This window comes from Xyrauchen texanus, chromosome 35 (genome assembly GCF_025860055.1).
Source record: "Xyrauchen texanus isolate HMW12.3.18 chromosome 35, RBS_HiC_50CHRs, whole genome shotgun sequence".
NCBI classification, from domain to species: domain Eukaryota; kingdom Metazoa; phylum Chordata; class Actinopteri; order Cypriniformes; family Catostomidae; genus Xyrauchen; species Xyrauchen texanus.
This window is the reverse complement of record NC_068310.1, coordinates 33,812,982-33,934,877: the sequence shown is the minus strand read 5'-3', so window position 1 is coordinate 33,934,877 and position 121,896 is coordinate 33,812,982. Positions and strand designations below refer to the sequence as shown.

The window sequence follows — 121,896 nt, the reverse complement described above, 5'->3', positions numbered from 1 at the left end:
TCTATGATACTGTATTCTGGTCCATAGATATGGCTTGGGTCCCACCATCAATGCAATATTTGACATTTTTTTGCCTGTTTTATCACCCGCTGGGTGACAGTCGTAAGTGCAACTTCTCAGAAACGTAAAAGAATACTTTTCCTCAACATACTGCATTATTTTAGGTATAATTTATGTCTGTACCACTAACAGTGTAAGAAGAATTACATGCTTAAGTTTAATACTTAGTGTTAGGAGTTTGTTCAAATGCCTAACCTTAAGTATAAGCAATACTGATAGTGACACTTGTAATAGCAACACTCCAGCATCTCTGCATTGTGTTTTGCAATGTATTCTACACATTCTTTATGCATCTCTTTATTACCATTGTAACAGAGGTGTGGTTATGATCACAATTACAAGAGAAACCCTTAAGTCTATCTTTGTCCACAGAGGTAATGCCTTAATAACCAAATGAAAACATTCCAGCTGGTTGTGAGTATATAAATAGCTCTCTGCAGGGGTGTGAGACCAGAAAAATTGCTTTCTTAGTGATTTATCATCGTAATCCCCTGTTAAGTGGAATACAACAGGCAAGTCTGAATCTGTGTGTTATGGTCTGATGGTTGTACGTTACATAAAGTATGTTGAAACAGCTAATGTGAAAAACTGTTCTCACACTGTCAACCCTTCAGCAACATCATTTAACGTTTTAGTTTTACATACTTACAGTAACCCCCAAAAGTATTTGGCTACAAGCCACACGTACATCTGTTGGAATGTTATTGCAATAACAAAACATCAAATCAAGTGGCATTATTCTAAAGAAGAATAGCACAAGCTTACTTAATACCTTTATACTTTTTACCAACTATATGTAGAATGTAGAAAGAGGGCATATAGAAATCACTTTTTATTGCCAGCAATCACTACTGTATGCTTAATGTTAAGAAAAAAAAGTGGCAAATGTGAGAAATGAATTTACTGCATGAAATAAACTCATAATTGCAAGCGATAAATTTGCGATTGCGAGAAAAAGTTACAACTGTAAACTCGCAATTATGGAATATAAATGTGCAATTGCCAGATATAAACTCAAAATTATTAAAAGTAAATTTAAAACGGAGAAATAGACGGAATTGCAAAATAAAGTCAAAATTACACCGTATCCTTGAGTAATCATGCTAAATTGATCATTTGGTACTAGAAAATAACTTGTCATTAAATCAAACACAGATGAAAGCTATTTGGTTTGTTAAATGAAGCTTAACGTTGGCTTTGTGTTTGTTTTTGAGTTGCCACAGTATGCAATAGTGTGCAATCTTTGAAGATTGTAGTGTACAACTTTATATGAAATCTTCAGTTTTGTCTTTAGGTCAATATTAGGTAAAAAATGGCAAAAAAGAAACAGGTTTCTCTAGAAACTCATCAGTCAATCATTGTTTTGAGGAATGAAGGCTATACAATGCTTAAAATTGCCGAAAAACTGAAGATTTCATACAAAGTTGTACACTACAATCTTCAAAGACAAAGGACAACTGTCTCTAACAAGGACAGAAAGAGATGTGGAAGACCAGATGTACAACTAAACAAGAGGATAAGTACATCAGAGTCTGTAGTTTGAGAAATAGACGCCTCACATGTCCTCCGCTGACAGCTTCATTGAATTCTACCCGCTCAACACCAGTTTCATGTACAACAGTAAAGAGAAGACTCAGGGGTGCAGGTCTTATGGGAAGAATTGCAAAGAAAAATACACTTTTGAACCATAAAAACAAAAAGAAAAGGCTAGAGTGGGCAAATAAACACAGCTATTGGACAACAGATAATCGGAAAAGACTGTTATGGATCTTAACCCTCAGGGGGTCGCTGGCATGTCCTGCTGGATCATAACAGCGGAAACAACTTAAAATACTCCGTCATTTTTGTCAAAACAGACAAGTGTAAGACATCATTAGAGACTATAAAGGGTCTACTTTTATTTGTGTACACTCACAATAACTACAAAACCTTGTGATTTTGTAAAATAAAGAAAATAAAAAGGGTGAGCTTTCAGCCGTCTCTGTCTCCGCGGGTGTCATTCTGAAACACATCACAAAAATTAACTGAAACTCCGCGAACAATTATCACACAAACATGAAACATACTGTATGTCTAAAGAAAGCTTAAAATGTCTACTTTTAAATAAAACAAGTCAAATTTAAAATACATTTTCTAATGCAATGTAATCTGTATTAAACAAAGCGATGTACAGTTTCTACTGGGTCAGCTAATTAACCCTAATGTGATCACACCCACGTGCAGAGGGCGCTATTCATATGGTAATGTGCTGAGGCGATCAATGCAAATGCAAATGCCCCCAAGGCAAGTTATATATATATATATATATATATATATATATATATATATATATATATATATATATATATATATACTGTATATTTAAAAAAAATCTATTTATTCCTGTGATGTAAAGCTGAATTTCAGCATCATTACTCCAGTCTTCAGTGTCACATGATCCTTCAGAAATCGTTCTAATATGCTGATTTGATGCTCAAGAAACATTTATTATTATTATTATCAATGTTGAAAACAGTTTTGTAATTTTTTTTCAGGATTCTTTGATGAATAGAAAGATCAAAATAACAGCATTTATCTGAAATAGAAAGCTTTTGTAAAATTATACACTACCGTTACAAAAGCTTTCTATTTCAGATAAATACTGTCAGTTTGAACTTTCTATTCATCAAAGAATGCTGAAATGAGTTTTTTATTGTGAATATGCTATATATTTTATTCTGTTCCCAGGGGAGGGGTCTTTGTCTCCTCAGGTGTGAATCACATCAATATTCATGATAGTTCACACCTCCTCGCATATGACCTATGAACAAAAGTTAAAGTTTTATATTGTTTTGTATGAATGAGTGATCAGGATGGTTTTCACATCATTTTGTAGTAAAACCTATAGGCTACAAGATCCAGTTCTTATGAACAAATGTTTAGTATGTGTTGTATATGGCCTTATTTCAATGACTTAAAATTATATTTTTTTTCAAAAACCATGCAAAAACGTTATTCAAAATTTTTGTTATATCAAAAATACAAACATGTACACACACATGTTGCTCACATATTATTGTAGCCCAGTTTGTGCTGAATACAGTGTTATCAGACTTTAGCCATTAATATGTTTTTAAGCAACTGAAAAAAAGCACAAATGTCAAAGCATGTCAAAATTCTCCAGGGTCCAAAACACCCTCAGACCCCAGAGAGTTAACCCTATTGAGCTTTTGTGGGATCAGCTAGACTGTAAGGTGTGTGAGAAGTGCCTGACAAGACAGCCACATCTATGGCAAGTGCTACAGGAAGTGTGGGGTGAAATTTAATCTGAGTATCTGGACAAACTGACAGCTAGAATGCCAAAGATCTGCAAAACTGTCATTGCTGCACATGAAGGAACTGTTTGAAGCAGTTTAAGAACTTTTTTCAAATTTTAATAGTAATTATTCACATTATTAATGTCCTGATATTGTGATCAGCCGAATGCCACTGTTGAAAAAAAAGTGCTAATTTCTCTCCATAAGAGCAAAATCTGTACATTATTCCAAACTTTTGTCCGCCAGTGTACTTGCAACTATGAGAGTCACCATGTGTAATTATACGAGTTTTAAATAGTTAATTTCATCAGAAAAACATTATGGGTGTATAAAGCGATTAAGGAATTAAAGGAAATAAATATTAGATCAGATGTGGGGCAGTAACTTAATTCAGAGTAATCTGCATGTTTCTGTGATATAGTAAGTGATGTTCATTCTCAGACAGTTACAGATTTTATGGATCAGATTAAGATTAAAATTTGTGTCAAAGGTACAAAAAAAAAGAGGATGTTATATTTATATATACATTACATTTATGCATTTGGCAGACGCTTTTATCCAAAGCGACTTACAGAGCCCTTATTACAGGGACAATCCCCCCAGAGCAACCTGGAGTTAAGTGCCTTGCTCAAGGACACAATGGTGGTGACTGTGGGGATCAAACCAGCAACCTTCTGATTACCAGTTTAGTGCTTTAGCCCACTACACCACCACCACTCCTAAGTGAGTCTATAAGTGAGTCTTCATTTCTTTTGAAAAAGGAGAGAGGATGGTGGACTGATTTTATTGTGGGCACATGGAACTTTTAACCACATGTATGAAATTGATAGAGATCACCTTCATAAACGTGTTTTGCACATTTACCCAGCCTCATGTTGTTCAATACCAGTGACTTTCTTTCTTCTGCGGAACACAATATTGTCAGAATTTGCATTTAAACCTTAAATTATCAGTCAAAAAGTGTATAATTTTATGAAAAGCGGAGAATTCCTTATGATTTATGTAATCTTTAAATTTGATGCATTTTGCAGAATACTCTTATAAACATATCCAAAGTGTACATACATTTTTGAGACTTCCCCTAATGGTAAAACATGGTGATATGCATTGTACTATTTAGTGTATAAATTATGCACAGTATGTGAATTTTCTGAACGTATATAAAATCTGACTGAATTACAACATTCTCTATATGTGCAGCATAAAATGCGCTTGATTTCACCTGGAATTTCCAGTGTGACAAATGAACCAAAAGTGAATAACTCATTTTTGGATTTCACTGCAAAAGTTACATGTAACTAAAAATTAGATTAGAATAAAAATGCAAAATGTTTTAAAATAATCATTTTATTTCCTAAATGATCAATGGATGCCACTCAATATAATATATTTAGCAAGTGGCATCCAGTTATTTAGGACATAAAATGGTTATCAATTAGTTTTCCTTATTATATTGTATTATTATAGTTGAGAACTGTTATATTTAAAAAACAAGCAGGAAATTGTTTAACAAAAGAAAATCTTTATTTTAACACCTCTTATCCTGAGACACACTTGTCCCTTTTTTTGTTCTGCAATTTAGAGTGCAAATCCCAACACAAATAGGGAGAAAAATAATAAATAAAAGCAATTTTTTATATTTACAACTGAGTAGGTTACAATACATTACCAATTGATAAGTAGTCATTTAAATGGCGTTTTACATAACCATAAAAAATTCAAACATAAAGCAGTCTGGTGAAATTCATGGCATTCAGTCTACGTCTAGGTCCACATCACAATTTGTACAAATTCTGTTCCATGCAGGAAATGCTGAAAATGACAATATCCAAAATAAATGTTAATTCAACAAATTAAGTTGTTTGAAAGTCAAAAATATGGCACAGTTAGCTAATAAACATACTAAAAACACACAGACACAAACATTCTGATTAATGTTAAGTGCACATCATATTTTGAATCATTTATAAACACACATGTTGTTGTGTTAAAGAGTTCTGGTCAATGTTTGGGTGAACTATCCCTGTAAGAACACCACAAGAAAATGAAAACTGATGCATCGCAAGATTTGGTCCTTTAACCCATGATTAAGAGTTCTCTTTAAATACATGAGGATACTGTATGTGTGGTTTTGTAATTGAGCATAGGATTAAATGTCAGAACCCTAGTCTATTGGGGAGGTAGGGGTACAAAGTGACCATTTCTACATCAGAGGTCACCATAAGAGTGGAAAAACATTACTATACTGACAGACAGAGTAACGTTCAAATAAAAGTATTTTATGGCACTGTATCATCCATGCTTTTAGACACTATCTACTGCTATTTAAATACATTGAAGCCTACTTACTAGTTGCACATGCACATCAAGTGCCAAAATCACACACTCAAACAAACACAAGTGTGATCTGAATACCCTTTTGAATGATCAAACTAGAATAATAGTGTTTTTGGGGGTGTTCAACAGATCCTTTTCTCTGGTTTTTTTTTTTCGATCATGTAATTTCAAGTCCCTTAAATCATCATATTCAGTAGTACAACGTTTTCTAAAAGAAATAAAAAGGTACCAAAACACCATAAAACAACTTATTTAATTCCAGATTTCCCTTTCCACTTAATTGTGCAAAATTCACCTTATAATTACAAAACAAATACATTTTCTAAACTTTAAATGCATAACAACAAAATATTATTGTCAAGGAAAAACTTCTCAGATGAGCCTCCTTCGATATCCCTTTGTCTCCTGGATGAATCCCAAAGTTAACCAAGTATGTTTAGTCTTCTTCAGTGAGAGTGAATCACTAAAGCTTAAAACAGCAGAGAAATAAGATGATTCATTTCGAATGACTCTCTGGAGTCTGGTATTTAACACTGGGAGAAAGCATTGCAAATAGAATCAAAGACATTCTGGAGGTAAATCAAAAATGGCTATTTTAAAAACATAATAGAAGTTCCCGCCGGAACACATGGAGAATAAACATTCTGGGTAAGCCTACAAATTCACGGCAAGCCTGAATAGCTTTATTGACTCTTCAACCAAAGAATCAGAGTCCAGGATGTTCTTACCAAACTTAATAGTTACGCCTGTATTTTGCGTTATTGGAGTGCTCAGGTTAAAAGAACTGTACCAAACCAGGAGTTCTAGCAGTTTTAGTCATGTGTCAACTTTGTTAGAGGTGGAAGAGCTAGCTGGTCTGAGGCTAGGTTTTTTTTTTTGTTGGCAGCAGGGAACTTTAAGTGGTCAGTTTGGAGTAGCTCGGTGGGGAGAACCGTCGACGCAGGTATTTGAGGATGTAGAGTGGCAAGCAGCTGACCAAAGTGATGGTGGTCACCTTCCACACGAAAGATAGGGTAGCGATAAAATACACATCTGTGAGGAAAAGGAATGATAATATTGTTAATATGCATTGCATGTGAAGCAATTGTCAAGAACATGCTAGTTTAGCTGCATGCTAACATAAGGATAGACTGTTCTCTACCCTTTTGTAAGGGTAGAGAGAGTAGCCTTAAGTCTCGATTGTTCTTAACCCTTGTAAAAGTGTACAGAAAAGAGCCTTAAGGCTTGACTGTTATAACCCTAGTAAAAGGATACAGAAAATAGCCTTAGGGCTTGACTGTTCTTAACCCTTGTAAAAGGGTACAGAAAAGAGCTTTAATGCTTGACTGTTCTTAACCATTGTAAAAGGGTACAGAAAAGAGCCTTAAAGCTTGACTGTTATAACCCTTGTAAAAGGGTACAGAAAAGAGCCTTAATGCTTGACTGTTCTTAACCCTTGTAAAAGGGTACCGAAAAGACCCTTAATGCTTGACTGTTCTTAACCCTTGTAAAAGGGTACCGAAAAAGGCCTTAATGCTTGACTGTTCTTAACCCTTGTAAAAGGGTACCGAAAAGACCCTTAATGCTTGACTGTTCTTAACCCTTGTAAAAGGGTACAGAAAAGAGCCTTAATGCTTGACTGTTCTTAACTCTTGTAAAAGGGTACCGAAAAGACCCTTAATGCTTGACTGTTCTTAACCCTTGTAAAAGGGTACCGAAAAGACCCTTAATGCTTGACTGTTCTTAACCCTTGTAAAAGGGTACAGAAAAGAGCCTTAATGCTTGACTGTTCTTAACTCTTGTAAAAGGGTACAGGAAAAAGCCATATGGATAAACTGTTCTTTACCCTTTCGAAAGGGTACAGAAGAGCACCTTAAAAAAATCAATTAACATGACAGTTTTATGAAGAATAGGGTCAGACAAAATTTAACACAATCACTACCACCCACCCACTTTTCAGTCATCTTTCATTTTGCCCATAGGGATTTCACAAAATCCTTCAGAAAAGAGTTCTAAGCCATTAACCAAACTAACAAGCTCCGATGTGAATCACACCATTACGAAATTTGATTTGAAGAAAATATGTATTTGAAAATCTGACAAAAAGACAAATGGTACTTTGTAGTGTGTACTTACCATCTTTCATGAGGGAAAGAACAACAATCCAATAAAGCTTTGCGAAGGACGTAATTGAATTAAAAATTATGGAAAAATATAAAACTGTTTATTATAACCATATTTAAAAAAAAACATTTTTATTGCAAAATATTCAGTAAACTAACCAAAGTTTACTAAGTGTTCCTGTCAAAGCTTTTTTTATTTTTGTGTGTACCACTTAATTCCTGCTGAATAAGGCTTTGGTTCTCTTTTTAAACATGTATTCCCAGAAATGCAGGGAACAAAACCAAAACAGCTTGAGAAACAAACTCTCAGACCAAAGTCAAGTCAATACATGAGACTTGCATAAAAAAATGAAATGCAAGTGTTTTCATTAGATTCAAAGGAACCGAGTCAAGAGTCATTTGTTCTGGAATCGGACTACACTGGTCAAGCTGTATATTTTGCACGGTAGATTCATAGGAACCGGCTCAAGAGTTATTTGTTTGGGAATCAAGCTTTAATGGTCATGCTGCCCTGTTTGTTTTGTGCTGTAGATTCAAAAAGAACTTGCTCATAAGAGTTATATATTTGGGAAAAAGTCTACACTGGTCACACTGAAATTTCTCAAATTCTCACAGTTGATTCAACAGCGATGTAGCACTGCTTCTGAATGGAAGTATGAGTATTTTAGCACTGTGCCGTTTGGAAGAATGCAGCACATTAGAAAAAGGTTAACGCTAAAAAATACAACCGGTTTCCAGCCCTAACTTTCAGTTGGTTACTCTCCAACACGTGGAGTGGTGGTGGTGTAGTGGTCTAAGCACATAACTGGTAATCAGAAGGATGCTGGTTTGAGCCCCACAGCCACCACCATTGTGTCCTTGAGCAAGGCATTTAACTCCAGGTTGCTTATTACAGGGGGATTGTCCCTGTAATAAGGGCACTGTAAGTCGCTTTGGATAAAAGCGTCTGCCAAATGCATACATGTAAAATGTAACACTAGTGGGAACCCTGCACTTAGTCATGTAAAGTTTGAAAATATGTGCATTTTTATTTCATAAATATGTGAATTCTCACTTGATTTTCTTTTTAAGAAAGCAGAGACTGTCAAAATTGAGAACTGCTCTGATAAACACAAAGACCTTGGCAAGGGTAGCATCAACCCAGCAGGAAATGAGAGCAGGCTTGTGGTATTTCCCTTCGCAGTACGATCTGTAGCTCTGCGTGCTGCTCTCTGGCAGCCTGGTGTGGTACACTGTTTTGGCTTTTTCACATACATAGGAGGAGAGGGCACTGCGGCCCTGGAATGCTTACTCAGGGAGATCAATTTAATCTGTTCAAATTTCGCTCTCTCTCTCTCTCTCTCTCTCTCTCCGGAAAACATTTTGTGGAATGTGGCCACATTCTTCACCTGGACATATTCAAAATTCTGATGTCAAAATAGTTCAGTAACAATAGGATGTAATGACGATAATAGGATATAAAGGAGTGGCAAAACCTTGACAAGAAACCTTTAGATATAAAACATATAAAACCACTAGTGAAGAAAACAACGACAGCTGTTCTTACAAAAATAAACACATGAGGGCCTGTATACATATGTGCTACAGTTTACTTTCCAAATACTTTTTGTTGCTACTGTATTAGAGCCAGCCGCAGGCCGTGCATTTTAAGTCTAGGCCTTCAATGTGATTTATGCCATTAAGAGAACACTCATATATTATGTGGCAGTCAACTAATATTTGCGATTTAAATGGTGCTTGCAATAAATTTCGTTTCGTCAGGGTACACGGTTATGCTGCGTTCCATTCAAGTTGGATGTGGGATATTTCCTACTTGATATTTCCAACCATAAATGCGTTCCATTCCCAAATATTCGGAACTGCAACACTCCCGTTAGCTTAGCAGGGGATTGATTCTCATTAGAGATGTCTCCTAGCAACCTAACTGATAAACAATGCTGCTGCGCTATGTCTCCTAGTAACCCAACTAATAAACAATGCTGCTGCGCTATGTCTCCTAGCAACCCAACTGATAAACAATGCTGCTGCGCTATGTCTCCTAGCAACCCAACTGATAAACAATGCTGCTGCGCTAGCATTTGTGCTTCAGGTGTGCGATTATCAAAAGAGATTATAATGTTTTATACACCTGTTTCTGCAGGCGTTTGTTAAACAAGCTTTAATATCATGTAATGTGGAAACAAACTCATTTATTACTTAATAAAGTGAATGTTCATCATTGTTCATTCATTACTTTGTATATCTCCCTGAGTGTCCATATGTTTGTGTGACATCATGCCCCTGCATCTCGTGTTGACAGTTGAGAATTTCTGCACGAGACTATAAGTTGTAATTCTGACTTCAAGATGCATTGCGTTGCACTTTTCCTAGTAGGAAGTTGTAAAATCCGACTTTCCGTGTTGAATGGATGCGGCACTACTTTTCAAAACTTGATCCGACACTGAATTCTCCCGCAGATAATTAGGTAAAAATACATAGGTAAAAAGGTGATTTAGAATGAAAGGTTGCAAAATATTTATTTATTTGGCATGTTAGTCCAGCAGAGAAGGCTTTGCTGGCCCTGAGAATTCACCACTGATTAGTGCGCACCAAATTACTCACCAATGAACTCATGCAAGAAGACGAGAGACGCGATGTAGCAGGCCAGACTGAGGAGCTCGGCTACGATCATTAACCAGTGCCACGTCTGCACGGTCAACGCCACCATCAGTAGCTCAGTCAGGATCAGAGAGGTGAATGAGATTGCCACGATGTGAACAAACTCTGACTCGAACAGCAGCAGAGCTCCATACATGATGATGCTGCCTGTAGAGTCACAGTACAGATATATTACAACCAGCAATAAGAACTACAGTACGGTCATGCTATAGGACCTATATCATAATAATGAGCAACTAAGCAATATGTCATATTTGCATGTGATACACCTTCTTGCTTTACTTTATTAGCCCTGAAGACAAGATACATTATATATCTTTACATTTTAAATAATTATTTTAATAGAAAATGTAATTATCTTTCTTTTTTCTTTTCTTTATTTCACCACTTTCTCCCCAATTTGGCATGCCAAATTCCCAGTGTGCTCTAAGTCCTCATGGTGGCATAGTGAATCACTTCAATCCAGGTGGCAGAGGACAAATCTCAGTTGCCTCCATGTCTGAGACCGTCAATCAGTGCATCTTATCACGTGGCTTGTTGAGCGTGTTGCCGTGGAGACCTAGTGCGTGTGGAGGCTTCACACTATTCTCCACGGCATCCATGCACAAGTCAAATCCACGCATCACGTGTCCCTCAGAGAGCAAACCACATTATAGTGACCACAAGGAGGTTACCCAATGTGATTCTACCCTCCCTAGCAACCGGGCCAATTTGGTTGCTTAGGAGACCTGGCTGGACTCACTCAGCACACCCTGGATTCGAACTCACGACTTCAGGTTTGGCAGTCAGCGTCTTTAATTGCTGAGCTATCCAGGCCCCCAAATATATATATATATATATATATATATTTAACATTATTCTTTCAACTCAAATAATGGTAACATTTTAATTACATTAATGTTAAATATGTAAAATAAATTAAGTAATTATCCATTTTAAAATTTTACTTAAATATAAAATATATTAATTTTATTATTATTTTATTGTTAATTATTGTTATTAATATAATTATTTATATAGAAAACATAAATGTTAATAGACTTTAAAATAATTATCTTTAAAGAACCTTTAACAATTATATAATTCTTAACAGATCAATGGTTGATGTACATTGAAATATCAGTATATCTGAAAGCATCACAAATTTCATAACATTTCTAACTTTTTGCTTAAAAGCTATTCACAAAACTGCTAAGAGCCAATATTACTAAGAAAGTCATAAAATTTAAGAGTAAGGCGGAGTTGACCTCATTGCTATGGATGACGTCACATTTTTTCAGTTGGTGAATATTTGTTCATCCTGCGTTGGGACAATGAAACAAGCACACGTCCCATCTACTATTTCAGCTACACCGGTGAGCCCCACGACGCCCATTAATACCGCCTTTTTTATCTGACGTGAGCGCGCATCCACAAGAAAACATATCAATTGTCGGACGATGTGTGGTCGGAAGCGGGCATATAGTTTGTTTGATAGATAATGTTGCATATGGATGACAGAAATTCCCAATTCATCCTCAATACACGGTTTAATTTGGTCTATGGCCAGAGAGATGCAAAGTTGTCAATTTCTCTCCAGTGTAATTGGGTTATTTCAGTTTGTTGGAGAGTTAACTGCATCTCTTATTAACTTTGCAATAATGAAAACACAGCTTTTAGACGATACCTTTTTTTAAAGGTTTATGTCATAACAATATTCTTAAACATTTTTTTTTATGTAAATGGCATGCTTTGGATCATTTGTGATGGACCTACTTTATTACGCGACCGATCAGAATCTGCCATTGCTGGTTAAAACCAAATGATGCGTCCAAGCCTCTCAAAAACATCACTTCAGAACTACTAGTATCACTGTTTCAAACAAGTCATTGGATAAACAAGGATGGATGTGTGTGTGTGAGAGAGAGAGAGAGAGAGAGAGAGAGAGAGAGAGAGAGAGATGGAGCGTGTGCGATCACCTGATGCCACTCCCAAGCAGAGATGATGTCAGCTTTCTGAAGATCAAATTTCTCAGTGGAAAAATAGCGTCCAAACAGGGGTAAATCTACCTATTTCGTGGTAGCCGGTGCACAAGAGTTGATCACTATAGAAACCGCAATACCCTCTGCCATTTTAAACAGCACCCATTGTGTAATTAATCAGTCTGTTCTGTCTCTCAGCTGTGATGAGCCGTAATGCTGAAGTTGTTCGTTTAAAGCTATTTCCTAGCTTTATTAGTGTAGTGTAGTAAGTGTAAGTGAGCTACTTTTAGTGTTAAAATGCTTCAAGAATTACTCTTGGATTAAAATGTTATGAGTCCTAAAATTAGAGTGACACGCCCCTAATTTTTAAGTTTCAGCATTAGTTAAATGTCAGTGTTGGGAGCTACTTTTAGCCTTAAGATTTGTTTGTGAATACAGGCCCTGATCGGTTAAGGATTATATAATGCAAAGACTTTTAATGTTATTAATAAAATGTTATCCTCAGGAATTGAAAGAGCACTTCATCGGATTTAGCTTTTTTTGTAACAGAACTTCCTGTCCTGAAATTTTATTTTGACCTTTGCCCTCAAACACAAACTACTCCAATTAAAAAAACTATTTGATAAATAAATGAAATATTGAAATGACTACATAGAACGCAACCATATAACCATGCTACAGTTTGAAGAAATAAAAACCAAACCAATATAAGGGAAAAAAGAAGACCAGAAAAACCTGCATTTGGGTGAAAACAACTCATTGACAGAGATAAATAATATGGAATATATATACACGATGTCTCTTTTCAAAACAAGCTATAAAAGAAGGCAGGGAATACACAATGAAGTCTAAAACAAACAGAATCTCCCTACAAACAAATGAAATGCCCACACACAAAAAGACTGGGGTGGAGCGCCCAAAGCTTCTAGTTTCGTCACAAAAAGCAATCCAGGAAAAGCACACTGGCTTACTCGGCTTTTGTAGCCAGAGACACAAATAAACAATTCAGTCCGGGCGTGCGAAAACATGTGCATGGATTTTGTTAGGAAGGAACAACATTCACAACAAGTGTCGGTGGTGTGAAATAGTCTCTTGATTTGGAGATATCCTGTTTTCTTAACAAGCCTCGGAACTGACTTTGCAAACAAAGTAACGCTTCAGTCAGAACTAGACATAAATGGTCTACTCAATTTAAAACACAATTACTTGTTGAGTGAAGGTTGCTTGTCAATTCGTGCATTACACCATATGGTAAAATACCAGATTTTGTACTTACCTTGGTAGATACTGATCAACACCCATAGTAAGAAGGTTTTGAACGAGAGAGGCCGTCCCTGAAAATAATGTATAATAGTAAAGTACTATTGTTTACAAAAAAGTAACTAACTACACAGTTTCAGGTTCATTTGCTGATGTTCAGCTCTTAGCTACCTTAAGAAGATCCTTATAAAGTTCTGGATATAGCATGGCCACCTCTGACTTGACATCTTTATCCAAAACAAGGGAGAACACAGGGAACATGGTGTAGATAGTAGAGTACCTTTGGAGCAAATGGACATTTAAAAATATTAGTATAATAAAGCTTTTAAGGTCAACAAATCATGAAAAACTGTCAGCAGCCACGCTTTTGGTGATCACTGACAATTTAACCACTAAACTGTAACTTTTTTTGAACAAAATAGCAGAAATAGATTTGACCAATGAATTCCATTACCTAGTCGATCATGATTAAGAGGCAAGCAAACAAAATTTATAAATACTAAAAAAATATTTATACAGCATACATATATATATATATATATATATACACACACACACACACACACACAGATCAGCCACAACATTAAAACCACCTGCCTAATATTGTATATGTCCCCCTAATGCCACCAAAAGCGCCAAATGACATCTCTCATCAACAAAGCATTTCCATCCACAGAACTGCCGCTCACTGGATGTTTTTTGTTTTTGGCAGCATTCTGAGTTCTAGAGAGATCAGCAGTTACAGAAATACTCAAACAAGCCCGCCTGGCACCAACAATCATGCCACAGTCGAAATCACGTTTATTAGGCAAGTGGTTTTAATGTTGTGGCTAATCGTTATATATTATATTTAACTAATTTCAAATGCTCTCTAGAATGACAATGTTCCTCCCCCTTATACCAGCTGCAATTGACTAGCAATACCAAGTAGTAAATCACGGTTCACTGATGTCAACTAAAAGCTATTTGTTTTGTATGAGCGATATATCCTCCCCCAATTTCCTGTTTCAATCCGAAATATGTCAACATAGGAAAGAAAACTGCGTTTGTCAAGACAATTCACTGGGACTTAAATTAGCAATATGTAACATTGACATCAAGCATTTAAAATGTGCACTGTAGTCCAAATTCAAAATACTGGAGAAAGTTGTCTCCCCCGCACCCTCCACCCCAGACTCGAAGCTCACGTAGGTTGCCAGGTTGAGGACACGCAACAGGAACGAGCAAACTGACAATGGAAAGTGACAAGCCTTACACTGTAATTTGATCAGCTAATGTATCCGTTTGCAATGCTTTTATTGTTTGCAAATTATAAACCAGCACATGTGGATTTTTTATAACTCTGTCAATGTTAGCTAGATGTATTGCTGGCTTCCATGGCTGCAGTACACAGTTTTTGCCCACTAACTTGTTTAAAATCTTGAAACTCGGAATACTACTTTTCTCTAACTGTCTTGAACGCTTGCCGATAAGTTTCATCATTAATGCAGAATTGATTGAGACTCAAGCGTGTCCACTTTTAACCCTTGCTCGTTTCAATCATGACAAAGAATCTTTTGATGTGTTGGCTTTGGCATTCTTATTCTTGCTCAGTGGCCATGTCTCTTGGATTGAAAAGACCCTCAAATGTCAGAGCTGTCTGAAACACATGTTTGAAATGCCAGTGAGATTTCACTGAGAGTAAATGAGTCATCCCTCACACTCACCCGATAATGAGAAAGCCTTGATACAGCGGAACAGATGCAAAGTAGAAGACAGAGGAGAACACGGCCTGTGTGGAGACATGAGACATGAACATCAGGACTGGGGAGAGAAGGCAGCAGGCAGCTGGAGGCATGTCATTCTATTAGATCCTATAGCTTCTATTATGAAAAGTATTGTGATGGTACCATGGACATGGTGCAGTGATGGTATCAGATGATAATACCATGGTAATTTGATATATACCATGGTACTGAATGATTACATTATTCACGTGCCATGGTATTTACATTGCAATCCAGGGTACTTCAAAGAATTCTGTTGTATCATGTCCAAAATCAAGGTATTATCATGTTTTTAATTACCATGGTATATAAAAATATTATTATATATATATATATATATATATATATATATATATATATACACATATATATGTAAAACCATGGTATGTGTCCAATAAATCAAAGTAACACCATGGTACAATCCAAAAAGCATGGTTATAGTATTTTTTAGGGCTGGGATAAACGATTATTTTTTAAACTATTAATCTAGCGATTATTTTTTCGATGCATCGATTAATCTAACGATTCATTTTTCCAGTCCGATTCGATTTCAATTCGATTAATCGACTTGTGACAACACCGGTAATACCGGTTTCATCGGGTGTGGGGTGTATAAAATGTAAAAAAAAAAACATTTGCCGGGAGTTTGATTGACTGGCGATCTGATCAATCAATCATGATACGCCATTTTTGTCCGACAAAGTAGTCAGGAGAGAGAAGATTAACGTCGGTGGATTTGAATTTGAATAATGGATTGTAGGCTACTGTACTGACGTCTTTCCGCGGTTAAAACAACAGTCCTTCTGATGTAGGCTACATTCATGTTTAGCCTATTTGATGCTATAAATTAACCAAGGAAAAGATGATCGGTTCACGAGCAGCTTTAACTGAGGCAATCTGTCACGACACATTAAAGAGCCACAAAATAGTAGGCCTATTTATGGTTTAATTTTCTTTGAATGACCAAATTTGAAAGTTGAGACTTTATTAAATGTTACCTGCTTGGTCCGGTCTGTCAGCGTGTTGTCAGTGTCCTCTATGTATTTTTCACGACATTCATAGCTATAAGCGCATTATTAATAGCTATAAGCGAAAACTTTAGGTGTCGACAACGTATTAGCCTACTCCAACATCGAGTGCAAAGTGGGGAGTTGAAAAAAAACTTACGGTGCTCTGTCATCTGCAGCTGCAACCGGGTGGCGCCTCTTCAGATGCTGGTGCATTGCCGTGGTGCTAGAATGGAAGGCCATCTCCATTTTGCAAAGACGACATATCACGGAATTGTTTCCTTTTAAATTAAAGAATTCCCATACTTTAGAGGAACGAGTGCATGCCGCCTTGCACTTCTGATAGTCTGAGGAGCCACTCGTGTTGCTACTAGTCGCCGGCGCCACCATCTTTGTTTTGGGTCCGACGAATCGACGCGCATATTTTGCGCCGACGTATTTTTTGCGTCGACGTCATCCGTTGTCCCAGCCCTAGTATTTTTGTAACATGGTATATGGACATAATACCAATAACGTCATCTTGTTTTTGTACCATGGTATATGTAATAAAACACAGTATTACCAACATAGTACATATCCAAAAACATGGTAATACAAGGGAGCTCAAAACTGTTCACAATAAATTACATTATTCCAAAACACCTTAATGAACATACAATAAAGTTTATTACTAAAGACAGCATTATAGATATTGCAATGGCTGTTATACTAATGTAATGTGGTGCAGCTTTGCCCAGCATAAGTCATTACACTGTGTGCTACTGGACATGATTCATGTGCTACTGGTGGATAATTATTCAAGCAGACTCACACAGACACACACACACACACACTACCTGCATGGTACTGATGCAGAGACTTCGGTGAATAACAAACTGACTGAGTGCGGCAGAGCGTTTGTAGCTGTTTCTGCCGTGTACCATCAGCAGTCTGCCCAAGTATTTAAACTGAGTGATGGAGAAATCGGCCGCCAGAGACGCCTGCTTTCCTTCCTGCCAGCACAGACAAATAAACAAATAGGTCATACCGCTTACCAACACGTTTCAGACCATGAGAGAGGTTTCTTTCGAAATTAAACCGTGCTATATTAAGCATCTTAGGGCCATTGAATTGGGTTTGTGTTTAGGACTGACCGACTGCACACAGAAAAGTCCCACATAACCACGGCAACTCAATCAAGGTTTAAGCAGCATAAGTCATAAATGACTCAATATCAATTAGCCATCCCATAATGTCTCATTTTAATGACCTGGAAAGCTTGCTTGGCCCACCACAACTTGGTCAACCTTGCCTTTGAGGCATTTAAAGTAGGTTTGGACTCAATATCATAAAACTGTTTAGAGTCTGACAGCTAAAGTGTGTTTCTAACTGTATACTGGGTGCTTTATGGGTGAGATTTCTGAATGCAGTCCGTCCTGAACTTAACTGCTACGTCACTGATGGCTCTCCATTATTTTGAAATCTTTGGTGGTCTAGGACTAAGGCAACATTAAAATCAACATGAAACGGCATTCAAAAACCATTTTACTTCCACAATGTGACATATTTAAAGTGAAACAGGATATTCAATTAGAAGAAAATGTAGACCGGAACTTGATTTTATCAATCAGTTATAAATTAGTTAAAAAAATTGGCTGTTTCACCCATTAATCGTGCACAAGATGACTTTAATTTGGCTGTAAATCAGTTATAGTGTGGTATAGTATTTTACTAAAATGTTTCCCTGAGCTTGCATTGTCAGTGATGTAAGTAATGTGATAATATCAAGAGTGGATGTAAACAAGCCTCTGTATAGTGTGAGATTGACACAGTCAGGGTAGATGGAGGAAATATTCCCGGAAGCAGGGGACAGGGTTTGTGACAGTGTATGTGACAGGGCTGTTGCTCTGGTAAGATGAAGCACTTACTTTGCCCTCCACTCCCACGCCACAGTCTGCTTCCTGGATCATGCTGACATCATTTCCTCCATCCCCTGAGAGATAGAGAACAGTGAGTTATGATCCTGTGAGAGTTGGTGCCGTGACCCTGATTGACATCTCATGACAGGGCCAATAAAACAGATGATAAATCGCTTTGAAAACTTCTATTAAACAACGTATACGGGATATAAGGGATGCACAATATATTGTCCAATTCAAATAGTTTATTCTTTTTTTCTCCGGTATGGTATTTTCTCAAAGGGATAATTCACCCAAAATGAAAATTCTCACATCATTTACTCACTTTCATGCCATCCCAGAAGTGTGTGACTGCTGAACACAAACAAAGATTTTTAGAAGAATATTTCAGCTCTGTAGGTCCATACAATGCAAGTGAATGGTGACAAGAACTTTGAAGCTCTAAAAAGCACATAAAGGCATCATAAAAGTAATCCATATGACTTCTGTGGTTCAATTCATGTCTTCAGATGGGATACGATAGGTGTGGGTGGGAAACAGATCAATATTTCAGGCCCTTTTTTCCTTTACTTTCTACTTTAAAACAGCCCTCCAATGCAAGTTCACAAGAGCTCTTCTTTTTGTTTTTGCAGATTTGCATTCTTCATGCATATCACCATCTACTGGGAAGTTGTGCGAATAGGATTTTTCACTTTACTTTGCTTTATCCCTCCCTTTTTCCTCCCTGCCCAGTAGGTGGTGATACACACAAAGAATGGAAATCACTAAAAAAACTGAAGGAGAACTCAGTGAACGTGCACAGGAGGGCTGGTGAAATAGTAGTAAAAAAAGGACTTAAATATTGACTGTTTATCACCTACACCAATCATATCGCTTCTGAAGATATAGATTTAACCACTGGAGTCTTTTGAATTACTTTTATGCTGTTTTCATGTGCTTTGTTGAAGCTTTAAAGTTCTGGTCACCATTCACTTGCATTGAATTGACCAACAGAGCTGAGGTATTCTTCTAAAAATCTTTGTTTGTGTTCTGCTGAAGAAAGAAAGTCATACACATCTGGGATGGCATGAGGGTGAGTAAATGATGAGAGAATTTTCATTTTTGGGTGAACTGTTCCTTTAATAATGATAAATAGGGCTTCATTCATATAACATCAATGTGTTTCTTCAAAATTATAATCTAAAAAAGCAGTAGACAAAGTAGGATAGATCTATAATATCAGCTGTTCTATTGGTAATCAGCGCTAAAATAATAAATCAAGAGCAGAAACTGCCACAATTCCTGTATCTGTGCATCTCTTTTACATGGCATAATAAAGATAAATTACACTAAATTGTAATAAATGTAACATGTAATAAATAACAAATAAATCAGTTTTTTTTCTAAACCATAAATAAAAGGACCATATGTGATATGAAAAAAAAAAAACATGTAAACAACCCAAATCCCACACAATGTGATGAGATTATTCACCCACCCACAGCACAGGTGAGTTTGCCAGTGCGTTCCTGCAGCAGACGAACAATCTGAGCTTTCTGTGTGGGAGCGCAACGGCAGCACACGACAGCCGGACACTGACACGCCAGATCCATAAACTCATACTCGTAATACTTCAGACAGACCTGTCAAACAAAAACAGCATTTAAATAAAGACATCGAATAGGACAAATCAATACATTGTTCATACTGCTCTCTAAAATAACAAAAATGCCTGCATGTTTGGGACAAATAAAAACAACCTAACTGTTAATCTAACCAGTCTAAAATAAAATACTTTTTTTTTTTTGACATATACCATGTCAATACTATGTTTTTACATATGACATGGTACAAAACATCATTAGCATGTTTTGTTAGACATGAATCATACTATAGATCTGTGAACTTTTGTCAGTTTATTAAAACCAGAGGACAAAAATACACTTGGAAGGAGATTTTTCCAAATAAACCATTTATAAACTGTGTTATTGCCAAGCAGATTAAATCAATCAAATAATTATTCCAATTACATAATCTTATATTTATTAATCTGACTCTGATTTTCTTAAGAAAATGTGAGTGGTGCTGGCCAGTGCAAAACTCACTGTCATGAGACTAGGGTGTTGTTATACGGTTGCTAAGGTGGTTTATAGTGCAATTTCTATGTGACTGCTATCCCACCCCCAAGTCTCTGTGATATTCCGGTCACTATCTATTTTTTGGGTTCCTCCTCTAATGTTAAGACAATGCAGCTTTTGGCAATTTAATTAAAGGAATAGTTCACCCAAAAATAAAAATTCTCTCATCATTTACTCACCCTCATGCCATCCCAGATGTGCATGACTTTCTTTCTTCTGCTGAACTCAAATTAAGGATTTCTCAGATGTTTTGGTCCATACAATGCAAGTGAATGGGTGCCAACATTTGAAGCTCCACATAAGTCAGCATAAAATTAATCCATAAAAGCTTAAGAGTGTCCAGTGAATAAATCCATGTCTTCAGAAGTTATATGATAGGTGTAGATGAGAAACAGATCAATATTCCAAAAAGTCCTTTTTTACTATAATGCTCCTACCTGCCCAGACAATCTCCACTTTAACTTTCACTTTCACATTCTTCTTCTTCTTCTTCTGTTTTTGGTGCAGGACTCGACATTAACACATGTCCGCTTGTCCGGGACAAGTGGATTTTTGAAGGGGCAATTGAAAGAGAATTTTACTTGCCCGCTCGGACAAGCAGACTAATTAAAATGTCAATAAAGGAAAAATAACCTGCTATATTTGCTATAGATAGCTTAGGCCTGTCTCACTTAGAAAGTTCATATTCTTATTCTGCCGTTTTTGAAAGTAATCAAGAGCACGTAATTTTATAATTCGCAAGCGATCTAGTAACAGCTGCACCCGGTTTGATTGACAGGTGGTGTATGTGTGTGTGTGTGTGTGCTGAACATGCGCGTGTGTTCCGAAAATGCTCGTGCTGATGCAGAAGCCTATCACTTGCCTACAGTCCACAGCAATCCATTTTGCAATTGAATCATGCTCGAAAGCAAGCCTGAGTGCAGTTTGTTCTCTGTACAGCTGGAGATTCGCTTACTGCCCTCTGCTGAAAACAGGTGGTACTTCAAGCTTGAATTGCTCTGAAGGTAGGAATATTCCTTATTATGGCCCAATGTAATTAATTGCACTGAATCAACGTGTTAAATCGACAGCCCTAATTTTCATATTTGGTGATTTGTGAAGATGTTCTGCTTGGCCGTGTATACTAAGGTCCACCAGTGTTGTACGTGTCTACATGTGTGCATGCTCACGTTACCTCCAAAGAATCTCCTGATATCACCAGTGCACAGTCATGTTTCCTCCTGAAGGCGTTGAGCTCAAGGTGAGCTTCACTTCGAGTGGTTACCTGTAACCCAACAGAGAGCTCAGTGTCAGGAGTGTTTTTCTCACACAAACACACAAGCAGCCCCTCAGATAATGATCTCACAGATAGCAAAGGTGAACCACAGCAAGAACACAAGACTGTCATATTAACTTCAACTGTCAGTTGCGTGGTAGACCGTGCTAGGCTGAGCAAGGTATCTGCTCAACCGTCACCACTGTGAGGTTTTTACTTCATCTGCTGCGTCCAGGTCGGTGAGTTTCACACAGGAAATTCACCAGTAGTAGCTGTCGTTGTTGTTTTTTAACAGGCTGTTTAGATGGTTTTGGGGAGATATTGTTTTGTCGAGGTTGTTAGATTTAAGATACCAAAGATTCAAGAAACAGTTACCCTAAAATGACAATTCAGTAATCATTTACTTGACCTCCAAATCTTTCTTCTATGGAATGCATACAGAGTAATAAAAGGAATATTCTGGGTTCAATATAAGTTACATTTACATTTATGCATTTGGCAGACGCTTTTATCCAAAGCGACTTACAGAGCCCTTATTACAGGGACAATCCCCCCGGATTAACCTGGATTTAAGTGTCTTGCTCAAGGACACAATGATGGTGGCTGTGGGGATCGAACCAGCGACCTTCTGATGACCAATTATGTGCTTTAGCCCACTACACCACCACTCCTGTTAAGTTAAAATCATAATTCTTTACAGTAATTTTTGGGGCTTTAGGATTATGGCGTTTCAGGGATGAGTCAAAATGTATCTTTGTCGTAATCAACATTTTGCCACAAGTGCTATTGATTGAGCTTAGCTGGTATTGAACCCGGAATATTCCTTTAACAAAATATACATGGTTCTTTTCCATACAATGAACATTAATGGGGGAAAATGCTGTTGAGGGTCAAAACAATTTAACAAAGAATGACTATAAAAGTGGTCCATATTCCAAGTCCTCTGAAGCCACACATTAGCCTTGTATGAGGGACTGACCAAAATGTAAGTTGTTATTCACTTAAAATCTTGCGCTCCATTAAAGTTTTCAGATCTCGTTTTCGCGTCCATTCATGTATCTTCACATTTGTGTGGGATGAGCGAGAACCAATGCTGTTGTCAATATTTGCATGTATGTGAATGCAAATGACATTTGGAAACAACAAAAGAAGGTATGATGTTTTGTGAATAACCACTTAAATTTCTGTCTTTTCTTCACCTAAAGCTATCATATGGCTTCAGAAGACTTGGAATATACAGTGGATGAGTCTTATGGACAACTCATATGCTTCTGCGTCCTTTTTGAAGCTTGAAAGCTCATAAACATTCTGCAAATCTTCTCCTTTTCATGGAAGAACAAAACGTCATACGGGTTTGGCGCAACATGAAGATGAATAAATGATCACAGAATTGTCATTTGTGGGCATACTATTCTTTAAAAAATATCTCAAAAATATTCAACAAGACGTTATACATAGAACTCTATCGAATGCCCCTTGTCAATCGTGCTTGAGCAATTCATCTGCCAATTTCAATACACAACAGACCTCAATCTGAATGCCATTTGTGCACAGGAGGAAGTCAGTCCAGATGCTGTTTTAACTGACCACCGGCCCCAAAAGGAGAGTGAGGTGACTGTTTTCATGTTGTGCCAGCCATTGTCCTGCATTTCCAGAAACTGCTGCTGCTGGAGGATTCAACCTTCCTCTGAGCGTCCTATATTTTTGTGACAGCACGACACAGGGGAACTCCACAAAAGCCCAAAGAAATCTGTTGTTTGGTTCACTGAAGGGTATAACTAAACTCAAAAATCTCTGAAACTCTGTTCGTGTTGAAAGCATGCATGCAGGATTAGATTTGCTGATCTTACATACACTATGCACAAATGTATATACACTGTATATACAGTACTGTGCAAAAGTCTTAGGCACATAAGATGTTTAACAAAAGCATTTGTCTTAAGATGGGTATTATATCTTCAGCTTTAGTGTGTCAATAGGAACAATACATTTTATACTCCCAAACATTCCTTTTGCAAATAGAATAGAAGAACAGGGGGAGCTGTGCAAGAGATGGCATTGCCCACACAGAGCTCCCCACTGAAGTCAGTCTGGGATTACATGAAGAGACAGAAGCAATTGAGACAGCCTAAATAGACAGAAGAACTGTGGTGAATTCTATAAGAAGCTTGTAACATCTTATCTGCCAACATCCAAGAAAAACTGTGTCCAGGTGTACCTAGGCGAATTGGTGCTATTTTGAATGCAAAGTTGGTCACACCAAATATTGATTTAGCTTTTTTTATGTTTACTGGACTTTGCATGATGTTAATTGATAAATGAAAACTAATTATGACATTATTTTTAAAGACATCCTCAATATGCAAAATCTTTCACCAGTGCCTAAAACCATTGCACAGTACTGTACTGCAGATGTAACGGGACCCCTATCTTCCCAACAGTCCCACTTTCGACTCATTAGTCCACAGAACATTCTCCCAAAATGTTTGAGGATCATCAAGGTGCGTTATTTAAAAATTCAGACGAGCCTTAATGTTCTTCTGGGTTAGCAGTGGCTTTCGCCTCGCCACTCTTCCATGAATGGCATTTTAGGTCAGTGTCTTTCTGATAGTGGAGTCATGAACAGTGACCTTTATTGATGCAAGAGAGGTCTGCAGTTCCTTGGATGTTGTCCTTGGCTTTTTTGTGACTTCCTGGATGAGTCGTCACTGTGCTCTTGAGAGGAATTTTGGAAGGTCGGCCACTTCTGGGAAGGTTCACTACTGTGCCAAGATTTCTCCATTTGCAGATAATGGCTCTCACTGGGGTTCTTTAGAGTTCAGATCCTTTGAAATGGCTTTGTTACCCTTCCCAGACATATGGATTTAAATCACCTTTTTCCTCATCATTTCTGGAATTTCTTTTGACCTTGGCATAGTTTGCTACTGGGTGAGAACTTTTAGCCAAGTTCATGCTGCTGAAAAACTTCTATTTAGGTGTTTATTTGATTGAACAGGTCTGACAGTAATCAGGTCCTGTATGTCTAGTCCAGCTGAACCCCACTATAAAAGCAGTTTCGTAGATTTGGGGTTTTAGTAACTAAGGGGCAAATACTTTTTTCAAACGTGCCCAGTTGGTATTGGATAAGTTTTTTGTTTCAATAAATAATATTATCATTTAAAAACCATGTTTTGTGTTTACTCAGATTGCTTCATGTTAGATTTGGTTTGAATTTTTGAAACAATTTAGTATGCGATATACACGAAAACAGAAGAAATCAGGATGGGGGCAAATACTTTTTCACAGCACTGTATACGATGTTACTAATAAGAAAAAGTGATCATAAGTGACACTTTTTTTTTATTTCAGTGTCGTTTGTGTCACCTTAAGTGGACCCCGAGTCCTTGTTCAATTCTGACCCTAGTACAGACCAAACGCATTCTTACGCTCAAAAAAGCAAGATGCAGCGCAATTAATAAGGCAGAGAGCACAGGTGTCTCGAGACACGTTTTTAACAGTTGAAGTTCTTTAACGGCATCTAAAAACGCAGCAAAATGTGTCAAAAAGACATTAATTTAGTGCATGTTTATATGAAAAATTATTAAAATGAGGATGGAGGAAGCTTAATGAGGAGCCTTGAGTGAAGATGCACAGGTGGATTCTATGTGGAAATCTTTTGTGTCAAATCACCTGATGCATGCACAAATTCTCCTCCCCCTTCACATCTGACAAAATAGCTCGAATTCATGTTTCATCCTTCAGAGAAACATGCCGCGTCTGTCAAACACAGAGGCGGTGGTGTGCACACGCGTCCACCTATGCTTGTGCTGCTCTTATCATGGACGCGATCGGCCGAATAAGATGTTTCTTTACCAAAATCTATGGATGTATATAAAATAACACATTGATGTATAGGCTACTTCAACCCCATAACTGATCTGCACGTATTACGTTGGAGTGGTGGTGGCGTAGTGGGCTAAGCGCATAACTTGTAATCAGAAGGTCGCTGGTTCGATCCCCACAGCCACCACCATTGTGTCCTTGAGCAAGACACTTAACTCCAGGTTGCTCCGGGGGGGATTGTCCCTGTAATAAGGGCTCTGTAAGTCGCTTTGTATAAAAGCGTCTGCCAAATGCATAAATGTAAATGTACTTAACACGTAAATGACCTATTTTGGATTCAAAACTGCGAATTTCACCCATAAGCAACTAGTTCACACCTAACGCGATCTTGCGTCCATCCACACTGTTTTTCATTTGTTTTCCTCTTATCACTAGACAAAAGACAGCAAAGACAGCAGTCTATGCGCTAGACTGCTGTCTTTGAAGGTTGTGCCACGTCTCATGCTTTTTAGATGCCACATTAAGTTAAAAAGATTTTTATTAAACTGTTAAAATGGTTGTGATTTCAAGAATATCGAAATATACATTTTTATTTTATATTGTTCCCCCCAAGCCTGCACCCATGTTCCAACAAGTGGAAGACTGTTAGTGAAGACCAACTTGTAATTAATGGTAGTGGTTTTGCAACATAATTAGGTAGTCTGGAGACTTACGGGCCTGAACGCATGGATGTCCTGATTGCGGGTCACTAGGTGGGCGTTCTTGGCTGTGCAGGTTGCAGTCTCTAATTTGTCCCCAGTCAGCATCCAAACCTGGAAAAGAAACAAGTTCACTGGTTGAAAACCTGGCTCCATATAGCTGAATTATAAACGCCAAAAATGTTCTGATTGGCTGTGATTTTGCCCATCATTTCACTTTTAGTGAAGAAAACAATTCCATGACATGTCATGCCTTGTTAGGTGAGGTAAACCTATAAGCAGTTTTTATTTTATTTCAGTTTTCATTTTGAGTGTATCTGTCTGTTAGTGAGAGTAGACTGACTTTAATGCCAGCGTTGCGCAGTATCTCCAGCGTGGGTCGGACATCTGCTTGTAGCTGGTCCTCCACTCCCGTCAGACACAACAGCTCCATCTCCATCTCCAGACTCTCTATCACTGTGGCAACCTTCAGCGAACGATCGTGCACACTCAACTTGGCTTGGACATAGCGAGCCTGTACCATGTAAACACAATAATTAATTAATGTCTAAATTGAATGCCGAGACGTCAACCCGCACATCTTATCAAGTGGCTGGTTGAGCGCGTTGCCACGGAGACATAGCTTGTGTGTAAATTCACGCTCAACTCACCACGTGCCCCACCGAAAACGAACAACATTATAGCGATCACAAGGAGGTTACCTCATGTGTCTCCACCCTCCCTAGCAACTGGGTCAATTTGGTTGCTTAGGAGACCCGGCTGGAGTCACTCAGCATGCCCTGGGATTCACACTAGTGAACTCCAGGGGTGGTAGCCAGCGTCTTTACCACTGAGGTACCCAGTCCCAGCCAATAGTTTTTTAAATTGGTATAAATCAAATTCAGAGCTTGTGAATCTGAATCAAACTGGGAAATCTGTATCAACATCTGAAAATATATTAAAAATAAGTGGAATTGAATCAAAAACTGAAACAAATCGAGTTAAGAGGTTGTAAATCAGAATCTAATCCAATTAAATCGAAATCAGAAATAAATCTAATTGAGAGCTTGTGAATCTGAATCTAATCAAAATCAGAAAGAGTAGAATTGAGGGCTAGTGAATCTGAATCAAATCGAATTTGGAAACAAATCGAATTGAAATCGAAAATTTTAAATATACCCAATAAATCAAGAGGTTGTCTGAATCAAAACAAAATCTGAAACAAATTGTACTGAGAGCTTGTGAATCAGAATCTATCAGGAAATCTGTATTAATATGTGAAAATATACCCATAGTAAATGGAATCAAATTAAGATTGTGTGAATGGGAATCAAAATGGGAAATCTGTTTTTGGAATTGGGGGCTTGAGAATTGGACTGGAATCAAATCGAATCTGTATCGATACCCACATGTCTGCATCACATCCCACAAAAGGTTGCATTAACACTGTCAGACAATTCATGCTGACATACGGTAAGCGGTAAGAGTTAGGGGTTAAGGTTATGGTAAGTAAATAGGCAGAACAAAAAAATCTGATGAGTGTCAAAATGCTAAATTGGAGCATTTAGCTTTGCAGTGTGCTATTAAAGCCAATACTATTCTAAATACTAATCATCAAGCATGACCCGACAGATGCCAACAAATTGCTGCATTATATTTGTTCATGTTTTCCTCCAATTTATCTTGATTATAGATAAAACGCATCTAACCCTGACCTCTTCAAGACCTGAATGTTCTTATCCTGCAATAGAAGTATACAGTGTTTCTCAGAGACGTTGGCACAACAAACACACCAAATGAGAAAGTTCAGACTTCAAATTCTCCATGCCAGAGGCTTTAACACCGAAATAATCAGTGTGCATTGTCAAAAACTGGCGTAGTACTGCTACATAAATCACACACCCTTGCACGTGTCTAAAACAAAGTGCCACGCAGTTGAAGGAATCCAGAGTGCAGTTATGAGGGCACAACCCACAGTCACAGTGAGATAAAGACCAAAAATGTGTGCACAAATCACACAGGAAAACACTCTCACTCGGTGACTCACATACTCTGAGTCACCGCTGCCCACTCACTCGCACACATAAGCACAATTACACACTTCAACTCTAAGAGTGAGAAAGTGGGACTGCTAGAAGAATCAGTACTTTATATTTGTGTGTTTGTGTGTGTGTGTGGGGGGTGTAACCGATACACCCATTCATTTTGGGGGTGCTCCCGGTGGAAAACATGTTACATTTCTTTTTTCATTTAGTGTTGATGATGGATTGTTGCTAGGCAACCACTTAATCCAGACTAAATATAGAACAGCACCTGGATTTTGTAGCTATAAACAGCCAAAGGCCAGTCTATGCACACTTAACAAAAATAGAAAGCCGTTTTTGTAAACGTGATTTCATGGGCGTGGCAGCCATTATTACCTTGTTTAAATACATTTATAAAAGCCCTGTAGAAATGTCAGTTTCCCCTCAAACTATGGTGAAAATTATATTTTAAGAATCTCATTTTGCTTTGCCGTGTAAAATGGCAGCTGTAAATAAGTCTATTAATGTAATGAATATTCATGAGCAAAGCTGAAAATAACTTATTGAGATTCTCAGATTGTTCCTATGTACAACATGTCTCAAACTATGATTTCATACTGTAACAGGGTGTCTGGTATTGAGTTTAGTTTTTAAATTGAGTTTCTATATTTATTTATGTTAAAATACCTTTTCACATCCCGGCTTAACGCTACACTATGTAACTTTTGGCCCTCTAGTGGTTAAAAAATAAAACTGCATGCGTCTCGCGGAAGAACACTGTTTTGGTTGTGCTTCGGCTGAATGTGGTTCGAGGCACATGAATACAGGACACCTTATCAGAGCGAATGGACAAACAAATTACGAAATTACAAAAGAAAGGAAAAGACGGATAACTGAAAACATGTCATCTGTGCAGGTAAGTGCCATATCTTATGCTGTTGTTTTGACTTATTGGAAACATTGATGTTTTGAAAACAAAAGTTAGGCTGAATTCGTTGACATTAGATATGATGATTGCTAGTCTGATAAGGTCAAATGCTGTAAAGTGTTTATAACTCTAGGATATTCTGACCAGTCTGGTCATTGCTGCCAACCAGTGGTCAACATAAAGATTCCCTGGAGGTTTGCAGCTTTGAATGATCCATGGTCAATTTTTCTCGTACGTTGAAAACACGTGCTACAGTAGCCGGATCTTATTTTCTCAGCTTTAAAATATAAATCATTATTATAAATGATTATAATAAAAAGACATGGTTTGGAAGATTCATTTTTGTTGCACTCTCTCATTAATAACATTTTTCAAGTTACATATTGTAGCTTTAATTTTCAATTAAAAGCCAGTTTATCGCTTTTGCCAATGGCTGCTTTCGAAACTATTGTTTTTTTTTTTTTTTTTTTTAAATCAACGGTGATAGGAAAGACTAGGAAATGTTTTTTACACATTCAAAATATTGATTTTAAAAACCTAAATTAATTGATATTCAGCTTCTTTCCAACACCTTATTTATCGGAATTGGCAAAATCCAATATCAGTATACTTCTAGAGACAACTATAAGTAAACCATTGTAGATTGACATCCCTAAAAAAAGTGACACTTTCAAAAACGAAACCAATGAAATGACTTTTGGGCGGGACTATCTGTTTGACCAATCAATTGCAGATGGCGGTGGGTTGTTTGGAAAACCTGCTTGATTTCGTTTGGTATGAAGATACCAATAACTGTCTTTCCAAAAGCAACATCAGATGTCACAAAGTCATAACAACATTTGAGGTAAACAAATTAAAAATGAATCACACCTACTGTATATCTCATCCCATTAAGGACTACCGTATGACTAAGTGTTGGGAACTCACCTCAAAATCTTGGTATTGTTCTTCCGTTAGGGATTTTTTGGCCACCACTAACACCCTCAAGCCTTCCCTGGCCATATTCCCGCACTGATAAAGAGAGAACACACATTCTCATCATATGGGTAATGTAGCTTCTTGGCACAAGCATTTCGAAAATTCAATTAGATTTTGTATTTGTTTATATGATGGAGAAAATGTGAAATGACCTCCTCTTCGAGCCAATCGTTGTATTGAACGATGCCGGCCATCACCACATCGGCTCCCTTCATGTAAAACATGATCTCTCCTGTGGATTCATCCTAATGAAAAGCAGAACGTAGGTTTCGGAGATTAATTATTATGCATTCATCACATTCTCAGTTAACCAAAATATATATTTTCAGAGACGAAGGTTTTCAATGATAAAATGAATGTTTGTTTGAGCATCCAAAGCAGCCGGACCTGGCAACACTGGCTTAACCAATGGTGCGACTTTGGGGCGAGACTACCTTTCTGTGTGACCAATGGAAGACCAATGGACTAAAAATGGACTGGAAGCCACAAAACTTCAGTTATCAATATCACTGATACTCTTTGTTACTTGATTTGGATTAAAAACTAAATCAAACAGGAAAACTTCACATTTAAGCAGCATGTGCTGTGTTTTTCTGAGCATTTTGGGAGAATAATGTTGGGCTTCCTCGATCGTCCTTGAAGGCGTTTTTAAGGATTCTGCAGAGGAAAGCAGGTTAATTAACTGGTTTCCTGACACAGAGATACAGGCTTCGGTTCAGTCCAAGACATAAACAATAGCTCACAGCTCGTACAAGGAAAGAGTTAGTCATCATGACCAGGGCAGGGTCACAACTTTCTCAGATATCAGTGTGACTCATCATAATCTTTGGGTTGAACTTCAAGATCCCTAAAAATATTATTATATCTCCTCTCCTCAACAAGCCACATGATTTGAGGTATCAATAATGTCCGTAGCACAAACCGTGCCGGACGAGTTAATACATAGGGATGTGTTCAAATGAGCAATGGCTATAGTGACGCTTGCCTTCTGCCTAAAGGTTTTGGGTTAAAATGCATATACAGGTCCAAAAGTGAAATTCTTCTATTTTGCATATTTCTATTTTAATATATATTTATTCATCACAAAATATATTATCAGCATAACATTTTCAGTGAAATGTCGAAATGAAAAATTGGCATGGATGCCATAAGTTATTGCAAAACCTTATGATTCATGTCTTCCGGCATAACTCGAGAATGGTTCATCTTGTGTGCTTTAATGGAAGCAAGAAAATCTACCCTTTTATACAAAAGGTGTTTATTTGTTCACTTGATTTGCAACCTAGAAATATAGCATAATCTCAAAAGTTTATTCTTTCAAACATTGCATTTTGTCATAATGCAGTTGTTCAAAATCCTAAAACTTTGTATATTTCCAGGTTCAAATGAAAAAAATATTTTCAATATAGTGTCAGACTTTTGGACACAGTTTTACACACTTCTAAGTGAAAAAGCATATCAAAATGATTCAAAACTGATCCTCACCCGCACTATAATGCCCATGCGTTTGCTCTCGTAGGTGAATGGAAAAATCTGAAGGATTGTGAAGTTCAGAATTTGTCCACTAGGTGTCCTCAGCTGCATGGAGGACTGATCTCTACCAACCAGTGTCAGACCCACACTCTCTGTCCACTGAACAAGAGACACCTAGTACAAGGAAGACAGAGAGACAAATAGAAAGAAAGAAAGAACAATATATTAAATGTGAAGTGTGTGTTTTTTCATGTTAAAATACTGTCTCCTATCCCCTTATTGCACCCAAAAATGAAAAATCAATCTTGTTGTTTTAAACTCTACTGTAAAAAAACCTCAGTCACCATGACATCTTTTTTCCATATTTGGACAGTAAATGAAGAATGTTGCTATTATGCCAAACATAATTTTTTGCGTTACATGGAGAAAGGAAGGTTCGGAACAACATGAGGGTGAGTTAATGATTATAAAAAATGTCATTTTGGGGTGAACTATAAATGTAATATGCAAAGACACCTATAAGTAAATAAATATCTAATATATATATATATATATATATATATATATATATATATATATATATATATATATAAATAAAACATTTTAATGGAAAACAAAGACATAAATATGGATTAAGAATATACACACACACACACACACACACACACACACACACACACACACACACACACACACACACACACACACACACACACACACATACATACATACATATATATATATATATATATATATATATATATATATATTAATCCATATTTCTGTCTTGTTTTCCATTAAAATATATAATTCAAGAGAACTAAGCACATAACGCTCACACATAATTATTGTTTTCAATAATATTAAATTCTAATGTACTGTTAGTAACTGAACTTCTATATTCAGTTTGAATGGACTTGAAGTTGATTGAACAACGACATTAAGAACATTCATGAAGTTACAGTGCTGTGAAAAAGTATTTGCCCCTATCCTGATTTCTTCTGTCTTTGTGCATATCGCACTCTCAATTGTTTAAAAAATTCTAAATAAATCTAACAAAGGCAATCTGAGTAAACACAAAATACAGTTTTAAAATGATATTTTAATTTAATAAAAGTTATCAATACCAACTGAGCATGTGTGGAAAAAGTATTTGCCCCCTTAGTTAATAAATCCCCAAATCTACGAAACTGCATTCATAGTGGGGTTCAGCTGGACTGGACACGCCCATGCCTGATTACTGCCAGCCCTGTTCAATCAAATTAACATCTAAATAGAACTTTTTCAGCAGCATGAACTTGGCTAAAAGTTCTCACCCAGTAGCAAACTATGCCAAGGTCAAAAGAAATTCCAGAATTGATGAGGAAAAAGGTGATTTAAATGCATAAGTCTGGGAAGAGTAACAAAGCCATTTCAAAGGCTCTTGGACTCCAAAGAACCACAGTGAGAGCCATTATCTGCAAATGGAGAAATCTTGGCACAGTAGTGAACCTTCCCAGAAGTGGCCGACCTTCCAAAATCCCACCAAGAGCACAGTGACGACTCATCCAGGAAGTCACAAAAAAAAGTCAAGGACAACATCCAAGGAACTGCAGGCCTCTCTTGCATCAATAAAGGTCACTGTTCATGACTCCACTATCAGAAAGACACTGACCCAAAATGCCATTCATGGAAGAGTGGCGAAGCGAAAACCACTGCTAACCCAGAAGAACATTAAGGCCCGTCTGAATTTTGCCAATACACACCTTGATGATCCTCAAACCTTTTGGGAGAATGTTCTGTGGACTAATGAGTCGAAAGTGGAACTGTTAGGAAGACAGGGGTCCCGTTACATCTGACTTAAATCAAACACAGAATTCCACAAAATGAACATCGTACCTACGATCAAGAATGGTGGTGGTAGTGTGATGGTGTGGGGATGCTTTGCTGCTTCAGGGCGACTTGCAAAATCCTAAAGGCGAATGTTCGGTCATTCGTCCGTGAGTTGAAGCTCAAGAGCAACTGGATTATGCAGCAAGACAATGATCCAATGTATAGAGGTAAATCCACCTCTAAATGGCTCAAAAGAAGCAAAATGTATGTTTTTGAGTGGCCTAGTCAAAGTCCTGACTTGAACCCGATTGTGATGCTGTGGCAGGACCTTAAACGGGCAGTTCATGCTTGAAAATCCTCCAATGTTGCTGAACTAAAGCAGTTCTGCAAAGAAGAGTGGGTCAAAAGCATTGTGAAAGACTGATCTCCAGATATCAGAAGCATTTTTAGCAGAAGTTGCTGCTAAATGTGGCACAACCAGCTATCAAGTTTAATATTAAGCAGTTCGTTTTTCACATGGTTGATTTCGGTCTAGGATAATGTTTTTGCTTCAATAAAAAAAAAGTATATAATTGAAAACTGTATTTTGTTATGTTATATCACGTTTGAAGATTAATATTTTATGAAAAATATAAGAAATCAATGAGGGGCAAATACTTTTTCACAGCACTGTACATTGAAAACTTAGTGCTGCATTTAAACAACTTTCCACAACTTAATATTTTAAGGCAGCTCAAACACTTTGAGCATCCAGATCAGCTTGGCAAACAACATGCTCAACCAGTAGTGTGAGTTCAGGGGCGGGACTATCCGTTTGTCCAACCACTGATCATTATTTGTGCAGTTCCATTTGGCGACGCTACTGCCACATAAATTATAGACTTGACCCTTCAATTTTTATGCAATCGTATATACCAGAGTTTCATAAACAAATGTTTTCTACTAACAGGATGTAAAAACAACAGGAAGCAATTTGCTTGGTTTTCCATCAATCTCATATATAAACACTATAAGCAAATGACTTCAACAAAAAAGCTAAACATACTTCAAATCGAATGCAGAACCATTTTATTTTCATTATTTCTCATTACCAGACAAGGCAAGACCAACTACTTGGGATGCGTGTCACAGAAAATGCTAGTATGGACTATGGAATGAAGGACCGATTGTGAGTGTGTTCTCGTTTGGGAACATGAGAAGATAAAGGCAAACCAGATGCCATCCATTAGTGTGATGCTGAAGGGGGGTATTTCTGGAAGGCTCAAGTTATTGCCCAATAACTTCCAGACCAAGGGTTAGAGAGAGATCAAAAAGCCGATTTCTTAACATACATATAACATATCTCACAGTATCCAGATGGGCGGATGGCTTCCAAAACAAACAGCCCTCGCTGTAAGAAACCAACAAATGAGGCTTATCCACACTGCAAATAGAAAAGCTGATGCCACTTTGAAACATTTTGATAAGAAGTTTTATTAGAACTCTGAGGGGCTGTTCACAGAGAATGCGTTTGTGTGTCCGTCTACGCTAGTATTTCAACTGTTGTTCAACGAAAACGTTTGTGAGACTCACCGCTTGCAATGATAATCAATTAAATTCCAGATTTAAATCCAAATTGGGTAAATGGTTTAGGAATAACAGCATGTTTTATCCACATACCCCTATTTGCAGGGGCTCAAACGTACCTGGACAAACTAACATAATCATAAATAAAATGATAATCTTAATACTTGGTTGAAAATTCTTTACAGTGAATAACTGTCTGAAGTCTGAATCCCATCAATGACATCAACAAAATACGTTTGTTCCCTCCCCAGTGAAGCTCTGCCAGGCCATTTCTGCAGCTGTCTTGAGTTGCTGCTTGTTTATGGGTCTTTCTGTTTTCAGTTGACTTCAGCAAGTGAAATGCATGTTCAATTGGGTTGAGGTCAGGTTACGAATTCAGACATTGAAGAATATTCCAATTCTTTGCCTTGAAAAAGTCTTAGGTTGCTTTAAGAGTATGTTTTTATCACTGCACATCAGTACTGTGAAGCAGCATCCTCTCAGTTTTGCAGCATTTGGCTGAATCTGAGCAGAAAGTATAGCCCTAAACACATCAGAATTCTTCCTGCTGCTTCTGTCAGCAGTCATATCATCAAGAAACTGGCAGCTTTACAAGCCCATGCCATAACACTGCTTCCATCATGTTCACAGGTGATGCGGTATGCTTCAGTCATTCTCCATGCTCTTGTCTTCCCATGATTCTGGTACAGGTTCATCTTAGTTTCATCTGTCCACAGAAAAGAGTTCCAGAATTTGGCAGGCAGTTTTATATGCTTTCCGTCAGTCTACTGTGGAATTCCTATTCTTGAGACTTCCGGATCCACTGTATTTACTTTCAGGAAGTCTTCACTTGGTTACAGATTTTGACAATGATACGCCTACCTCCTGGAGAGGCTTGAAGTTGTGAAGGGGTTTTTCTTCACCAAGGAAAGGATTTTGTGATCCTCCACCGCAGTTGTCTTCTGTGGTTCTCCAGGCCTTTAGGTGGTACTGAGCTCACCAGTGTGTTCCTTCTTTTTAATGAAGTGTCAAACAGTTGATCTGGCCACTCCTAAGGTTTCTGCAATCTCTTTGATGGATTTGTTTAGTTTTTTCAGCCTAATGAATGATGGTCAGCTTTACTTGCATTGATAGCCCTTTTGAACCTCATAATGAGAGTTTACAGCAACAGCTTCCAAATGCAAATTCCACATTTGGAATCAGCTCCAGGGGCCAGATCCACAAAAACTTTCTTCATTTTCATCTTAATTTCTAACTTAAGAAATAAGTTAATAATCATAACATTAGAAAGCTGGGACTTTCATTTTCACCCCCATCCACATCCCTATTGGAGTTGGGCTCAGCAGAGACAGCCTCCACCACCCTTTGCCATTAACCCGCCTCTTTCCCACGTGATATAATTATCAAGCTTCCCAAGGAGAACTATTCCTTGCAGTTATTTCCTAAACAAGAGCATCTTGTCTACTAAAGTTTTATTGTCCATGTCAAATTAAAAGTTATCAAATGGTTAGCAGCAAGTAGATGCTGCTATGAAAGTTAATGTCATTAAACTAACACATATCACGCACTTTAGGTGGCACATAAAAAAATAAATACAATTTTTAAAAAAAACACAAGGCGCTTGCCATTTAAAAAAATCTATGCTAAAAGATACATTTATTATTACAATTTGCCAGTGTTGAAGTACTGACAAGGCAACACCATTAGCAGTCTTTTCATTATTAAGAATAAAATTAAGATGCTCTTAAGAAAGAAAATATTTGAGAACCTCTTAAGAATTTTATAGAAGTGCAATTCTATAAAATAGCCATCCTAGGTGTATATGAGTTTCTTCTTTCAGCCAAACACAATCGGAGTTATAGTAAAAAAATATCCTGGCTCTTCCAAGCTTTATAATGGGAGTGAATGGTACCTTACATTTTGAAGCCCAAAAAAGTGCATCCATCCAACAAAAAAGCAATCCATATGGCTCCATGTTGTCATCGCCTTCTGAAGCGATGCGTTTTTGAAAGAAAAATATCCATATATATAACTTTATAATAAACTATAATCACTGACTTCCGGTAACGGCCATTCGCACCTTCACAAGAGAGTCGAGTTCTGACGTATGATGTAGGAGTAGCGTAAGCTCCGGTGAGAAGTGATGAATACGGAAGCGCGCGTTGTTTACAGCAAAGGAAAACAGCGAAAATTAGTGAGTTGTTTCAGCTATACTGTAGATTTGTATTAGTCTTAAAATGATGCGTTCGTGCATCTATCCAGTCATTCCAATCGTCCATTCATGGCAGCAAACACTCTCAGCCTCTGTTGGCATTACCTCGCATTTCCTGCATGAGCACCACCATGTCTCCCGTACTCTCCATCAACTCTCCGTCAACCAGATTCTTTTGTATGTGCGCTGCTGCAGCCTCCTCCATCTCCCGGAGTTCCTGGTTGGTGTACTCCGGGTCAAACAAATAGAGCTGGGCAAAAAAACTCAACCTCCTCTTTGCACATATAGAAACATTTTTCTTTAAAAATCCTCGTTGTTGTCTTCTAATTCGTGACCCACGTTTTTGTTTTGCTCTATCCTCTGCGCTTTCGCGCTCATCATTTCTCACCGGTGCTTACGCTACGCCTACGTCACACGCCGGAACTCGACTCTCTTGTGAACATTTGACATTTGAGCCAATGAAAAGAGGGGTTTATGTATAAAAAATGCTATAATTCCGCACTTTAATCACAAATTGACGGCTTCATTTCAAAATACATTGTGGTGCCGTACAGAAACAAAATTATGAAAAGTTTCTCTCTGTCAAAATACTTATGGAGGGAACAATTCTATTCACAGTTCTATTTTTTTTTAAATGCTAAAAAAATTTATATTTGGTCAAATATATTAAATTGTTTCACAATATAAGACATATAGTTAAATTTTTACAACACTTATGCCTAGAGGCACAACATGTGTCTTTTTTAAAACAATACCAAATTAGTGTGTCATGTTCTTCCCACAATGCTTTGGGGTTCTGGTGGGCTACAGAAATTATGTTTAGTCACCGTCTCCCTGAAAATATCTACTCAGTCTGCTGGCATGCACCGGTTCAAACCAAACCAATAATAATGCGAGTGACTGTGCCTTTGTAACCACAGCGTGGGCAGACTGATCACCGCATGTGTCACAATCAAACTGTTCAGTCCAGGCACATCTGATTTTGTGTTCAGTGCCCAGAAATTAGTCAGCCCATCGGTAGAAGAGATTGGCTATTATCTGGCCTCCCGTGAACCGAAATCTGCGAATATGCCAAAAGTTCAGCGCATCCGCAAAACAACGTCAATGACAAATCTAACATCTGCATAGGGGGTGATGATGCACATGTTATTCACACATTATTAGAGAGAGAGTGTGTGTGTGTGTGTGTGTGTGTGTGTGTGTGTGTGTGTGTGTGTGTGTGTGTGTGTAATGAAATGAGGGGGAACTTGAGGATATAATGTAGCCTTTAGTCAGAATAGACAATATGTTTAATTTGATGCAAGCAAAAACAAGACAGTATGGAAGTACAGCCCATTCAAAGGTCTTATTTATAAAACAACTTCTGTGGAAATTATTCATAAAGCCTGTCTTATAATAACTGTTGCATTTAATTAAATCTGATAATTCATTCATTAACTTATTTCTGTGTAAAATAATAATTTGCATGTAAATTGTCACTATCAATCCAATTTGACAATTTACTCTAGAATGATTTAACTTCAATTCAATGTGATAATTTTGATAAATGGTTCTCTGAACTTCTGTCTAAATTCAAATAAAATATTCTTATGCAAGTCTTCACTTAATTCAATGTGACAATTTATAAAAGTATGCTTTTACGAATATCCGTGTAAATAAAAAAAACATTATCATGCAAATGATCTCATTCAATTTGACGATTTACACAAGAATGTTTTCACGAATGTGTAAATTTAAAAATTCTTACGAAAATTGTCCTATTCAATTCGATGAGACATATCAGGCAAGAATTTAACAAATTTCTGTCTAAATTAAAAAATAATATTCTTGCATAAATTGTCTCGTTCAATTCAATGCGACGGTATTTGCAGGAGTGGTTTCACACATTTTTGCATTTATATTAAAATAAACATTCTTTAGCATGAGCCTCCACACGCACTAGGTCTCCGCGTTAACACGCTCAACAAGCCACGTAATGTGCGGATTGACGTTTCAGAGGCGAAGGCAACTGAGATTCGTCTTCCTCCACCCGGATTGAGGCGAGTCACTACACCACCACGAGGACTTAGAGCGCATTGGGAATTGGGCATTCCAAGTTGGGGAGGAAAAAAAAAAATAAACAAAAAAGTTATAAAAAACATTAATGTAAAAGCCTCATTCAATTCAAGGCAACGATAAAAACAACAACATTTGTTTTACGAATGTGTGTAAATTTAAACAATTCTTACAAAAATTGCCCAATTCAATTCGAAGGCACGTTTTAGGAAATGAAAAAAATATATTCTTGCGGCAATTTCAAAAAAAAATTCAGAATTTCCGTGCAAATAAACCAAAAATATTCTTACATATATGGTCTCATTCATCCATCCATCCATCCATCTTCAACCGCTTATCCAAAGTCGGGTCGCGGGGGCAGCTGCTCCAGCAGGGGGCCCCGAACTTCCCTATCCCGAGCCACGTTAACCAGATCTGACCGGGGGACCCCGAGGCGTTCCCAGGCCAGTGTGGAGATGTAATCTCTCCACCTAATCCTGGGTCTTCCACGAGGCCTCCTCCAAGCTGGACGTGCCTGAAACACCTCCCTAGGGAGGCGGCCAGGTGGCATCCTTACCAGATGCCCAAACCACCTCAACTGACTGCTTTCAACGCAAAGGAGCAGCGGCTCTACTCTGAGCTCCTCACGGATGACTGAGCTCCTCACCCTATCTCTAAGGGAGAAGCCCGCCACCCTTCTGAGGAAGCCCATTTCGGCCGCTTGTACTCGCAACCTAGTTCTTTCGGTCATGACCCAGCCTTCATGACCATAGGAGAGGGTAGTAACAAAAATTGACCGTAGAATCGAGAGCTTTGCCTTCCGGCTCAGCTCTCTTTTCGTGACAAAGGTGCGATAGAGCGAGTGCAACACAGCCCCCGCTGCCCCGATTCTCCGGCCAACCTCCCGCTCCATTGTCCCCGAGGTACTTCAACTCCTTCACTTGGGGCAATACCTCCTTCCCTTTCAATTCAATTCAATTAATTAATTAATTAATTAATTATATATATATATATATATATATATATATATATATATATATATATATATATATATATAATTCAATGAAAACCATTCTTCCAAAAAATACATAACATTGTTGCGTTCAATTCAACGCAACAATTTTTGTAAGACTAGCTTTATGAATTCAAGTCCGACATTTGAAAAAGGATATTCTCATGTTAATAATTGCATTAAAGTAACCATTCATAAAAAATGGTTTTACAAACGATCCAGACAGAAATTTGTTTTGTTCAGGTTTCATGAAACACTGAATAGGCACCTTTCTGCAAATTTAGTAAAAAAATACACATTTTCAGTGTTGAATGGCCTGTTTTTCCATCATTACACTGTTTGTTTACATTCGCTTCAAATTAAATGTGGTGTTTACTCTGACTAAGGTCTGTTGGTGAACGTCATACTTCACTAAACATCAATAAATATTTATACTATGATTTCTGTAAAAACCCTTAAAAATGTCAAATATAAATACATACGTACGTATGTGCTTACAACATGAACTATGACTTCCTAAGCAACACTATGGCAAGAGTTGCTCAGTGCTTAATGGTGACCAATCAGGTTTTCATATTGTAAATAATTTCCAAATTTCAGTCAGAACAGCAAGCTTCATTGTGAAGTAGACTGTGATACCTCATCAGGACTGGAGGCCTGGTAAACTCTGCAGGTGTCTTCATAGTGCTGTTCAGCCTCCGCTTGGTCTGTGACACCGTTAGACTCATACACCGGCGTCACGTTGTGCACCAGAGCGATGGCCTTCACTGCCTCATGCACTCGACTGCTGATAGTCTTCCTCACTTTGGTGGCTCCCGGAGCACGAGAGGCCTGGTCTTGAGGGGGCTGTTTAGATCAAATTGAACATAATGGTATACATCATTTAAGCTACAATGACAATACAGGGATGATCGTGACTGATTCAACTCACAGCTGATTGCAATAGCCTATAGCCGTTATAATATGTACATAGCACACACATATATTGAGTAGTTTAATTATATGAAAATAAAATATAATCGGTCAATTAATTTATTTACCCTAAAATACTCAAATTAGTGCATGTGACTAATGTGTCATATTCCAAGTCTTTTGAAGACATACAATAGGTGTTAATGAAAAACAACCCAAAATGTAAGCCTTTTTTCAGTCAAACCTGACAGCTGTTGTGTGTTCATGAGTGCTATGAGAAAAGCTTGTTCACAGTGGTATGTGTGTTGTTTTTAGCGCTAAACAAAACAAGTCCTTGCGTAAACACTTGCGTAAGTCACTTTGAACAGGCTTCCCTAATGCACTCATGAACGCACGGCAAATGTCAAGATTTACACCGAAAATGATTCAATTTGGGGTCGTTTCTAGCCAAAACGGTATTGCATGCCTTCAGAAGACGAAGTATGACGCACAGGTTTCATGGACTCCTTTTATGCAATTTTGGGTGCTTTTGCAAGCTTTAAAGTGAGGCAGTATCAACTGCCATTGTTCTGAAAGGACAGGCTGTGATTTTAAATATGATCTCGTGTTCTGCATAAGAAATAAAGTCATAAGGGTTTAGAATGGCATGAAGGTTCTTCATCTTCATTTATTTAAACACATAGGGTAACAATTTACAATGAGGTTCCATTTGTTAACATGAACAATACTAATACAGCATTAATTAGTCTTGGTTAATGTTTATTTAAACATATAATAATAAATTTTTTAAATCAAAAGTAGCATTTGTTAGCATAATGGAATAAATGCTGTAAAAAATATATTGTTAATAGTTTGTTAATGATAGATAATGCATTAACTAATGTAACGAATGGAACCTTATTGTAAAGTGTCACCACATTTAAAATCAGAATAAATACATGCATTGTGAACTTTTAAAGGGCTATTCTCATTATTCTGACCCGCTAGGACCAAATTGAAACCTAAAATGTACACTTTGGTTTGACAAAATGATCAAAATGTTCACTTCTCAAACTGTCATCAAACTGACCATCCCAGTATCCTGAAAAATGACTCATAAACTCTCCCAGATGTGTTATATGTATGAACAATTACCTTTAGCATTTAGCAACTATTTCTAGAGCGCACATTTCCGAGGGTTAATGACGGAGTTCATAAGTTTGTATATAAGCTATTGAGAGGCCGGAGTCCTCGTAACCCCTGTTTCCTGCACATGTGACCTTGGGTGTCAAACGGACAAAACATATCTGTTAGAGGTGAAAGGGACTAGCTTTATAAGGAGTGATCCATTTTCTGGAAAAACGAAAAATGTTTGGTTTGTCATGGCTTTTTACTCAAAAGGCTATTTATACAGAGATAGGCTGCATCCCAATCCGTATTTTAGGAGTGCAATCTATGTGCCTCTAAGGGTGTGTTCACACTTGTAGTCCGGTTCTCTTGGTCTGGACCAAAAAAGAAAACGATACATTTAATCCTGGTTCGCTTAGCGTTCACGCTGGCATTTTTAACACCGAACCTAAAGCTTAAAAACAAAAGGCATCAGGTAAAATTCACAACCTGGTTGGACAACTTTTATGACGTATATGTTGCGACAGAACTTGCCAAACATCCAAAACAATGCTGGCTGCTGGCGAAATGCGCTCGTTAGGTTTATATATGTATATATGTTGGTATTTTTACGGGCTGAGAACAAACGAAGAGCTAATAAAATGTGTAAAGGAGTCAAAACAGCACCAGGAATTCTGACGGCGGTTCTGACGCCTGTACCGAGCTGTAATGGGCAACATAGCTCCTATGATGAGAAGAACCAGGTATGCTTGAGGTCAGTATGAAAGGCAATTAACTTCCTTTTTTTGGTCCGTTTAGACATCTTTGGTCCATGCTGCGTTCATATACCAATCGCACCAGAGTTAGTTTGGAAGCGGTCTTGGTCCGCTTGTTTGGTGTGCACCAAGGTTCGGATGGCAGCGTTCACACATGTTCAAATGAACCGCACTAACATGCCAAGTGTGAACACACCCTAACACAACCAAACCATATTGCAAAAATAAGGACCAGTTCAAACTTATTACACACTAAAAATAGAGTGCATAGAACGATTATGCAAATTAGGATGCAGCCATGTTTACTTTGCCATGGAAGGATTTCGGGGGTTTAAGTACCTGAGTGTAAGCACTGAACACATGACTCTGCACTTCGTCCATTGAGTCCATCCCATATGCCACGGTTCCAAGATGTAATCGCCTGAAAACCATCTCGTTCTGAGTGAGAGTGCCTGCAAAAACCATAAACATTAGCAACAGAGCAACCCATCCTGCCAAAATAAACAAAGCTGCTAACTGGAAGTAAGCAGTCATTTGAACAAACAACGATTTGATGTTTATTAAAAGGTGTTTGCTAAGGTAAGTATCACTATTATTACTGCACATAATTAAGGATTACAATACAGAAATGAATGAAACCATAAATCGTGTGGCTTGAGGAGAGGTATGAATCTGCTTTTCTTAGTGATGAAACTTTTTGTTTTTAAATCCCATTGACTCAAATAGAAGCTAAGCCATGTCTTGGGCCAAGAATATTGTATCAATTTGGGGTGGTCTCTTCTGACTAGACTTTTAACAGTAAGCATCCACCTAGAACACCCTAACAAACACCTAGCAACACCCTAGCAACTACCCAAAAACCAATCATGTTCCTATTAGTGGTGTGCAGCAAAGCCATTGTCTGTATTTGTATCTGTATCTGTTCATAAGCAAAAATTATCTGCAGAAACGGGTGTGGGCGGGGCTTAAAACAGAAGTGCGTCAAAAGTAAATTAAATGTCCAATTTTACATGTTACTCTTACATATATAGTAAAATATGCCTTGTATATGCCTTTTCATAACAATAGCCTAATCATAATAATTTTAAAATTAATATATTGAACAATGTTAAAATGTTGTTTTCTTAGCATTTTCTTATTGTGATGGGCACAGACACAGGCAACAAGAAACCAAATTTCCAATAATAATCAGGGGGAAAATAATTCAGATTTGATACATAACCCAGGACTTATAACTATAAACCATCTGAAAATACACTGGGAACTCTTATTGTGAAGTGTCTACTCGCAGTTGCTCACACTAACAGATAAGGGAAATATGTACTCTTACAATCATCTACAGCTTATTACTATATACACACTGTAAAATAAAAATAGTCATGAAATAAGCAGTAATAATTGATTTTGAACTGCTCTTAAACCTGATGGGAACACTGTATCATGAGCTCCCTGCGTGCTTGGAGAATGCGCAACAGTGTTCACTTTAAAGCATGCAGCACATACAGACTATAGATTAATTTAATTAACCGAATTTAAGACATTTCAAGTCTTTTTAAGGTCCCGCTTCCCGCGTTTCCCACCTGTAGCTATGAAATTAGCCTTTGCAAGACAAAGGAGTCGGCCATTTTATCTCCAAAACTTTACAAATTTCATTTCCACCACAGGATTCTATTAAACATAATGCAGAATTTCAAGCCATGTTCACACTAATACGTTTGTGTGAAAACAGGTTAGTTTCACCACATTTACATCTCTCCTAAATGTCTTGTGATGAATGTACATGCTGCAAGACATTGTTAGTATACAAATAATATATATATATATATATATAAATAAATAACATTATATATAATACACAGTATACACAATATGCAGTATGGTAGTAAATAACCAATAAATAAATAAAAAAAGAACAATCTGCCAAAGGAAGCTGAACATCAACCCGTAACAAAATTGCCTAACAGACATGCACTTCCTGTAGTCAAAAACAAGCTAAACAATATGAACACTTGTTAATGACAAAGAGCCTCAGGTTCGTTTCCTGACACCTCATGTGCCGGACGCTCTTACACAGATCCTCGTGGTAGTATTTCAGTCTGGCGTCAGTGCTCTACCCAGTACATTACGATGACCTCTGATCCCCTTTATTCACTGGCTCAGTCAAGCAACATCAGGGGCCGTATGGAAACGGGGCCATAATTTAACACACGGTCAAATGCTTAAATTTCAGGGCTAGAGCGTCAGTCTTTTTAACTGACTCTGTGTGGTAAATGGAGATGTGTGTGACAGGATGGGAAACCTTAAGTCATGTCTGATTTAAGGCTGTAATAAGTGGCATGTCTGTGCTCATAGCACATTGCTTTAAGCACCATAGTAAGGGCCTCAATACCTGTGAGCTACTTAACTTCAACACTATCAACTATTCAATATATCAGCACATCAGGGTCATTCCTGTCCTAGCTCATTCAGAAAGGCTTTTTGCATTATGGGATGCACATTTAAAGGGATAGTTCAGATATTGAATGTTATTACAATTTATAAACGGGTTCAATAAGTTTTAGGTCACTGCAATAGCTTCGTCCATGGAGAAATAAGAAAAACAGTTATCATACCAGTTTTATCTGTGAGGAGATAAGAGATTCGACCCAGTTGTTCTGGTATGGTGCTGGCTCGGACCACCGTTCCCGGGATCTTGGAGTCCTTCTTGATCATCCAACTGAACACCATTTTTCCCATGTCCAAATTCACACGCAAACTGGAAATAAAGCATAATGAGTACGAGACTTTAGCATTCGAATGACAGTGGAGAGGGGACAGGTAATGATGAGGGAAGAGGAACAGGAATAGTTGCAATACAAATCGCTAAAAGGCAGATAAAGACAGATATCAAGTACAGGATGTCCTACATAATGCTACTTTACAATTAAACCTCTATACCAGCCAAGCAAGCACTGTTATTGGCTAATACCGATAATCTAAATATTCTAAATATAGGGAAGGCTCATTAGGCCAGGGAAAAAAATATATTTATTTTCCAATTATTCGCGATCTTCATTTGAACGATCCTGATTTCGATGATTTGTGAAATCCCAAAATCAATGTTTTACTCTATGACACTCAACGATGTGAGTAAACTGCTCGGATACGCAACCAAATATGTCTGATCGCTGAACAGCCGCTATTCTTAAAGAGACACTACCCTTTTAACATTTGTTCACAAATCAGTGTAAATATTAGTAAAAAGTATAAATTATGCATGTAAGCAATAAACAATATACAGTATATACAGTTTTGTACCAGCTACTTAAAAATATAGCTAGCTATATAGCTAGCACTGGAGTCATACGGATTACTTTTAAGTTTCCTTTATGTGATTATTGGAGCTACAAATGTCTGATCACCATTCACTAGCATTGTATGGACCAACAGAGCTGAGATATTCTTCTAAAAATCTTGGTTTGTGTTCTGCAGTAGCTTTTGTCAATGCTACGCCTCTACCTATTTGAAAATATAGCTTCACTACTGAAAGGCTACTTGATTTAAAAACGAGTGAAGCTACCACCTCGCTACTCAGAAATGTAGTTAAGCTAATAGCTTCGCTATTTGTAGTGACACAAATAAGCAAAATGGACAATAAAACTGAAATATATTCAAATGGATCGAAATCAAAACTGAGAACTTGTGAATCGGAATCGAATCAGATATCATATTGAAATCGGAGTAAATGCATTCTTGGGGGCCATTCTCACTGAATGCGTTTTTGTGTTCTTCAGTGCTGTTTTTCCAAATGTTTTTCTATGTACGAATGTCTTTGACAGTTGCACACCTGTGCCACGTCTCGCTGTTTCATCATCTTCTCGTACAAGAGTGCCACGTATTTATGACGCTGTGTTAACTTAAGCAAAATTCTACTTTTAAAAACAGATCTTGAGACACCTGTGTTCTGTTCTATTAGTTGCATCTACCTCTTTTAAATGCAAGACTGTGTTCAGTCTGAATGCCCCCTTACAATCAGCTAAAAAAACTTTCAAAGTGAAATGCTAGAAAAGGCTGCAATTTGTTTAAAGTTTAGCATTTTCCTTATTTATTTTAGTAAAATGATCACTCCCTGCAGTGTTAAAAGCTACATCGTGGGTTACAAATCCAAGCCTTAAAGGAACAGTTCATCCAAAAATTGAAATTCTCATTATTTACTCACCCTCATGCCATCCCAGACGTCTATGACTTTCTTTCTTCTGCAGAACACAAATTAAGATTTTTAGAAGAATATCTCAGCTCTGTAGGTCCTTACAATACAAGTGAATAGTGATCAGACAATTGTAGCTCCAAAAATCACATAAAGGGAACATTGAAGTCATCCATAAATCCACCTCTTCAGAAGTGATATAATAGGTGTGGGTGAGAAACAGACTACATTTTAATCAAGTCTTTTACTCTAAACATCCCCTTTCACTTTTACATCTAAAAATCACATGTACATTTTTTCGTTTCACTTTTTCATCTGAAAGTGAAAGTTAAAGTGGAGATTTAGAGTAAAAAATGAAAGATATGGATTTAACCACTGGAGTTGGATAGATTACTTTTAAGTTTCCTTTATGTGATTTTTGGAGCTACAAGAGTTCTGGTCAACATTCACTTGCATTGTATGGACCTACAGAGCTGAAATATTCTTCTAAAAATCTTGATTTGTGTTCTGCAGAAGAAAGAAAGTCATACACATTTGGGATAGCATGAGGGTGAGTAAATGACGACAGCATTTTCATTTTTGGGTGAACTATCCCTTTAAACCACTACAACAAACTGATGATTTGAGTTCACAGATGAAGAGAACAAATCCTTACCTGATAGGGATGATGTTGGAGAAGAGCAGGAGAAAACGGAAGATTTGGAGATACCAGCGACCAGCGAAGTGCTGAAGAGCCACCATGACCAACGACACCACGACCAGAGCACCAAACAAGATCTTAGTCAGACAGTTCACCTCCAGGTCAAACAGACCGATCTGCAACAGCGAAACCACATACAACAGTTTTAATGGTTTAAACAGTGTGTGCAAGAGAGTATATCTGCATTGTTGAGCAGGAAAAAGATCCTTTTTCTTGTGTAATTGTCTAAATTGTCTAGAATTATATCAATAAGTCTAAAATGTTGCTGGTTTTACCTTATGTCTTGGGTTCGAGGTATTCATTACACTCCGTAGTTCTTTACCAGTGTAAATCACCACCCCAACAACTGTGCCTTTGATCAGAGAACAAACGTTTCAGATGGATAGGTAACAAGTTTAAAAACTCTGAAATTCCTTTCCTTAAAAGGAGTTAGGGTGTGCTTTTAGACATCAGGTAGAAATGTTCTTATATCATGTATAGATATGATATTTTCAGGTTACCAGAGGCAATGACAGTGCTCGCCCAAAGAGTGTTTTCAATACTTAAACTCTCATTGACAGGAGGGTCACCATCTTCCTGTCAGGGGTGAAACAATTTGAAAATCATCTTTTTAGCATTTTGGCAATAGTGTTATGTTTCCCATGGAGTGCAACCTGACTGACACGCAATGAATGTGTACTCACTCTGGTGAAGGTACCGATGAAGTTGTGGATGTCAATGTTTGGTTCTTCAGCGTAAACATATGATCTGATCTGCAGTAGATCCTGAGGGAAAATTTCACACTGTAGTTTAAGGAAATGGATTTAGACTTGATAAAAACATAAATGGCATTTAACTTCTGTCATGTGACTTATTTCTGAGTGAAACAGAATATTTAATGGGAAATAATGGAGGGCGGGACATGATTTCATCAATCAGGATTTGATTGCACAGTGAATGTTATGATATTATTGGTTAATATTAATTTTCCCTTGATTACAACAACAGAAAAGTAGATTTTTGTCAGAAACTTGAATCATGCACAAGAAGACTTAATAAGTTTAAAAATAAATTAAACAGCTGCATCAACTCACAAAAAAAATTAAAAATAAAAAGAAATTAAAAAGGGGCACAAACTCACAAACAAAAATTAAAGGTGCATAAATTCACAATAAAATAAAAATATTGTTTTTCAGAACTATGACATAAAAGAATAAAACAGGTGCCTAAACTCACAAAAATATTTATAAAAAATGTAATATTGTTTTACAGAACTATGAAATAAAAAAATTAAGCAGGTGCATAAACTCACAAAAAAATTTATTAATTCAAATCAAATATTTTTTTCAGAACTTTGAATAAAAAATAAAATAAAAATAAAAAAATATATATATATATTTATATTTATTTATTTTTTCAGAACAACAACAAACACCTGCTTATACATAAGGTGCATAAACTCACAATAAAATTTAATAAAAAATATTGTTTTTCAGAACAACAAAATAAAACAAATTAAACAGGTGCATAAACTCACAAAAATAAAATGAAATCAAATCAAATATGTTTAATTATATTTATAATTGTAATTATCAAATATGTTTTTCAGAACTTTCAGAAATATGTTTTTTTTCAGAACAACAACAAACACCTGCTTATATATAAGCAGGTGCATAAACTCACAATAAAATTAAATAATGTTTTTCAGAACTATGAAATAAAATAAACTCACAGCAGCAGTAGGGAGTCTCTGAGTACAGGTCACCGGGAGGCGTAGTTTCCAATCCGTCTCTCCATCCAACTGATCCGTCCTTAGAAAGCAGGAGCCTTATGACAAAACCCAGGGCAAAAACTCTAAATATACTTTTAAAGCTGTTACGACAGATCAAAAGTAATATTTTTTTTGGATATTTCTCGACATTTTTGCTGGAAACATTTTCAAACTGCATTTTACGCTACTTTAACTCCAGAGGGCACTATGATGTAACACTTTCTATCTTCGTCTTCCTATCATGGCATGTTTCGTTTGCTGCTTTCTAATTCAGTAACTCATTTAATGTAGTATGCATTTTCAGTGTCTAAATTGCTTATACACCTTGAAATCGGTCCAAACCCAAACAATTCACCAAAACTGCTAGTCATGAAAACACAACTCGGCCCAACAGCAGCTGCACTGCTATTAGAACATGTCACCCGCCCTGCCCCCCACCCCTTTAAATATATGTCGCTCTGTCTCTGCCATTCAACCCTGGACTCTTAATAATTGTCTAATTGGGTCTATCTGCAGGGATAACAATGCTTCCCCTAAAGCACATCAGCTTCCCACATCAGCTACTACTAGCCAATTCCACTCCACACCATACTTACATTCACTATAATTCACATTATAGTGCATGTAAACTCTTTTCAATTAGTAGCTACTAAATTTCCCAAAACCTAGAAACCAGTATATAGAGACACTTGTCTTGGGTCAGTAAGCAATCATCTAGCAACCACTCAAAATACCCTAGCAACCACTAGCAACCATTTCTTCAGGAAATTTTAAAATCTTGTGTATAAACGAGTTATTCTTACGAAACATGTCAAGAAAAAGTCCTGGTCATATTAAAAGAAATAGCTCACCCCAAAAGTAAAAATGTTTTCATAATTTACTCACCCTTACACCATCTCATAGGTGTGTGACTTTCTTTCATCTGCTGAATGCAATCCAAGATGTTTAGAAGTACTTCTCAGCTCTTTGGGTCCATACAATGTAAGTGAATGGGTGCCACATTTTTCAAGCTCCAAAATCCACATTAGGGCAAAATAAAATACTCCAGACGACTTGTGGTTAAATCCATATATTCTGAAGCGATTTGATAGGTGTGGGTGAGCAACAGATCAATATTTAAGTCCTTTTTAACAATAAATGATCCTCCCTGCTCAGTCAATCTCCACTTTACTTTCACTTTTACATTCTCCTTCTGTATTTGGTCATTCACATCCTTTATGCACATCGCCCCCTAATGGGCAGGGAAGAGAATTTATGAAAACAAATGACTTAAAAGGTGCTATATGTCAAATCTCTACTGTACTAAATCATAAAATTACCATAATATGTCATTAGAGAATTAGGAAACATGCTGTTATACTGGCATCTCCGATAACAATGCTACAGCCAGTATATTCTACTTTGAAGTTTCCATTCCGGGTTGGAATTTCTGTTTATGTTTTGGCCTGTGTGATCCCACCCACTGCCCAAACAGATTTAAACAAGTTTGCAGGCAATCAACACTGCGTGCTGCAGCCATGGAAGCCAGCAAATGAACTGGATCAGAGATAACAGATTGCACCTGAACTAAAAAGCCTTGCCATCCCCCATCCATCTAAAAACCACCATGACCAGAGGAGTAGTAAAACAAGGATAAATATTGGAGATGCCTTTGGAAGATGGAGACAGCTTAAAGCCAGAAATCCTTTAAAACGGATGCAGAGTTGGCTAATTTGTGTGTCAACATTCTGGCAACCAGCAAGAGCTTCGAGTCTGGGGTGGGGCAGAAAACTCTGCAATATTTTGAATTTGGACTGCAGTACCCATTTCAAACACTTGTTTTCAATCTTATATATATAGCACCTTTAAATATAGATTTATTTCTCACCGACACTTATTCACATCTTTTATGCTCCATTTATGTGGATTTTGAAGTTTCAAAATTTTGGCACCCATTCACTTGCATAGTATAGACCTACAGAGCTGAAATATTCTTCTAAATATCTTAACTTGTGTTCTGCAGAAGAAAAGAAAGTCATGCACATCTGGGATGGCAGGAGTGTGAGTAAATCGTGAGAGAATTCAAATTTTTGGGTGAACCATCCCTTTAATTCCACTCCTGTCCAGTAGGTGGCGATATGCACAATTCATTTGAATCACCAAAAACAAAAGAAGAATAACTCTTAGAAGAGAAGAGTGCTTAGGAGGACTGGTGAAAGTAGACATTTATAGTAATAAAGGACTTAAATATTGATCTGTTACATAGATGTAACTGCTGTAGTCATATGGATTACTTTATGCTGCCTTTATATGCTTTCTGGTCACCATTCACTTGCATTGAATGGACACAAAGAGCAGAGATGTTGTAAAAAAAAAATCTTAATTTGTGTTTAGCAGAAGAAAGAAAGTCATACACACCTGGGATGCCATGAGGGTGAGTAAATGATGAGAGTTATTCCAGAACATTTTCTAGACAGGTTTCGTAAGAATCATATGAATATTTGGTTAAAAGATCTGTTGCAGCGTGGACAGCACACAACTACTGTACATCCTAATAGTTACTTCATTTGCTTATTCAGATGAAGCATTGTCTCTCTACTCCAGACAGTCTATTTAATTTGTATGCCATGCCAATTCTTTCGATTTTCCAAGACACTTTGCATAGCTTGAGTTTCCTTTTGGCTACCTTGAGATTTGAAAGCCACAATGACATTCAAGATAAGATTGGTTCATTCCCAAACACAGGATCAAAGAACTGTAAAAAACCATGAGCCATGCCATCTTTCTGGGTAATTACAAAACCAAGTATAGCTCATTAAATGCCCAAAGTTTAGACTAATCCATCAATCGACATTAGAAGTTGCCCTCACGGCCGTATCATTTCCCCTGTGCTTTTGTTTGGGAAATTTGGATGAATGACCGACAGATGTTTACCATTTCTTTCAGAGGTTCTTAGGAAGATCATGTCGGCAGGAACACGTTGGTTCTATGAAGAGAGATAGGGATTGAGAGGGGGTGAGACAGAAGAAAAACAAGTAAGAGATAAAACGTAAAGACACAAACTGAAGTATGCCATCACTAGCAATTGCTTCTGTTTAGTTGTACAAGTTCTGCATGGCTTTAATCTACGCAATTACCAGTATTGGGCCCGTTTAAAGACCACAGCCTGCAGCAAATCACTGGGTGGTGCCCCTGTGGCAGCTTTGACCACGATTTCCACTCGACCTGACCCCCGCTTCACTCCCAGCTCTGTTTGTAGTTATTAGAAGATGAATTTGCCACGCTATTGAGCTCGGCAGATGTTTCAAAACATCGGAACTGACTTCGGTCTCTCAAACATGGGCTACGCTTTTAATCAGTTTTTACTATATGTAACCCATAACACACATGTAACCTCGAAATATTGAAGCCAATTGAATTTTCACAGATTAAGGTCAGAAGATCAAATGTATTGCACAGGAGTGCTGCTGTAGTATGCTTGCCGAAATCCGTTTAGTTGAGATTTACGGTTGCTAACATAATTAAATGAATGATTTGAGAATTAGGGTGAATTTCATAAAATAACATTCAACCCCAAAAATCGAAGAAATAATTATAAAATCATATTATATTGTATTAACCCTTGTGTATCCTCAAATTTGACCCCAAACAATAACTGTGCAATTTTGTACAGTAATCTGGAAATGTTTGTAAACAAATGTAGTAACACTTTTTGTTTCCTTATTTACCTCTAAATTACTAAACTACACCGCTAATTTTCTTTTAAATAAGAACATTATATGTTACATTCACTTTAGTGAAAATCTCCATTTCTCAATTTAATTCAGGAAGTAAAAAAAAAAAAAGTTATAATGCATTAGGGGCAGATTGCCCCCAAATAAAAACTTTTATATTAAAATGAACTAAATGATACAATAATAACCAGTAGCTTTCTGCAAAAGTCCACTCATTGGCAAACTGATTTTTTTTAGATCTTAATCACAAGTTCTGCATTTGAATATATATTTAGACATGATCAAAGACATTAAAAAATAACTATGTTTGTCAAAGTTGAGCTTTTTTTGGTTTGAGGTGTATTGAAGTGTCAGTTTTTGCAATGATGCCACATTATGATTACAATCCATGGTGTTACAGAAGAGAAGCCTTAAAGAGTAACATTTTTGTTACCGATCATTTATTTCAAACATCCCAATTCAATAAATCAACAGAATAACTTAATAAAAAATTTCAATAAAATCAACAGAAATGAGCAGGAATGAACAGCGATAATTTATGTTGTATAGACACATAAGACTGCCTAAACAGTACGGGAATAAAATCAAATGTCTAAATCTTAGCCGTTGATCTGTGTGTGTGTGTGTGTGTGTGTGTGTGTGTGTGTGTGTGTGTGTGTTCTGCATTGTGGCTGATTTATTGATTTTATTTGACAAATAATAATAAGAAAATGCTTGTTGCCCATTCATTTTCTTATGTGGGGTCAAACTTGACCCCGAACATCACGGTGCGAGTTGTTCTGTCACACCCCCACACAACCTCAATCAAGCCCAATTTTTTTGGTGTGTGTATAGATAGGGTTGCTGCAGAGTTAAAATCTAATTTAAGACTGAACAAATAAAATGAACATATACCCATACCAAAACAATCCCAAACAATCTCAAAATAAATAATGTATCACAGACTCTTACTTAAACAGGCAGTGGCACACATTGAACATGACCTTAATATTGCTTATCAGGAAAACAGGGTAGGCTATATGCAAGTTTTAAAATATTCACGTATATGTTTTCCACATAAACATCCCATTAAAATTGTCTTATGTACCATTATATAAATAGATACAACTTAGCGGTTGATCGATATTGGATCGTGCTGATTCGATAATGTGTTGAAAGAAAGCCAGTTAATCAGCCAATAGTTTTTATTTCATTAGTAGCCTATATTAAATGTTCTTAGTCTTTCTTTCCAGTGATGGGGAGGGCCAGACAGAGGCTACAAGAGTCCAAATTAATTAAATTCCAGATGCACTTTGTTTCATAGCTTTAAAGGCACTTTAACTTTGAAATACACTGGAGACTCTTATTTTGAAATGCTTGTGCTTCACTGTTTCCAGCTGCTCATTCAAACAAATAAGGGCTATAAAACGTGCACTCCAACAATAATCTACGACATATTACAATATAAACAATTAAAAGTAAACGTTGTCACATTTCATCAACAATATATCTTCGTCATCAACAGTTGATGTTTAATGATCGCTTGTCATAAATTTCCGAAATGGTTTAATGATTGTGAACGGCTCTGCAACAGCTGAAAACACTCACAAGCCCCATGTGCTTGGAGAAAATAAAACAGTGCCATGTTTTCACTTTGCAGGAGGCATTGCACGCATTTATTTATTAAATCGTATTCTTTTGAAGTTTGATAAACACATTAGGTCATATCACGATTCCTGTCTTTCCACCCCCAAATTGAAGACCTCTTTAAATAAAAATTACGACTTTTGTTGTATCATTTAAGATATTTAAGGGTTAAAAAAAAAATAACAGAAACCCTATTTTTTGGTTATTTTCTGCCCCAAATCTCATTAACATAACACAAAAAATGATACATTCATAAAAACATATTAACTGTATTAATATTAATTTATAAAAATATATCAAATTAATGTATTGAATATATACCTGATTTATTAATAAAATCATAAATTATTTAAATTGTAAAAATATGTATACGGCATGTCATGATGGTGCTTGTGAAAAGCCTTTAATTTATGCTGGTATAAAAAAAACTGCATTAGTTTTTTTTATTGCAATACAGTAAAAAAAGTATTTCAGTAACTTCATATGAATCACCATAAAATAATTGGTATTACAAAAAACAAAAGTATTACGTACAGCCGCTATATGGGAATTTTGGTGGACATTTTTATGAAAATTATATCAAAATGCATAACATAAATCTTAATTGTAATAAAAATAGGTTTGATTTTCTTTAAGAAAAATGTTATAATTATTATTATTATTTTTTTTATATATATATAAAGTGTCCTGGATATATTTTCGTGAGATTCACACATTAGGATCAAGATGTTTGGATATACATATATGATGCTTTTATATATACATACATAGTTTTACTGTGCTTTTATTATTTATGAATTGTTTTACAAATCCAGGTTGAGCCCAACAAGTTGTCTTTCTGTGTAAAAGGGACATATTTAAGAAAATTGGCCTGGTGGGAAATTGGAGACTGCAGACACGTCTCAAATTTCATTTTCTCAGACTTTGTAGGGGTGCAGTTCCATTAAAACAGGCTTCAGTTTGCATGGCAAAAGGTGAATGTGGAACAAAAGGAAACACTAAATAACACACTGAAATTAGTAAGGATTACTAATAACCAACCACTGGCCTGGTCGCATGCTTCAGACATTCAAAGTGATTGACAGCAGTATTTAGCTTTAAATAGTCATAAATCTTTAGATGTACTAGTTTTATATTTAAACTTAAATGCATGTATAATAAAAATGTTATATATTCAAATATTTTACTTACACATTCATATATTTACTGATATATGCAAATGTGTGTATTTTAATATACATAATAATACTACATATATTAATAATATATAATAAAATTGTTATAATAACAGTATTATTAAATAATAATAATACTATGATAATAATATCATTTATTAACTATAATATATGAATATAATTTTTTTTTTAATGACATAAATATTTATTACATTCAATATATTTTCCTTTATATAATATACAAATCTATGTTTGATTTCTAGATCAATAACAAAACAGATAATTGATTTATGTTATGGGCCAAAAAGGGTGGCACTAAACGTTTCTTTTAAACATGAACATTCCACTATTTTAATTATACATATAAAGCTTGTTGTGTCTCGCTGCCCTGCTCAGGGGTCAAATTGCCTTAATCTCAAGGGAAGGTAAACAGCTAAAGCATTGAGAAGTATGAGATGCCATTTGTCAAAAGATTTCAATTCCTCACAATGACCGAGCTGATTAGCAAACCAACCTTTTCGACAATGATAAGATCTCCAACCTGGATGCCACTGCTTTTCACCTTCACAGTTCCTGGAGAGACAGATAAAGAGTCAATTAGGCTCACGCAATAAAATTTTTTTTTTTTTTAAAGAGTGAAATTTGTGCTTGTTTCATACAATGGTGATTCCAAACATTTTAAAATGACTCCAAACCATTCATTTTTAAATATAAAGCAATCTGTCTGAAAAGAAATAAGCCCTTAAACTGTTAAAGGCTCTCTATTTTGAAATGATTTAGGATACATAAACTTTTTGAAAAGAATCCCACTGACTTTTCCTGTTCTTTTAAACATATATATTACATTCATAACTTTACAATTCCTTATTATTTCCAGGTTTTGTTATTTGGTTCCAATAATTTGTGATTACCAGTCATTTATGCATTTTTATTAAAAAATATATATATTTTTTCAAACAAAAACATTATTTATGCATTTTTATCTGTCGGAACACTGTCGATTGCTCACATATTTTGCATAAGAAAAGTTTTAAAATCCCCCCCAAAATGTGCAACACACCTACAATGCAAAAGAAACATTTAGCTCAACTATTGTTCTGACCAATTGTCTTTTCTGCATATTTCAAGGCAAACCTCCACTAAAGATTCAAATATTTAAGCCTTTTTTTAAGTCCCCATTCAGATTTTGCAAAAGCATTGAGTGCATATGAGATTTCCATTTGTTTTTAGACAATACCCTCCTATGCGGCTTTACAAGAGCACTGGGAGAATGATCTCTCATTCTATTGAGAATACACAGCTAAAACTGTTTGGAAAAAGTCAGGGACCTTTAACCCCTGCAGAGACCTTTACCAATGCATATGTAAGACATTAGCACATATGTATATGTGGATTCTTCCTGGTATAAAAGGACACTTCTATCACACGTGTACAAAACTTCATAATGCAGATCACAAAATAATCATTAAAAGTCACTTTTGTTGGTTTTGATTAACAATTTGATTAAATATTATTTTTCATGCAATGAAAGTGAAAGATGACCAAGTCTAATGTTCTGCCTAACATCTGCTTTTGTGTTCCATGGAGAAAAGAAAGTCATACTTCTTAATAGTTAATTTTGGAGTGAACTATCCCTTTAACAAATTAAGCCTGCCCCTAATTAATAATAATGCTTTGTCGGATGCAAAGGTTATTCATTTGGGATCGCCCCCTTATATAATAAACTTGTAGAAACCAGGAAATACTAGTGTTCCACTCCGGAAGGTGTGACCTGCAACCATAAATCCCATGCCCACCTTTAATTGTCTACGTGTATAAAATGAGGAGTTGAGGTGCAGTTTAAATATGATGAACTTTGAAGTTTTTCATCCCTGTTGGTCTAGGCAGGGCAATCAGCAGCCCTCCCAGGTAGCCAACAAATGCCACAGCTCCAATACATGAGCCTTATATGGAGGCTGTTACAGCAGAGCGCACATACGCTGAGTTTACGAGAGAAGAGAGCCTGCTAGATCAAAGGAAGGCATGTGATGGAAACAACAGGAGGTTCTCTTCGTATTTAATTATCAGATGCTTTTCATCCCTTTGTATATGATACAATTAACATCCCTACTTCAAATTAAACCCAAACAGCAGCTTCTTTTATGGAAGATGTAGCTGCATGCGTTAGCATCCCCCATCTAAATAGTAGTTTCTATTTTTTGGGAACTTTTAATGACGTAGCAATTAAAAGTTTGCACACATTTTCTTCAAATGCACATACTTGCACGTATTAAGTGTATCTTTGCATAACAACAAACTAAAAAAGAATATTCATGCAGAACGAACAATTTTACGACAAACTACAGTCGAATAAAATAAACTGTATGTTTAATACATACGATAAAAAAATATCTTGTTCATTTATAACACACTTACATCTAACATGATCCATAATAAACAAACAACTTCACGACAAACTATAATCACTTAAAAAAAAAAAAATCAAATGTGAAAAATATATGAAATTACATATATGAAAAACAATTCCCTATCGTAAATTGACTAACTGCAAGACATTTACAACACATAAGCTACGTACATCTTACATGATCCATCCTAAACGAACGTTTCGACAAATTACAGCGAAACAAGAACGTCAATAAAGTAAAAAAAAAACTGCCATTTCTCTATTGTGAATTGATTTCTCAAACAATAATAATTGCTAAACAAACAACATTAAGACAAACTACAACAAGAGTCTAATGTTACAAATGTGTGAAAAATCAACAATTTCCTATCGTTAATTGATTGTTCATTGCGAGACATTTACAACACAAATGCTACTCGCACCCAACATGATCCATCCTAAACGAACGTTTTGACAAAACAAAGCGAAACAAGAATGTCAATAAAGTAAAAAACCTGCAAATTTTCCATTTTGAATTGTTTTCTCACTGCAAGACAAACAATCCTATCAAAAATCGATAGTAAATATGATAAACAGCGATTCCCTATCTTTACTTGATTGCTCACTACAAAATGTACAACAGCCACTTACAAATAACATTATCCATGCAAATCAAACATTACGACAAACAACAACAAAAATGCGAATGTAAATTTTTTTTTTATAAATCTACGGGAATAAAAACAGCAAATCCCCAACATTAATAGCTTATAAAATTCATAAATTCATGTGCAAGTTAATACGTTAAAAATAAATAATTAATTTGATCCACAACAAACTACAACAATGATCTAATGTTAAAAAAAAAAATGCTTTGTCAGGGTAAAAACAATAGCTTACCTCTGGTGGAGAGTTTGCTGTAGATCTGTGAATTGACCTCTTTGTCTCGGAGATAACATCGCATTTCTTCGACAGCTTCCCTCGCGATCGTAATAATTAACACAAACCCCTTGCGATAAAATAAATCCAAAAAATAAATCAGAATTTGACTCTAAACATTACAATTCTGTGTAGACCTATATATTATAACAAAGATGTGTTCTAACTTACCAGAGGAACCCAGTATGTGTACAAAGCCCCTAACCGAAGTTCATTCACAAACTGAGAGCAGGCCAACAGCAGAAAATACAGGTTGAAGAAGTATTTGAACTGGTTAAACAACACCTACAAACAAACACATTATGGTGAGTTAAGTAAAGTATTTGTGAGCTCCCCTTCAAAAAACAACAATGCACAATGGTACAGTGATGATGGTATCAGAGGGTGACATCATGGTACTTTGATATCTACCATGGTACTCACATAGTACTCCAAGCTACTTGGCATTTGGTATATTTCTGAAGAACCGTGGTACCATTTCAACAAAAAGATGGCAATAGTAGTTCACCATGGGATTTTTTTTGTTAGTAGAAAAAAGGTCTTTTGCAAATATAATGTTGTGTCAGAGAAGGTCCTCTAAGTACTTCATAGAATACCCTGAAATTACCATAGTACATGTCCAATAACAACATGCCATTACTATGGTGCCTTGTTAAATAAAACATGGTAATACTTGACTTGGTATTTTTTGTTAGTGGATGAAAGGTTTCTATTTTCATATATAACATTGTCAAAAATGGTACTCCAGAGTACTTCAAAGAATATCAGAAATACCATGGTAGCATACTAAAAAACATGCTAAAACTATGGTAAGTATTGTTAGTCTTAAAGCATTAAAATGACTGAAAATATCTTTATCTTATATTTTGTCTTGATATTCAAGAGACTGTCAGTGTTCTGTAAGTTACTCAAAAAAAGTAATTCAATACAAATGACTAATTATCACTACTCTAAAACTGTAATTAGATAACTGACATTACTGATTATTTCATTGAAAAAGTAATTACATTACTAATTACATTTAAGTTACTTTCTAAAACACTTTCACAGAGAAAAATTTTGTTTTTATGCTTGACAAATTAAAAGAATGTCTATATTTTCTTCTTGTAGTGGGGCGTACACTCTTCTTCAGCTGTGACAAAATGCCAACAGCTCTACATATTAAAGGGGTCATGACATGCCTTTATTTTATCATTTTAATATGATCTTGTAGTGCTGTCAATTGTGCAGAGAAACTACATTTCAATATTTTCTAAATTCTAAATAAACTTGAATTTTAAAGTCAGCTGATTTTTAAATTGACATTGTCAATTAGTCCACAAGAGGGCACATTGAATACAAAAAAACATACTGCACTGTGTTACATTATTGCAAAGAACATTCCATTTCCAACTAATGTGCATAAAATAAATAAATAAAACGTTTCAGTCTGTCCATATTCTAAAATGTTAAGTCAAACGTAAAACGAGGGGGGAAACTGTTTCAATACAGTTCACATGGTGTTGTAGTATACACAGTATACTACAGGCCTGTAGTTACATGCGCAGCAACTGTCGTTATGCACTCATAGCAAAACCTGTGAGCACAGTAAAGTTAGTTTGACGTTCGACATTCGGTTTTACATACAGTAATAATATCACCTGTAGTATGTCTGTCTGTCCTCTGGGAAGATATAAGAACATTCTGAATGTGAACATTTATTTTACAGGGTTTTTTTTTCATATATAACTTGCACGTGAATTGAATGAATGAGTGGACATCTCCTATGTTTTATCGTAGTGAGTGGAGTTTTCAGACGGTCCCTTACATCTGTGAAACCGAATGTCGAACGTCAAACTTTACCGCGCTAAATCAGTGAGGCCAACGACATCCAGCTGGATAGTGAGTATTGGGTGACAAGAGCAGAAGAGAAAGCAGGCAGCAGCGTCATTGTCGCAGAATATTGAAAAAAGACCGCCAAACAGGGTACGGTTGTTATACTTGTAAGCAATTTGACAACATTGTAGTAAATATTTTCAGTGCATCAAAAAGCGTGCTCGTTAAGATACCAGCAGACAAGCTAATCCAGCACAAATTATTTGAACCTCATAATTAAATACAAAATTATGGGAAAAACTGCAAAAAGGTCCACATTTGGCAAAAAGAACCCCGCCTTCCACTAGGCTGGCTACGGGCCTGTGCTACATTCTTTTTTTATTCATTACAGTTGCACGAAGAGTAGCAATATTCCCAGATAGCAGTGGTATTCGGCTGAACTCGGTGGTGAAGTGGATGGCTGTTCACAGATGGAACACAACATATTTCCAAATTGAAATCCTTTCCTGACAAAGTGTTTAAAAAACTCATTGCTTAATCTGAGAATCACAGATAAGAGCACAAGATGCAATGGCCAAGACCTCCTCCTATTGTAAGGGGCTGTTCAAAACGAATGCTATTGCAATCACCCATTTGTTTTTCTATGTAAACACTCGTAGAGGAGTGCTGTCTAGTTAAAAAAAACTTTAAAAAGGGTCTTGAGACACCTGCTTTCTCTTAAACTGTATTTGTTGTGCTGTGTCTAGCCTTTTTTAGCAAAAGAATGCGATTGATCATCATCGTCAAGTCATCGTCAGTGTTAGCATTCGAATATGCCTTTTTTCTTAAATTCAATGAATATTCAAATTTTAATATGACAGCACTAGTTCCTTGAGGTTCACTTCTGATATTAGTAAATTATTTGCACCAAAAAAAATTTAATAAATGTAATTTACTGTAAAACATGTATGCGCACGGCAACCTCCAATCGGGCTAATCAACCAAGGAGAGGGATATGGCCGAGCCAGCCTGAGGCAAAGGAGGGAGGACTGTGACGAGGAGGAGGGCGTGGCCGGCCCGTGAGTAGCACGGCCGACCCCTAATCGGGCTAATCAACCAAGGAGAGGGATAAGGCTGAGCCAGCCTGAGGCAAAGGAGGGAGGCGTGTGACGAGGAGGAGCGTGGCCGGGCCGTGAGTCGCACGGCCGACCCCTAGTCGGCCTAATCGACCGAGGAGAGGGATAAGGCCGAGCCGGCCTGAGGCAAAGGAGGGAAGAGTGTGACGAGTAGGAGGGCGTGTCCGGGCCATGAGTAGCACGGCCGACCCCTAATCGGGCTAATCAACCAAGGAGAGGGATATGGCCGAGCCGGCCTGAGGCAATGGAGGGAAGAGTGTTGAGTAGGAGGGCGTGGCCGGGCCATGAGTAGCACGGCCGACCCCTAATCGGGCTAATCAACCGAGGAGAGGGATCAGGCCGAGCCAGCCTGAGGCAAAGGAGGGAGGAGTGTGACGAGGAGGAGGGCGTGGCCGGGCCATGAGTCGCACGGCCGAACCCTAATCGGGCTAATCAACCGAGGAGAGGGATAAGGCCGAGCTGGATGTGGCAGTTCGGGAGAGAGAAAGCCACACGCAGCTGCCGTGTGCATGTTTGTGTTTTGTGTCTTTTTGTTTACGTTTTCATAAAAATATTACTTTGATGCTTCAGCCGGTTCACGCCTCCTACTTGCTCACATAACCCTGTTACACCCAAGTAATTGACTTAATTGAAAGTAATGCACTACACTACTTTTTGTATTAAAAATATTTTATTTACAATAATTATTTTCTTTGTAATTAGATTACACCCAACACTATATACTGTACATTTACAGTTTACTATTTCAACTTAGCGAGAATTACATTCGCTGCACCAGGGATGTGCAAAACGGTCGAACCGAGGCCAGTTTTTTCATAAGTATACAGTATGTCCTGTACATCGATCTGAGTTCTGGGGACTCAATTACAAAAGATTCAGAACTGAACTCTTTTGAACTGATCATTTGTCCTTTAAATCATTCAAAATAACCAGAAGCCATTACAATTTGCAATGCAAATAATATTTTTTTTTTCCATACACCAATCTGGCCAAGGTTGTTGTTTTTAAACTGGTGCTCCACATGACATTAGGTCTCGATTTTTTATATGATCTGAAGAAAATGGATGACCCTATTAACAAACAAAGCAATTCAAGAACATACTGAGCAACAGTACATCAATTCTTAGTTACTTACCCCAGGAAGGAAGGTGAAAAAATTGTATTTCTGGTTGTTTATGACATTTCTTGGGTACCTCTGTTCCCTTTTTTCCGGATGGCCCAACCACACTGTCCGGGGACGGAAATCTCCCCCTCCACAACATCTGGACCATGGACAACACCTAAATATACATCAAAATCATTAACATTGCATAACCCTCCGTGGTTCACAAGGCACTACAATAGTAGGAATGTTCTGGGTTCAATACAAGTTAAACTCAATAAAAAGCATTTGTAGCATAATGCTGATTTACCACAGAACATTTTTTGACTCATCCCTTGTTTATTAAAAAAATCATGGTTACAAAAAAAAAAAAAAAACATACACTGTAAGTGAATGGGGCTAGTCCATAAACACACATGATTTTCAAATTACAGCCACAAGACTTAGTGTGATAAGATCTCTGTTCTACATGATTTACAGGCATTCAGTCATCATGGCAACAAAGTTGTAATATTGGATATACCTTTACACTTACAAGGTTAGTAAACAATTGTATCACAATAAATCATATTAACGCATAAATGTATATACATCTTGTGGTTATACTTTTGAAACAATGTGTATTTTAACGTTTTTGGACTTCCACTGTAAGTGCCTTACTGACACTGCAATTTTTGCTTCTTTTATTTAAATATAGTGAACATATATTTTTTGTAGTAATCCATTTTATGCCACAAATGCTGTAAGAAATGCTTGTATTAAACCTGGAATATTCCTTTTATATTAATAATAATAATAATAATTAAAAAAAAACTATTTGTAACCTAAATAAGAAAAGTCTTATGTAGATACCGGAATTTCACTTCAACCACAGAAATATGTTCAAGAGCAACATAACTATGTCAGTAAATATTAGCTTTCACCATCTACCTCCTACCAACACCTTTATCAAACAAGCACTTAACAAGAGCTATATATTAGGCTCTGTACGTCCTTATATCTGAAGATATTCATATTTGAATGATAGCAGCTTATTGAAAATACAACAGCATGTACTAAACTGGAATGAACTGAGACTTTAGTCTTTAATGTGAATCACATGGGTACTGAATGGCCATTATATTAATACACAATAGTATTAACGTGAAAACCCAAGGTACTTGACATTATACCATGGTACCATGTCCATAAAACCATGGTACTTTTTTTGGTAAGTGTGATTAACATGATGGACACATGTCCAACTTAAGGGAATATTTCACCCAAAAAGGAAAATTCTCTCATCTTTTACTCACCCTCATGTCATCCCATATGTATATGACTTTCTTTCTTCTGCTGAACACAAATGAAGACATTTAGGAGAATATTTCAGCTCTGTAGGTCAATTTAATGCAAGTGAAAATGGTGGCCAGAACTTTGAAGCTCCAAAATGCCCATAAAGTCAGCATGAAAGTAATTCATTAAACACCAGTGGTTAAATCTATATTTTCCTAAGAGAAATGATAGGTGTACGTAAAACACAATCAATATTTAAGTCCTTTATACTATATATCTCCAATTTTATTTACTCTTCCACATTCCTATTTTGTTTTTGGCCTATTCGCATTCTTCATGCATTTCGCCAACTGCTGGTCGGGGCTGGTCAAAGGTGGAGATTTATAATAAAAATCACTTAAATATTGAGCTGTTTCTCACCCACAACACATTATATCCTTCTGAAGACATGGATTGAACCACTGGATTACTTTTATGTTGCCTTTATGTGCTTTTTGAAGCTCCAAAGTTCTAGCCACCACCCACTTACATTGAACAGACAAACAGAGCTGGGATATTCTTCTAAAAATCTTTGTGTTCTGAAAAAGAAAGTAAGTAATACACATCTGGGATAGCATGAGTATCAGTAGACGATGAGAGAATTTAAATTTTTGGGTGAACTATCCCTTTAATATTGCCCAAATGAAACGGGAGAAAGCCAAAACACCATGGTATTGACATGGTACTTTTTGGTTAGTGCAAGCTACCATAATTCCATTGTAGAAACAAAGACATTTAGATGGAATCTACAGTTACCACGGTGATTTTATTTTGTAAGGGCGATACAGTTGTGATGCAATAGGGCAATGGAACTTGCGACCTAGGCTGGCCTTAGCTGGTTTAAGCAGGTCTCCAACCCTGACCAGTTTAATAAATGCCCAAAACCCTCCCTAAAGATGTTTTTGTCAGCAGGGTACCGACCTTAAATGCATTATAGCCAAAAAGAGAGTAACAGAAGCAAATACATGAGGAAGAAACACTCGTTTTCCTCATTTGCCTTCATTTCCCTTCATTTCCGTGCACAAATCACCTGCGTTACAGCGCCCCGGAACTAGGATGTGCAATATTCTCTTCTATATATATTACAATGAAAAGAGATCACACTGGCTTGTGCGATGACTTCTTTGCAAATACGCATGTATATATACAAAATAGAGAGCCTTTCAGAGCCGTGTCACGATATAATATCGTTCTAAACACAAAAAATAGCAGGTAAGGACTGCTGAGCTGTTGGCCACTGTGCGATCTCCCGTATATCATCCATAAACAAACGGCCACTTGCCAGCCGACGCGCATTTGCGTTCGTTTAACGTTGTTTCGTGCTCTTACCCGTCTCTTTGTTTGTTGTCGTGTCGCTTTTTGTGTCGTACGGGCTGTAACTGTATGTTATCCGTCATTGTTGTCCGCAGTTGTCCAGCAGCTGGGCGGAGGTTGATGATGGGTTGTTGTCGGCTCTAAACACTGAACATGATGGGACATCACCAGTGCTGCATGCTGGGCAATGTATTTTATTTAGGCAATTTACATCCAATCATAGTGCATTTTTTCCCCCAACACTTAAACCTTTTCCGAACTATTTATAATTCGGTGTCCAGCAGATGTTCACCATTGTGAATGAATATTTTAATCATTCAACACCATGTTATACCAGGTTCTGTTTTAAAATGGTAATATTTGAAGTATCTTTGAGGGGTGTTTGTGTACATAGCCTGTCATTGGTACATGAATATGGTAATCATTTACAACCAGGGTGTATACATAAAGTACCATGGTATTATCATATTTTTGGGCATGTGCCATTGTATTTTGTTTAAGTAACTTGGAGTTCAATGTTAATACCTTTTTATATGAAAATGGTTATCATTCACCATCATGATACATCATATATTTGGGTATGTACCACGGCAATACCATTCTTTAAAGTACCTTGGATTGACATGTAAAGAAGGCGCATAAATGTGGTAATCATTCACTACCATGGCGTCCCATGTTAATACCATGGGACATGTATATAATGGTAATCATTAAATATCATTGAATTACCATGTAACATGGTATTATTGGATATCCATACATTACAATGTATATCATGGTAAATTAATATGGTTCTCATTCAGTACCATGATGTAGTACTTTTTGTAAGGGCTCCCAATGCCAGACTGGGAGGACTCAATCTTCGATGACCACTTCGAAAAGTAAAATATATAATAATCTTCTAATCGGTTTATCCATCAATTTTATTGTCAGTGTTGTGCATAGCAAGAATTCATCTCATTTTAATTATCTATTGTTTTTGTATTTGAAAACCCATTTCAGACTAAAATAACTGTTCAGCAGAGAACCAGTGTTTTTCAGATGTTCAGGATCTATCCTCTACCAGCAATACAGCCTACAGAATTACAAGTGATGAAACATCATGAACCCTTTTTTTCCAGTAACAATGACTACATACTAACTTACACGTACCACGAAAGTCTTGGAAAAGTCATCCTTTGTTTTATTTTCAAAATATCAGAGTGGTGGAAACGTGAAGGGAAATTATTTTCCATTTAAAAAAAAAAAAAAAGCTACGCTGTAAACAAGCTTAAAACAGACACAACATTTGAACAATCATACAGACATGACCCCATTTAACAAAGCTCTGACACCATCTTTTTTTTTTTTTACATCTACAAAAAAGGCACAACTTGGTAAATGCATATTATAAAGATAAATGTACAGGAGGAGTTTGCCTATTCTGAACAATTGTTGTGCAAAGTGTCTGGAGATACATTCATTACATTACAGAAATCAGCAGGTTACGGGGCAGGATGCAACCAGAACTCCAAACGCAATGCAAAAAGTACAGAAATCTAAATGAGGTAGAAATGTGACCAGCTTCAAAAGTTACGGTTCAGATCCACTGCATACACACACACAAAAAAAAAAAAAAAAAAAAAAAAAAAAACACAAAAGTATAATTCCTTTAACTCAAGGACGAATGACCTTTAAACAAACGTTCCCTAAAAAAGCAATGCACATGGGTTGTTAACAATGACATTCTAGGAATAAGAATTTGATGCCTTCGGGACACATTGACAAAATATCCATGCCTGCTTATCTAAAGTATAAAATGCATGGTGAATGGAAAAATTTATAGAACTCATTGGTCCCAAATGATGAGTCCAAGAAAGAAATAATCAAAGAAAATGTGTTAACAGACAGCCCGATCAGAACTTAGCAGAATGAAGGAAATAAAGTGCAAGAAATGATCAGGTGTTTCAGTTTTATGCTGGCCTCAAAAGGTGTCAAATGAAGTCAACTCAAGTGAAATGGCATTTGATAAATACCACTGCAAACAATGGAAAAGAATCCCATATGAAATAATAATAAAAAAAAAAAAGACATTGAAAGTAAATTCAAAACATTTCAAAATGGAAATGATTCTGTATAGCTACATGAAAAAAAAATAAAAGCACATTTTGGTCTAAATAAAATGACATCCAAAAGGCCTTCAATTACAATCCTGTGTTGTCTTTGTTGGGTGGGGGGGTAAAAACAAAAATAAAATAAAAAAATAAAAATTCCAAGACAGGCACTTCGCAACATTTTTGGTATTAAGCGCAGATAGAGACTATATCCAGAGTCCAAAATACATAATAACTTAGTGAAATCCAGTTTCAAAAACATCTATACTACAACTACTCAGTTTGTCCAGCAATGAAACCGTAATCTTCAGTAGATTGTATGGAATGGACATATATCCAGGCACATAGTCCACAAACACTTGTTGTACGGCCTCTATATTATAAATGTTGTTTGTTGACTAATTACAACGTGTCGAACGCAACCAACACACAACATAAACACGAGTAAATCACGCACATACATGCTATAACAAGATGATTGTTAACATTTAAAATATCGAAATCTGTCATCGGTGGCATAAAGCTATTTCAAGTAAGATTTACATTCAACTTTAGGAACTTAACTGACAAAATACCCGCATATATATATTAAGAGATAGAAGAGGGAAAAAAAACTACAGTAGTTACATCAGAATCAACTAAAAGGTTCACTACTATGCAAGGGTCCAAAAAGGAAGGCATGGCCCATTTTTTAGAGTATGGGCTAATGTAACAGGGCTGTGTGAAAGTTACATGCAAGAATTGATTGTACCAAGTGAGGACTACCTTAATAAATAGCCCAATTCATGACATTTATGCAGGCTCGTCATAAGCCAAATCACCACAGAATATACAGTCAATTGGGGAAATTCTTCTGCAGTCTTTTCTAATTCACTTTACCCTCCTCCATAAAATAGGGAAACTTTGCTACACTTTCAGAGCCATTTTTTTCCAATTCAGCAACTGTGGCAGCAATGCCAGACTGGGAGGACTCAATCTTCGTAATTCCCCCAGTAGAGCCCACCAAAGGGCCTCCAGCAAGACTTCCTGGGAGAGGAATGCCACCATTTTGGATGACCGAAATCTCATTAGTCTTCATGGTCAGCCCATTTGTGAAGGCAGCAGCATACTGGTTCCATACCGATGGGTCAAAATTAATTGGAGGAATTAAGTCCTTTGGGGGATGCAACATTTCTGGAATCATTTTGGACTCAGGACCCATGGCCATCAAAGCCATTGGGTTATCCAATGATAAACGCTGACCTCGCCTTGCCGAATTATTCCACATATGAGTACCAACGTGTACCTGCAAAATAAAAACCCAAGAGTCAATGAGACATATTACCACAGGCACTAAATTCTCAATGAACTTGCTCACAAATAAAGTCTACCATTTAAGGTAATTTACAGAAATCTACATTTTCTAATAGTGCCAATGTAAAAGACATTGTTACCTTTAGATTGCCCTTTGTAGTGAAAGCCCTGCCACAAATTGTGCAAGCAAATGGCTTTTCTCCTGTGTGAGTGCGTTCATGGATCTGCAGGGCACTGGCAGATGAAAAGTTCTTCCCACAGACGTTGCAGAGATGTTGCTTGGCAGACCGACGTGGAGCACTAGAAGTACCAGGAGGAGTGGTGGCCCCTTGAGGCAGTTGGGAGCTGTACAGGCTTTGGGCACCCATGAGACTTTCAGGAGGGATCTGCATCTCCAGTTTAACCAGACTAGGAGGCACCCTCATGAATGGTAAGTGACTAGAACCTTGAAGAGAAAAAAAATTGCATCTTAAAGCACAATTCAGACTGTGTGAGCAAAACATAGAAGCGATTTCATGATATCTGCAAATAATTGACAGGACAAAACTTACCATATTCTCCATGGGAAAAGGATAAGCCTGGCTCCTCTTTGATTGGTTTTGGAGTAAAACTGGATGTCAAGTCCAGTGCTCCATTGTTTTCACTAAAATCTTGCGGTCCACCATCAGCATCTGGCCTAGCTTGAAGTCCATTCTCAGGGTGTGTGGATTCTGGAGATTTGGACTGCCCATTACTCAGGGAACCAGCAACAGGGGACAAAGAGTGAAAAGACACTGTATCAGACACCGCTGGACTGCAGCCATTCTTGTTATCCACTTCTCCAGAACCTGAATCTTTCAGCCCACTGTCACTCTCAGAAGCAGTGCTGCTTTGTCGTTGTAGGTTCAGAGCAGACGTGAGGCTTTTCATATGGTTCTCCAGGGCAGCAATACCTGTAAACATAGATAGTGGACCTTGGAAAGACGGATCCTCTTTTGCAGCCAGCTTTGGCTCTGTAGAGGTGTTCATCTTCTCCTGATTGTCCAAATCCAAGTCTTGTTCCTCCATACTTTCCTCATGCCCATTGGAATCCATGTTTTTCTCATCAGACAAGCTAGCATCCAATGCTCCAGGACTTTCAAAATAATCCTCAAGCCCATTGGAATCAATGTTCTTCTCATCAGTCAAGCTAGCATCCAAAGCTTCAGTTCTTTCAAAATGATTCTCAGGCAGAGGGGTGTTGGGAATCTGGCCTCCCATGTGCATACGGATATGCTGCTGTAGGACTACTGCATTTGTGAACTTCTTGTGACAAATTGGGCAAGAGTGTTGCATCTTCAATGGAGTGTTGGCCCTGTGAACACCATAATGTGCTTTGAGGTTGCCCTTAGTGGAGAAAGCCCTACCACAAATTTTGCATTTGTACGGTCGCTCACCGGTGTGTGTGCGGTAATGCATTTTTAGGGAACTTTGGCAGCTCAGCACTCTATGGCAGATCACGCACTCGTTGGGGTCATTTGTTCTCTTCTCCAAGCAATCCACCATTTGCTGTAGTTTTGCGGTACCAGAGCCATTTTCACCAGGTAGGCCGTTACCATTAATGTGGTGGAAGCCAGCTAGAGCATCCAAAGAATCCTTGTTTTGATCCAGTCCGATCATCTCCTGACCAAACATCCCAGAAGAAATGGATGCACCATCACTGCCAGATGAGGAGGGCCTCTGAGAATAGAGGTCCCCACCCATTGAAATATCAAATGAGTGTTTGAATCCCGGGAGCACTGATGGGAGACCAAGCACAGATTTATTGTCAGCAAATCCATTTTCCTCAATGGGTACAGTCATTCCATAAGGGATGCTGCTGTTCGTAGAGACATTGTCCAGGTGTTCTGGTACAGGATGTGGATTCATCTTAATGTGCGGGTACTTGTCCTTGTGTCTCTGGAAATGCACTTTGAGGTTTCCTTTGGTAGTAAAACGATTTCCACATATGTTACATTTGAAGGGTCTTTCACCAGTGTGCGAGCGCAAGTGGATTTGAAGAGCACTGTCATTTCCAAACATTTTCCCACAGTATTTACATTTGTGCTTGAGCAGGTTTTCACAAGATCCGTTCTTAGGCTCAATCGGCATCCCAGGAACCTTACTTGTTGCCTTTTTAGAGGGATCCATGCCTATCGCAAGGGCATTGAAGGGACTCTGTAATCCAATGACCCCTGGAGATTGGGGAAGCAGCGTTGGAAGGCAGTTAGCTAGATCAGGGAGCCCTTTCAAATCTGCCTTTAAGGGCATGGAGCTCAAACCTCCAGCAAGGGATGTGGGGATGGTACTGGATTGAGGTAGCGTGGCTCGTTTCAGGGCCTCCAAGGACAAGCTCTGTGAGCCTGTTCGTTTGCCAATCAGGGCAGCTGCGGCCGAGAGCTGCTGCGAGAGATGTGCACCCAGTGCTTTCAGAGGATCGACAGCTGAAGCCACAGCAGAGTGGAGACTCTGAGGTGCCATCATGGCCACTTGAAGGCGTATTTGCTCAGTTAGCTGGATCTGCTGCAGTTGTTGCTGTTGGAGGCTCACCAACTGTTCCAAGATCATGGGGATGACAAGAAATGTATCTTGGTGTGGCTGTTGGGATGGGGACTTAAGATTGGACGAATGTTGAGTAACAGCGACTTTGGTTGCAGCCATGGACTCTAGGGTAACATTAGAGTCATGCAATTTGGAAGATGGCATGAAGCTCATGTCTGGACTAGCAGACATCTCTTGTTCTTGATTCGAGAGCTCATCCTGGTCCAGACCCTTGCCTTCAATCAATTCATCGGACACAACGCTGTGTTTTGATTGGGAATTACTGGTAGACTGACCATCACTACGGTCGGCCAGATAATCGCCTGGAGACTGCTTGGAGAATTCAGGGGGGACCTCACTCCCATCGCCACCCTTCATGATAACTACCTGCTGTCTCTTAGTGCACGTGTTCTCATGTTCGAGAAATTCAGTCTCATCGAAGAACTCTGCACAACATTTGACACAAACCCTAGTCTCTTCTGATCGTCTCCTCTTGGTCTCACTGCCGTCCTCTCGGGTTTACCGTTGTGCAATATTCCTACAGCAATAGACAAAGACCATATAGTTTACTGAATATTCAAGAAACGGAGACAATTATTATACTACATATGTGGAGTTTTGTACAGAAGTTATATAGTCACTCTCTACTGCAAGACACTTACAAATTATGCTGTTTTGAAATGTCTATGCAGCTTTGTAATGCCACTGAAAGTTACTGAGAAACGGTGTTCTGGCATTTACTTTGATTTATAATCAGAAATCTTGCATATTTATAAAAAAAATAAAAAAACCTACTTGTAACATTTGTTTCCTTTCAGTTGCACGAGCATACACCAAGGTTTCAAACATGAGGAAAAGAAAACCCATGTAAAACTATAAGTTGCTATAACAACACCACACACACACACACACGCACGCACGCACGCACGCACGCACGCACGCACGCAGTCCTGAAAACCACCAGATGGCAGCATTTCTAATGTTGTATAATCATATTGGAATCGAAGTATGAACTAGCATCTGTAACTAGAAAGGTTAAAAATAAAATGCCTAATACTCAATTTCATTAAACACCTGAAACATTAATCTACAAAACAAAGACTGATAATACTCATGTCTCATAACAAATTTAGCAAAGACAAGTGTTAATTTAGATAAAAGGATACTCAAAAACAAAAATTCCACCATCTAGCCCACACACACACTTTTGATGTTCAGAACATGTACAACTTTCGTCCACCGCACACAAAACGAGATGTTAGGCAGAATGTTAGCCTCAGTCACCATTCACTGCATATGTTTTCCATACAATGAAACTGAACATTGACCTAAGCTAACATTCTACCAAACATCTTTTGTGTTACACATACAGGTTTGTGTGAGGGTGAGTTGAGGCAAAATTAAGTTTTTGGTGAACCTTTTAAAGTCCATTGTGTTACACAGTCTAAAAGGATTTTTTATGACCACAAAAAAGTGTTGACAATAGTGTAAAGTCAGTTATTTTAATTGCAAGACAATATCGGATAGCACTGCTGAGCCATTGAGGAGGCTCATTTAACAGGTCCATTGTTAAATGCAAATTTCGTCATCTCTTATGAATGGGAGACACCATTCATTGCTCACTAGACAACTTGAATAGTAAGAAAGTTGCAAAGATCACTGCATTGTTCTTAGAACCAGCATGAAAGAAAGCAAAACTGTAGAAAATACGCCAATCTTAAACTTTTTAAAAAGGCAAAAGATCACAATAAAAGCTAAAGGGGTTTGAATGAAACAAAGCGTGGCAGAAATAAACCAGGTTCAAACAAACCATGTGTTTAGGGGTTAGAGGTGATCGAAAGGTACATTGTAACGTCTGCTCATTCATCAGCTGACCACAAGGAGGCGTCTGATCAATGTACATGGGATTCAATGCATCTTTTCTAATACCTTCACAATGCTCTTCTGATTGTACTACCTACATTCAATAACATTTGGGACCATTACACATGCAATATCCAATCAACAAACGATTGGTTTGCATATTTGTCTGATACGATAATGTGGATTTTGGTTTCAAAGTCTGAGCCAATCCTAATCAAACAGATATTTGCCCTTTACTTTAAACTCATTTCAGCATGACATGGATAAAGATCATGTAGTTAGTTTACATTTGGGAATCGACCCCCACCCATCTCACAACTTCAATTCCATCCCCCACGTCTCCATATGCGACCAAAAGAAACTGTGTGGGGGATTTATTGCTTTGTGGTCAAGCTTGTTCCTGACTCACATTTCATGCAGACCTGTTGAGCGCTTTTGTTTAATAGTGGTCAGTGATACCAGCACGCGCATTAAATATTAATGCGCGAGCATAGTCTGCATGGATCAGTGCTATAATTGATCTAGAAGCGACGATCACATTTATCGATATTTACTTGATGCAAATACACGTACATCACTTTAGGTGTCCCCTCAAAAGTTCAAAGGGTTATTTTAATAAAAATAAAATGATAATAACAACGACAACAACAATAATAATTAAAGAAATCGACTATTAGACAACTATGGAGAAATGCATAAACGCAAGACAAAATACATATTAACGAAAATAGTAGCCTACGCAAAAAATGCTGACGTGAATCGATAGGCTATTAACGATTTCGATTATAACCTGTATTAACATCAAACTACCTTTAAAAACAAACTAAACTAAACTAAATAAACTACCACAAATCAACCAAATTGTCTCGTTTCTCTCATCTTGAACTGAACCTCGTCGGTAAAGTTTCAGCGATATATTTATTCACTGTTCGATGTACATTGGCGCGAGATTGACCGATTTAATGACAATATACGAAAGCAAGAACTTTCTGAGGTTGCCTCAATAATTTCAAAACAAGCATGGTCAATTTCAAGGGTCGTGGTGTTCTTCTAAATCCGATTACATAATTCAGGTAAGTAGGGAAACCTGCGAACTACAGTGTATACAAAATAAAAACAAGAGATACAAAGTTGCAATTCGTTTGTTTGCTGGTCCAAACTTACCATTTTGAGACGAGGTGGGCTCGTCTGAATTGAAATGCTGTGGTTTGGATTGCTTGCGCCGCGACATGGTAACCTGCAACCATCAGGGGCAAATAGTAAGGCTATTTAGTCCCTCTGCTTTCGAAATTCACCAAGTTGGGGGAAATTAGCCCCTCGAGTAGAAATGCGCATGTCAAAGTAATTATTATTATCAATAATGCATGGCGATTTATCATGGTCTTCTGACGGCTGATTGGCTCCGTTCCAAAGTACTCAAGCATTATTCAAATGAGCTTCATTGATGACAAATGCAGAGTCGAGAGAAAAAGGGGAGGGAGCAGTGAAAGAAAGAGCCAGAGAGAGAGAGAGAGAGAGAGAGAGAGAGATAGATGCTTAAATGAGAGAGGGAGGCAAGTGCGCAGGCGGGGAGAAAAACATTTAATTCTTGTAGGACGTTTTGACAGTTTTATTATCACATTTGTGTTCAATATGTAGGATATCTTTGGGGGTCTGGTATTATGATTGTGCATATATGTGTGTGTGTATTTTGTGGATCTAAAAAAGTATTTAGAAATGTGTGAATATTTACATTATATCAAATGATCAAATCAGGTGGCATTTGTTAAAAAATGCAAAAAAATACTAAAAAATAAATATATATATATATATATATATATATATATATTTACTAGGAAGAGGATTAGGGCCAAGCAATAATACAAAAATAAAACCATCTCGAGAATAAAGTCATTATAATGCGAGATTAAACTCGTTAAATTTCGAGAAAAAAGTCAAAATACAATCTTGAGAATAAACTCATTAAATATCGAGAATAAAGTCATTATAATGCAAGATTAAACTTAATGAGTTTTTTCTCGAAACACAATGACTTTATTCTCGATATTTAATGAGTTTATTCTCAAGATTGTATTTTGACTTTTTTCTCGAAATTTAACGAGTTTAATCTCGCATGGTCCCACTCGTGTTGCCAAAACAGTGCCAACCCGCATTTAAAAACAGCATTCTGAGATGATATTCTTCTCACTATAACCAGTCTGGCTTTTCTCCGTTGACCTCTCTCATCAAAAAGGCATTTCCATCCACAGAACTGCCACTCAATGGGTGTTTTTGTTTTTGGCACCATTCGGAGTAAACTCTAGAGACTGTTGTGTGTGAAAATCCCAGAAAATCAGCAGTCACAGAAATACTCAAACCAGCCCATCTGGCACCAACAATCATCCCACAGTACAAATGACTGAGATAAATTTTCTCCCCATTCTGATGGTTGATGTGAACAATTACTGAAGCTCCTGATGCATATCTGAATGGTGTTATGCACTGCTGCTGCCACACGTCTAGCTGATAATCGCATGGATGATTGTTGGTGCCAGACGGGCTGGTTTAAGTATTTCTGTAACTGCTGATCTCTCTAGAAAAACAAAAAAACATCAAGTGAGCGGCAGTTCTGTGAATGGAAACACCTTGTTGATGAGAGATGTCAACAGAGAAAAGCCAGACTGGTTCGAACTGACAAAGTCTACTGTAACTCAGATAACCGCTCTGTACAATTGTGGTACAATGAATATAATCTCAGCTATTCTGAGATGAGGGTTGGTGCAAGGGGGACCTGCACAATATTAGGCAGGTGGTTTTATTGTTGTGGCTGATTGGTGTATATTTATATATATACAGTATGTATACAGTATATATATATACGGTACTATGCACTACACATAATGTAGATCATTTTTGGATGTCTGATATGATGATAAATATTTATGTAAGATGTAAGAATGAAAGCATTTTGTACACTTTTTTAACATTCTCTTTATTGGTGGTTTTTTTTTTTACATATACTGTATGTCTAAAATGGATCTTTAGGGGTCATATTTTATGATTTGATACTTATATGAATCGTTGTGTGTCTTTTTTATCATTTTAAACGTGTATATATGTGTATATTTGGTTGTTTGGTGTTAAGATTTTATATGCATCTTTGGGTGTCTTATTTTAAGATTTATATCTTTGTGTGGCATATATTGCTTTGTATTTATAATTGGATCTTTTGATGTCTGATTTTATTACTGTTTACATATACATCTTTGCATGTAGCATTTTATACTTATAAATGGATCTGATTTTATTCTCCATTTTCAAAAAGTAAGTAATGCTAAAAATATGACTATATCAGATTTAATGATAGTTTATATAGGACATTCACTATTTTCTGTTGTAAATAGACATTTACATTTATGTACAGAGTGAATATATAAAGTCAAATCTGGTGTGCCTCTTCACTTTGTCATTTAAATATGGAAATTGCAACTGACAATAAGCCATCATCACATTAAACACACAGATCTGCGGGTCACATTGTGTCGATATGAAGACCAGGAAAGATAAGTAAATTTACCCAAATGTCTGAACGAGAAATGGAAAAAAAAAATGCTGTTGTTGAATTTACTCAAATGCATTATGGAAAACAATTGCCTTGACTCACCTTACATGACGTCATTATCCACGTGTATATGGGTATTATTGCTAAAAAAAATTAGATGATACAGAAAGATTATTCCAAATTATTATTATTAATAATAATTATTCCAAACTAATTTTTTATTTGATAATTGTATTATATATTTTCATATTTAAAGAATGTGAAAACATGTGAAGTTAACATGCATTTGAATGTGAATATTAGTATATGGAAATATTTTTTACATTAAGGCACAATGTACTTCAATGAAGTCAGTGGTCTTTTGTTTGGTTCTGTAGGTTTTAGTCAGGACATGTCATAGATGTTGTAGATGTTTATTAGAATAGAAAGACACATGAGTCATTTTCAGACATTGGACAATGAAGGCTTAAAATCTGATATATTTGCTTATAAACCCTTCTCATAGCTTGTAATGCAAATGCACTAACTTCAGCATGCATTATCCATTGCTTTTCACAGTATACGTGTCTTTAACTGCTGTTTAAGCACACGCCAATTGGCACATCCTGTTTGTAATGGCCAGCTATGGTTTAGTAAATCTCACAGCTCAAAATGGACAGAGAATTTTAAACCCCCGCTACCCTCCTTGCCCCCTTTTTTCATAAGGCAATGTGAGAACGGCAAGTGCTTTGAGGGTGCGAAAGAATTTATAGCTTTTCTCAAAAGAAGATAGGCCCACATACGGCCATCAGCCACCCACCCCCACCCTGTCTCAATCATGTATGTCTTACACCAAAGGAGATTGATTCCCCTAAACTTAACGGAGGGCCTCTGTGACTCAGGAGAACAGGAAGAATGAACATTTTCAATCCATTTCCCCAAATCCAGACACATAAGTGTTGTATCCATTAAAAGCAAGCAAGGACTGAGCTTAATTCAGAGGGAATCCAGCCTCTATAGGGTTTTTTTGGAAAATACTTAAGTTTGGAGAGTTGGAGCACCTTGACGGTTCATGGAGAGTTTAAAAAAGCTCAGACTGGTGGAAAAACACTTCAAAATAAAGGTACTTTGTGGAACCTTTTAAGGTTCTTGAGTTGCTCTGTGGCTAAATGGAGACGCAAAATGGCTTGATGTTGCATTAGATGTTCTTCCGATCACTTTACTGGTTACTCGGTTCTTTAAATAAATAGTTAGCCCAAAAATGAAAATTCTGTCATCATTTACTCATCACGGATCACAAAAGCAGATGTTGGGCTGTCACAGTCACTATTCACTTTCATTCACAATAAATGGTAGCCACGGCTGATAAGCAAGATTTTTAAGGCAAGATTTCAGTGAATAATTACCGAAATTTCAGTCTGTTCCTCACACAATGCCATTGTATGATTTCAGAAGACTTGGAATATAGTGCACGAGTCAAAGAACTACTTTTATGATGCTTTATGGTGCTTTTTGTCCTTTTTGGAGATTGACAGCTTCTGGTCACCATCCACAATTTTTATAGAATGGAAAAGAGCAGCTCAGACATTCAGCTAAACGTCTTCTTAGGTGTTCCATAGTAGAAAGAATGTCATACGGTCTTGGAACGAGTGAATGAGAACCAGTTTTTCATTTTGAAGTGAACAAACCTTTTAAAGCACCAATAGAGAGTTTCTAAAGAAGTTCTATGTTACAGTAAGGCCAGGGCCAAATTGATCCCCTACGCAGAGTTCCAGGTGGACGGGACGGGAAGGAGGGGGGTTCATGAGCATGAAGGGTAAGATGGTGCCCCCCTAGGGAATTAGTGCACTACGCAGAGTGCGTAGTCTGCTAATAGGGAGCGGTGGTACCGAATGGGGCCAGTCCATAAATGCTATAAAAGTATACAGCCACAAGACGTAAACATATTCATGTTTACATCATTTTAAATCACTTAATAATCTTATTTGTGTAACATTGTATGCATCATCGTTGTCAAGACAATGAAACCCTGTAATCCTGGGATTAACTTTACACAGATAAGGCTGTTAGTGAAATGATCACACTAAAATCATGTATGTTTACATCTTGTGGCTGTACTTTTAAAACAATGTGTATTTTAGCATTTATTATCTGGCCCCATTCACTTCCATTGTGCAATAGGTGTCTTACTGTAATTGCAATTATTGCTTAAGAAAAAGTGATTTGTTGTAGGAATCTACAAGTATGCCTCAACAGCTGTTATTTGAGCTAAAACTCGAATAAACCTGGAATATACCTTTAAAAATACATATAATAAACTGAAAAATGCTCTAAAATCCCTTTTGGTTCTAAATGGAATCTTTCTTTTTAAGAATGGAATACAGAAGCAAGAGCTGAGACTGCTGTTCATAAGCTTCGCTCTTGGCAAAAAGCATTAGAATTTAACATCATTTCATTTTTCCATGTTCCATTTTGGCCAAGCTAATTACGAACAGCGATGTCATTCCACTAATGGCAAAGTTTTTAGATAAAGAAGAGGCTCTAAAATGGGCCGTCTGTCCATCATGACACAAAGAGGACTCTATATATTTTGTAAAAACAAACGTCTATCAGGCACAGACTAAAGGTGCAGAAAGGAGGGGTGTGCAGTCTAGACGCTTTATGATGGCAATAAGAGACTTCGCTTGAGTTCAGTGTTCCTGTTGCGCTCAAACTAAACAATTCTCACTTTGTAAGAGCAGAGTCATAAATTCAGGCTGGTGGGAACGAGGAAGGTCTCATCTTGTATTTCTCTTTCTCTTTGGATGGACAAATGTGTGTATGTGTTTTTTTGTTTTTGTTTGCTTGTTTCATTTTTAGGTCATTTTATTGGGAGGTCGATTTTAAAGATAAAAGTGGCATAGCGGTTTTGACATGCATGTAGCAGGTGGTGACTTTTAGAAACTGACAGTTATATATATATATATATATATATATATATATATATATATATATATATATATAAAATTGAAATGGACAATTTTGTAAATGTATAAATGTTTGGCAGATAACATGTAGAATAAATATTGGGCCAAAACATTTATTAGTATTAGACATTCTTTTTATAATTATTATATTCATAAGTGCTACTGTTTTAATAATGTAATATATCTCATATATAAAAAAACTTGAATCTAATCTAATATATTAAAAAAAAACCTGTGCATTCAAATTCCAGACAGTTTTTCATGTGACCAAAAAGTTTTTTTTTTTTTTTGGAACAGATAACTGGATAATTTGTCTAATTTATCATGAAAAACATTAAACGATAAATATTTTCTCCAGCAATCATGAATATTTTCTATAATTCTATTAAAAAAAATACATTAAAAAACACACACACACACAATGTAACAATAAGTTACATTTACAGTAAAATACCAGCATTTACTGTAAAAGATACCGTGACCATATTTCAGGCTTTACAGCATGTACATTTGATGTCTGTATATTTTAGGGTTCACTATACCATTTATATTGATGTATGTGTAAACTTGACATACTAACCTTCTGGAAATACAAAAGTCAGCTTTTCACTTTAAAATGCGTTTTTAATCACCGTAGTAACACAAAAGGCCAAATGATGACTTAAAGTTCTTCCAGGAGCAATATTTAATACACATGTGCACAGTTACTCACACAATCACAAAACACTATCAGGGAAGCACATGTAACATGAATATAATGCAATAAACATTAACTAAACTACATAAAATATAATGAATTGTGAGGGTCATGCAAGGACTTCTTGGAACACCCGATTATAGTTTTACATAGTAATTTTAATAGTAGTTTACCATAAAAAGTACATGTATTTTCATGTTTAACAATATACATTTTTACGTTAATTATACGATAAAATTATACTTTTCCATCTAAAACACCTTTTTTTTTTTTTACAATGTATTACTGTACAATTACATGTAACGTCTTGTTAAATATATATAGTACATTTTTGAGAAACAGATCAAAATTGAAGTCCTTTTTTACTCTAAATCTCCAATTTCACTTTTACATCTAAAAAGTCACACGTGGTGCCTGTTTAGTTTCACTTTCACATCTATTAGTGAAAGTAAAAGTGGAGATTTAGAGTAAAAAAGGACTTAAATTTGTATCTGTTTCTAACTCACACCCATCATATTGCTTCTGAAGACATGGATTTAATTGCTAGAGTCATATGGATTACTTCTATGTTTCCTTTATGACATTTTTGTAGCTACAAATGACTGATCACATTCACTTGCATTGTATGGACCTACAGAGCTGAAATATTTTTCTAAAAATCTTTGTTTGTGTTCTGCAGATGAAAGAAAGTCATACACATCTCCAATGCCAGGTGGATAGGAAAATGATTAGAGTATTTTAATTTTTGGGTGAACTATCCCTTTAATTTAGCTTGAGAAGTCCATTTATATACAATTAAATGCATTATTTGACTCGTAAAATTATTTGAAGTCTTTTAAAAACTATTTGAAATCATGTCAAAATGGAAAAGGAACCGTTTTTCATAGAAAAAACAATTTTTTCTGATACTCAGCGTCTTGATTTCTGATGTTAGCATGGCTAATAGCTACTACAGCAACAGTGTGATGTTTTGAGTAGACTTAAATTAAATTAAATTAAATTAAACACATGTTCCTAGTGTCAGTGTAAAACATGAAAGACAAAGACCATATAAACGCTGCATCAATTTTTCGCTGCAGCGTGTCACATCTAAGCGAAACCACAAAGTCAATAAAATTCGAAACTCAACCTGGATATTTAAATACAATTTAATCAATGTTTTTTTATGATTAAATTTAAAGCTGTAGTGTACTATTTATGCACCTTAAACACCACCAAGTGGAATTAAAAAAATAATGAATGTTTTCAAACAGGCTTCTCGAACGCTCCCATCGTCTGCTACTGGTTAGTCAAACCAGAGAGTCCCACCCCAAACTCACGCCATTGGTTGAGCCAAAGTTGCTGCGTTAGGCTGGTTGGGCCGCTCAAACAAATAGCAATTTTTGATAGCTCCATAAAGCGTACACGTTTTGAAAGAATCAACCTCTTAATGGCTTACTTATAGTTGTTTCTACGTATTAAACGCGCCGGATTGGAGTACTTGTACTACAGTAAAGCAGTTGGCATGGCTTTGCTTGCAGAGTGAGTTGGTGCCCATTGGCGTGCCAGCTTGTGGCGTGCCAGCTTGTGGAAATTCTCATCACTCAAAATGCACAGGCATATGATTAAAATGAATCATATCTTAAGGCACGGCATCACAAAATCAAACAAGCGCTTTAAGCAACTTTTAATTTGCAAAGCACTCAAGTTTCTACACACTGGAACGATTCGACTCGCTCAGCGACTGCCCTCCTCAAAGGATTAAAGCATGAACAAATAAAGAAATGAAAAAATAGTTTGATTTAAATGAATGGCTTGTGCGAGACCATGATTTTGTTTCTGTAAACAATTTCATCAGGGGCGAGCCTTGTTTCTTTATGTTGCGAATTCAGACATAACTCGACATTTGTCTTCATCTGTTTTGTAAATAAATTCTCTTTGTGAAGGAGATTATGAAAGGAAATACTCAGATCTCAAGTTTATATGTTTATGTAATTGCAGACATAACATTTCACATAATGGATGAAAACAAATGATGTGGAGAGAGCATATAAATACGTTTACAATATAGGAGTCCATCGACCAAATACACTGTTTTAACCCTGCTGAATATAAGAATACAAAAACATATTGCAGCTTAAGTTGGTTTGCTGGTCTTAGTTGGTTTAAGATGGTCTTCTTGCCTGTTCAACTGAAAAGTGCCACAAAATAAAAAAATAAACACCCTCCAAAACCTGCCAATGGACCAGGTTGTGAGACCTAGTAAGACCAGCAACCCAGCTTAGGCTGGTTTTGGCAGGTTTATTCAGTAGGGCACACATCTGCTTAATTATTATTGACTGATTGCAACCATTTTAGAAAGTATATGAGAAAGTATTTTAAAATGATTGAAATGATACACCGTTTAAAGACAACATGTACAGATATACATGTATCGCCAGTGTTATTAATGAAAGACTAATTCATTTGTTCTCGGGCAAAACCAGGTGTTGCTTAAACAGTTGAGAAGGACGATTCAATTTCTAGATTTAAAGTGGATGGAAGATGTTTGTGTAGCCTTTAGCCAATCCTCTGAGAAGCATGTATGTACAGACATATTTGGGATAATTTGCTCATTTATACTGGACAATTTTCAGCATAAAAACAGACCAGCTGCCATATACAGATGGTTTAGCCTTATGATGAAAAATGCTAAGTAGTTTTCAGTAATTTAGCCATTAATAATTTTCAACCTGCATGTTCTGGATGGGGTCTGAGAGACCTCAAGGCATTTTAATTGGCATTTAGAGTCGAAGTATCAGGATTTTACTTCATGATGTTTCCTAATCTTATGACAACAGATTATAAACTAAATGTCAATGTCAACCTCCAAGCAAAAAAATTACTTCAGTTTGGGAGTCACAGAGACTTTTGGTCCTCCAAAGTGTCTGTTTGGATCAGCTTCACTTTATTGACCACAAGCACAAACAATGTGACTATATAGGACAAAAGTCACATTTCTGAAAAGCGGAAGTTTAATTTGCTTAAATTAAATCTACCCATTGACTAGATCAGAGGAATAAATATAACAAACAATTGAAAGAAAATAGAGTTCATTTCAAATTAGCAATATTTTTTTTTTTTTTTACACGTGTATCATTGGGGTGTCTGGTGTGCCTTAAACATTTAAAGACATTAAAGTGAATCTCTATGATGATTTGATTTGAATAGTAAAAAAATGTAAATATAATAATTTACATGTTATTTAAAATATGTGTGCTGTATTTTATATTTAAATATAGAAATCATTATTTATATTTATTTATACTATGCTTAATATTTTGATATTCTAAAATTAATTATTTTATTTATGAAAAATAAAACTGAATTAAAATAAAATTATATAAAAAAAAATGCAATTACATTTTACATCGAAATATCAGCATTATTACTTACACTCACCTAAAGGATTATTAGGAATACCATACTAATACTGTGTTTGACCCCCTTTCGCCTTCAGAACTGCCTTAATTCTACGTGGCATTGATTCAACAAGGTGCTGAAAGCATTCTTTAGAAATGTTGGCCCATATTGATAGGATAGCATCTTGCAGTTGATGGAGATTTATGGGATGCACATCCAGGGCATGAAGCTCCCATTCTACCACATCCCAAAGATGCTCTATTGGGTTCAGATCTGGTGACTGTGGGGGCCATTTTAGTACAGTGAACTCATTGTCATGTTCAAGAAACCAATTTGAAATGATTCGAGCTTTGTAACATGGTGCATTATCCTGCTGGAAGTAGCCATCAGAGGATGGGTACATGGTGGCCATAAAGGGATGGACATGGTCAGAAACAATGCTCAGGTAGGCCGTGGCATTTAAACGATGCCCAATTGGCACTAAGGGGCCTAAAGTGTGCCAAGAAAACATCCCCCACACCATTACACCACCACCACCAGCCTGCACAGTGGTAACAAGGCATGATGGATCCATGTTCTCATTCTGTTTACGACAAATTCTGACTCTACCATCTGAATGTCTCAACAGAAATCGAGACTCATCAGACCAGGCAACATTTTTCCAGTCTTCACCTGTCCAATTTTGGTGAGCTCTTGCAAATTGTAGCCTCTTTTTCCTATTTGTAGAGGAGATGAGTGGTACCCGGTGGGGTCTTCTGCTGTTGTAGCCCATCCGCCTCAAGGTTGTGCATGTTGTGGCTTCACAAATGCTTTGCTGCATACCTTGGTTGTAACGAGTGGTTATATCAGGCAAAGTTGCTCTTCTATCAGCTTGAATCAGTCGGCCCATTCTCCTCTGACCTCTAGCATCAACAAGGCATTTTCAGCCCACAGGACTGCCGCATACTGGATGTTTTTCCTTTTCACACCATTCTTTGTAAACCCTAGAAATGGTTGTGTGTGAAAATCCCAGTAACTGAGCAGATTGTGAAATACTCAGACCGGCCCGTCTGGCACCAACAACCATGCCACGCTCAAAATTGCTTAAATCACCTTTCTTTCCCATTCTGACATTCAGTTTGGAGTTCAGGAGATTGTCTTGACCAGGACCACACCCCTAAATGCATTGAAGCAACTGCCATGTGATTGGTTGATTAGATAATTGCTTTAATGAGAAATTGAACAGGTGTTCCTAATAATCCTTTAGGTGAGTGTATATTTGAAATACTATAATTGGACCTTATACTTTATATAAGGTGGCCCTAACAACTATGTATTTTAACCATTTGATACAATGTACTTATTATGTACATACATGCTGTTGCATTGCAATTACATTTAAAGTACTTGCATTTAATTACATTTGTAGTTACAATGTTAAATTTACCCCTACCCCTAATCCAACCCTTAACCCAAAACCTAACTCTAACCCCTAACTCTACTCTTACTCATAAACCTACCCATACCTCAACCACAGTAGCAGCAGATGTGTGAATTTTGCACAGTATTGCACAATATTTACACAGTAAATACATAGTCTTGTACATGTGTTTAAGGTTAGTACATAGTAGATAAGGCCACCTAATATGAAGTTATATAAATTAGTAATTTAATGCTTTAAAATGAATTAATTTACTCCGAACCAGACCATTTAAAACAGTGTTAAATATTTAAATACGTTAAAAAAAAATATGTGTATATATATATATATATCACACATCTGATAACAGATTATTCAGGTAACATGTAATTTAGGTTTCTTGTGAAGTGAATTGCCTGAAAGTAATGAAACACTCAGTATATGACTGGCAATAACCCAAAGACAATGCTGTAATATTCACATGAATGTCTCACAGGAAGTCCTCAGAGTGTTGTGACCCTTTTAAGATAACAAGTAAACTGTTTATTTGTCTGAAACCATCATGGGGGAGGTGGAGGTGGAGTCAGGGGAAATTATGCTCAACAGTATGTCACAAACAAGACAACCTTTGCTCATTTGTAAGGCTGTAAATGTGTATTTTAACGCTTTTAACAGATTCTTTCAATTTTGTCTTCTGAGGGTCTAATTAGAAAGAAAGAAAGAAAGAGAAAGAAAGAAAGAAAGAAAGAAAGAAAGGAGAAATGACAGGCTGCGACCTCTGTGAAAATGAGCTATTGAATCTCACAGCAACTTTTAAATACGTGTGAAAGAGAGGTGGTGGGGGTAAATGCATCTGGATTCCACACATGTCTGTAATTTAATGGAGAATTGCCTATTGGTTCCTGTGCAGAGGTAAACAAAGTGATGGGCCTGCTTTTGTTATTGCCAGAGTATGACAACTGCTTCCATCAACAAACAATAAAAGTGTGAGGGGGAGAATGGGGGCCACACAGTCAACGGAGACCCCTGCCGAGGGCCTTTCGCACCATAAACCTCCAATCAGATACATGCCATGTCTGTCACACCAATCTAATGAAGGAAGACACTCTAATAAGATAAGAGCTTTTAAGACAATGAGGACAAGTGTCAATACTGTAGCTCTACACTAAACAATACAACCACATCATGCACAATTTGCCTTAACTTCGGCATAGATATATCTTTCACGAAGGCATGCATATCTCAAATGAGATATTTGACATACAGTAGGAGTATACAGATATAACATGAATGATAGCAGATAGCATAGCTCAGATACTTTGGCCTTGGAAGAATTTGGAAATCTCTGAACACAGTCGGAGACATTATTGACATCTAAGATTCCTCTTGTTTTTTCACAGGAAAACATATGCAAAAATCTCTACGTGCACTCTATTGTCATTGCTGTCCGGGAGAAATCATTTTAAAGAGTTTTAAAGCAATCTCTTAAACAAGAGATCTTCACTGCTTCAGAGCAGTTGGATTGTGAAAGAGCGCTATACTATCCCAATGTCTTGAATTTTGTGATGGATATGGGAGGGGAATGAATGAGGGGTGATTGAGACACACGGGGATCCTGCTGTCACCGTCATGCTGTGAAACAACAGGAGGCCAATTCTTCATATATCAAATGCAATCTCAAGAACAGGACTATAAACATTTACCAGGAGGGAGGCACTATCTCGGCAAACTTATATGCTAATGGCCAAACACACACACTTATATTCAAAAACTGAATGCAATACGGCATGGAGTGCTAAGAGAGTTAGATCAAGCATTTTGTGATTTGTATGTGCCATTGAGTCACTTGTAAATTGAATAGATATGCACATTTAATTATGCTTGACAGTGCTATTAATAGCAGAATTTCAATGGGTGCCAACTAAACAGACTAGGGCTTTGGAATATAAAGTGATATTATTTGGGTAAATTCAGCTTTAGCTACTGTAAATAAATAAATAATTATGCAATCGACAATTTCTGGCCAATTTAGCCTATTTTACCTAAGCTTCCTGTATATATTCCATTTTTGGAGCTTTCACCTAACCCAAGCTTGCACCCATTTACCTAAAAGACAAGCTTGCTGATAAGGGCTAGCTCTGTGGGTATTGATCATTACAGAAGGAAATGACTATTCGAATACATAAGCATAAGCAAATAATACGTTTCGATAAGCATAAAAGTGAGTCTGAAGGACTTTGAATTTTATAGGAATCAAGTTCTTCAGAATTAATGCAAGGAATCGAGTTAGTTCAATTTGCTGGATGATGGCATTTCCACGATGCATTTGGAAGAAGATTTCTTACATTTCATCTCATTCAAGGTATACATTTAAAAAATGTCTGTGTCCTTAAACCATGAACACGGTGTTGCTAGCAACATGTTCTAACAGTCAAGCTATGGAAAACAAAGCACTTAGAAGAGCCAAATGTATAAATTTGGGTGTAAAAATATTGCTAACACGTGTTTGCCATCAGTAAAGAGATTAAAAGAAGAACTTCCACATGTAAAGTTGATTAGTACTCTTACATGGAGACATCAGCCAGATGTAATACACGTTTTTATGCTAGTGCTCAAACACAAACATTAATTTGCACATGCACACAAACACATTTATGTGTGGTTTTTAGCATGCTTGTGTTATAATGAGTAGCAACATATTCTATTGTAGCTTGTTCAAAATAATGCATTGGTTTTCTATCGCATTAAACAAATGTGTTCCTGAAATTGTTCAAATTGTCAACATCAAATACCGCTGATTACGGATGCTTTATCAAACAAGCTTCTTTGATGGTTCTTTAAACAAAAGAAATGTAAAATTAGGAAAAATCAAAAATGTGAAAACAAATCATTATAAAAGCATTATCAGCTGTATGTGCATACTGGAATTGTTTGATGATATACTGTAAAATCAATTACGAACAAGATCGATTGTCAACAAGAAGTGCAGTCTTTTGATCAAAACAATTTGATGTGTGCCACTTGCAAACACATTTGATGAGTCATTGATTACGATATGCAAAAAATCAACACATTTCTCCTCAGGCTGTACTGTGGTGGAAGTCTTAAGCCTCATTGTGCTCTGGTTACGAATGGCGAAATCACTACTTACTGAAACTCTTTTTTTTAATCTCACAAACTCAAGACCATTGAAAACCAAAGCTAGACTGTAAATGACCTGAACCCATTTACAAGATGTATATTCCCTTCAACTTAGCATACTGTAGGTTACATAAAACGCAGGAGTGTTCAACTTTAAATTTCATGTCCCATGGATTGATTTTTCTTAACAGATTTAACCTTTTCTTATTTATTTTATTAATGTCACATTAAAACTGACTTGGCAACTTTTTCTCAAATCTTTAAAACTATGATAATCAAAACAAAGAGTATCAAAAATTGCCCATTTTATCATTCTGACATGCAAATGTTCTCAATTTACCTGTTGCTGGCAAACACGCAGCAAAGTATACACCCAGCCTATTAGCAGATTTAGCATTAAGCTAGCAAATATCACCCACAATGCTGACCAAAATGACATAAACGGCAGTTGTTTTTTGTTTTATTTTTGACAGGCAAAAGTGATCAATTTAGCTGTAGTTGGCAAATATGGTGCAAATTTAAAGCTAAGCAAAGCTAGTTTCTATTAGCAGATTTAACATTAAGCTAGCAAATATCACCCACAATGCTGACCAAAATGGCATAAACAGCAGTTGTTTTTTGTTTTATGTTTGACTGGCAAAAGTGATCAATTTAGCTGTAGGCCTAGTTGGCAAATATGGTGCAAAGCTAAAGCTAAACAAGCTAGAAAATTTAGCATTAAGCTAGCAAATATCACCCACAATGTTGACCAAAATGGCATAAACAGCAGTTGTTTTTTGTTTTATTTTTGACCAGCAAAAGTGATCAATTTAGCTGTAGTTGGCAAATATGGTGCAAATTTAAAGCTAAGCAAAGCTAGTTTCTATTAGCAGATTTAACATTAAGCTAGCAAATATCACCCACAATGCTGACCAAAATGGCATAAACAGCAGTTGTTTTTTGTTTTATGTTTGACTGGCAAAAGTGATCAATTTAGCTGTAGTTGGCAAATATGGTGCAAAGCTAAAGCTAAGCAAAACTAGTTTCTATTAGCAAATTTAACATGAAGCTAGCACATTTTACCCACATGCTGCCTAAAAGGGAATCCTTTAATATCAAAAACAGCCATTTTGATGAATCTGACTGGCAAATGTTCTCAATTTACTTGTTGTTGGGAAATATGGTGCAAAGTTAACTTCTTTACACTGTCTGTTAGCAAATTTAGCATTAAGCGAGGAAATATTACTCACAATGCTGCCTAAAATGGAATCCTTAAATATAATTTATATGAATCTTTCTGGCAATGGGCAAATGCTATCAATTTACCTGTTGTTGGTAATTTAGTGCAAAGTTAATTGTGGATTGTGTATGTATACAAATTTAGCATTAAGCTAGGAAATATCACCCACAATGTTGCCCAGAGACCTCAAGCATCATGGACTCCCTGGAAGAAGAGATTGTATTATTATTATCTCAATGGGACCTTCCTGGTTATATAAAGTGTATTATACTACTAATAATAATAATCATAAACAGACATTTTATGAATTTGACCAGCACATTTGTTCTTAATTTACCAGTCGTTCGCAAATATAGTGCAAAGTTCATTTTAAACCCTGTCAGCAAATTAAGCTAGGAAATATCACTCAAAATGCTGCCTAAATTGGAAACCTCAAGCATAAAAATATTTGTATTCATTTGACAAGCAAATGTTCTCAATGTACCTGTCATTGGCAAATTTGGTGCAAAGTTAATTTTGGACACTGCCAGTGGGCAAATAGCATTAAGCTAGCAAATATTACCCACTAAGCTGCCCAAAATGTATATTTTATACATCAAAAACAAACATTTTTACAAATCTAGAAGTGAATGACAAAATCAACTGAACTAATCCTAAAAAGTGAATATAACTACATACGAATAACGATCTGTGTTTCAAGGCAGCGTGGTTCATGGATGTTAAACAAATAATTAAGCATGTGTCAGACAGCATGGGGCACATGATGATAAGTCCCAGTATCTCAAAGACAGATCGCTACCTGGAAAGACCCTTTACATCTGCTTTTGAGACAGACAGCTTTGGTCCCGGTGACAATAGTCTTTTGTCACATGAAAGGAAAAGTTGTGTCCACTATAACCACTGACCACAGAAAGAGAACTCCAGCATCAAACTCCTCTAGACATGTGCACCTGCTAGATCCAATGTCATAAGCTACGATGACCCCCCCCAACCACCCGCCGGAGTATAAATGTATATTTTAGCTTGTAGTTTAGCTACTTTTAGTTATAATTAGCTTGTAATTTGGTAGAGTAACTTCCCCAACACTGTTATATCTATGTATTCAACCATTCTCCTATGTATATGTATGACACTGTTGATGTCAACAGGCAAAAAAGACAATCGCAAGACCACTTATTATCCATTTTGGAACATCTTTTTCTCTCTCGCTCTCGAATGAGAACATCGTAAAATATTCCATTCGCTTTATACTCGTAATGATAATCAAACAAACGGCATGCTGCTAAATAAAACTCAGTTTTGCACCTTGTACATGAAAAGCTCTGAGCTCTGTTGGCTTTTATCCACGTTGTTCTGTTTGTTGTTCATCTTCTATCATCTTTGTCAATAAGAGCTATGATCTCGCATTAGCATGCGTCCAGCGCAGGGAAATGGATAAAAGTGGCGTAGCGTTGTCATGGCGACCACATAAATGGCTCAGAGGCCGAACAATGGACAGCTCTACGGGCTTGGCTCCTGAGAGCCCCTTTTTTTCACCATCAACATCTGTTGCCTTATATTCAGAATGATGGGATGTTCTGCTGGTTATTTTTGTGCCGCCACCCTCTTTGGAAACTGGTAGAGAGGATATTTGCCAACTTCTGAAAAAAACATCCAGGGCTGATATACTTATATTTTAGCGGTATGTTAGTCTCAGTATCCATTCACTTCCTTTTTTTCATTCAATGAAAGTAAAAGGTGACTGAGACTAACATGTCCTTTTGTGTTGCACAGAGGGAAGAAAGTCAAATGAGTCTGGAACGTAATGAGGGTGAGTAAATAATGACAGAATTTTCCTGTTTAGGTGGACTGTAGTTTTAAAAGAATCCCTCTTTTTCTTAAAAAAACAAACAAAAAAATTTTTTGGAAGGTTTTCCAGCTGAAACGTGAAGCTTATACGTTTATAACAGCACTTACATTCATTCTTCTGTCAAAACTTGTGTATTATTTGAGCTGTAAAGTTGTTTAAATCGTCGTTTCTATGGTCAATTAAGGGATACGGTGGCATGTCGTCATGGCAACGAAGTTGTACAACTGGATACAACTTAAACAGAAAAGGTCAGTAAGTGATTTGATCAAACTAAATCATGTTAACAGCATATTAGTTACGTCATTGGTTAACATACTTTGGTTGTAACGTACTAATTGGCCCCATTCACTTCCATTGATTTTTTGCTTTTTTTTTAAAGAAAGGGAGGGGCGAGTTGAAATGAAGTTTTGTGGTGATCAACATTATGCTAAAAATGCTGTCGACTGAGTTTAACACTGTTAGGAATTCCTTGTCTTGTTTCACTGTTGCCCTTTGTCTGCCATTTTTGTCACCTTTGCTTTCCTTAGTTTTCACTTTTGTCCCTTGTGTAGCTCCTTAGTCTCGTGTTAGCCTTCGTGTTCACTTGTCTTTGTTTAAGAACTACACTTCCCAGAATCCTCCTGCCATCTTCACTGCCATTTTGTGTCATTGTTCACACCTGTTTATCATTTGTATTATCACTCCCTGTGTATTTAAGCCCTGCTTTTTGTTCACTCCTTGTCGTTCGTTGAATGTTGTTAGCCTTGTGTGTGTTCCCTGCCCGTGGTTTCTAGTTTTATGTTTATTTCCCCATTGAGGGTTTTCCTTTGTGTTTTGCCTGTTTGTTTATGAAATAAAGTTGAACTGCAACTGGATCCGCATCTCCTCGTCTGCCTTCGCTGCTCGTTCATAACAGAACGAACGACCACACTATGGATCCAGCGGTTCAACGAGCAAACTTCCACCTGCTCTGCTTGAAGCAAGAGGACCGCCCTATAGAGGACCACATCCGCTTAAGCTGGCGGGTATCTCGGATTTCCCGGACTCCTCTCTGGTGGTCTTCTTCAGGCGCAATCTGCACCCCGCACTTAAGGAGCGGTTGCCACAGGCAACGCGCGGCTGGACGCTCCACGCGTTCGTGGAGGAGACTCTGCTGGCCTGCGGTTCGCCGTTAACTGTGGGCGCCATCGAGGAGAACTCTGCCACTCCTCCCACAGTAATAACCCTCCACTCGCCCGTGGTTCGTACCTTCACGCCTGCCTTGGTCAGTGAGCCTGCACGTTCCACTTCGTCTGCCCGGCGGAGGAGGAGAAGAGGAAAGGCTTCTGCTCCCCAGTCTCCGCCTGCCACGGCCAGCGAGCCAGAGCCCACGCCTGCCACGGCCAGCGAGCCAGAGCCCACGCCTGCCACGGCCAGCGTGCCAGAGCCCACGCCTGCCACGGCCAGCGAGCCAGAGCCCACGCCTGCCACGGCCAGCAGGCCAGAGCCCACGCCTGCCACGGCCAGCGAGCCAGAGCCCACGCCTGCCCCGGTCTGCGAGCCAGAGCCCACGCCTGCCACGGCCAGCAGGCCAGAGCCCTCGCCCGCCCCGGTCTGCGAGCCAGAGCCCTCGCCCGCCCCGGTCTGCGAGCCAGAGCCCTCGCCCGCCCCGGTCTGCGAGCCAGAGCCCTCGCCCGCCCCGGTCTGCAAGCCAGAGCCCTCGCCCGCCCCGGTCTGCGAGCCAGAGCCTTCGTCAGCCACGGTCAGCGAACCCAAGCCAGCGCATACCACGGTCACCCAGCCAGAGCCTGTCGCCTCAGAGGTCAGTGAGCCAGTGCCTGTCGCCTCAGAAGTCAGTGAGCCAACGCCTCCCGAGCTTTCCAGAGCTCCACCTCTCGAGCCTCCCAGGGCTCCGCCTCCCAAGCCTCGAGCCTCCCAGGACTCTGCCTCCCGAGCCTTCGAGGGCTCCACCTCCCAAGCCTCCCGAGCCTTCGAGGGCTCCGCCTCCCAAGCCTTCCAGAGCTCCGCCTTCCGAGCCTTCCAGAGCTCCGCCTTCCGAGCCTTCCAGAGCTCCGCCTTCCGAGCCTTCCAGAGCTCCGCCTTCCGAGCCTTCCAGAGCTCCACCCCTCAAGTCTCTTGAGCCTCCCAGGGCTCTGCCTCTCAAGCCTCTCGAGCCTTCCAGGGCTCCGCCTCTCAAGTCTCCCGAGCCACCCAGGGCTCCTCCTCCCAGGGCTCCATCTCTCAAGTCTCTCGAGATTCCCAGGGCTCCTCCTCCCGAGATTCCCAGGGCTCCGCCTCTCGAGCCTCCCTCTGCTCTGCCTCCTGAGCCTCCCACGGCTCTGCCCCCTGAGCCTCCCGAGCTTTCCATGGTTCCTCCTCCCTCGGCTCTGCCTCCTGAGCCTCCCACGGCTCCGCCCCCTGAGGCCTCTGAGCCTCCAGAGCCTCCCTCAGCTCCGCCTCCAGAGCCTCCCTCAGCTGAGCCTCCCGAGCCTCCTACGGCTCCGCCTCCCGAGCCTCCTGTGGCTCCGCCCCCTGAGCCTCCCAAGCTTTCCATGGTTCCTCCTCCCTCGGCTCTGCCTCCTGAGCCTCCCACGGCTCCGCCCCCTGAGGCCTCTGAGCCTCCAGAGCCTCCCTCAGCTCCGCCTCCAGAGCCTCCCTCAGCTGAGCCTCCCTCGGCTCCGCCTCCTGAGCCTCCTACGTCTCCGCCTCCAGAGCCTCCTACGGCTCCGCCCTCAGAGCCTCCCGAGCCTCCTGCGGCTCCGCCTCCCGAGCCTCCTACGGCTTCACCTCCAGTGCCTCCTACGGCTCTGCCGCCAGAGCCTTCCAGGTCACCGCCTTTGTGGCCTCCTCCCAGGCCTCCTGACCCTGTTCCCATCCTGTGGCCTTCCCCCAGGCCTCCTGACCCGGTCCCTGTCCTGTGGCCTCCTCCCAGGCCTCCTGACCCAGTGCCTGTCCTGTGGCCTCCTCCCAGGCCTCCTGACCCTGTTCCCGTCCTGTGGCCTCCTCCCAGACCTCCTGACCCAGTCCCTGTCCTGTGGCCTCCTCCCAGGCCTCCTGACCCTGTTCCCATCCTGTGGCCTCCTCCCAGGCCCCCTGACCCAGTCCCTGTCCTGTGGCCTCCTCCCAGGCCTCCTGACCCAGTCCCTGTCCAGTGGCCTCCTCCCAGGTTCCCCAAACCTGTCCTTGCCCGGTGGCCAGCTCCCAGACCACCTGAACCTGTCCTTGCCCTTTGTGCCCCCTTGGACTTCCTGCCTGCCATCTGTGCCCCCTTGGACTTCCTGCCTGCCCTTTTTGCCCCCTTGGACTTCCTGCCTGCCCTTTTTGCCCCCTTGGACTTCCTGCCTGCCCTTTGTGCCCCCTTGGACTTCCTGTCTACCCTTCGTTGCCCCCTGGACTGCCTGTCTGCCCGTTGTTGCCCCCTTGGTCTGTCTGCCCACCTCAAGCCCCCCCCCCCAGTCATGGACATTTTTTGTTTTGTTTTATGTCACTGTGATCGTCTGGAATCCGATCCTTGGGGGGGGGGGCTATGTTAGGAATTCCTTGTCTTGTTTCACTGTTGCCCTTTGTCTGCCATTTTTGTCACCTTTGCTTTCCTTAGTTTTCACTTTTGTCCCTTGTGTAGCTCCTTAGTTTCTGTGTTAGCCTTCGTGTTCACTTGTCTTTGTTTAAGAACTACACTTCCCAGAATCCTCCTGCCATCTTCACTGCCATTTTGTGTCATTGTTCACACCTGTTTATCATTTGTATTATCACTCCCTGTGTATTTAAGCCCTGCTTTTTGTTCACTCCTTGTCGTTCCTTGAATGTTGTTAGCCTGGTGTGTGTTCCCTGCCTGTGTTTTCTAGTTTTATGTTTATTTCCCCATTGAGGGTTTTCCCTGTTTGTTTATGAAATAAAGTTGAACTGCAACTGGATCCGCATCTCCTCGTCTGCCTTCGCTGCTCGTTCATAACAAATACAGTATGCATTCAACCCGGAATATTCCTTTAAGGCCAAAAACATGTCTTTGAATCCATATATTTGCATAAGGAAAGCAACCAGATGAGTACAATTGCATCTGATTGAACCTGCATCTGATTTCTCTCTCTCTGTTATATTGCTGTCATCCAGCTGGACAGCACAAGGACAAAGACTTCAGTCACTGCAGTTGAATTGACCATGACTACAGGTCATTGTTACTGTGTATCTCATTTGTTCACATCAAAAACCTGTTTCTGGAAAAGTCACACTCACATTTCATCATTTACACATGAAAAGCAGAAGATAACGCACAGAAACCTATTTCATTCAGACCCGTTTCCATGCATAACATCAACATCTGCCCTTCGAATGCATATCTGTGCTATTAAAGCGACAGTTCACCCAAAAATAAGTCATTTACTCACCCCCAGCTAACATTTTGTCCAACATATCCTATTGTGTTCCACTTAAAGGTGCACTCAGCAAATACATTTTTTCTCATTTAAAATGTTTTACTCCTAAAGAAAGTAATTGCACAGGGCAGTTATAAAACATACTTATATAATAATGAGCACTCACATAATATGCAGACTCCGGTCATATCAGTAACATTATAAAAGCTGTTATTTTACATGAAGCGGGTGCCCTCATGTTAGGATCACATGACCAGCTCAATACTACTCAAAAAGTTGTTCGCTGTCCTTTTCTGCATATCGCGCCGTCGTTTTGTGGTCCGTTCTGCATAACGCAGCGGCTCATTATTTGCTCGTCGCGGGCCATTCATTTCCCCGCATGTTTCGCGGCCGACCCACCGGCCCGTTCGGTTCTCCCGATGGCCAGTCCACCCCAAAGTGTGTCGGCCCACCAGGAAAATGCCCGGTATGCCAGATTACCAGTCCAGCCCTCGGCGAGGGTGTGTAAGTGATGACATCATTTTCATTTATGGGTGAAATGTCCCTTTAAATGACATACTGTATGTAAAGTCGATTGGTTTAATTTCCTGTGGGACGTGAACATCCACAGTGGTACACTAGCAGGTAAGCTGGGGTTGAACACAATGCCACAAACCACTGCCGCACTCTTTGCATATTATAATTTTACTCTGTCTGCAGCCCGTGGTTGCCTAGTGTTGCTACCATTTATAACGTCTGTATGGGGTTATGGAGATACTGCATTAGGCAGCTCCACAGAGGGAAATTTTATTGCTCAATGGTTGCCTTTTTAATAGCTCAGGAGATTTAAAGGGATAGTTCACCCAAAAATAAAAGTTCTTTCATCATTTACTCACCCTCATGATATCCCAGATGTGTTTGACTTTCTTTCTTCAGCAGAACACATTTGAAGAAAAATATCTCAGCTCAGCAGGTCCTTAAAATGCAAGTGGATGGTGATTTTACTTTTGAAGCTCCAAAAATCACAGACAGTACTCATAAACGTCATCCATATGACTCCAGTGGTTAAATTAAAGTGACACAATTGCTTTTGGTGCTAAAAAGATCCATATTTGTGTCCTCCAAAGCTCAAAGATGCTCCGTAATCACGTTGACATGTTCCCGCGAGACGGAAGAGCAGCGCTGTTTACAACTGAGTGGGAGGAAGCTGTTCAGAACCTTTGATGGTTTTAGTTTAGATCTGTATTTGTATCTGTATCTGTATGTTTTTCACAATGGTGCATTTGTGTGCTTTTCCTGGATGTCCCAACCGAGAGAAGAACGTAAGATTACATCCGTAACATACCAACGTGAGTACTTTGGATGGGTGAATCCTTTAAAGAGATAGTTCACCCAAAAAACTAAATTCTCTCGTCATTACTCGTGTGTGACTTTCTTTCTTATGCAGAACAGAAATGAAGATATTTAGAAGAATATTTCAGCTCTGTAGGTCCATGCAATGCAAGTGAATGGTGACCAGAACTTTGAAGCTCCAAAAAGCACTTAAAGGCAGCATAAAAGTAATCCATATGACTCCAGTGGTTAAATCCATGTCTTCAGTTTAACCCTTTACTCAAACCCTAAACCTAATCATGATTTTATTAGGAAAATAAAGTTTTTGTATCACAGAAGAAAGTAAACATTTCATGCCTGTATTGCATCATTTTGTAATCCTGTTTGTTGATTGGTTGGTGGTGGCAGTCCTGAAGGAAATAGTTTTGATGATGTCACATAGTATTTCAGTTGCTTAACAATTTTGCCAACATTTCTATCTAAAGCAAAGCTGCGCTAAATGCTTGGATAGTGTCTATGAAAGAACTTTGATGTAAGGTAACTTTTTATTTTTTGTTTCTTTGAGTTCCACCACATTTTTAGCCACAAACATTCAGTAAATAAAGCGTAGTTCACCCCCCAAATAAAAATTCTGTCATCATTCACTCACCCTTATGCTGTCCCAAACCCATCTGACTTTCTTCAGTGGAACACATATGTTTTGGAACAACATTAGGGTAAGTAAATGATGATGACATAATTGACATGTCTAGCCTATCGCCTCCCATATGTTCCTATTGTCCTTCTTCGTCATGTTTCCAAAGTTCATGAACTCTCTTAGCAAACACAAGTCACTTCCAAACACAATATCTCTTACTCAAGCCTTTCAAAACTAATTACGTTTCTTTAGCAGGTTTCGGACAGTTTAGCGAGTTCTGTCACGGTCAACGTGTCATCACCACCGAGCTCCAGATATCTTTATCGCCACACCGCTTCAAACAGATCTGCTTCAGCTTAACCATGAGGAACCAAGCCGTGCTCCTACACAGAAGCCGCCTCACCTCCAGCATCCGTATTGATCCAACAAATTTGCCACAAATCATTTTACAAATGCCTGGCAGGGGGCTATAGAATCGGGTGGAAGCGGCCCCATTCAGAGCCGCTCTGCTCCTGTGGAGCCAGAGCCCCAGTGACGGGCTTGTTCAAGGATGCTGACAGCCTCTGATCCCCCAACCATCTGTGGGGTGGGCTGGCTGGCGTTCAGCAGCACTGTGTCCTACAAAGCTCAGTGGATTCAACAGTAACTAAAAATTAGAAAGCAGAAAGAAGAGCAAAGAAAAGAGCTGGAGGACACCCACAGTTCAAACACAGGCCATTCAGAAGATTAGCATAAAAAGTGAAACTGTGTACAAATTAAAGGGACAGTTCACCCAAAAATGTTAATGATGTCATCGTTTTCTCATTTGTATGTGTTCCAAATCTTCATGACTTTCATTTTTTCTTCTGTCAAACACCAAAAATGTTTTACAGAACGTTAGTCACCATTTCTTTTGATTCTGTGGAAAAAAAAAAGGATGCTATTAAAGTGAATGGGGACTGAGAAAGTCATTCTGTCAAACATTCCCAGAATTTTCATATTTGGATTCAAGTATACCTTTAACATGGTCCATGTTGTAAATTCTGACTAATTGAAATATGAAATGAAAATACATTTTTGTTAATTACACATTTCAATTATGAATATTATTTATGTATCTGATTTTTATTATACTGTATTTGGACACAAAAGTTGACATTTTTAATCAAAACCTGGCTGCTCTTTTCTATATAATGAATGGGAATGAGAAATATGACTGTCATGCTCTAAAATGACCACCAAACATGAAATATAGCAATAGAACTATTGCTAAAGAATATAGAAATATAGGGACTTAAGACCTTGAAAAGTTTGTTCTGAGCAAAAACAGTATTTTTTCATTCCGGTTCAGAAGTTCCACCATTCCGCAGTCTCCTTTTCAAATGGTTACCGGTTACAACAACATAAAAGAACGGTTATTAACGTTCTTTTTAAAATGACAGTACTCTGCACAAAGGGCTCAGTGAAACACTAATTGCAGTGTTGCCAGATCTCACAAATCCGGTCTGGAAAAACAAGCTCAAAATAAGCAAAAATAAGCAATTAAATGTACTCCTGTGTGTGGATTTATCAGCATAGAAATCATAACAAGCATACAGTTAATTAAAAGTTAAGTAAAATTTTACTTACTGCTTCCTCTGTCAAAATCCAGCAGCATCAAATCTGTATTACAGCATCATATCAATAACAACAACTCAGTGAAGACTTGAAAACAACTGAGAAATGCACTTTTTACCTCTAATAATGTTTTCCTTGTATCTGGATTAGCCATGCATGTATATGTAGTAATCATACATAGTTGTAAAAAAGGTCTTCAGTCACAGAATGTGACATCCACAACGGACAATTAGACAAATAAATATGTGATGCAGCAGTTTCCCTCATGATCAATCACATTTGATTTTTGTCAGTCAACAATTGCAGTTCCAAAAATGTACTGTGATAAAACATTTGGCCGAACGAAATCATCTGGATATAACCAGTTATCAGCACTTAAAAATATCGTTTTCACACCAGAACAATTGAAATTGACTTTATTCATTAATTTACATTTACTGTTTTTAGTCCCTGCTTGAAAGCCCCAGTCATTCACTTTTATTATATGGAAAAAAGTGGCCAGTATTCGTACATTTGTGTATGTTTGAATACATGTACATTTGGATGTATTGACAGCATATAAAATGTAATTATTTTTACATTATATATTTATCTATATTAGTTACATATATATGAATAGCTACATTTGTACAACTTTAATAAACATATTAACTGTATATATTAAAACAATTACCGCTGTTACAACACAGGTTTAAAATAATAAATAAAAAATGTAAACTTGCGTCGTAACACTTCTTGATGCGGCAATTTTTTTATGTATAAATGAACGTGGGACAAAAACGCTGTCATATGTATTCCGAAGACTTGGATTATTTCACACAAAATAGAAAGGATTTTATTTATTTATTATGGTGCTTCTGTGGTGTATTTTTTTTGTCATGTTTTTGAACCACATCATATTCCCACAATTTTTATTTTTTTTTAAAGTATCATTAAGTAATGATTCAGTTATTACAAACGTTTTATTCATTTGAACATTTTGAAGTTTAGTCTTAATTAAAGTGATATAATCCTTTGAAAAGAGATCAATACGGCAGCACCAATGAGATCAGAATGAAAGCGTTACAATATAAAATGAAGTAAATGCGTCAACTGCGTTAAATAAACGTGGCACTGAACCTCATTGATTCTAAATACAATAAAATGAACCAAGAAATTCCATGAATTAAATATTCATGTATTCTAAAAGGAGTCGTAAACATTTGTATGTTTTTGAAGCTGTTCATATGTAAAATGAATGAAGTTACAAATGCTAATACGTAAGTATTAAGCGTTTTAGTGTTTGTGCAAATGTAAGCAAATGTGTGTGAGCTAGAACCACACTTTAAATCAGAATAGCTGCAAATACTCATAAGATCATATTGAAAATTCATTTTGAATAGGCACTAAATTGTTAAGTTATGAGACCCTTGATTTCACTGTATGCTACTTGGTAAAAATAGCAATCAATAAAATTGTCAAGCCATCCTTTTCTAACAGAAGATGGATGAATTAGTTATCACAAACCAGCTGTGCTGTTCAAAGTCAAGAGGCAAATCGGATGTCATTTAGCACTGTAGCTAGAGGAGTCCAATGAATTGCCCAAACAGGAAGCTGGGAACGGACAGGTGTTGCATCCACATGTGGAGACGTACGCAGCTGTAGACACTTGTGTGGCCACAGATGTGCACTACGCAGAGCTGAGGGTCACTATCATAGGCGGGAGACGTGACCAGGCCTGGCTGGTGGCCACCACTGCTATTTTGAAGACATGGAAAATGCTTTGCTGATCTGGGCTGCTGGTTTCAGAAGGGCCCGATTAATCATTAATCTAAAACGTTCTGAGTTCACAGCTGTTCGTCGTTGCCGATGGATTGGAGGGGGTGTGTTGTCTCTTTTTCTGAGTGAAAAATGACTAATAACATCATTTTTTTAATGTGTGCACATTTAAATTCGCAAGAGATTTGTCTTGCCTGTGTAAAACTCTGCTCCATGATTCTAGGGTCCTGTGGGTGGTTGTCAGGGTATTGCTAAGTGGGTACTAAGGTGTTCTGAGTGGTTTTAAGCAAGGTAAACACGAAGTGTGCAGATTTCCACCTACACATTCAAAAAAAAAATCACACATTTACGTGTGCTCACAGTTTTTATTTATGTTTACATTCACTCTAACTGAGACAAGACTGTGTTTACTTGCCGTTGCACCATAATTAGCTCAGACATGTAACAAAGGGAAAAGGAACTGCTTCGTATACAGTTCTGCGTATTTGTAGCCATACAGTACATCAGCAATATCGCGCATCACTTGTTTGCTGTGTATCAGATTACACAAATATTTGTGTAAAATTTAAACACACAGGTCAGCGAGACACAACAACAGCTATCTGGCTCACAGCGGCTCTTCTGTATGTCGAGGGGCCACTTCTCATAACCGCCATCATGTGGTCAGCTCATATTATTTTAACTGCTTTCAGTGACTTTAGATCCTGGGCGACCTCGTAGTGCAATCAAGAACAGGAATGGGCACATTAAAACGGCAAGCGCAGGACAGCTTATGTTACCATGCCAGTGAAGTACAAAGATGAAGCAAAATTGTGAAAAAGCCTTGTTTACATCAATCGCACTTTAACTCTTGTGCTTGACACTGGTAAATAAAAAAAGGTTTTAAATGTTAAGACAATCATGTTGATGTTTTGTTGTTGTTGTTGCTATTTTTGTTTTTGTTTAGCAGTTTGTTGTTATTCATCTTTTGTTTGTTGTTTTTGTATGTCATTTTCATGACATATTTGTTGTAATATGCACTTTATTTGACATGCACAATTCATGAACAATATAAAGAAATAAAGATATTGGATGACATTTATTTGCCAATAAGATCCACTGAGAATAATAATAATAATAATTAAAAAATCTATTTGAAATCAAAGCAAACAAACAAAAAAAAATCAACATTAATGGCACTAAAACTCAGCCATAAGCCTGGTCTACCAAAATCCTCAAAAGTACAAAATGAGTGATTCATTGAACATAAACAGGAGCCTGTACTGTATGCCGCTCTATGTGTGTCTCAAGACTAGCATGGTAAATGGTCTGCACTTATATAGCCCCTTTTTTAACCTTAGAGGTTACCAAACGCTTTACACTGTGTCCCATTCACCCATTCACACACACACTCACACAAGGCGCTAGCCTGCCATTGGGAGCAACTTGGGGTTCAATGTCTTGCCCAAGGACACTTCGGCATGTGGAGTCATGTGTACCAGGAATCGAACCACCAACCCTGCGATTAGCGGCTGACCTGCTCTACCACCTGAGCCACAGCCGCCCCACATGTCCTGTGGGGCGGCTGCATGTTGTTTTATTCCTGAAGTTTTAACATGGAAATAGTGAAGTATGCTATGGGGAGGGAGGAGACAAGGGGTGGTGAGGGTACCCAACTGGTAATGTTTACAGCAGCTGTCATTAACAGTGTGCGGGACTTCCTGAGGAGAGAGCCATCCACCAATCAAACTAAAGCCAGGAGCAACTCCAGAGTTATAAATGAAAGCCAGAGAGTTTCAGTTACTGACAATTAACCACTTCCACTCTTACTTATTTATATGTGGTGATGTGTAAAAATAATCAATTGTTCTGCACCATTTGAGCTGCAGAAATACTGATACCTCAAATCATGAGGTGATGTGTAAAAATTAGCAATTGTTCTGCACCATTTGAGCTACAGAAATACTGATACCTCAAATAATGAGGCTTGTTTAGGAGATGTGTGCTATTACTTTCAAAGCTTTTTGATTCTTACCTGATGGACTGTAAAATGGGAGAACAAAATCCCAGAGTCTTCATTTGATAAAGGGACTTGAGTCATTTCTGGAGACCAGAATATCATAAAGACTTGCAGTTCGGCTCTGTTGGCATGTACAGTAAATAACCACCAAGAACACCCTAGCAACACACTTGTGACCACCCAGAACACACTTGCAATGCCCTAGCAACCACCAAAAGCACCCTAACAACCACATAGCATGCCCTTCCAACCACCCAGAATGCCCTTGCAATTCCCTAGCAACCACCAAGCAAAGCCTTTGCAACCACCCACAACACCCTAGTGATACCCTAGCAACCACCAAGAGAAACTTAGCAACCACACAGTATGCCATTGCAACCACCCAGAATACCCTAGCAATGCTCTAGCAACCACCAAGTGCACCCAATTAACCACATAGCAACACCCTGAAAACCATTCAGAATGCTCTAGCAACCACCAAGTGCACACTAGTAACCACATAGCAACTCCCTAGCAACCATCCAGAATACCTGATTAACACATTAGGAGCTCCATTGACCATCCTCTTTGAAATGTCCTTGCAACCGCTCAGCAGACCCTAGCAATCACCCAGGTCATCCTAGCAACCACATAGTAACACCCTGAAAACCAACCAGAACACCCTAGTGATGCCCTAGCAACCATCCAGAACACCTTATCAACCACATAGCAACACCTTGGCAACCATACATACCACCTGATTAACACCTTAGCAGCCACCATGAATAAACACCTAGAAATGTCCTTGCAATTGCTCAGAAGACCATAGCAACCACCCAGAGCACCCTAGCGACTACAAAGCAACACCCTGAAAACCAACCAGAACACCCTAGTGATGCCCTAGCAACCATCCAGAGCACCTTATAAACCACATAGCTCACCTTGGCAACCATACATAACACCTGATTAACACCTTAGCAGCCACCAGAAATAACCACCTAGAAATGTCCTTGCAATTGCTCAGAAGACCATAGCAACCACCCAGAGCACCCTAGTGACCACGAAGCAACACCCTGAAAACCAGCCAGAACACTCAGAACATTGTGGTGGTGGATTTACACATGCAGATCTAATTTACTTGTCAAACTATGTCAAAATATAGTTGTCTATATTGAACACAAGCATCATCTGTTGGAGTCTAGACTGCTTTTCAGCTATGATATTGACGTATAGATCCATTATGTTTAAATATCAGTCCTATTTTGCTTCATTATTGTATTATTGGAGCCAGGCTGTTTGTTGGCAATGAAGGGAACCTGCACGGAACGAGTGGGCCCTCAGAAACCAATCCATCCACAAAGCTCATCTCTCATAAAGGTGCCTCATGAGTGATGTGAAGTATGAAAGTTATAGTGACCCAGGGACACACAACTCTTTCTCCTTCCTGAAACATCACGTGTCCAAACGTTCTCCTCTCGTTGTGGGTTTCTGTCGACTATCGTCCTAGTTCCCACATGTGTTAATATCATTATGCCATCTTTCAAAAATACAAGCATTTGCAGGTGTATGATTGAAAAAAACAAAAACACAACCATTCCAGAAAAAGAGGACACATAATGTACATGTTTTTTTGGAATGTAACAACCAGATTAGCTCTGCGCTTGTGTTTTATGCTTTTAAATTGAGAAATTTGAGAACGGAGAGTCTACTGTTTCAGATATTTGTCTCACAAACATAAAAAGGTAAGACTTAGCGCAACTGTATGTGAGCAAACGTAATGGTTGATTATATACTTCATTAAGGCACATGTTCCATCATGGATTTGTGTGATAAGACTGATTTGATTCATAATAAAGCCTTCCATGATTGGGAATAATCAAAAATATCGGTAATTTTGGTGTCCCTATACCCTTTGATAAGCAATCAATGATGTCCTTAAAATGTGTTGAGGTTAATCAAGTTTATATGTTGCACAAATGTTCAACCAATGTTCCAATTTCCACTGAAACGTCCAGTCGAACTCTCAAAGGCAGTGATACACAATGAGAGAAATATACTACTCTACACACGCCTGCAGATTTTTCTCATAAAAAAGCCTTTGATAGTCTAGCCATCTGGTCAGGGCCTTGAAAAAATCCACATAAAAGAGGCCCAAATAAGGTCAGAGGTCACCCCAACCCAGGGTCAGGAGTCCCTTAAAGGTTGTAATAGTGGACTTTGCTGAAGTTGTCAAGCACAAACGACATGAAAAATTAATGCACAGGCTCCTTTTAAAACATGTATTTCATTACAGTTAACAAAACATGTGGCTCAAGTTCTCTGGTTTGAAACGGCAGAACGGAGGCTAAATCGATCTGTGACTGTGTTATGAAAATGAGATTGGTACATTTCATGATGTGACATTTCATCAGCAAAACCTTGATGGGTGTGAAAGTGTGTCATTAAGAAAAGAATTTTGAATAGAATGTTAATGAAATGTTCTCCTGCAACTCACTGTAACTGTCAATTTTAAGGGTAATACATCACGGTGTGACATATTTGTTTAGGTATATGCTGTCATTCATCAACCAGTGAAATACCCATTTACACATTCCAGGCATAGCTTCACTTTAAGACTGGTTAATCTGGGGGATCTGTTAAGAGATATGCATCACCAGATCTAGTGTCCCCCAAAAGACCTGACTTTGCTTATTAACTTGTGTGATTGAGAAATTTGAATGTGCAATTATTATTTAGTTTTTCTCATTATTTATAAAAGCATTATATTCTGACAGCTATATTGGGTGGACAAGCTGTAAATCTGAGTGGACCAGTGCCACCCTAAAATGCTTACAATTGCTGATTAAAAAACTTGCCTTGTGGTTAACCCTGACTCATCCAGGGCTTGTCATTTCAAAATGACTGCAGATAAAAGGTAAACTCTCTGTTAAGTCTAGGTTAAGATCTACTGCAGATTTTGAGAGTTCATGGAATATGACCCTTTTAACTTCTATGGAATGTTCATATTTAAAATAGATAAATATAAACTGAATAAATCAAACAGTAAAAGTAAACTAATATGGAAATACGGTAATGTTTTAAACATCTTTTTAAGTTTTTAATTATTTTTGGACCATGGGAATATTTTGTTGTTTTGGACATGTGCTGTGGTAAAGTCTTGTTCTCTGGACATAAACCATGTTAAAACCATGTTTTTTGAACATAAGTCATGGTAAAACAAGTTTTTGGACACATACTATGGTAAAAACTTGTTTTATTGACAATTGCCATGGTAAAACCATGTTTTTTGAATATATACTATGGTAAAAACATTTTCTATTAACAGTTGCCATGGTAAAACCATGTTTTTTGAATATATACTATGGTATAACCATTTTCTATTAACAATTGCCATGGTAAAACCATGTTTTTGAATATATACTATGGTATAACCATTTTCTATTAACAATTGCCATGGTAAAACCATGTTTTTTGAATATATACTATGGTATAATCATTTTCTATTAACAATTGCCATGGTAAAACCATGTTTTTGAATATATACTATGGTAGAACCATTTTCTATTTACAGTTGCCATGGTAAAACCATGTTTTTTGAATATATACTATGGTAGAACCATTTTATATTTACAGTTGCCATGGTAAAACCATGTTTTTGAATATATACTATGGTAGAACCATTTTCTATTAACAGTTGCCATGGTAAAACCATGTTTTTGAATATATACTATGGTATAACCATTTTCTATTAACAATTGCCATGGTAAAACCATGTTTTTGAATATATACTATGGTATAACCATTTTCTATTAACAATTGCCATGGTAAAACCATGTTTTTGAATATATACTATGGTATAACCATTTTCTATTAACAATTGCCATGGTAAAACCATGTTTTTTGAATATATACTATGGTAGAACCATTTTCTATTTACAGTTGCCATGGTAAAACCATGTTTTTTGAATATATACTATGGTAGAACCATTTTCTATTTACAATTGCCATGGTAAAACCATGTTTTTTGAATATATACTATGGTAGAACCAGTTTCTATTAACAGTTGCCATGGTAAAACCATGTTTTTGAATATATACTATGGTATAACCATTTTCTATTAACAGTTGCCATGGTAAAACCATGTTTTTTGGAATATATACTATGGTAGAACCATTTTCTATTAACAGTTGCCATGGTAAAACCATGTTTTTGAATATATACTATGGTATAACCATTTTCTATTAACAGTTGCCATGGTAAAACCATGTTTTTTGAATATATACTATGGTATAACCATTTTCTATTAACAATTGCCATGGTAAAACCATGTTTTTGAATATATACTATGGTATAACCATTTTCTATGAACAGTTGCCATGGTAAAACCATGTTTTTTGAACTTATGTCATGGTAAAACAAGTTTTTGGACACATACCACGGTTAGACCATGTTTTATTAATATATACTATGGTATAACCATTTTCTATTAACAATTGCCATGGTAAAACCATGTTTTTTGACATACTGTACCATGGTAAATCCATATTTTGAGACATATACCATAGAAGAATAAAAAAAATGTTTTTTTTTTTAAAGCATTTGGTAAAACCATGGCAATTATGTTTTTTGGACATATAAAATTGTAAATCCTTGTTTTTGGGACATGTTCCATGGTATACTTTGAAGTACCTTGGAGTAATGTAAATACTGTGGCACATGAATTTAAGTGTAATGGAATACATCAAATTACCATGGCATTACCATCTGACACATCACTGTACCATAGTACCAACACATTGCTTTTTTTGTAAAGTAAGCATTTCCTTGAGATCTCTCAATCAGTAAACTTCCTGTTCCGGATGTCACAAAAACACAAACACATGTTTAGCACTGATGCATCCATTGATACAAGCCCTCATATGTAGCAAGAGAACAAAAGCATGGTATGGACTTATATAGCGCCTTTTTAACCTTACACTGCATCTCATTCACCCATTCACACCCATTCACACCCAATGATGGCAGAGCTGCCATACAAGGCGCTAGCCTGCCATTGGGAGCAACTTGGGGTTCAGTGTCTTGCCCAAGGACACTTCGGCATGTGGAGTCATGTGGGTCAGGAATCAACCAACCCTGCGATTAATTGCCGACCCGCTCTACCATCTGAGCCACAACCGCCCCAATATGCAATAGGTATCTCTTCACCTCAGTTAGATATATTTACCTCCACAGCTTACTGATACACTTTCAGAACAGCAACAAGGGGGGGGGGGTCTTTATTACATCATTTGGTTATTCATCTTTAATTGTAGGTTTATGTTTCCCAAACCGCAGCAGCTGGACTTTAATCATTAGTCATGTGTTTATTGAGTCCAGCTGGTCATCTATAGTTCTGGTGATACCCTGCCACATCTATGAAATAATGACCCAAAAATGACTTCCAAGGGATTGTATGACCAAAAATGTTCTGTAATAATTTTTTCCCTCGTGTCATTCTAAACTTGTATGCCGTTATTTATTAAAAAAAATTAGATATATGAGGGTCAGTAAATAATGAGTATATATTTTGGGTGAACTGAAAAAATATGAACTTATCTGAATGTACAATTCAAATCGTTTGACTATTAAAAGACCTGGTTACTATGTAACCAGTGTTAATCCCTTTATCTCTAAAATTGTGATTACAGAAAATACCCAATCTGCTTTAGGCACATGCATTCTAATTTGCATTCCATGTGTTGCACAAAGCTGGAATGCACTTTTGGAATGGAATGCATCATGCAGGAATAATTGCCCTCATCCCTCTCTGGGCTCTGTTAAGAGAGATTCAGATGGTTTGTAATCTCTTCTCATCCCCCCTCCTCCTATGAACGCAAAAGAGTGAGGGGGTAGGGTGTGTTTGATTTGGGAGATCTAATGGGTCAACAGAGAGTGTGGCATTAACCCCCAAAAATCTAAAATGTATTTGAAAAACTGCAGGCTTTGCAACTTTGAGACTTTTTGTGGTTGAATAACACAACAATGAGCATGGGTTGAAATGTACTGACCTTTTCATGCTCCCAAAGGTCAGCATTATGGCAAAATTCGGCAGCACGTTGACTGGCTTTGGGTCATTTTTCAGAGTGGTCACATCATGGGTTGGCCTAACTTTTCACATCACATGGTTAGACGATATTACTAAGGGCGATCAGACAGTCTAGACTGATATCACCAGTAAAGCACAACAAACTTTGTCTCAGATGCGCCTCCTAACTTTTGTTGGTAGAAGTACAAATAGACACGAGTCAATTGTTGACATGCGGTAAGACTGGAGCTATGTTAAAGTGGATAGATTAGTATAAATACTCTGGTCTGATCATTTGGTAATTAAAATGTTTGAGTTCACATTGAAGTGTCTGACATTCGAGAGATTATGATTGGTGCCCAGGCAATTCTGAACAGCGTTTGACACATGTTAAAATCTCTTTTGAAACTCTAGAGGAGCAGTGGCAAAACTAGAGTTTTATATTTGGGGTGGCCAGGGGGTGGCCACTGCTACTTTCGGGGGTCCACACACACACACACACACACACACACACACACACACCATGTTTTATGGGGAATTTCCATAATGATTTTTATACTGTACAAACTGTATTTTATATCCCCTAAACCTATCCATCACCTAAATATTTAAATGTAAAAAAAATTGGTATGATTGCCAAAATGAGGCATGATTTATAAGCTGTTTTTCTGGTATTGATAGTAGTAATACACACACACACACACACACACGTTGTGTTTCCATGTTTTATGGGGACTTTCCATAGACATAATGGTTTTTATACTGTACAAACTTTATATTCTATCCCCTAAACCTAACCCTACCCCTAAACCTAACCCTCACAGAAAACATTCTGCATTTTTACATTTTCAAAAAACATAATTTAGTATGATTTATAAGCTGTTTTCCTCATGGGGACCAACAAAATGTCCCCACAAGGTCAAAAATTTCGGGTTTTACTATCCTTATGGGGACATTTGGTCCCCACAAAGTGATAAATACACTCACACACACACACACACACACACACACACACACACACACACACACACACACACACACACACACACACACACATGTTGTGTTTCCATGTTTTATGGGGACTTTCCATAGACATAATGGTTTTTATACTGTACAAACTTTATATTCTATCCCCTAAACCTAACCCTACCCCTAAACCTAACCCTCACAGAAAACTTTCTGCATTTTTACATTTTCAAAAAACATCATTTAGTATGATTTATAAGCTGTTTTCCTCATGGGGACTGACAAAATGTCCCCACAAGGTCAAAATTTTCGGGTTTTACTATCCTTATGGGGACATTTGGTCCCCACAAAGTGATAAATACACGCTCACACATATACACACACACACACACACACACACATCTTTGTTTCTCCAATAACATGTTAGAAACAGCCCAATAAAGTGGCTGTAATGTGATAAAGTGATATTGCTTAAATAACATTTGGGTTCCAAGGTAGAAAGAAAACATCAGTTTCTGGATCGAGATGAGGGAAGCGTATTACAGGTTCTTGACATAGATCAGTCATTTGAATTGCATAAATAAATATGGAATGAGTAACCAAATTTGCTCACTGACATATCCTTTCTTAAATAAAAGGTTGGAAGGAGGTTAGCTAAATGTTGATGTCTATATTGTATTGTATCGATTTGAAGTTATGTTTGTTAATTGGTTGCTCTCTACGGGAATAAAAGTTGTAAATTTTCATATCGTATTATATTGTACATATCATATATCCCGTACCAATCATTACAAGTTGTCATGAGACTAGGTTGGATTATTTTAGGTTTTCTCAGAGAAGTATAAGACTGAAAGAAAAGTCTCCATTTGCTCTCTATTTATTCTTATTGCTCTCTATACATATTTAATATATACATATTAAGATATTAAAGAGGTCTGATTTGACGTGAAACTCAAATGTCACATGAAATGAATCCTCTCCTAAACAGAGTATTTGGCCATAATTGCGTATTGAACCTAAATAATGACTCATGTATGACAAGCACTAAAATGACTTTTAAATATAGCCTTGAAAAGTATTTTCAATTTGATCCTATACCAAGCTACAAAATTGCAATTGTGTAAAATTTTAAAATGTATATCTGTATCTATCAATGAAGTTCTGGTTAACAAATTGACATGTGATATTTAGGAGTATGGCTAGTTGTTTACTAGTCATTGGGTCATTTACTAGTTTATATCTGGACTGTGTCCATTTGTAGTAGGCCAAATTTAGAGCCTCTTAAGGTGTGATAAGGCAGATTGGTGCTTCTCTGTAACAGTTTGGTCACCTCCCATACTTGAACGAACACACACACACACACACACACACACACACACACACACACACACACACACACACACACACACACACACAGGTTTTGTGGGGGTCTAGCGACCCGCCCTGGAGGACCGTGGAAGAGGAAGACCCTCTCTTTGTGAAGGACAGAACCCTCTACTTTTGGCCTGATCCACCACAAGAGCCGTCTGTCTCCAGAACACATCCTCAAGCCGGATACAGGACCACTGAATACTGCGTAAACCTGGTGCTGATTCAATAGTGTATAATTCATTTTAACAGTGAATAGTGATTTTGATGGTAGGTTATAACGTTGTGCTTAAGCTTTTGAATAAACACTTTTATGTGTTTTGTGATGTGATTTTTTGTGTTATTTCTCACCAGGGTTATAGCCTTTGATCATATACACAAGCACATGGTGGTCCATGCATTGTTGGTGCTCAAAATTCTCTTTCTTTGCCACAGCACTACTAGTGGTTGTTTGGTGTAACTACATGATGTGAGTTACAGAACACTTGATTACATGATACATGAAGTTTTACAATATGGGTACGAGGCATTTATTTGTAGTTTTATTTATTTATTTATTTTAAATAAGAAATGTCCACATTTTAGTGATTTATAAATTAAATGTATCCATAAAGTGATTAAAATAATAGCAGAAATATGAAACAAACAACAACAACAACAAAAAACACTTTCAAATAAAGGATGCTGTAATGTGTATTTATTGTGTTTCTACACTAAAGATACATATATTTTTCTAAAGGATACAAATAGAATTTCTATCAGTTAGCAGTGCTAGCTAAGGCAAGCATTGCTATTAGCATACTATTGCTAATGCTAAGTATCGGAGCAAACTCCTGGCAAGTAACTCATCCCGCTCCGTTAGTTCTACGGACATAAATGACACCCCAAATCATGTGGTTTACTGAAGAGAGGTTTGCTATTACTTTTTTTTAACCTGGTGGATGATAAAATGGTTGAAAAAAAATCTAAATCTAGTAACCAGAACATTAGAAATTGGGGGGTGTGCTCTTTAAACTTGGGCCAGTAAGGAAATAACTAGCAAGTATACCCAGTACACCCTAACAACCTCATAACAACACAGTTTAAACTACTCAGAACACTTCTGCAACACGGTGGAACGATTTGTACATGCAAGAAAATGTAAATATCTTTAATTCTGAAATTCATATTCTTCAGTTTATTTGTTTTGATTTTTAGGTATTCCAAGTAGGAGAATATTTGATTCTTGTTCAACCCCATTATGACTGATTCCAAATTATGATAGAATTGGCTTTAGCATTCCTTTTTGATTTATTAAAAAAACTGACAAACAAGGCTTATTTGAATCTTTCCCACATTTTTCCATACAGATCATGGCATGAAATTGGATTTTAAGCCCCTCTAAAGCAAAAGTGACCTAACTTCCTGACTATCAGCAATTGTTCTTTGACTGGGCAGTGAATGGTGTCAAGCGTCTCTGATTCTGATGCCTCCAGTGACTGGCCTCATGACTGAGCTCACACCCCCACTGAGGAGATAATTAAAACAATTTCAAGGACAATGGCTGGGCTGCTGTGCCTCCCCCGACTGCCAGAACACAGTCTTCCTGCCAGGTCTGCACAGTTGTTCTGGATCAGACCACCCCACAATCTGTCAGAAGATCAAGACGAACAAATCGCCTCACTTGTTGTGATTTCCTCAGTTTCACACACAGTTTGTCTTCACTTCATTCTCAAAATATAGGTAGAGGAGTTTGATATTAATGAAAAGGTTAATAAAATAAATATTCCAGGTTGAATGCAAGTTAAGCTCAATCAACAGCATCTGTGGCATAATGTCGATATCCAAAAAACAAAACAAAAAAACAATCGATTTAAGCAATGTTTATTTAAAATAAGCAAATCTCACGGGTACAGTAACGCACATACAATGGAAGTAAATGGGGCCAGTCCATAAACATTAAAATACACATTGTTTGCCACAAGACGCAAAAATTAGGGTTACTATTTTATGAGCACTTGTGCCAAGCACAGTGTTTTGCCATAAATCAATTTGCATGGCCATGAAGTTTTTGACATTTTCGTGCAAGCATGCGCTAAGTCTATGCGCAAGTGGGTTTGGCGAAATCTTGCACACAACACACTAATGGGCTGAGTCAAATGCAATTTAATCAGAGGTTCTTCTCCGGTTATTGCAGCATCTGCATCCAATTACATAGTCTGTTCCCTGTGAGGCACCAGCGATACAAACAAAGGCAGCACATTCATAAGAGTTTGAGTTTAAATGGCCTGTATGCGATGCGATATCTCTCAAATATCATGCTAACATGTATAATGTTCTTGTCTTGTGCTTTACTTTTGAAACAGTGTGTATTTAAATGTTAATGGACTGGCACCATTCACTTCCATTGTAAATACTTTACTGTAACTTTAAATACTTTTTTTCTCCCGTGGCAATCAATATTATGCCATAAATACCGTTAATTGAGCGTAACTTGTAGTGAACCAGGAACATTCCTTTAATGAATTTGTCTAGTAAAATGACATTTTTAATGAAAATGTGTGTCCTTAATTGGAAGTATGTAATGTCTGCGCCACTATTGCCACCAAACAGACTTACAAAAGTAATCACTCAAATATACATTCAAACCTGTCTGCTACTGGACAGACAAACCCCAACCCAAACTTACGCCATTGGTTGAGTCAACATTGCTGTGTCAGGCTAGTTGGGCTGCTCAATTAAACAGAGGAATGTTTTGACAGTGTCACAAAGCCACAGTGTTTACTCTTTTTAAAGGAGTCAACCCACATATGGCATACTTATTGTTGTTTATTCATAGTACCGTAAACTGGAAAAAGGAGAATGTTTTACACAAAGTGGTTTAGGTGACAGAACATACTATAATGTAGCAGTTGAATTCACCCATCACTCAAGCGTTAGGAAAAACACTTCTCTTTACATAGTTGGCTGCATATAAGAGCTGTGTATAATTACTGCCAATTCTATGTGAACTTGTGCACTAAATGTGTCCAGCCACAAAGAAAGCAAATGGAAATAACTAATGTTTCCCTCCACAAAATGCGCAATTAACACCTTGTTAAAGGTACGTAAGGCCCAACATATGGAAAGTATTATGCAGCCTGAAGCCTGAGATAGTCTCTAAAGATCATTAACTTTTTCATATTTTATTCCAGTGGTAATAATGTTCAGTTCAGTTCATTTTGATTGTGTTGAGTGCACTACAGTTAAAAAGGTGTCAGGAGTTTTATCAATTTTAGGCCCATGTCGTCAAGACGAGACTTTATTATTGTGTAAATTACTGTGAAAGCATATATATGCCTCCAATGTACATGTGTGTGTGATTATATTATATAATTCTTATATATATATTTTTTGTGTAACAAAGGTGCAAATACATATATATATATATATATATATATATATATATATATATATATATATATATATATATATATATATATATATATACACACACAAAATGCAATTTTTATATTTAATATTATTATTATTTAATATATATATATATATATATATATATATATATATATATAATTGCAATTTTTTTATATTTATTATTATTATTAAATATATATATATATATATATATTTGCAATTTTTTATATTTATTATTATTATTATTTAATATATATATATATATATATATATATATATATATATATATATATAAATTGCAATTTTAAGAACATATTACATTATTTTACATTTCTATATTTGTGTATATTTATTTATATTTTTAATAATATCCAGACAACATGCATTCAAATGTAAACATTTATGGCCACTATCGTTCCAACCATCTCCTGAAGCAGGAGGCCTTCTTTGGGGACAAGTAAAAAGATCAAAAGAAAGAAAAAAAACTCTGATGACATATCTTTCGTCAACTTCCGTCTTATCCTTTTAACTTAAGCTGTGGCCCACAATGCCTCACAGTTTCATATCCTGACTCACAGCAACTCAGGCATAAAATTGATGTCTCCTATTCACACACTGACCCTTTGACTGGCCGGTTAGGCTCACTTTATAGTGCTCATTACATCCTGACTAAGAGTGCAGGCATGAGAGAAGCCCAGAATGCCTCATGTTAAACAGTGACATACACAGACCTGTAGGCCATGCTTTACTGAGAGCTAAACTTCACTGGCTGATTCTCAGAAGTGGGAGGTTTTAAGTGCCACAGTCACTTACTTAGATTCATACAGAGGTAACATGTTCGGATGTGTCGGGTGAAGTCCTTAACTGAGATTTACAGAGTGAAAAGAAGATAAAAGCAAGGATTGCAGAAGCTTTATCTTTTATCAAAGGTGTCGGAAAATGTCTGATGTGTACTATTTCTGATAAATGTGGCAATTAAAATGTATTTTAAACAAATTATCAATAAAAATAAAATCAAATATTTAAAGTAAAAAGTAAAATTTGATGTTGGTCTAATGAGTTCTGTGTCGAATACAATATATTCATCTATATATATATATAAAATCAAATAAAATGTTCAGACATTAACCCAGTGTACACTATGGCTACTAAGGTTAATAAAAACATTTAACATATATTAAAATATTTTTCCCCCTAATGTTTACCAAATGAGTAATCTGTCAACCAAGGAGAATAAAATAAATAATTAAAAACATAAAATAAAATAATCCTTTACGATGCCTAATGAGTACTGCACTGACTAAGGTTAATAAAATAATTTCAATAAAAAAATTGAATTACATTTTCTGACATTGACCTATTGAGTTCTGTGGTGAATATGAGATATAAAAAAACTAATTAATAAAAATAAAATAAAATGTTCAGACATTAACCTTAAGAGTACTATGGCTACTAAGGTTAATAAAAAAATTAAATAAAGATATTTTTTTTTCTGACGTTTATCAAATGAGTACTCTGGCAACTGGTGATTAAAATAAAAAATAAAAATAAAATAAACTATTCCAATGTTTACTAATGAGTACTGCACTGACTAAGGTTAATAAAATAAATTCAATAAAAATTTAAATAAAATAAAATTTTCTGACGTTGACCTAATTAGTAATGTGGCTATGATATATATATATATATATATATATATATATATATATATATATATATATATATATATATATATATATATATATATATATATATAAAATAAATAAAATGTTCAGAAATGAACCCAATGTGTACTATGGATACTAAGTTTAATAAAATAATTAAAAAAAATCAAATAAAGGTTAAAAAAAAATTCTGACATTTATCAAATGAGTACTCTGGCAACTGGTGATTAAAATAAATCAACTAAAAAAAATAATAAAATAAACTATTCCAACGTTTACGAATGAGTACTATAGTGGCTAAGGTTAATAAAATAAATCAAATTAAAATTAAAATCAAATTAAATTAAATTTTCTGACATTGACCTAATGCATACTATGGTGAATATGATTTATAAAAAACAAATAATTAAAAATAAATTCAAATAAAATGTTCAGACATTAACCTAATGAGTACTATGGCAACAAAAATAAATCAGCAATAAAAAATGTAATCATGCAAAATTTTATGACATTGACCTAATCAGTATTAAGGCAACTTTTTTTTTAATTTTTTATTTATTACAAAAATTGTCAATAAATATTAAATAAAATAATATATAAATAACAATAATTTTGTAAAATAATAAGATGTAAAACAATATGACATCTAACAACACATATAACATAAGATACACTTATGGAGCTGGTGAAAATAATATTGTCTTTATCAGGGTACCCACACATTTTGACCAATGAATTTTCCATTAATTTGTTCATGATTCATAAATAAATAAATAATAATTTTACAAATTGTTGGGGTGGGTTTCCATTTGTACGTCAGATAACAATCTTTTGAATTAACAGATTTAAACAGAGTGTAAAAGATTTTAGAAATACCCTGACATTTCCTGGTTTTCCATGAGCATAGCCAATAATAAGAGTCTTTAACCAGTGCAATAAAAGCTAACACAAAAGAATGAAAAAGAAACATTAGCATTAATCATTGATCTTTGGCTCCATACTTGATTATTTGACTCATTATTAGGTATCAGACTGCTTTCATTTAGTCTGAGCAATAAAATGGTCAAACATTTATTTGAGAAACCTCCCACCAAAATATTCCCAGACTATGTCTTTGCTCACAGTTACCACCTACATAGACCCTGAACCCAGAAGATTAATCTGTGCAGGAATTCTATTGGCAGAGGTGTTGACACACAATGTCTTGTCTGAGCTTTTAGGCACTGTTGTTATCTCTCCGGCCAGGGTGCACTTATCAGACAAAAGGGAACTGTATGTAACCAAACACAATAGGATTGATTGAATGCATTCCTTCATTGGTGTTGGGTTACCCCTGGGCCTTTTTAATAGATGATATCTGGCCCTGGGCTGTGTATATGCTTGCATATGAATCTTATCCAATGCTAAGAATTGGTGTGTTGTTTACATAAGGTAATTTGAAATATTTGGTCGCACTAGGGACAGACGAATGTTCCAGACAGGTGGTGTAAATCAAGACAAGCTCAAGACAGGTTGTGCATTCTCAAAGCAATTGCATAATTTACAAACCCCAATAAAGGGTGATGAGCAACGGATGTCAAACACTTCCTGAAAGCTCATGTGGCCAAGGATTCATTTGTTGATCATTTTGCATTTTGTTTGCGAGATCCTATAGACTACTAGACAAAAGTTAGGACACCTCTATTTTATTCGGGAATAATAGTAGCAACCTGGTCTCTTGACAAGTCGTACAATAGTATAAGATGACAAAATCTTAAGACATGCATAAATCGCACAAATCGTAATCGCAACTTTTAATGCCATTGAGAAAACTAAATGAACCAATGAGCAATGTTATTCCTTTATTTCTCCAAGTTTAACCCCTAACTCAAAACCAAAACCTAAACATGATAGGAATAGGAAACTAGATAGGTAGATTTCCTGAAGAAAATGTGAGTGGTGCTTGCCATAGCATTTTCTAACTTGTTGCTAAGCACTAAAATAATGGTTATAGAATGTTGCTAGCATGTGTTTTTCATGATGGTAGCATGTAGGTGTTATGTTTGTGTTAGCATGATGCTAGTATACACTCACCTAAAGGATTATTAGGAACACCATACTAATACTGTGTTTGACCCCCTTTCGCCTTCAGAACTGCCTTAATTCTACATGGCATTGATTCAACAAGGTGCTGAAAGCATTCTTTAGAAATGTTGGCCCATATTGATAGGATAGCATCTTGCAGTTGATGGAGATTTGTGGGATGCACATCCAGGGCACGAAGCTCCCGTTCCACCACATCCCAAAGATGCTCTATTGGGTTGAGATCTGGTGACTGTGGGGGCCATTTTAGTACAGTGAACTCATTGTCATGTTCAAGAAACCAATTTGAAATGATTCGAGCTTTGTGACATGGTGCATTATCCTGCTGGAAGTAGCCATCAGAGGATGGGTACATGGTGGCCATAAAGGGATGGACATGGTCAGAAACAATGCTCAGGTATGCTGTGGCATTTAAACGATGCCCAATTGGCACTAAGGGGCCTAAAGTGTGCCAAGAAAACATCCCCCACACCATTACACCACCACCACCAGCCTGCACAGTGGTAACAAGGCATGATGGATCCATGTTCTCATTCTGTTTACGCCAAATTCTGACTCTACCATCTGAATGTCTCAACAGAAATCGAGACTCATCAGACCAGGCAACATTTCCAGTCTTCAACTGTCCAATTTTGGTGAGCTCTTGCAAATTGTAGCCTCTTTTTCCTATTTGTAGTGGAGATGAGTGGTATCCGGTGGGGTATTCTGCTGTTGTAGCCCATCCGCCTCAAGGTTGTGCGTGTTGTGGCTTCACAAATGCTTTGCTGCATACCTCGGTTGTAACGAGTTGTTATTTCAGGCAAAGTTGCTCTTCTATCAGCTTGAATCAGTCGGCCCATTCTCCTCTGACCTCTAGCATCAACAAGGCATTTTCGCCCACAGGACTGCGGCATACTGGATGTTTTTCCCTTTTCACACCATTCTTTGTAAACCCTAGAAATGGTTGTGGGTGAAAATCCCAGTAACTGAGCAGATTGTGAAATACTCAGACCGGCCCGTCTGGCACCAACAACCATGCCACGCTCAAAATTGCTTAAATCACCTTTCTTTCCCATTCTGACATTCAGTTTGGAGTTCAGGAGATTGTCTTGACCAGGACCACACCCCTAAATGCATTGAAGCAACTGCCATGTGATTGGTTGATTAGATAATTGCATTAATGAGAAATTGAACAGGTGTTCCTAATAATCCTTTAGGTGAGTGTATTTTAGTACATTGCTAGGCGATGCTAGCATGTGTTAGCAGGATACTAGCACGTTTTTAGCATGTTTTAGCACTTCGCTAGGTGATACCAACATGTGTTAGCACGTTTTTAGCTTGTTTTAGCACTTCGCTAGTTGACGCTAGCATGTGTTAGCCTGATGCTAGCACGTTTTTAGGATGTTTTAGCACTACGCTAGGTGATACTACCATGTGTTAGCATGTTTATAGCTTGTTTTGGCACTTTGCTAGTTGATGCTAGCATGTGTTAGCTTGATGCTAGCACGTTTTTAGCATGTTTTAGCACTTTGCAAGGCGATGCTAGCATGTGTTAACATGATGCTAGCACGTTTTTAGCATTTTTAGGGTGTGGCTATGAAGAATTTAGGTAATTACTTATTGGCTGCTTGATAATATAAATCCTCTGAGGGAGAGAGAGAGGGAGAGACGCAGGGCTGTCAGGCCCTTTGGTGTCTGTGTGTGTGAAAACGTAGGTTGGGATTTTAATTTCTGAACATTCCGCAATGTTAAGTCAATGGGACTTTTTGACCGCTTTTTCGTCCGATGTGCGAATATCGTATACCCGATTGCTTAGAAAAGATAGAGCACACTTCTCCTCAATGAGCTGCACGATTTGACGCCTCACTCAGGGGTCTGTGACAAAACCTGCGGGAGGAGTAGTGCGCCAAACTTTGTGTGGAATAATAATAATAAAAAGAAGAATACTAAGTATGCAAGAGAACACTAGTGATGCCTTGCCTTTGGCAAGCACCACTAAATACATTTTGTGTACCATGGAAGGACAAAAAAAACATCAGGGTTTGTAACGAGATGAGAAAAGCTTGTTGCAGGTAATTGTATAAAATCTGATGACTGTATTATATCATTTGAAATTCTGTTTGTTGATTGGTTAGCACAAAAGTCGTACCATTTCGTATGAGCCAATCATACGATTTTGCCATTTCGCATGGACTATGTTGGAGTTCCCATGCATGCTGAACACTTATTGGCTGGTTTTCCTTCACTATAAGGTCCAACTCAAATGGAAAAAAAGTAAAAAAAGCACGATTCATATTTGTTCGACAAAACTAATTTTAAGCATTTTAGCACAAAGTTTAATAAGATGATGAGAAACGTATATTCAGTCAAGTGTGTCCAAATGGTAGTGTATTTACTAGCTATTTACTAATGTATATCTTCATTCATCTTAAAAGAATTTGATTTAGACCAGATGGCACATTGATACGGTTTTACAATGGCCACATCGTTGAAACGGTTGCAGATTCTTTCATCCATGAAGATTTCATCAGACCACCAACAAATTTATAGTGTGGCTGTGTGGGATCTCGTATGCTAATCTGGCAGATGTCAATGGATCTGGACACATTCCAGGCAGCCTATAAAAACAAAGCATCATTCTTCCGTCTGGAAGAACCATTGATTCTC

General features: G+C 37.4%; 2 protein-coding genes across 2 annotated transcripts; both read right to left on the bottom strand.

Annotated features, from left to right (window-relative positions):
- Window positions 1-4,893: 4,893 nt before the first annotated feature.
- Window positions 4,894-66,299, bottom strand: LOC127629253 (probable phospholipid-transporting ATPase IIA). Its single transcript, XM_052106401.1, has 28 exons — window positions 66,159-66,299; window positions 63,549-63,693; window positions 59,655-59,768; window positions 59,445-59,553; window positions 56,673-56,731; window positions 52,558-52,609; window positions 49,606-49,700; window positions 48,578-48,658; window positions 48,395-48,470; window positions 48,170-48,246; window positions 47,850-48,010; window positions 45,621-45,763; window positions 43,348-43,460; window positions 40,874-41,080; window positions 31,632-31,793; window positions 30,299-30,391; window positions 30,096-30,179; window positions 26,581-26,751; window positions 26,253-26,351; window positions 21,637-21,726; window positions 19,823-19,967; window positions 18,355-18,419; window positions 17,284-17,439; window positions 15,381-15,445; window positions 13,846-13,954; window positions 13,691-13,748; window positions 10,397-10,600; window positions 4,894-6,725 (listed from the first exon to the last, which is right to left on the bottom strand). The coding sequence occupies exons 1-28, from the start codon at window positions 66,224-66,226 to the stop codon at window positions 6,589-6,591; spliced, it is 3,138 nt and encodes a 1,045-aa protein (XP_051962361.1). The 5' UTR covers window positions 66,227-66,299; the 3' UTR covers window positions 4,894-6,588.
- Window positions 66,300-68,956: 2,657 nt separating this feature from the next.
- On the bottom strand, window positions 68,957-75,265 carry sall4 (spalt-like transcription factor 4). Its single transcript, XM_052106400.1, is given in 7 exon segments — window positions 68,957-69,521; window positions 69,670-69,974; window positions 70,081-70,603; window positions 70,679-72,588; window positions 72,591-72,605; window positions 75,095-75,167; window positions 75,170-75,265. Coding segments are annotated over 7 exon segments (3,342 nt in total). The 3' UTR covers window positions 68,957-69,101.
- Between the last annotated feature and the right edge of the window lie 46,631 nt (window positions 75,266-121,896).

Coding starts and splice junctions, on each gene's coding strand:
- LOC127629253 (XM_052106401.1), bottom strand. CDS start 66,226: ATGACGGATAACATACAGTTACAGCCCGTACGACACAAAAAGCGACAC. Junction 31,794..40,873: donor AGGCCTCCAGTCCTGATGAG/GTATCACAGTCT, acceptor TCCTTGTACTAG/GTGTCTCTTGTTCAGTGGAC. Junction 19,968..21,636: donor TATCAGGAGATTCTTTGGAG/GTAACGTGAGCA, acceptor TTTGTTTGACAG/GTCTGTCTGAAGTATTACGA.